The following is a 132,888-nucleotide window of genomic DNA, read 5'->3' on the forward strand; positions in this document are numbered from 1 at the left end:
CCACTCAAGGAAATGTACAGCAGTTTCTCCTATGTGCTCCCTCCCTCTGCTCCTCCTTAAGAGGGGGTGAGCCTGTGAGATTCTGCCACTCCCAGAAAAGGAGACTGATGCCTAGAGTCAGTCCCCCCCTAGAGGGGGATCCCCCTCCCTCTAGGCACTTCTAGGTGCTCCAAGAGATGTTTTTGACCTCCTCCTTTTGTTCCAGAGTATTCAAAACAGGGGGACGAAAGTGCCCTCTCCAGACCTCTTTGCCTTGAGGACTTCCTTCTGGATTTCTACTATTTTCCTTACATAGGACACAGAGATAAGTGAAGTCCTGGGGGATTATCTTTCAGTAATTCTCACAGAACATGTCCAGAAGCTCTTCTTTAAGATTTGAGGACATTATTACTAATTGCCCTCAGCATTGGGGCTTAAATAAACAGTTTTGTGATAAGAACAAAAATGCCATCCAATGTCCTATTATAGGTCTCAAGACTAAAGGTCCACATTAAAGACACTAATTGTGAAAATACTTTTAACTGACAAATTATAGGTGCACAGTGTTTCATAAAAGAATGGCAAGTACACATGTATTTCTAATTAGCAATAAAAAGAACACTTTCAGAAGTACTTTTGTTGAGAGAAAAACAGAATGGTTCTGGCAGATAATATGAATGAGGTGTAATGGGTTGTGCATAAGACAATAGAGAGTAGTGGGGATTGTGGTAAACTACACCACAGAGCTGTTTAAAAAGGTCAGCTGAAACTCAGTTCCAGAGATTTTGTTTCATGAAGAAACATGGCCTTAAAACTAGGTCCTATTGTGTCTTTTTTAAAACAGTTTATTTTTTTTGAGAGAGAGAGAGAGAGAAAGAGAGAGAGAGAGAAGCAGAGAGAGAGGGAGAGAGAGAATCCCAAACAGACTCTGCGCTGTTAATGCAGAGCCTAATGTGAGGCTTGGTCCCACAACTAGGAGCTCCTCATCTGAGGCAAAATCAAGAGTTGGATGCTTACCTGAATGAGCCACCCAGGTGACCTTAGATCCTATTATTTCTTAAGAGGAGTTGGAAATACTTTTTTTTTTTAAATGTGAAGTCCCCCAAATTTTAAATAATGGCAACTAAATCAAAAAACATACTGGGCTCAACAAAAGCCTAACTAACACCTGGCCAAATGTGGTATTTAGAACAACAGTTTACCACCTCTGAGAAAGTGCTATATAAATATTAAACGTTATGATGATGGGAATGATGAATGCTGTTCAACATTTTCTAAACAATGCTCTAAAGTGATAACTGTGTATTTCAGTAATCTAAAATATGTCCGGGGCGACTGGGTGGCTCAGTCGGCTAAGCATCCACCTTCGGCTCAGGTCATGATCTCATGGTTCCTGAGTTCAAGCCCCATACTGGGCTCTCAGCTGTCAGCACAAAGCCTGCTTCAGATCCTCCTTCCCCTTCTCTCTCTGCACCTCCCTTGCTCATGCTCTCTTTCTCTCAAAAATAAATGAAACATTTAAAAAATATGTCAATCTGGGGCACCTGGGTGGCTCAGTCAGTTAAGCATCTGACTCTTGATTTTAACTCAGATCATGATGTCACGGTCATGAGATCAAGCCCCATGTTGGACTCCACGCTCAGCATGGAGCCTGCTGAAGGTTCTCTCTCTCCCTCTCCCTCTTCTCTCTCTCTGCCCCTCCCCTGAGCTCTCTCTCAAAAAATAAATAAATGAATAAAATGAAATATGGCGATCTGATCCTATTGTCCTGAAGCTCAGCATTTCTACCAGGTGGACTTTGCTGGAAGACAGACTCTATAGGTATTAGGTGGTGACATTTAATTCCTAGAGCAGTTGTCCACTGTGCTCCAAGTGACAGGACCAGCATACCCTTCATCATTGGGTGGCAGGAGTTAAAAATATACTGAATCAAAATCTATTCTATTCACTTGCATATCACTATCCTTTGACTCAAAAGGTAGGATGGGTCAGGGAGAAGGATGGGAAGTCAATGACCAGTACCAAACAAACTCTTACTGAAGAAATGAATGAAATGGGTGTAACGCCATGGTTGTGTTCACATCCATGTATTTTTATCAAATGATTTTAAAATTCAGTCTGATTCATTCATTTTCAGTTCAGTGAACCCCATACTATGGAAATGATTTTTGTAAACATCTCTTAGGCCAAGAGGCTTTTGTTTAGGCTTCACGAAGAATTAGCAGTGCAAAGCTCTGAGAAGTTTTGCCCTCCAAATCAATTTATGTGACAATGTTAGAATAATTGCTTGTGTGATATGCAGAGAAAGACACTTGAGGCGGTGGTTCCAGATGAGGGCTCTTTGTAAAATGCAAGAATCCAGCCGGCTGACCAATGGCTGCTAGTGCTACCTTCACAGGCTCTTCCTTGTCATCTTGGAATTTGTCCTGCTGCTGGTGGGGGCGGAGTTCTCCCACACGCATTTGCTTTAATGTCAACTTCTTTAAGTGGCATAGAGGTGGGAGGCTGGTTCCTAGGGTTTTCCCTCCCCATTCTTTCTCCTCACCTACTCTTCTGCCTCCCCTTTATAACTTGTGCTCACACACACTCAAGCATTCACAAATTCCTACACTCTCATTTTACCTCCAAATGAGTACTGGGAGAGCATCCTTTTGTGTAATGAGGCCAATGGCTTGGGGAAGGAAGGAAAAGGAAAAAAGAACGCCCTCCTAAGAAAGATGACAATTCTCATCAGGTTTATAGTCACTCTTTTAGAATTATTCTATTTTAGTTAAAAAATAACTTTTCACAAGGAGGAGTGCCTTTGGCTATGTTTCTAACTCTAAAAGAGTCTAGACTGGCTTTTTATACTGGTTGGCTTATTCACTCATTCAATTAATTTCTTGACCCTCTTCTAAGCATTAGGCACTGTTCGAGTCAGTGGAAAGAGAACAACAACAACAAAAAAGACAAAAACACCTACTTTTCCAGTGGATGTAAATGAATTAGATTAGAGCATCGAGGTTGTATTCAGAGGGCAAATTATCAGCAGGTGGACAGTAAGATCAAACACCTGTTGAAGATGATTTGCATTTTAAGTGCACAAACACTGTTTTCTCAAAGCATAGTTTCTTATTTAGAAAAAAAATCACAGTCGATTCTTAAATACAGAGAGCAAACTGAGGGTTGCTGGAGGGGTCGTGGATGAGAGGGTGGGTTAAATGGGTGAGGGGCATTAAGGAGGCACTTATTGGGATGAGCACCGGGTGTTATATGTAAGTGATGAATCACTGGGTTCTACTCCTGAAGCCAAGACTACACTGTATGTTAACTAACTTGAATGTAAATTTAAAAAGAAAAAAGAAAAAAAGAAAAAAAAATCACAATCTTCAAGAAATGAGGCATTCATTGGGTTTCAATAGAAAATACACTTGGTTTTATTATGGTTAAAAAGTGAAGCACTATCCCTACTCATAGACGCAGAGGCTGAGACTACATCCTCACAACTACCATTTACTAGTGTTAAAAGAAATCTAGGCATATTTAAATTTTTTTAAGTTTATTTATTTATTTTGAGAATGAGTGTGTGTGAGTGCAGGAGGGGCAGAGAGAGAGGAGAGAGAGAATCCCAAGCAGTCTCCATGCTGTCAGTGCAGAGCCCAAAGAGGGGGTTGGTCTCACAAATCGTGAGAGCATGACCTGAGCCAGGATCAGGAGTTGGTTGTTTAACTGACTGAGCCACCCAGCCACCCCACATATTAAAAATTTTGAGTTTATGTGAGCAAAATCAGTTTAAGTAAGGCAGTATCCAATCTAACAGAAAAGAGCTCTGAGGAGCTGTACAAAATAAAAGACTTTTATAGGCAGAAGGGAGCAGGGACAGGAATGTGATAGTAGGCAAGAGGGAATTGATCATTGCAAGGTTATGTTCCTTTGGGGGATGGCAGGGGTCTGTCAGGCATATCACCTAACTAGTACTGATCAGGAGATTTCTGAGAGACTGGTTGAAGCTTCCATTTCTAGGAAAGCCAAAATTGTAACTAAGCCTTGGTTTGGTGATGTGGGGCTTAGCATAAGTGGCTCAATTTTGGGCCTGTTTTCTTATTTTTAACCAGCATTGCCACCTTGGGAGTGTCTCCTTTTTTCCCTCTAAGTACCCTTGTTTGTAAAATGGGGTTAGTCCCTAATACAAGATAGACCTATGATGGCATTTAGATAGTGTGCTCTCAGGAAAAAGCATTTGTCCACTGTGAAGTGCCACAGAGGATATTATGGTTAAGTTTGGGAGTAGGTGAGGTGAGTTGGAAGGGAGAGGAGGCAGAGGGAGACCAGGACCCAAGTGGAGACAAACGTATCTAAAGAGATGGTCCAGGCGGGGGTGGTTGTTGTGGAAATGGCCTGATCTCCTAGTGCCCTGGATGAGATTATGGCAAAGAGACCTTTTCTGGAAGCAATGTCCTCACTACTCTGTTATTATGCAAGTGAATATGACTAGTTTCGGGTCTGGGAAGGTACTTAGGAGAACTGGTCTGTTGTCCAAGTTCATTAACTACCCATGTGATGCTGGGAAGTTACTGCACTATTCTGGGCTCCATGTTCCATGCAGCTCACTGGCAAACAGCCTCAGGAGATTGGGCTTTTGGTAGGCTGGAGGTGGAGGCAGGGGGCACCCACCTACCTAGAGCAGGAGGACACTGGCAGTTTCCCCATATAGGAGTCTGCTTTGCCTTTCTTCGGGAGCTGAAAATTTCAGTGTAGTGCAGTTTAAATGGTTTAAAAAGGACATAAGGAATAGAGGACGTGCTTTGCTGAAGCTATAGATGTCAGATTATAAATCAGAGAGTGATAAGGGACCTTGGACCACCTAAATCCAAATTCCACATTTTGTAGGTTAGGAAGAGGGCTGGTAATGATACATCCCATGTGACCTACCCCCATGAGAATCAGCACCCTCTTTACCTTTCTCCACATGCCTTTGACTGTCTATAAGGCTTATATTAGGGTGGATCTTTTACATATAAAGTTGACTTTATATCGAAATCTTGTAAAAAAAAAAAAAGAAATCTTGTTATAAAGGATTATGAGTTTTCTTATAATACTGAAGGTTTGTTGTACTAATTCCATGAACTATTGATCTCTCTGTGCATATGCTTGTGCGTGTGTGTGTGTGTGTGTGTGCTTGTGTGTGGGTCCATGCACGTGTTTGTACGTGTGCATGAATGCCTATGTTCTGTTGATCCAACTGTGCTGGTTGATCTGGTTCACTGTAATCCCAGGTCAGGGGAAAGGGAGCAGACACTCTTCTAAAATACTAGAAGTGTATTCAAACACTATGGTAACCAGTAAATTTATATTTACATTAGCTTATCACAATCTTATTTTAGTATTTGACTTAGTTTCATTCATTTTTAAATTTCAATTTCAAACTTTTAAAGCTCTTTTCCTCCCCCTGGAGGCCACACCTGTCTATGTTTTCCCAGTGTGTGTGTGTGTGTGTGTGTGTGTGTGTGTGTGTTGAGGGGCAGGGGTGTGGTCTGTTATTAATTAATTAATTTCTTTATTGGCCTATTTAGGTCTGTCCCTATTTCTAAGCCAAGCCCTTCTGGTGCTTTGGGATACAGAGGAGAGGCGCAGGGCAAAGATGTCACTTTCCCACTGAGCAGGCTATAGTTCCTTCATTGTTGTTTCTCTGGCTCATACAGGCTGCCTGGCATCATGCTCCCCCTGCAGTGGCCTAGGTCCAGTGTGCCTCTCCAGGAGGCACCGCTGTGGCAGGTTTCCTCCTGATGGAGCTCCCTGCCCTGGCCTGGGAGAGCCAGCTCTGCTGGACCTCCTCCACCACACCTGTTAAGCCCTCCAAAGACTGTCTGTCCCACAGTCCCATTTGCTGGGTTCCCAACCCCAGCTGGAGGACACTAGGGTGAGGAATTGGCAAGTATGAGTTCAGCTCTGTCTGAGATGGCCACCCCACCTGTGGGGACACCTGACATCCTTGCCATGGCCATTCCAGGAGTGTGGGCTACTGCTCTGCTGTCCGCTCCCCATCCTTGATCTCACTCCTCTTGTCCTCTGCTGGGAGCAGATGGGCAAGTCAGAGACTAAGCAGACATGGGTCAGGGAAAGAACTGCCCTCCTCTCTTTCTTCCAGACACCCCAACTTAATGAGAGGTTCTCTTGGGGTGCTCCACTCTTGACTTTGGAGAGAGTAAGCACTCCCTGTCTCTCCACAAGGAAGGCCTAGCTTCTCTCCATCACTGCACTCCCCTAGATGACAGACTCCTCCTTCTTTGGGTTTAATCTGAGTCGGGCGTGGGATGTTCTTGGAGGGCTGGTTGGTCCCAAAGATTCTCAGTGAGCCTGCAGGCCCCTACTACCCACTCTAGCTGCAGGCAGATGTCAGCTCTCTGAACTAGGAAAGGGCTTTTAGTGCCTTTGTTCTTGGCCTTGGACCTTTGCCACAATTCCGAGACACCAGGAAAAATCCCTCTTGACATTCTGTATCACAGCCAACATACTCTGTTCTCTGTCAAAGAGCTCAAATCAAACCCCTGGTGTTTCAAGGCAAGATGTGCAATCCGGAATCCCACTGATTGCTAGCACATAGTTCAGAGGTATACATTTCAGTTTTAATGGGCAAATATGTCCAATTTTCTCTAAACTCTTGACTAATACATAAAGAGCTAAATTTTTCTTTAATACGTTGCTTTTGTATTTTTAATCCTGAAGAGAAATTTCCAGAAAATGAGATTTTCACATAAGTTTAACTAGTTTGTAAATAGTTGTACATAGTAAACTGATAACTCAACATTTGTTTGGTTATTTTAATTAATTATTAAAAAACTCTGTAGCAGAGAAACAGACCTGCCCAATGTCATCCAGTGGGATTAGTCAGTGGCCAGGGAGGGCCAGATACTAAGGCTCCTGACACTTGCCACCATAATGGGGCTCACGGGTTCTCTATTATATACCCTAAATCTTCCAGAAATCATCTTGACCCCCAACACCTAATTTGATGGTTTAACTGCATGATAACTGTACCTCACACTGTGTTTGAGAGTAACAGACCTCCATGTAAGTGTAAGTCACGAGGTGGAATTTTTTAAAGTTTATGTAATAGTAGTTTAATTATTTCAGTGCAGCGACTATCTGGGCCACCTAAACCAGGTGTCAAAATATTCCTTCTGCAATGATGCAAAATATTTCTTTTGCAGTGAATACAGAAATGAAGTATCCAATGGGTTTCAATAGAAAATATACTTACTTTTAGTATGGTTAAAAAGTGAAGCACTATCCCTACTCATAGACGCCGAGGAGAGCATTTCCAGTCTCCTACACACAGGGGGTTTAACTGTAGCATCAATTTATACGTGTCTATTGTTGGGGAACTTATTGTTGCAAACACCAGCATGCATATTTGATGGCCAGTTTTTAAAAATGTTTTAATAACTGGCTTTATTGTCTTTTAGCAGACATATAAATAAATTCTTTTTGGGTTACAGGGGGAAAATAGTCAAAAAGATTGATTGGAGAAACAATTTTCCTAACTGCATCATAATGGAGTAGAAGCAATAATTTTATTAAAGAACTTTTTTTTTTCCACAAAAAGAAAAAGCTGGAAGGAGTTTATGCATTTATCAGACCTGCCAGAGATGTCTCTTTCACAGTGGCTAGAATTTCCCAAATATGCCAAGTGAAACATACATGGAACCAGGGAGCCTCTCGGTCCTGGGGGTAAGACAGTTGACTTTGAAATAGGAGCAGACCAGCCAGGTCAGCCAGCAAATGGGTGAAGAACAAGAAAGAAGCCAGACAGACACTTTGAAGCCGATCATTTAGGGACAGCATGACTGACCATCTTGGTATTTCTGAGTTGCAAAACTGCTTGAATCCCTGCTTTAATGCCCTGCTTTGTGAGGTCCCTAAATAGTTCTTCCTCAGAGAGAGATCTGGCCTTATGGGTGAACTGTGTAGGCTTGCTTTCAGGATATCTTCTTTTGCTTTGCTTGGTTGATAAAAGCATAGTCACAGATTCATTCTTTTACCTAGTATGTGTGTGTTTGTCGGGGGCTGTCTTCTGCAGCCACCACATTGGGTGTCTTCTATGGGAAGTGGCACAGTGTTACTTACACAGGGCAGGACCTGGTCCTTCAGGGGACCTGTATTAGTCTTCTCAGCTGCCATAACAAAATACCACGGGCTGGGTGGCTTAAACAACAGACATTTATTTTCTCACAGTTCTGGAGGTTAGAAGTCTGCCCCAGACTGAATGTTTGTGCCTCCCCCCCCCCCCCATTCATATGTTGAAAGCCTAATCTCAGTGTAATGGTATTTGATGTGAGGCCTTTGGAGGTAATTAGGTCATTAGGGTGGAGCCCTCAGGTATAGGATTTGTGCCCATATAAGAAGACACCAGAGAGCTAGCTAGCTCTCCACCAGATGAGGATATAATGAGAAATCAGCAGTCTGCAACCAACCCAGAGGAGGGCCCTCACCTGACCTTGTTGGCACCCTCATCTCAGACTTGCAGCTTCCAGAGATACATTTCTGTTGTTTAAAAGCCACCCAGCCCATGGTAGTTTGTTGTAATATACCAAACTGACTAAGGTTCAAGATCAAGGTGCCAGCAAATTTGGTTCCAGGTGAGAGCTCTCTCTCCGGTTTGCAGATAGATGCCTTCTTGCTCTGTGCTACTCACATGGCCCATCTTCCGTGCATACAATCAATGACAGAGAGAGAGGACAGAGAGCACAAAATTAGCTCTGGTGTCTCCTCTTTCTATAAGGACATTAGTTTTATTGGATCAGGGCTCCAACCTGATGGCCCCATTTAACCTTAATTACCTCCCTAAAAGTCCTATCTCCACATATGCTCACACCGGGGGTTAGGACTTCACTATATGGATTTTAGGGATACACACTTCAGTCCATAAGAAGACCCATGTGGCACACCCGTATGAACTGATGTCTGGCCCTTGTGGGCTCCAGCACTGATGTCTTCACATGTCACCTGACTTAATCCATTCTGGGATTCACCTCCTGGACTTTTCCAATAGTCTCTATCCACAAATGAACTTTTGCCCCTTACCTGTCTCCATCCTACACACATTGCTTCAGCTCCCCCTTCCTTCTTCCTGCCCCTGTGTCAGAGTCACCTGCCATGGGCATCTTGCTGCAGAAGAGGGTGCATTAATCCATGTCATTTTTGCTTCTACCATGTACAAGACAGATTATCAGGATCTATGTCAAAGATTCATGTTGGGAGAAAACTCCATATTGAAGTCCCCAGGGCCTGGAAATTAGCTCTTGCCATTCAGTAGATATTACTGTGTGAGGTGCTCTGCTAGGACTGAGGAAGATGTAGTCTCTATTCTCACAGTGGATGGGATCCCTTTCAATCCATGATGAACTGTCAATTTAACAAGAAAACCCTTGAGTGATTTATTAAAAGATAGACTTTGACAGCAAAGTATTTGCAAACATATATCACCCCTCTGGAAACCATAAACCTGCTCCTGTTTGTGGTGATGCATTTATTCATCCAGCAATCACACGTGTTCATTATAGAGGGAGTGTAAGTTGCCAGCAGAGGCCAGAGTAGGTGAGACCGAAAAGTTAGACTGGATTCAGATTATGAAGGCCTTGTGTTTCTAGCTGAAGACTTTGTTCTTCAGGTAATAGGAAAGGTAGAGGCACAGGGGATAGATTCATGTGACTCTGAAGTTGTGGAACCCACAGGATATGGACCATGAGGGCAAGGGCTCACTCCATAATAACCCCTGGCTTCTGGCTGGTGAGCCTGGGGGGCTGTCTTCTAGAAAGGGAATACAGAAGTCAGAGCAGGCTTCTGGCAGGGGTGATGGTTTTGCTTGGGGAGCATGGAAGTGGCAGATGCCAGGGGGGCATCTAGGTGGGGATTCTGAGAGTCTGTGTTTCCCTTGAGCCTGGGTGCTCTGGAAAGAGACCTTTTCTTCTCACTCTCTCCTTCTTTGGTACCCTCTTCTGTCTGAAAGCCTTTCTCCTTCTGCCTGGCTCATTCTCAGGCCATCTTCAAACTCCTTTCCCGGAGTTCCTTGGAGGGATTCTCCCCAGGAGTACCACTTTATCCACCAGGTCCATGGCTGACTTTAGCCCCTAAGTGTGATTATTTTGTCACAACTGCTGTCCTGACTGGACGCAGCCTGAACCCCCCTCCCCCCACCCCTTTCCATCTGCTCAGGCAGGACTTGGCTTGCCTGTCCCCAGCTGTTTGTGCTTCCGGGTTGGATAGCCAGCTGCATCTTGTGGCTCCCTAATTACCCCTTTACTAAAACACTGTAGAGTCCTAAGCTCTTCTAGGTACAGACCGTTCCTGGGTACACTTAGAACTTAAGGAAACAGAGAGACAACATTAGGACATTGCTATCACAGAGCCTTTTTGGAAAGTAGACCCAGTAATATAAATAAATGCATGATGAAAAAAAATCAAAACATAGGAGGTCCAGGGCCCTTTCCTGGAGGGGAGACAGTACAGAAACAAGGCCTGGTCTTTCAGGAAATGCATTTCATCCCCTTTCTCATTTTCTCAAACTCAGGTCAGAGAACCTCTTATTTCAGGTTCTGGTGAAAACACGAGATAGAAGCCCTGTTTCTGAATTATAATAATAAAAATCACAACAGTAGTAATAACTAATGTTTATTGACTGATTACAATGTGCCAGGCACTGAGTATATTGCATGTATTATGCCATTTAATCCTCATAGCAAGGCTATACTTACTGTTATATACTGTTATTATTCTTTTCTTTTATTTTTTTTTACAAGTAAAAGACATGGAGCTTAAACAGGTTATGTCACTTGTCCATGGGTCCCACAGCATGGCAGTGGTGAGACTGGGCTCAAACCTACCTACCCAGGACGCATGTCGCTGTGTGTATACTGGGCCTAATAGTGTCTCCCCCAAATTCAAGTCCACTTGGAGCCTCAGAATGGTGACCTTATTTGGAAATAGCTCTTTGCAGATATGATTAGTTAAGATGAGGCCAGTGCTGGATTAGGGTGGGCCCTAAATCCAGTGACTGGTGTCCTTATGGGAAGGTCACGTGAAGACACAGAGACATAGGGGTGAGAAAGCCAGGTGAAGATGCAGATTGGAGGGATGGGTCCTCAAGCCAAGAGCACCACGGATTGCTGGTGACCACCCATGCCAGAAAAGGATCTTGGGACAGATTCCCCCTCAGAGCCTCAAGAAGGAACCAACCCTGCTGGCATGTTGGTTTTAGACATCTAGCCTCCACAACTGTGCACTGATAAATTTTTGTTGTTTTAAGTCACTCAGTTGTTACAATACCCCAGGAAACTGACACACTGGACTGTGGCTGAATTAATTTTTCAAATCATTTCTGAATAGTCAAAATGATAATCATTTTCCAGGTACTTTCCATCTTCTTCCAGTGTTGATTTGACAAGGCTTATTTTAACCTAGATTCATTTCCTCCTTTATACAAAATTTCCTGGTTTATTTATGTATAGGTGTGCCATCTAGTGGCATGAAGTGAGAAATGCTTGTTATTTTTAGAAATGGCTATGATTTGAGTAGTCTCATTTGCTTGCTCCCTGAAGAATATCAGAAAGAAAATCCTGCAGTAGAATCTTTCCTAAATATCTGTCTGAGTGACACAAGATAATTCAGATGATTTTCTAAAATTCTATCTAGGTTTTAAAAGAGGTAAAATTAAGACATTAATTTTAAGTGGGACTTACAGCAAAATTGTTTTTTTTTTTTTTTGGCATCATTTTTACAATTCAGCGTATATGAGGAAGTTTGTGTTAAAAATACATGAACCTTGTGGGAATATCTTTTAGTTTTATTGTGAATTAAAGTAACTTTAGTAACTTAACCAACTTTATCTCTGCATCTACAGATCTACCTACCTATCTCCATATATGCATATTTTATAAGATTTGATGTTATTATTGGGAGATTATTATACAAACAGCATTAACAGATTTAGCTGCATTTAACCTACATACATAGGGTAATTTTGCCATACAAAAAGAGAATGAAAATGGATTATGCTACTTTCAACCCCACTGCCTTTTTGTAATGGTGAATGACGTTGTTTTCAAAATTACCCATGGGTTAGTCCTCCTGGCAGTGCCCCGATCATCTCACACCTGGAATGGAGGAATTCTCACTGTGCTCTCCTCCACCTTGTAGAGCACTGCTCAGTTAATCCTTGCAAGGCTCTACTTTCTTCCCCTGCTAAGTCAGTGGATTTTTTTCTCTTACCTTTCCAAGCTTCCTGCTCTAGGGCCCCAGACTAAGGAATGATGGTGTCACCACCCCTCAATATTTATCTTACATGATTCAAAGTAAAGCATCCCCTGACCCATAAAAGACACAGGTTACATCTACTTTAGAAGGTAAATAGCCCCTTCTTAGAATTTTGGTTTGCAAAATTCTTGATAAACTTGGCCAAGTTTAATATTTCTCCTTTTCAGGGACCTCTGCTTGCTCATGCCCTCAACAAGTACTCAATTTGCTTCTTAGATCACGCACCTTAGTTGTCAAACTGATTTGCTTCAGTGCCTCATTTATAACCTGTCTCCCTCGTTGCTCTCCTTCCTCAGCCCTCCCTCTCATGCTGACTAATGTTTGTTCCGGTCTCCATGACAGACTTGTGCTCGGCTCTCACCTGAAATGGTGCTGTCTCTCTCCATGAGCCAAGTTCCAACAGTTCTCTAAGGCCCACACCAAATCATGCCTTCTGCAAAGGCAGGAACATTTTTTAACCCCACTTTGGCCCTGCCAGCATCAACATGTGTTCTGTTTTTCTTCATCCATAACTGAAAATTTGGAAAGACCGGGTGGCTTTCCATGGAACACTTCAAGATCTCTTTTTAAATCGTTCATTTTAGACACCTTGTAATCTGAAAGATGTAAACAGTGGAAATACTGCTTGGCAAAACCCAATAAAGAAATCAAGAAAGATTTTATTTTATAACTCTCTCTGGATGATGCATGGCTTGATAGAGCAATATTTTTTAGATTGATAGCACTCGGCAGAGCTTTCTGTGGGGAATATTGTTGACTCATGTACAACGAATAATTTTTATATTGAAATTCACTTCTAGCTTATCTGATGTTTCTATCTGCCTCGAAACATTAGCAAACATAAAAATGAAAAAAATATTGGCATATGACAAGAGAGTATTTTTAATCTAGCATTTTTACTAGAAACACATTATTGCTTTTTTAAATGGAAAAGCCAATTATTTTACACTCACAACAGAATCATTCAAATCATAAAACATCCAAGAAAGTGCTTAAAAAAATAAAAATGATTGACACTTCAGACTCTGATTGCCCTGACACTGCCCAGACACTGATTGCCTGGGAATTTTCTGATCTTGTAAAAAGGCCATCTTTCTTTCATCTCTTCTTCCCACAGACCTAAGAAGTTTTTGGTTGGGGAGAGGGCAGTTACTTATGCTTAGGAAATTTTGATGTAACATTCCTGCCCTTTGGAGTCCTTTTTTTATGACTGGATTTTCAGTTTCTTCCACAGCTTGTTACATGATGCCAGGAATTAATCATTAGTTGTGGCTGCGAAAAGGAAAAAAAAAAAAAAGGAAATAATAACTATAATAAATACATAATATATTTACTTGTTATATTTAATAAATAAATATGTAATACATAAAACATAATAAAATATAATGAACACTCTGTGTTGGTGCTTGTTATAGTGAAAATAGTAGGCACTGAACTATTTGTCACTAGAGGTGCCTGTTAAATTGCCATGTGCTACAAAATCTTTCTCTCTTTATTTTTATTACTTTTTTATATACATATATAGAGAGATTGAAAGCAAGAGTGCAGGAGAGGGGCAGAGGGACAGAGAGAGAGAATCTTGAGCAGGCTCCATGCTCAGTACAGAGCCTGATGCGGGGCTCAATGCCACGACCGGGAGATCATGACCTGAGCTGAAATCAAGAGTCAGACGCTGAACTGACTGAGCCACCCAGGCTACTAGAAAAGAGAAGCCTCATACACAACATGGCTACCATAAGCTTTGTTATTTGTATCTTGATCAAATCAAGGCTATGATAATTAGACATTCAATTAGAGTTAGATGTCAGAGCTGTTATTGTCAAAACGCGGAATCTGTTGCATACATAATGCATGTTAGAAATAGGCTCTCCTTTGTAAGCAATGTGAGATAGTCAACATATAAGGATTGGCTGTTCCTCTTGCATGAATAAGATGTAAAAACTGGAGGAGGCCTACAGTCTACATCCTTAGGGAAGATACCACACGCTCAGTCCCTAATTGTCCCGTGTCCCATTGGTGTAAGATGATTGCTTGCTGATGCCTAAAAGTCTAACAGAATGTTGCCTCTATGTGCTGTTGTATCTGCCTCAAGTGAACTTGTCAGGAAACCTAAAAGGGATCCAGGAAGATGGGACTTCTGTTAGCTTACGTGGAGTTTTGTGCTGCTTGCTAATGAGTGTGTGGTCAACACGTACCTGTATACATGTTACCTTTGCTTTTGTTATAGCCTGAATAGCAAGAGGGGGGGCACAGCTCACCCTTATCTACATCAAACTGTTCTATAGGCTCCTGCTAAGGTCAGCTTCTGCTAGCTGAGGTTAGTTAGTAACAGTATATAAACTTGCCTTTGTAAAATGCCTTAGTTGAGGGAATACATGTCAACATCTTATCAATCAACATTGATAATTGGCTAGACTGTATTGCCCTTTGGCATAACTGAATTACATAGCATGCTAGATGATGAAAGTCTTATTAAAAGAAAAGAAAAATAGAGCAAGGTAAGAAGAAGCAGTTGTGGGGGCAGAGTAGTTGGGTCCTCTGGGGTCTTAGCTATTTTAAGTACTTTGCCTTTTTCTCTGAGACAAATAGGGGGACATTGCAGGGTTTTGAGCAGAGGACTGACATAATTTGATTTAGGATCATTCTGATAGTTGGATTGAGAATAGTCTTGGAGAGCTGGGCTGGAAGCAGGTTCACCAGTGAGGATGCTTTTTTGGGAATCCAGGAGAGAGATGACAGTCTCTCAGGCATCAAGGGTATCCAGGAGTGGTTGCAGCTAGATCTGTTTTATACTTAGAGCTTACTAGATTTGCTGATGGATTTCATCGAAGATATATGAGCAGGAAGAGCCAATAATGACCCCCATTTGGCCTCAGCATCTGGAAAATGGAATTTCCATTAGCTGAAAAATTGAAGCCTGGGATGAAGTAGGGTTGAAGCAAATAAATAAATATGGGGATATCTTGTAATCCATAACTGCTATAAAAATGTCAGCCTGTAGAATTTGACGTGTTTATAAAGTCTATGTAATTTAGCATATTTTAGTAAACTGTTGCTTTTTGCCTAACTTACTCTTATGTAAATTTCCTGGTTTCTGATGATCGCATCACACCCCGTACAAGAAATCTGCTTTCATTTGCTCTGATTGCTTCTTGTCTCCCTCACAACCTCCTGCCCTGCCTCCAGTCCAGCACAGTGCTGAGGTAAAGATTATTGGTGGGAATTGGTGGGAATCAGACCATTTGCACCTGTTAGCTAGTGAGGAAGTTTGCCATCTGCTTAGCTTATGAAATCACTTAGAGAGCAGAACACAGTTTCTGTCACCAGTTTGCCTCCAACAGTCATTAGTAATGTGAGATGTTTATTGAATTTGGGGTTCCTAGGGTCTGGCCTGTCAGGATCTGGTTCAACTTTTAGATTTCTCTTTCTTGGAGACTTCACAGAAAAACCTCATGGTGCCAAAAATATACATGATATGTTAAGCATTAGCCTGGAGTAGTGAGGTGAGATGTGCCATCCAGACCCTAAGAAGGAGGAAAAAAATGAAACATTCAAAACACCATATTCTTGTTTACTTAAAAAATAACTAACATACTTTCTAGCCATGGTAACACGTAACAGAGACTGGATTCAATCTCTAACATAAAAAAGGAAAACCAGACAAAATGTAGGAAACAAAGGTTTCCACACATTGGCTACGAAGCAATGCAGGACTGTGATCCTTGAGGAAAGGACAACCAAATCAATAAGATGAGCTCTGGAACTGACCCAAACTGTTGCCCAAAGGCAGTTTCCAGGCTGCAGAGTCTGGAAGTCTGGCTGAGTTGAAGAGCTTGAAATTGGAATTCTGGGGGCTAGATTCCTGGAGTTTGTGGGACAGAATATCAGGGAAGAGAGCTACAGAGAGTTTCTGAGACACCCAGATGGGTCCTCTCTGGTCTTTGGCCAAGCTCTGATCTGCTCGTGTGTGAGAAGACACTCAGCCAGCACTAGATCAAACATGTCCCAGAGTTCACACTGGGTTGGGAGTATATCATATCCCCACAAGCTAGAGTGGGGAGGCCTTGTAAGATGTGGACATTGAGTAGGATGAGAAGAAGGGGGTTAGCACGAGACTGCCAGTTTCTCCTGACCCATCCTGGTGAACTTTAAAGCAAGTTTCAAAAGGATGAAACTGTTCCTAAGTAACTTGGGCCTAAGTAACTGCATGCTAAAATAGAGTCCAATACTCCTTAAAGTGCTACAACAAAATCCAGTACCCTGCAAAATGTAAAATTTACAATATCCAGCCAGCATCCAATCCAAATGACCAGGTATATTAGTTTCTTGGAGCTGTCATAGCAAAGGCACACAAACTGGGTGGCTTAGGATAACAGAAATGGATTCTCTCACAAGAGAATTAGTTGACATAGATGTTGCAACAACTATGATAAAAATTCTCCATATGGAGGGTGCGTGGGTGGCTCAGTCGGTTAAGCGTCTGACTTTGGCTCACGTCATGATCTCAAGGTTTGCATGTTCGTGCGCTGTGTGGGGCTCTGGGCTGACAGCTCAAAGCCTGGAGTCTGCTTCAGATTCTGTATCTCCCTCTCTCTCTAACCCTTCCCTGCTCACACTCTATTTCTCTCTCTCTCAAAAATAAACAAACATGAAAAAAAATTACAAAAATTCTCCATATGCTCCATTTTGGATAGTTTTTTTTTATTACATGTTCTTTTGGGTTATTTTTTACATAATTTCATCTAATCTCTGTAATAGCATAGAAGACAGAGATTAATATTGTAAGTTATAAGTAACCCCTTAAAAAACTTGGCGAATGCAAGTCATGGAAATTTTCAGTTTCTTCCTTACTTTTAAATGGAAATAATAATACTTACCTCACAGATAAGTTGTGATGATCAAGTGAAAGTTTTATAAATTACCTGGTATATAACTGACTCTTATTAAAGACTAGCAAGTATTTTTGTTAATAAAAGCTGAGGCAATGACAAAAGCAATTATAGGTCCAATTATGATAGACCTATGATGGATGAGGCTGACCACAATAGTTTAATTATGATGGTTTTGATTTATTGCTTTTGGTAAGAACTGTACCAATTCAGACAAGCTGGGATAAGGCGAAAGTCAAATTTGAGTGAGCAGTCTTAATTACAGAATTTGAAGAAATGGTTTTTGATTATTGTCAACTATATGCAGTAATTTGAGCCAGGCAGCAAAGTTTTGCCTAGTATATATCCTTAAGGGACTGGGCTTTAATGATTACATAAAATGATCTTTCATTAGCATAACAGGCTTTCAGTTGCTATAAAACAGTTTCTTTACATAAGCGGTTTGTTTTCTTTAGCGATAGTATAACTCCTATTGGAATGATTTGACCAGCAACAATCATATGACAATTTCTTTATAGAGCCAGGCACCAGCCTCAAGGCACCAGCTGAGGGCTATAGCCCTGGCCATTGGGGCACCTGCACCCTGGGGAGCCCCCCTGTGAATGCCTGGCCTCTGGTGATACCACTTCTTTCCTGTTGTTCCCCCAGCTGTGGTGGTGGTAGCTGCTTCCTGCAGTTAGTAATATCCAGATTATTTTAGCCTGCGAATTTTTGCTCTTTCAGTGCTCCAACAACCATACAACCAAGTCCTGAGTTAAATCCCCTCTGTTTTAAATACCTAGCATAACTATTCTCTTGACCAGATCCCAGCTGATAGCATATACCAAGAGAAACAGTTGGCACCGACCAGACCAGAGAGATGCCAGAGATGGAGCAGAGGGGCAGTAACCAGAGAACGAGCTGGAGCTGTGCGGGGGGCAGGAACTAGAGGGAGGATTTCTAGGGCAACCCACCCAGTTGGTTGATGATGCAGCTTTGGCAGAGTGTGCTGTCATAATGGCGCCCCCACCAGCGTTTCCTGCTCTTTAGCTGAGTGGCCTTGTCAAAGCCTCATCCACTACTTACAGCATGGGTCTTCAGTTTGCAAAATGTGAAGGTTAGTCCAGAGGAATCCCATGCCATGCTTCTTTTTGGCTGTAAGTTTCTCTTGAATGGTTGACAGTTTTGCCCAGGTTCAGGTCGGGAAGACTCTCCTGTTTCTTTCCATATGCTAAGGGAATACAGGATTAAGAAAGCAGAATGATTTGGCCCCCTGGCATGCACTGCCTCCTGAACAGGTAGCAGAAAGGTTTTGTACAGCCTCTGTCAGGTTCAGATACCAGTCAGCCAGAGGAGGCAGCACATGTCAGACTTGGCAGAAAGCGCTGCCACATGGCACTGACCATGTCACAGTGCAGCATGTTGCATGTCAGTATGATTGTGTTTGAATGGTGGTCATTCCAAGTGTGGCAGCAAGATGAAGTCATAACCAGAAAGCTAATTAGGTTCCTGGGATGGTGCAAAAGGAGGCACCGGGCGGGATTCCTGAATATGGTATAATTAAAATGACTATGCATGTTTTTCCATATATAAAATGTACTGCCTTTTCTCAATAAGTTTTACAAGAAGGAATAAAGTCTAATTGCTTGCCACTTAAAAAAATTTTTTTTAATGTTTATTTTTGACAGAGAGAGAGAGAGAGAGAGAGAGAGAGACAGAACATGAGCGGGGGAGGGGCAGAGAGAGACACACACACAGAAACCGAAGCAGGCTCCAGGCTATGAGCTGTCAGCACAGAGCCCGAAACAGGGCTCGAACTCACAGACCGCGAGATCATGACCCGAGCTGAAGTCGGATGCTCAACCGACTGAGCCACCCAGGCATCCCAGTTTGCCACTTTTTAAAGAACTGGACTTTTTATTTTAGGTCTATTGTACGTGGCAGCTAGGTCTCCTTGGTCTTAATATAATTAGTATGGAAAAAGCTTTGAATTTGTTCCTGTGAAATTCCCAGGGACGTGTCTGCATCCTGCCTGTGGGCTTCTGGCAAAACCTGTTTTGTATTCTAAGGTGACCCAATATCAAAGCCTTATACCCTCAGCAGGTGAAGATGATGATATTGGACACTGAAGGGATCTGGGACTCTGAAAAGCATCATTTGCAATTAGTTTGAGGGTAGGTAGCTCAGCTGGCTGGCTTTCAGGTTGTCAGTTACCATGAAAAAGTATCTGCTGGATATTGAATACCTATAACAGTAATAGTATCCTGGGTATCAATCAGTTGGAAAATAAATCCTTTCAGGGTGGGTCAGATGTTGTTGGTCTTTAATTTCCACGGGCCAGATCATTTTCTGGTCCTGATATAAGCATTCAGAGGACTTGAAACCATTCTTTTTTGTCCACATATGAGTGAGGCTAAAACAGCCGCCATCCATTTTCAGCTTGTACCACCTACTGAGCCAACCCATCCCCAAACCATGGTCAGCTGCTCGTAAGGGATCCCCCATATGGCTGTGGCTTTGCGTTGAGAAAACGACAACGTGGTTGACAAGGGGGTCTGAGCTACCGGCTCACACAACTTGCTTGTGCCCTTTGATCTTGCTCATTTGGGATCCCAGACATACTATTTCCATCTTGTGATGAATTGCTGCTGGGCTCACTGGACACTATGACTTGGTGGGTCTGATAATAGGCCCACGCTCATGCTGAGCAGTTCTGGATGCATGATTGCTCTGGTGGTGTCCCATGGCCAACCACTCGACCTCACACATAGCCCAGGAGCAAATGAGAAGGTGTTTTTCTTTAATTTTTTTTTAACTTTTATTTATTTTTGAGAGACAGAGCATGAATGGGGGAGGGGCAGAGAGAGAGGGAAACACAGAATCCAAAGCAGGCGCCAGGCTCTGAGCTGCCCAGACGCAGGGCTCGAACCCATGAACTGTGAGATCGCGACCTGTGCCGAAGGCAGACGCTTAACCGACTGAGCCACCCAGGAGCCCCGAGAAGGTGTTTTTCAAGAGGCCTTGAATTCTTTCCTGCATGGGACATGGCCGTGTGCAAGACGCCCAGGGCCTGTGTGGTCATCCTCCACTGGGGTTTACTACACACTCCACACGGCGTCTCTTCCCACAGCTACTATCTCTCACCCTATAGGGTCTGCCGGTTCACAGGCCCAGGTGACAGGACTCCTTGTGCACCAGAGCCGAGACCTGCTGTAGAGCTCTGCTCTTCTCTGGGTCCCACTTAAGGCTGGTGGACTTTGTGTCACCCACTATGGAGACTGAAGCATATTCCCAGGTGTGGCACATGCCGCCTGTAGAACCTCAATACGCTGAGCTAACGTTTTCAAGGTTGAAGGTGTAAGATATAATAATTTGTCTTTTCCTTTGGAGAGGATTTACTGGCATGCCTCTTGCCACTCGACTCCAGGATTTTTATTGATGAAGTCCCTTGAATCTTTGTAAGGCTTATCTTTTACCTTCTGGAGCACATGAGTCTTTCCAAAGCCTCCGGCACGCTAGACTTCTCAACTCATCCTGGCCAATTAGCATAATGTTATATACGTAATGCATCAGTGTGATTCTTTGTGGGATATCCACATAGTCCACACATCTTTGGAGTATATTGTTACCAGTGGAAGGAGAGTTGACATGGCTCGGGGTTTGTACAGTCCTGCCTATTCCATGTGAATGGAAACTGTTTCTGATCTCCTTTTCTTTAACAAACGTTTATTCAATTTTGAGAGAAAGCATGAGTTGGGGAGGGGGAGGAGGGAGAGGGGGACAGAGAATCCCAAGCTGGTTCTGCACTGACAGCAACAAGCCTGACAAGAGGCTTCAATTCACGAATTATGAGATCATTACCTGAGCCAGACACTCAACTGACTGAGCCACCAAGGTGCCCCTGAACTTCTCTGATAGTGGCTGCAATTGGGCTATTCTTTAGTTGAGTTTTCAATATTCCACTCTAGAGCCTGTTTGTTTCTCCATGGGCCAGACGGGAGAATGAAATGAAGATCTGATGGGTACCACCATCCTGCATCCCTTTAAAAAAAAAAAAAATTAACATTTATTTATTTTTGAGACACACACACACACACACACACGCACACAGAGAGAGAACAGAAGCAGGGTAGGGGTAGAGAGAGACAGGGAGACACAGAATCTGAAGCAGGCTCCAGGCTCCGAGCTGTCAGCACAGAGCCTGATGTGGGGCTCAAACTCACAAACTGTGAGATCATGACCTGAACCGAAGTCGGACACTTAACCAACGAAGCCACCCAGGCATCCCCTTTTTTTAAAAAAAAAAAAAATTTTAACGACCATCCTTCATCCTTTAGGTCCTTAAGGGTAGCATTGATTCCTGCCATCTCCCCACCCCTTGGACCTGATATTTTTAAAAAGTTGGTGGTGGGCATTTTCAGAGGCTTCAGTTTGACTTTCCCCACCATGATACCCCTTATCTCACAAGTTGAGGCCCCAACTTGTGTTATAGCTACCGACAAAAGCATTGATTAAGCATGCCAGTCCCAATTATGAATTCAGGAACAAGGTAAATCTTCTTTGGTGGGCCCACAGACCCAGTGGACTCCATCTATCACATCATAACCCCCTCCTGCAAAGAGGAGGACCAGAATGATGCATTGTCACAAATCGGGAATAGATGGTAAATATCAAAAGAATGGCACTGATGGTGATGGTTACAGGAACTGGAAGAAAAACATTGGAGCTGAAGACCCTTATTCTAAGATCCTTATAAATATAGCATATTCCTGGAGTGGATGCTTGGGAGATTTATATGTAAGATGAAATTTATGTAATGTAAATTTAAATGTATATGTATATCAGCTAATAATCAGCAGGGGTGCATTATTTTTATTTTAGAAATAGTTATCTCCACCCCCTCCCCAAAGAATCTCAGACACTTCCATCACAATAAAATAAATTACTCATTGGAGCTTACTAATTTTGAATTGACAGGCATGGATCCAAGGGAAATATGGATATGAGCAAGTAACAAGAACACGTCAGCTGCAGTTTACTTTCATCCTTAAGTGTGTTGCCCTTGACAGTTTTAATAACTATTTCTGTCTAAGTTACAAAGCTTTGTACTGTCTGTTTGGCTTTTAGTTAAATTGGCTCCCTGAAAAAGGAATATATGCTAACGCTCATGCTCCAGTTGCTTTCAAGTAAAGCAGATTAGCAATATCATGCATCATGTCGGTTTCTGCTCAGTAATCACAAATGTTGACATGTTTCTTCAAAAATGTATTCACTACATCTGCTGCTTTCTGAAAGACTGAAATAGTGGCTCTTTTTTTGGAAATGGCATTAATGGCATATTGATAACCACGTTTGGTTACAATACACATTGTGAGATCCATATGCAGAATAAAAGGCCCATCTCTCTTTCCAAATGGATTGCTATTAAAACTCTCAGAACTCTCAGCTCTGGCTCAGCTGAGCAGGCAAGTGGCCCAGCAGGAGCCAGTTCCTTTGCCTTGACTGTCTTTCACAGTAATGAGGGCCTTTCGTATTTGGAAGGGACATCAAAGGTCATCTAGTGGCAAGAAGATCCCACATCTGACATCGAATTTATCAGATTCTCCTGGGGAGCTTAAAAATACATCCATCACTGTCCTTATGCAGGCCCAGTAAATCAGAATACCTGGAAGAAGAACTTGAAAAACATCAGCCAGATCTGGGGATTGCTGATCTGGTCTAGCTGCCTTCATGATTTCAGTAAGTCTTCATATTTAGAGTCAGAAGTAAGTAGGTCTTGTTAAACTTATCTCCAACATCTGGTTGTTGAACTATTTGTGAATGTCCTTGCACGGACAGACCAGAGCCATCGGGTTTTTATCTGATGGGGCATCATGTCCTGTTCATCTCAATATCCTCCCACAGAGCCTCTGCTGTGCCTTGTTCAGAGCCACAACATAACATAGTTTGAGTCAGATGAATTAATAAACTTAGATTTTAGACTTTCTTTCAGACAAAAAGGGAAAAAATAAATGTCATTCTTATTTTCTTTTTGCACCTAAACATTGGCTGTATCAGAACAAAAACTGTTGTAATTATTTAAAAGCATGAAGTGGATTCCTTACCCATATGGAGGAATTTGAAGTTCTTCATTGCCATCTGCTGGAGTCAGTGCTGCACTAAATCCAAACTGCTGTAGTATACCAAAGCTTCCCCCGTAAAACAGTTTATATGGCTAATAATGCTGGAACTCCTATCCCCCCCAGGCCCCGGGCTAAAAGCCAGGTGCCACCCGGAGACATGTGGATGCAGAGTTGTGGGAATGAGGAGGCGTGGATTCCAGCCGGGTATCTCCAAATTTCGTCTCTCCAGACACGTATTCATGCTCAGCTGCCTTCACTTCTGGGGGCAAAGTGGAAGCTTCTATAGTGAATGGTTCTGATCCTTGAGCTCAGAGAGAACGCTCCTTTCCCAGTTGTTTGGTGGGAGAGCGAAGCTGAAAGGGAAGCAGGCTCAGCGTTCCGGGACTGAAGCTGTGTGTGCGCTGGGCACACGTGACCCCGTGGTGTCCTCTGTGAGGTGGAGACCCGAGCTACTCACAGACTAACACATGCCTCCTACTGTTAGGACAAACTGTCTGGAAGCATCTGTTTACTTATCCTTAACACAGTGTAAATCACTAACTTTATTCATCCTTTCTCATCCTTCTGTGAGGATGTAAGGTGGGTCTGTGTCCCTGAAGGACCCTTCCCCGGGTCTATTCCATCCTGTCCATTACTTATAGCAGGAGATTATTAAGGACATTGAAGAAAAAGTGCATCCTATTCCCTATTATAAGAAGGATGGGTCTTTTCTTGCTTTTTCAACATATATGAAACAGGATGACCCAAACCAAGCGAACCTGAACTCAAAGCCTCAAATTTGCTGGGATAACTCGAGGACAGTGTTGTCTCTGGGCTGGATGGCCCTTGGCTATCACAGGAGTGGAAGAAACTCTTCCTTCCCGTGCTATGGCTGTGGCTGGGCAGATGGAGGGGATGTACTTACCCGGAGCTCTAAGCACTTACGTGTGCTGGCATAGGTGTGCTTTACTTACACGATGCCCTTGCCCCTGGGCCTGCATCAAGCTGCATGTTAAATAGGGGACGTGTAGTAGGTTTTTGTTGCCCTGAGTCCTGAAGCATGAGACCTTTACCGGTCTCCGCGGGACACATTCTGCCTTTCTCTTCTCCTGGGTCCTGACTTTTTTGTTCTTTTCCCCTTTTCCCAGGCCCACCTTCCCCTTGGCATCTGACCAATCCTCAGCCATGACTTAGTTCTAACAGGTGACAGGCAAGAAAAGTAGCCAACACTTGGAAGAGGAGAGACTGGGGCAGAGGAGGGTGGGGCGGGAGCGGGCCCCAGAAAGAGTTTGAGTTGGGTCATCATTTCAGCGCTAGGGCCACGTCCTCCCTGAAGCTATCTGTGATGATGACTCTACTCCCCCCTCATGACCCACCATTATCTGTACCTTTCACGGGGGCCACTTGTCACATTCTGCCTTACTTAGAGGTGCTACATACAGATAAGAACTCCTCTGGCTTATGATCTGTTCTGGGGCAATTTTCAACTTTCAAAACAAAAAAAATCATCTTTCTATCCTGCACATCGCAAAAAACACCATGTGACTTACTTTTAATATTAAATACTTGTTGAACCAATGAAAGCAGGAGATGGGAGCTGGGTTTCAGCCTGAGGCTTGTAGCTCACAAAGAACAAAACCTCCAAGTGTAAAGGGAAGTGAGAGTGTGTCGACTCACTGGTTGGGACATTCCTGGGGAAGAAAGAAGTTATCCTGTAGATGTGCCAAAAAGTCTCCATCAGAAGTAATTCAACCTCATTGTGGTGCCTTGGTGGCTCAGTTGGTTAAGCGTGGGACTCTTGGTTTCAGCTTAGGTCATGATCTCACAGTTCACACGTTCCAGCCCCGCGTCGGGCCTTTCGCTGACAGCACGGAGCCTTTGGGATTCTCTCTCTCCCTCTCTCTCTGCCTCTCTCTCTCTCTCTCTGCCTCTCTCTCTCTGTCTCTCAAATAAAGTTAAGTTTTTTTTTTTCAAGAAGAAATTCAACCTCAGAATGCAATGGTTAATAAATTTAGGAAGTGAGTGAAGTACAAATTATAAATGAGTACATATATTTAGATGTTCATTTATTTGATGCATAGAATGAAAGTTTTCACAATTAACGTAAACCCACAGTATGAGTGCAACAGAAGGCAAATTGAAAGTGTATAGATGACATTTATCCAGTTTCTGAATAAAAACCAACTATGCAAAGCCATGTTTGGCTCAGGAGCACAGCTCCATCATGTGGCATTTAATAATCCCCACCAGCCCTCCTGTATTGGCTACAAATGTGGTTCTTCCTGTCAGTCATGTGGGCATTATCCCTGCAGCAAGTGCAGTAGGTAATAGAGATAGGTTGCACTGAAGTTAGAAATGTCATGGATTATGTAGCTCACCCTGATGTCCTAAATGTTGTGGCACTGTGCTCTGAGTCTGAAAGTCAAATAAGAGCTGGACCCATTAAGAGTAGAAATATTGAACTCACATGGTCTGAAAAAACAAAAACTGAGCTCATTTAGTAAGGCATGCTTGCAATTCTCTGCAATTAAAAACTGTTAGTAACCATGCTGGATAGGGACCCTCCGTTCTCAAGCGTAATTACAAGAATGAACCGAGGGTTTGCGATCTGCTCACTAGAGGGTGTTAGACACTAAAGAGCTGCCTTCTCAAGGAGCGCTGAGCTGGATTGACCAAGACTCAGGAAAATAGATGCCAGACTTCCTGTGACAGGGCCGTCTTTTCATAGATTTTTAAAAAAGGATCCTTTACTAGTATGGTCAATAAATCAGAATAATTTTTAAATTGTTTTTCTAATTTTACTGTAAATGTTCACTGGAGGAAAACAGAAAAGTAATAGAGATACCCTAACATATGAAGAGCATTTTAATTCACTTATAAAGTCCACATTGAGAACCAAACATGATTAATAACAGGTTTAACCACAGACTTGCTAGAAGCTGAACATTCTTAAGCAACACAAGCCACGATTTCATATGGTTTCACTTAGTATTTTGGTGTCTATCTTTATTTTCTTTCCTATGCTTATGAAGTGTTAATAATTTATTTTTTACTTGATATTATACAGAGACTATGTATTAACGTTCATGTATGAATATATTACTTATAAGTTTATGTCTAGGCTTTGCATATTATGTGGATCAATATTAGATTATTCTCTAAGTTTTGAAAGGTAATTTTCAAGGAAATGAATTATCAGTCCAAACTTTGTCTGAAATCACTCGGTTTTCCGTAACTATAATTTTTTTCAGCTGCTTAACAGAGACAAAAAAAGGCGACAGCTAATTAATATCAGTTGTATCAATTGTATCTTGCTTGTATCAAGCAAGATAGAGAATAAAAAGCAATGGTTCTTGATATCAAAGATTGTGTAATCTAGCCAGGGAAATGACACTAATAGCATTGCAGGAATGAATGATAGTGAAGTAAGCAGAATGCCAGTGCCAGTCCAATATTCCTGTAACATTGAGTTGTAGACCCTGCCTGCTGAAGAAGCTCCGAGAAGGAATCAGAGTTAGGTGAACTTTTCCAACAGGCCTCCCAGAAGAAGCAGAATTCAGAATACAGTTTTGAGAAGGCAGGGACTGTGCCTAACTTCTTCATTACTGCATCCCCAGCGTTCAGGGTGAGGCCTGGAAGGCAATTTGTTTCTTAAAAACGTCAGCACCTCTGCTCTTTTTATGTAAGAATGGTGATACTGCCCTCCAGGGGAGGATGTGTCATTGAAGATATTTTCCAGTCCTGTGAGGAGGCCATTCACTCATGTATCAGGTTTTCCTACTATCTTTTATTAGAGAAGTAATGAGGTTCTGGAACACTGTCTAGGGCCATAAGTCAGAGTGCAGGTCATTAGCTCTTATTGCAGGTGAACTTTTAACCTTAGCTTCACGAGCACGGAATGAGCTAATCCGCCACCGGTGATATACAAAATATGCTCAGCAGAAGTATATTGTTTTTTTTTCTTTTTCTCTGTTGTCTTGAAAGACCTGGAATAAAAGGGAAAAGATGGCTAAGAGAAGCTTAAAGGTATGGGAAGATGTGTGATGATGGAGTTTTTTTCCCTCTGTAGTCTCTTGAAACATTCTCACACAAAATCCTGTTCTGAATAAAGTATGAAGGCTAGAATGAAAATTGCAGTGCACGGTTAAGCCAGGCATTCAAAATGCCTTACAGATTTTGAAATTATATTCTGGTTTTAATTTTTTCATGCTATATGATCGGTGCTGGCTGTAGGCCATGCGTCCTCTCAAGTTGGAAACCTCTTGCCAGGCAGAACATTGCTGGAAGCTATTAGAGACGCCAGCTCTGTCAACACAGGACACTCGTGGGCTTAGCTATCCTGCATGGGCCTAGGGCCGAGGTAAAGAACTTATATTAGATGCATTTGAATTTTGTGACTCAGTGACCACATTTCCCAGCTTTGAGGGCCAGGCAAAAGACATAAACAGGTTTACCCGAGATATAAAATCTGGCTACAGTTTCCTGGATTGCACACAAAACACTGAAGTAGCTTAAACATTTAAACATTAGTGTTGCCTACCACTTTAGGAACTACAATCCCCTACTAGATTCAGTGTGAACTGGTTGCAGTGATGGTAGAAAACAAGAATGCATTGAAACTTCTGAATGCTATTAATGAATAGCTTCTTAATGAAGCTATTATTGCAGAAGGAACCCCGCTCTGGGATTTGGGTTTCCTTGTGTCAGTGGCTACTAATTAGCTGTACGTCCTTTGGTTAGTGTCTTCCCATTTCTGGTCTCACTTTCCTATCTGTAAAACAGGTCAAACTAGGCAACCTAAGATCCTTTCTTGCTCTGCCACTGTATGCTTCACAGATAATAGCTTAGTCAATGTATCTTAGGTGTAGAAATGATTCTGAAACTATTTGTGTGTATTAACCTTGAAAAAAAAGGTAGGCTTCTGGTTGAGGAAAAATGCATGACAGATTTCACGTATTATACCCCAAACTGTGCCACTAAAAAAATCAATGCAATTTCTAATATTCTGTACATTTGACTTAAAAATAATTAATGATTTTCTGCTTTTCAGGTTGGTTTTAGTGAATGTAACTGACGGCAACATGTACTTGTTTGTATTATATTTTGTTAATTAGCAAAAAAATTTCAGGGAATTTGGTGGGGTGGCTGGTGCGAGCCATTCTAGTTTTGAGAAGCAGTGAAGACTGAGGAAAAAGAAATAGTTTACATTTTACATTTTACATTTTATTGGGATTAGGTGTTTGGAAACAGAACTTCCTCGGCAGCCGAAACACTGTAATGAGGGAAATAAAATGTTCCTGGCTAAGTCAATGTCCTTGTGCATTCATATTATCTACCTATGAGCACATGTTTTGAATTTGGGCCTGAGTATCTAATGGCATGCAGAGTTCTTCACTTGATGTCTGCTCATCAGGGTGATGTCACACTTGTCTGGCCAGGAGCTATTGCTAGATGAAATTTTCTTGACTCAAGGATCATGCTGTGTATGGTATGTGCATGTGGTGGGGGATAGACTCTAAATACATAAGTATCAGACTTCAGCAGAGGTCAGTGATCTCAGAATGGCATTACATCTATTTCTGCTCTTACCAAACTTATACTCCAGCTTTTTTTTTTTTTTTTGTCCTGGTGATTTTTCCTCTTTGGATTTTACCTGAGTAGACAAGCATGAAATGAAGTTCTCTTTGCATTTTACTAATGTCAGGAATTCTTGCAGCTCAATATCGCTGATTGGTAACGGTCCACCACACCAGGGACAGGTAGTGGCTTTACGCAATGCCCAGGACTCCTTCAGTCCACCAGCTGCCCCAAGGATCACGGCCTGCCAGTTCACAGCTGAGTCCTTCCCCAGGCATTGCTCTTAGCCTTAGGGGGTGACCTTGCCCCAGTTTCCATCTCCTTCCTAGGGTGGCCTTCGTCCAAAATCCGGTCGATGTGGAGGTACAAAGGCCTGGCCTCCTTGTCTCAAGCTTGCATGGCCCTGAGGGCCATCCCAGCTTCATGGCCTCCTATGGGATTCACTGAGGCTGACTGAGATCTTGATCACAGCTGCATCACAGTTTAACCTCGCCTTCTGCCCAGTTCCACATCTCTTTTTTACCTCACCATGTCATTCCTCAGAGCCCCCAGGGAAGCCTCCTGGGTGCTAACCTCGGACTCACAGTCTGTTTCCCTGCAAACAGACTGAATGGGAACTGTTTTCCCATTTAATGGTGTGAGCTTCCTCAGTGTCCATGCTCAATCCTAGTAAGATAAACTCTTCTGGAAAAGTTAATATTGACTGTCTGGAATATTAACACAAAAAATTTAGTATTTGTATTTTTCACTTTAGTGTCTAGTAGAAAATTCTAAAATAAAAAAAATAAATGACTCTTTTACTTATTGCAAATATTCCTAAAACCTCATTCCTTCTTTGGATATATTGGAATGGTCTTTAGAAAATTATAAAATATTGTTCAGTATGGTAATCATGGCCTCTTTTAATAGTGTCTTTATATGATTTATCCACTAGCTTTTTTCATCTTCATTAGAATGAAAAATTAAAATGCTTGATGTTGTTCATAAGAAATAATTAGTGCAGCCGAACACACATAGAACTGGATTTTTTTCCTTATGATTTATTTCTTCACTGTTGTGACTCAAACCACACACATAAATAACAATGAAAATTTCAAAGAAATAGCCTAAACTGGTACTACTTTGTACCAGTTTATATGCACATGCCCTGTACCTTGCATGAAAAATCCATTTTTATAAATCCATTTTTAGGATTTTTTGGGGGGAGTCATAATTGAACTTAGTAACTTTTGTCCACCTTTTAACTAAGCCACAAGAGATATTCAACTGAGATTGTTGACATATGCCTCTTAAAGAAAGTATTGTGCTTTTATCATGATGATCTCTTGCCAGATTTAGAAATTAACAAATGAAACAAAATAGATTTTATATCAAAATGGCACCTAGAAATTTCAATTGATAGATGTATCAAATATATAAATAAATGACATAAATTCTATTTCTCTAGGAAATAGAGGAATTTGAAACTTTGTAATATCTTTTATGAAACAAAATCTGTCTCTTTAGTAATAAAATCAAGGTGTATTTAAAAATTTATTTTAGGCTGAAGCTCCCCAATTTTTCGTGCATGGGATGCAATATTTGACATTTTTCAGTTTGTTTTTTTTTCAAGCTCAAGGTGTTCATAGCTCAATACAGTTTACAGAATGGATGCTTTTCCTTATCAAATGACCACTGTCTGTATGGATTGATATTATGAAAATCATGGGGTTGTTCAGGCAGGGGCAGGGAACTGTATCATTAGCATCCACTATGCAGGCTATAGAAAACATTTCCAGTAAAAGCCTGATGCTGCCATCTTGGAGTTGGCAGAGAGACAACATGGCTATGGTCAGGGTGAAGCAAAGCCTAATGTTCAAATGGCATCTGAGACACATATGCTATTTATAGAGTTGAGAGAGTAATCTGGTAAAGGAATTACACTGGGTTTCCATAACCTGTCTTGGAAGCCTGTTCTATTCCATCCATGTCTCTACTTGGGTGTCAAAGTTAAAGAGACCTCTGGTTAGAAGTTTCAGAAAATAAGTTCTGTTTCTTACTCTTTCTAACTGGGTTGCTCAACCTTTCTCTCTGGGGCTATTTCCAAATTTCCAAATTTGGGGTCTTCCAAATTTCACTTGTGTCTCTCAAAGCTGATGGGGGAAAAAAATAAAAAAAAAAAGTGCACAGATGCTGATATTTAAGGGAATACAATGCCCTTTGAAAGATCTCAATAGGAATTAAACATATAAGTGTATAAATGGAGAATCATGTAACTATTTGTCAAACTTATGAGGTATAACAAATTCATTATTAATAGCTGGGGCAAGGGATATCACCTTATGTTTCCTGTCCTGATGAAATCTGATATCTTTCCAAATGGCGTTGATCATCGTTGTTTTGGCATCTGGTACCTTCTTTGCTTTGGGAAAGGTTTTGGGCCACAAAAAGGTAGTGATTGCTTACAGCCAAATCAATTGGGGAAATCTTTGGTTAAATTGATTTCTTCACTGTAGAACTTCTCAGATCCTGTATTATGAGTCTTCAAGAAAGGGATATCATAGTGTCACTTATCTAGATAATTTGATCACAAAATTGTTTTTGTGTGTGCATGATTCATTAGTGTGCATTTGAAAGAGGGATTTCTGGATCAGTTTTGGAAATGTTGACCTTAGTTCTGTTTTTGATTATAATATTTTAGGTAGTTTTTCCAGCTTTGTAAAATGAATTGGAAGTTTTAGAATTTCTCCCCCCCACCCATGCTTTGAAAGTCACTACAAAAAATTGCAAGGATTTGTAACTCTTAATTCTTCTTGTGTAAGATGGGCCAGATGACAAAAGTCATCCCACATTTGAGGTTCCATGAGAATTATTTTTTGAGCAATAAAATTTTATTTTTATCCTTTTTCTTTAAAAGTTTATTTATTTATTTTGAGGATGGGGGAAGGGGCAGAAAGAGAGAGAATTCCAAGCAGGCTCAGTGCTGTCAGCACAGAGCCCTATAGGGGGATTGATCCCACAAGTCAGATGCTCAGATGAAGGAGCCACCCAGGAGCCCCACCTTTTTTGTTTTTTAAACACAACTTTCTTAGGACCCCTGGGTGGCTCAAGTCGGTTAAGCAATTGACTCTTGATTTCAGCTCGGGTCCTGATCTAATGATTCATGAGATGGAACCCTGTGCTGTCAGCATGGAGCCTGCTTGGAATTTTCTCCCTCTCTCTGTCTCTGTCTGTGTCTCTCAAAATCAAATATAAATAAACATTAAAAAAATAAATACAACTTTCTTATGCAACATAACTTTTTCTATGTTGGACTTCCTAACCAGCAAATAGGCAATTCAAGGGATGCAAGGAGATCAAAGATTAATGATGATGTGAATAAATTGGACTTTCTGGAACCACCCTTGCTTTTCATAAAGGAATGCTGAACTTTAGTGACTTTAGCAGTCCACATGAAGACAAGGGTCTATGAGGTTGGAGAATCCATGCCTGGCAGCTGACTGCCTGATATCACCTCTTACAGGGGGTAGGAGTGGTGGGGGGGCAGGGTATAGGTGGGTGTATATCAAATCTCAGGGACCTGTACTGAAAAAACACATTTCTATTTCACTTAAACCATGTTACTCAGTTTCCAGATTAAGATTTTTTTTGAGTACCACTTTGCACCACTGAGGTACCTGATATTTACAAAGCATCTTATATATAACCTAGTTTTTAATTTTTTGCTGTGCTATTGTATCTACTCAAGGTGTTAACAAAACAGGCCTGGTCATGTTTTACTACAATATGGTTATTGATCTATATTTATGTTTTTCTACTTGCTCTTGAGTAAGTTTTGGAAATTCACACAGTGGAAATAAATTTTAGGTCCAAGATGAAGCCACTCCTGACCAAGGTGCTATGTCAGCAAACCAATTTCTGTGTTTCTATAACATCCCCCTTGACCAGAAACACGTATATCCAGTCACCCAATATCCAAATACTAATTTCCTTATTCCTTGATTTCTCTAAATGAGGTCAGATATACAGCACCAGCCAATCATGCCCCATTTTCTGTTGCCACTTCTTTTTTAAAAATGTTTATGGGGGCGCCTGGGTGGCTCAGTTGGTTGGGCGGCCGACTTCGGCTCGGGTCATGATCTCGCAGTCCATGAGTTCGAGCCCCGCATCGGGCTCTGTGCTGACAGCTCAGAGCCTGGAGCCTGTTTCAGATTCTATGTCTCCCTCTCTCTGACCCTCCCCCGTTCATGCTCTGTCTCTCTCTGTCTCAAAAATAAATAAATGTTAAAAAAAAAATTAAAAAAAATGTTTATGTTTTTATTTTGAGAGTGAGTGGGGAAGGGGCAGAGAGAATCCAAGCAGGCTCTGCACTGACAGCACAGAGCCCAACCGGGGCTCAAACTCACCAGCCATGAGATCATGACCTGAGCCGAAACCAAGAGCCAGATGTTTAACCACTGAACCATCCAGACACCCCTCCCTGTTACTACTTCTTTTTTTTTTTTTTAATGTTTTTTAATTTATTTTTAAGACAGAGAGCATGAGTGGAGATGGGGCAAAGAGAGGGGGAGACACAGAATCTGAAGCAGGCTCCAGGCTCCGAGCTGTCAGCACAGAGCCCGACACAGGGCTCGAACTCACGAACCATGAGATCATGACCTAAGCCGAAGTCGGATGCTCAACCGACCGAGCCCCCCGGGCCCCCCAACCTGTTACTACTTCTAATGCTCTATAAAGTTTGCTCTTGATCCAAATCCTTCAGGAAGAGTGTTCCACTGCTTGTGAGACATTGAACTCCCTCAATCCATGGATTGTTTTGCCTTCAACAAAGGACAATAAACTTGTTACTAACTTTAGTTTTGTCATTTGACTTTGCCTTTGCAAAAATTATGTATTTTACCATCTTTTTAAAATCCTACTTCTCAACAGACGATGAGCAACAGAAGTCATATGTTTTCCATCTCTCTCAAGCCCATATCAACAGCACAGTGTTGCACAAGGTAGACATTTATAAAATGTGGTGAGATCATGTCTGCAGGTCAGCGTTGTCATTCTTCATAGCATCATTCTGCACATGTTCGTGTGATACTGTAATATAATGAGAAATGTATATTTGGTCTTCTCTGGTTCCTGGCAGAGCTCCTAAAATCCTTGGAATTTCCTGAATGAAAGGGATGGGGGGAACATCTTTTGTAATTCATAACAAGCCTCTTTCAACTATACCAGAGTCATGCTAAAGAGGTGACCCTTAGAGGTAGGGGACTGGTTGCCAGAGGAACCAACCCTGTGATTAGAGGTTTGTAACTTTCAGCCCCACCCTCTGATCTCAGGGAGGGGAGAGGGGCTGAAAATTGAGTTAATCACCAATGACCAATGCTTTAATCAATCATTCCTGCATAATGAAATAATAAAGCCTAAAAAATTCTGAAACATAAAAATTCTAAACAGTAGAGTTCAGAGAGCTTCCGGGTTGGAGAATTCATCGATATGCTGACAGAATGGTGCACCCAGAGAGGTGTAGAAGCTCTGTGCTGCCCCCCTTACCCTACCCTGCATAGTTCTTACATTTGGCTGTTCCAGAATTATATGCTTTAGACTAAACCAGTCATAGTAGGTAAACTATTTTCCTGAATTCTGTGAGCCATCCTAGAAAATTATCAAACCTGAGGAGAGGGTCATGGGAACCCTCCATTTACAGCCGGTAGGTCAGAAGTACAGGAAGCCTGGACTTTGAAACTGGTGTGTGAAGTGGTGGCAGTCTTGTGGGACTAAACTCTTGTGGGTGTGTGCTAATTCCAGGTAGTGTCAGAACTGAATTACAATTCAATTGTAAGCGTTGGAGAATTTGTTGTTGATATGGGAAACCAACCACCACCCTTGACATTTAGTGTCAAAGGTGTTCTGGGAATAGAAATAGATCATAGTGTTAGCTAGTGATAGCTATCATCTATTGAGTGGTCGATATTTTGCCAGCGCTCACCATATATTGTTTCTAATTCCAATGATCTTTTAAGATCATATTCTTGGCACCATTTTACTAATGAGAAAACTAAAACAATTGCTTAGTAAAGTTTATATTTCAGATAAACTGAGTTTTCAGTTCTCCCTAACTTGCGATCCCTGCCTACCCTTACCCCACACTAGGCTACTACTACATGTCTCTATAGCCGTAAGAAATCTACCTGGGACAATTTATTCAATGAATATATACTGAGTGCCTCCTGTGGTCCCATTATTCTGCAGGATGCTGTGTGTCAGAACATAACAGAAGGAGAATAATAATAGTAGGAGCAAACATTTAATTCTCAAAAAAATAGATACTTTTATTGTCTTCCTCTTACAGAGGAGAACAGTGAGGCACAGGATTGCTATGTAATTTGTCCAAGGCCACACAGCTGAGTGGCAGAGCCATTACTGAAACACAAGACATCTGACTCCAAAGTTGAAATGCCTCTTATATGCCATCCCTTATATCAATGCGTTTTGAGTCTGATTTGAAAACAAAACAGATATACATAGTACAGCTATAGAACTATGATTCCATAGTATCCATACAAATCTGAAAGAACATGCTATAACCTTCATATTCAAGACAAAAATATCTTCATGGATCTCATATGCAAGTTTCGTGAGCTGCAATGTGATTCAATAGCTTATAATGATCAGTTCAGTTACTTGGTTTAACTACAAATTTTTGTTCAGTGAATTTTTTATGTCATCTTTTGATTGAAATTCCCTAAAAAGAAGCTCCCATCATGACTATTTCTGCCATTCTGAATCTCAAAAAGACAAGGACCAAGAAGATCACATATGAGCCTCTGAATAGAATATAATATCTTTGGTGAAATGCAGTTGGCTCATTTAGACATTGTTCTGCTCAAAATAACCTAGATGGGCTGGATGGAATTTATTGCATTACTAATGTTCTAAAGGCAGATTTCCCAGTAATAACTCACCCATGAAACTCTACTTCAACAAAAGGCTACTTGATGGCATAGAATAAACTGAAATGCTTTTTTTACAGCCAGAGATTTCCAAACCATCAATACCCCCATCCCTGTAAGCAAATGGGTCAGAAATATTTATGAGGCACCTTGCATTTTTATCACCTCTGCAATGGAATATAGCAATTTCATCATGACCACATTCCATCTCTACCTTTATTCTGGTGATGGACTCCTTAGCATATGATAAGCAATCCATTAGTGAAAGGAACTTTGGCATTCAGAAAGGAATGAAGGGGAAAAACATAGAAGTTGTTGAAACTAGTTATTTTTGAGCAATATACTATCAATAGCTAAACTAAGTCTAATAGTTAATTTCAGAACAATGTCAGCATAGGCAGTTGGGAAGATAGCTGCCTGGTAATTTAATTGATCTGCTGAAGGTATTAACCATTTATTTTTCTTTCTTATAGAAAGAAACATTCAGTTGATCTTGGTAAATTCCAAATGGCCAGCATTTGAGACATGATGTAAGACTCATCACAGACAGGTTAGCTTTGTTTTCCCCCTTTTTTTCCTAAGAAAGAAGCATGTGATAATAACTGCTTTAAAAGCATCTCTTTAAAGCTGTCAGAGGTCAAATTAAACATTAAAGCATTTTGCCGTTGATCAGCATTGCTGTTTTGTCTTTCTTCCTTGTTAGAATGCTATATAGAGAAAGCCAATATGTGATTTTACATTAATTTTTTAAGAATAATGATTTTATTATTTATGTAAGTGTTGCATGATTTTTATTTTAAAATTCAAGCAACTCAAAAGTTCACAAAGAAGAAAACTTAAAAAATGAACTAGAAAAGGAATCTATATTATATTAGCTAATATAGATAATAATAAAGTCTAAGTATGAAAAAACATCAAGTAACATATATACTTTTGTTATTTTAAATTATTTTCTTTTAGAAACCCTGGTTAAAAATTTGGTTAGCCAACTGTCAAATTTCATTATACATTCATAAGATATGAGACATACATTGTTTAAACTGAAATTTGTAGATGACCTTATATGAAATGCTAGTTCTAGATTATTCTAGTTTTTATTTTTTATTTTTTAATTTTTAATTAAAATACTTTTTTTAGTTTATTTATTTTACTTTGAGAGAGAGAGAGAGAGAGAGAGAGAGAGAGCAAGCAGGGTAGGAGCAGAGAGAGAGAGGGAGAGAGAGAATTTCAAGTGCTCCACACTGTCAGCACAGAACCCGATGCTGGGCTCGTACTCACAAACTGTGAGATCATGAACTGAGCCAAAATTGAGCCTGATGCTTAACTGACTGAGCCACCCAGGTGTCCCTTTATGTTTATTTTTTATTTTACATTTTTATTTTAATTCCAATTAGTTAACATACAGTGTTGTATTAGTTTCAGGTATACAATATAGCAATTCAACACTTCAGTCCATCACCAGTGCTCATCACAGGTGCACTCCTTAATCCCTATCACCTATTTAACTCATCCCTATACCTACCTCCCCTCTGGTAACCATCAGTTTGTTCTGCATAATGAAAAGTCTGTTTCTTGATTTGTCTCTCTCTTATTATTTTTTTTCCTTTGCTTGCTTGTTTTGCTTCTTAAATTCCACATCTGAGTGAAATCATATGATATTTGTCTTTCTCTGACTTATTTTGCTCAGCATAATATTCTAGCTCCATCCATGCCATTACAAATGGCAAGATTCCATTCTTTTTTATGGCTGAATAGTATTTCATTGCATATATATACCATTCCCTCTTTATCCATTCATCAGCTGATGGACACTTGGTCTGCTTCCATAATTTGGCTATTGTAAATAGTGCTGCTATAAACACAGGGGTGCCTATATCCTTTTGAATTAGTGCTTTTGTGTTCTTTGGGTAAATACCCAGTAGTGTGATTGCTGGATCATAGGGTAGTTCTATTTTTAACTATTTGAGGAACCACCATACCGTTTTCCAGAGTGGCTGCATCAGTTTGCATTCTCACCAACAGTGCAGGAGTGTCCCTTTTTCTCCACATCCTTGCCAACACCTGTTGTTTCTTGTGTTTTTCATTTTAGCCATTCTGACAGGTGTGAAGTGATATCTCATTGTGGTTTTGATTTGCATTTCCCTAATGATCAGTGATGTTGAGTATCTTTTCATGTATCTGTTGACCATCTGTATGTCTTCTTTGGAGAAAGGTCTATTCATGTCTTCTGCCCATATTTTAATTGGATTATTTGTTTTTAGGGTGTTGGGTTTTATAAATTCCTTATATATTTTGGATACTAACCCTTTATTGGATATGTCATTTGCAGTAGATTTTACTTTTCAAAGGAAATATGGCTTTGTATTAATACATATTTCATTGTGTTAATTAATATTAATTTGTTATTAAGCACCCATGCACAAAGCATTTTTTTAGTCATAAAGATAAATATGGTAGCAGAGACTAGGTAGGTACTTGGACACACAGATGATATTTACTAACCTTCCTTCGCATTAAACTTGTGACTGAATTCTGTCTGGTGGAATGTGGATAGATTGATACACAACTTTAGGGAGAAACCAGAAGATCTCCCATGCATTTATGTAAAGGCTTTAATTTCTTTGCTTCCCATAAAGATCTAGTGAAAGATTTTGAAGTTCTAGGTGTTAGTGGGGCCACTGGATGAATGAAGCTCTTGATAATTATTTTTACTAATACTTATTGGTGAAACCTTATAGAAATTATTTTTTCAAGTAATATACTGTAGGCATTGATTTTATATACAAAAATCACTTCTGTAATTATGATACTTTCTTCCATACAGTAACCCAATTCCCTCCACTTTTTGTTCTATAATTAACATGCAGCTAGATTTCTGTCATTATCATATGATTTCTAGAGATGCCTGAAATCATTCTAGCGTTCTGTATGGGAAGAGACTTGGATGGATTATCTTTCTTTTCTTGCCTTAAAAAAAATTTACTCTGTTATCACAGATCCTGGGTGTTCATTTTATTTCCTTTCTATGCTATCAGATAAGTTTTCCTGCTTTTTAAAATTAAGAATAAATGCACTTCACACAAATCACCACAAACCTCTCATATTTTTCTGCTGTCTACATGCTTTTCTCATATCTTCTTTCATCATCATGTGCAACTTTGATTTTCCTCAGCACTTTTAATTTTTAAAAATGTTTATTTATTTTGAGAGACAGAGCGAGTGAGCACACAAACAGGGGAGGGGCAAAGAGAGAGAGAAAGATACAGAATCTGAAGCAGGCTGCAGGCTCTGAGCTGTCAGCACAGAGCCCGACATGGGGATGGAACTCACAGACTGTGAGATCATGACCTGAGCCAAAGGCAGACGCTCAACCGACTGAGCCACCCAGATGGCCTTGATTTTCCTCAGCACCTTAAGTGTGGGAGATGGATGCCAAATGCTTTGAAGCTTATGACCTAGGTTAAAAGGCCACAGGAGGCCTGAACAGACTTGGAGACACCAGAAAACAGCCGTGTTGCAATGACCTTCACCACCTCACCATGCAGTAGCTCATGAATGGTCAACACAATGACCTTATGTGGGCTGCATAAACACTGTCCTTACCTGGCATGAAAATAACCACATTTTTAGAAAATATTTTTGCAAAAATGTAGGATTTAGAGATTAGGATTATTTATCCCGGAGACAATGACTATGGAAGGCCTCCCTCAAGTTTACAAGGAGTTATTATGCAGAGAATAGGGACCAGCTGTTCTCCATCTCTGAAGAATCCCGAAGAGAGAGCTAACCCTCAGCATGCAGTAATTAGGTTGGGTATGAAAAAGGATTCCTGATGGTGAGAGTGAAACAAGGAAATGAACCTCTTCGAGGAATACCTTAAAATCGGAAAGAACTCCAAAAGCAGAATCACTGTCCTGGAGCACTCCCAACATGTGAAATCTCTAAAAGCCTTGTACTTGTAGGAAATGTGCAATTACTTATCTGCATTTCTCAATGGGCATCCATGACATCCTCAGTGACTGCATGTTTATGGTGGTGTGTTGGGCATGTATTTCCTCTAGATGGTAGGTAATTTGTGTTTTGTTTCCTCATATGGTTCTAGTGATGCAGTCTGGGGAGGTAGGATTGTGTTGGCCGTGGCAGGCATCCTGCTCTATTATTTTGATTCCGAGATCTATGTGGTGTTTGACAAATTGCTTAATCTCTCTGAGACTTGATTTCCTATAATAAAAGAGGATAATTAAGGAATAAATACGTCAGTGTATTTGGGTCACAAATACAAAGCTAGCACTTATAGGAAACAACACTCCCTGAACAGATGCATAAATACTTAGTATCGTTTATTAAAATTTTTGTCCTATAAAAAGTGTTATTCCATGATTCATTTATTTTTTATTTAAAAACATTTTTTAAACGTTTATTCATTTTTGAGAGATCAAGAAAGACAGAGTAGGAGTGGGGGAAGGACAGAGAGAGGGAGACACAGAATCTGAAGCAGACTCCGGGCTCTGAGCTGTCAGCACAGAGCTAGACGTGGGACACAGTCCGTGAGATCATGACCTGAGCTGAAGTTGGATGTTCAACCGACTGAGCCACCCAGGCATCCCTATTTATTTTTTTACTTTAGACAGAAACAGAGAGAGAGTGAGCACGTAGGGGAGGGGACAGAGACAAAGAGAGAGGGAGAGAATCTTAAGCAGGCTCCATGCTCAGCGTAGAGCCCAAGGCAGGGCTGGATCCCATGACTCTGGAATCATGACCTGAGCCAAAATCAAGAGTCTGGATGCTCAACCAACTGAGCCACCCAGGGGCCCCTCCATGATTCATTTTAAAAGCAAAATACCACTTAGAAATTTAAAAATTCTCTCAAACAATTCCTTTGTCAAAGAGAAAATCAAAAGTAATATGTCAGAATATCTAGAAAACATTATTAATTAAAATATGACATATCAGAACCCATGATACAGCTAAAACTGTGCTCAAAGGAAAAATACACAACCTTAAATGTTTTTATAGATGAACAAAAATTAATGAAGTAAGCATCACATTTTAAAAATTAGATAAAAGACAAGGAGATAAACCCAAGAAAAGTTGAAGGAAGTAACTCAGAAATTTAAAAGCAAAAATTAATGAATATAAAACAGGAAAATGATAAGCCCGAAAAATAAATTCAAGAGTTGACTCTTTGAAAAACTAGTGAAAAAGAGAAAAGCATAATTATACAAAATAATAAAGGAGATGGGGAAATGACCATGGATACTGAGGAAATGGAAGTAATTGACTCTTGATCAACTCAATATTGGGGTGAAGTGGAATAGTTTTTAGGGAAAGGTAAATTGCTAAAACCATCCCCTCCCCCTAAAGAGGAAGGCCATTTTTCCATATTCAGAGGCCATTTACTGTGAAAGAGATACATAAAAGTTGTTCAAAACACTAATGCCTGTCTAATGACAGCTTGGCTCTAACTGATGCAACTATAAATGTGGGGGGGCAGAGGGGGGGAAGAGATATAGAAATTGGAAAAGAGAAGGTAAATTATTGTTTGTAGATAATGATTTATATATCAAAACCTAAGAAAATCAACTGAAAATTACTGTCGATCATAAGCAAATTTGGAAAGTTGTTTGTATACAAAATTCATATAAAAAAGGAAAAAATGGAAAAAACATATGTAGAAAAACAACCCATAAATAAACTCAAGAAGAAATGTGCAAGAATTTTATGAAAAGAATTCTAACACATAAAAGAAGTCTTCACTAAATAGAAAAGCATTTCGTGTTCTTGGAAGGGTACATGGAATATTATGAAGTTTCACACATCCCCAAGTTAATCCTAAACTTAATGCAAGTTAATTAAAGATAAGGAGTTTTTAATTTTTATTTTTTTTCTTTTTTTGTGGGAACTAAGTGGTTTGAAAATTCAAGAGAAAAATTAAATCTGTCAGAATAGCAAAAATAGTTCTGAAAATAAGAGCAACAAAGGGGGATGAGACATGCAGATTTTAAAATATATTTTAAAGCTAAGATATTTAAAACAGATTGTTACTTGTATGTGAATACACAGGTCACTAATAAAAGCTAGTAGGTCAAGAAATAGATTCAGGTCTCTATCCTAATAAGAGTTTAGATTACAATAAAAGACTCTTAAATACAGAGAACAAACTGATGGTTGCTGGTGGGGTGTTGGGTAAGGGGGATGGGCTAAAAGGGTGATGGGCATTAGGGAGGGCAAGGGAGTTACAGGTAAGTGACGAATCACTAAATTCTATTCCTGAAATCATTATTATACTATATGTAAACTAATTTGGATTTAAATGAAAAAAAAAAAGAGTTTAGGTTACAGAGGTACATGCATTTGTCAAATTCAGTTAATGTACAGTTAAGATTTATACATTTCACTGTATATAGTTTATTTTGAAAAAAATATTAAAATGTATTGGACTCTTGTCCAATGACATGCATACTAAACTGTTCAAAGGGAAGAGTGCTGCTATCTGCAGTTTATTTTGAAAAAAATCAGAAAATCAAAAAATCAGATGTATTGATGAAATTTTGTACACATAGATGGGAAATTTTGTAATTATGTAAAACTATCTCAACATTGCCATGTGCTTGAAAATGTCACGATAAAGTGTTGGAAAATAGGTTTAAATGTATAGAGATTTAGAATACAGTAAAGATGAAAGTGGTTATAACTTTATAGAATGAAAGATTTTGTCTCCTATTATAATAGTTTTAGGAACCAGAATGCTGGTGGGAAGGGCTAGGTCTAGGGAACAGAATTACTCCTGGGGTGACTCTCATAGATTCTGTAGTGTTCCCGGGGGTTCTGACTTGTGAGGCTGTGTGAAGCCTCCATGAGGGCTTTCCCATTGGGAGGCATGTTGGCCAGCAAGGGGAGCACAAGTCCTCTGGGACAGCACATGTTCAAAGAGCCGGGAGAAAAATGTAGTCACTGGACCAGAGCAAATGTGCAGGCCAAGGATGGCTCTGTCCTTCAAGCATGGTGATTATTCACTCCTTTGAGTTTTGTGTTAAGCTGCTCTCTTAGAGCTTAAAGCCTTAGGATTGAGAACAATTTGTCCAGGAGTTCTGAGTAGTTCATAAAGTACAGTTATTTAACTATTTGTCTTCTGTGGTTTTGTGCTGCTCAACCCTATATTTATAGTTCTCAAAGATTGTGTGGAATGGGTGTTGGGAGAGGAGCATTTTTCTGTTGTTTTGTACACAGCCCAGCCCCCAGCAGGAGTAATTTTGCCACCATGCGGAGAGAACTAGGTATACTTCTTCAACCGTAAAAATGCCCTTTGGCTCTGATGGGTAAATTTGGGGTTCCTTTTGTTTAGGGTATGGGGGTGGGATAGGTGTATACCTTTGGGTAGTAAAAGGGAAATATCAGGGGGCACCTGGGTGGCTCAGTCGGTTGAACATCTGACTTTGTCTCAGGTCATGATCTCAGGGTCCATGGGTTCGAGCCCTACATCGGGTTCTGTGCTGGCAGCCTGGAGCCTGCTTTGGACTCTGTGTCACCCTCTTTCTGCCCCTCCATCACTCGCACTCTGTCTCTCTCTTTTGAAAATGAATAAATGTTAAAAAAATTTTATTAATAAAAATAAATGGGAAACATCAGAAACTTGATTCCATAGTTTTGAGAGTTCTTAGGGAGAGTTCTTAGGGAGGGGAAAGTGTTAAACAGTTTATAGAATATGTTTACAACTGAATAGGTTTCCTCAGCATATCCTTCATTGAAAATATCAGCTTTCATGTCCCCTTTTTTGTTCTGAAAAATTACCACTTGAAAATACGGAAATGCTAATGCATGGTCTCTGAGAAAAAACTTGTTTGTCTTTTGGTTTAAATTTATTTGATTGACAATATCGTGGGCCTTTAAAACCCTACACCTGCCTGAGCACTATTGGAAACAAGCACTGGAAAGCTTTCAGTGATGAAGGTCACCCAGCTCCCACACATAGTTCCCACTGGACATTATTTCCATGAGGTATAAAGTGTATAATTAGCAAAGGGTCAGCAAATAAGGTTTTTAAGAATGTGATTATAGAAGCAGAAAATCATTTCAGGCAAGAATGTAAAATGTGGGTGTTAAAGTGTTCAGTGATGAACTGGACCACATCCCCAATTCCAGCTGCTTTGTACTCTCTTCACAAACTCACCTTCAAAGCTCCAGACTGTGCAAAGTGCCTTATATACCTTTGCCACTTAACTTTCATGATAATCCTATAAATTGGTCTTATCTCTGTTTTACAGATCAAGAAAACTGAGGCCAAGAGAGTAAAGTCAGGTTAAAGCATAATTTTCAAAAAGATAAAATCAGAACTCTCAGACACATATAAAAAGGACCTGTATCAAATATTTTATTGAATTCATAATTAAGGAGGGAAAAAGATGTTATGATCAGTTCAAAGAGCATTAAGAGTGTATTTACCATCAACATAACAAAGAAATGCTAGGATGAGATTGATGAACTAGATATAGAACTGGTTAATGTCCAGCAGGCCATTGAGATTTGGGGTTATCTGCTCCATTGGGCATAAATTACTTGAATTTCTACTGGACAGAAATGTACAAGTTATCAAGTAAATTCCCTAAGTATGGGAACTTTAATCAATAGTAAAAATGAGGTGAACACAGTACGGGTCTTGACAATCCTTGAATGACCTTTGTCCCTATGTGATACTGAAAGAATCTGCCTCCATCTGCCTGCCTTATTTCCAAGTATGAAGAATTTTTCTGGCAGTAACCTGTTCCAGGTCTCACAAATAGCATAGTAGTAGAGCAGAGATTCAAACTCCTGACACTGTGACTCTACCGTCCATGTATTCAACCTGTTGTCATGACTCAGTAATGAGTTTTTTTTTAAAGAATATTGGAATCTATCAGATCTGTGCAGATAATTCCCTTTGATAGCCAATGCATCTTTGAAACACAAAGATTCTCTGGGTGATGAAACCATCCAACCCAGCCAATAAACATCAATCTGAAGTAATAGCACCTTTTGTGTCTGTGTTAGTAGAGATTGCTCAGGCTACGGACTCCAAGAACAGGAGTACTACATTAAGAATGACACTGAAAAAAACACTTTATATTTACCTCTGTCTTTACCTATATGAAAACGTTCAAGAAATAGATTCAGACTGAAATCATATTTCATATACTATTTTGCAAGGTGGGGGTACTGGTGGCAACGGCTTGAAGTTTAGGGAAAAATGTCTTAGAATAAGAAATGGATACATAGATGCTCACCTTTGGGTATCTATCAGCCTTCTTCCTTAAATTCCTTTATACTTTACAGTAGGCTAATAAAGGATTCTCATATATAATCACTGAACACATCATGTCATGAATCATGTAAAATCACTGAACATGTCATGTCACCAAAGAGGTCATGGGTACCAGGAACGCAGCAGGAAGGTGAGAGGTTGGAAGTAAGGAGGCTGACTGTGAAATTGGAAAAGTCACTTCACTTTTCCATGCATGCCTGCTGCTGTCATGGGCTCCATTCTGCCCAGGTCCCAGCCTGGCCCCACAACTCCGCTCCCCGCAGGTCTGCACTGTCCGAGGCTCTGGCCTGCCCGCAGTGTCCACTGCCATGTGGATGCTGTTACAGGACTTAGAGCCTGGGCCCGCGCATACTCGAGCTGTGGCTGGATCGATACCTCACGCATACACAGTCTCCTGAATATCCTTCTGCTTGTGCACATGCTCCATTTCTCCATCAACCCTGATGAAACCCAAGAGCAAAGATAAATTATTAAGAATTTCAAGACACTGACATCAGAGCATTAAGCCAAGCATGGGGGCCTTTTTAGCACAGAGTCCTAAATGACGGTACAGGTTGCATACCAAGAAGCTGGCCCTGAAAGGAACTCTCAGGGCCTTGTAAATGCACATGACTTTGTGATTTCACTTACTGGCTCTCTCCAAATCATCTTCTTGTATCCCGAAACCTCTGTTCTGATATATTTACCAAGGAACAAATCTTTAATGTTTGGGTAGATGATGATAAACATACAAGACTAAGAATGAACAGTTAAAAATGGGAAAAGTCAGAAGAATCTGATGCCACAGAAGCTAAGAAAGAATTTCAAGAAGAATAAAGTAACCAAGTGACACCAAGAGGTCATCAGTAAGTAAGATCAGGACTGAAAAATTTCCATGGACTTTGGCCACATGGAATTTACGTGATAATAGATCTTCATGATCTTAGGAACAAGCTGTTTTAATAGCAAAATGCAGGCAGAAGCTAAATCAGAAGTGCATTGGGAAGTGAGTGGGAGTTGAAAAATGGACTCCTACAACCCGCCTTATGTGGCCTGAGGATGAAGAGATAATCTAAGACAACCCTCAGGAATGACTGTGGCTACATGTATCAGGGAACATCTAGTTCTTTGTACATGTTGCTTCTCATTCACCTTTATCTCTGCTTATGATAATTTAATTATAATAAATATCATGTATTGGGAATCTACTACGTGTTAGGCTAGCGCTGAGCACATAATACCCATTTATCTCTAATTCTGCAACAACCTTGTATGCTATTTCTCTCATTTTCCAAATAAAGAAATAGACTCAGAGTACACATGACTTGTTTAAGTTCACACAGCGATTGCCAGAGATGGTGTTGAAACTTGATCCTGAGTCCCTCCTCCTTCACTATCATAGTCCCTGCTGCTTTGAGCCACTCTTTCTTTTCTATGACATGTAAGGAGTCCCCGGGAAGAGGATCAGGTAGTTTGTAATCCTTTGTTGCCTCTTACTCATTAATCTCAATACATTTCATATTTTGGACACCTCAGATTGGATAAATATTGTTCAATACATTCTATTGCAATTTGCTGAACCTTTTGCTTGGACTTTGGACACACAAATTTCTTGACACAGCAACTTGGTCAACAAAAATTCATAATATGGGAAAGTCCCACCCAACCTATCAAAACCATATTAGTCACACCTTTGTAAATGTGCCACACTACTTTCTGTCCTCATTAATAGTCACCTTTCTTGATGAGAACTGACCACCACCCTGGTCCAAGTCTCCACCATTTCTTATCTGTATCATTACAATAGTCGCTAACAAGTCTGCTTCTACCTTTGGTCTCAATCAAACAGCCACAAATGAGACTTCAGAACTATAGGTCTGATCATGTAATCTCTCTCTTCAAAACTTTCTGTTGGCTCCCTGTTTCACTCAGAGGGAAAAAACAAAATTCTAACAATAGCTGATAAAGCCTCCTTACTGCCTGGACTCTTCCCTTACTGCCATCCCCCTTGCTCACCCTGCTGGAGTCACACTAACTCCTTGTTGTCCTTTCTCCCAATGCTGTTTCACCTCTCCCTGATTTTTTGCCTTCGAGGTCTGGGGTTCTTTTCTAAAACTTTTTTGTTTCAAGAACTAATTTGAACTTGTTAAAAAATTGAGGTATAATTCACATACCATAAAATTCACTCTTTTAAAGTATACAATTCAAGGGCACCTGTGTGGTTCCCAACTTTGGCTCAGGTTATGATCTTGCAGTCTATGGGTTTGAGCCCTGCATCAAGCTCTGTGCTGACAGCTCAGAGCCTGGAGCCTGCTTTGGATTCTATGTCTCCCTCTTTCTCTGCCCCTCCCACGCTTGTGCTCGGTCTCTCTCACTCTCAAAAATGAACACTAAGAAAAATAAAGTGTACAATTCAGTGGTTTGAGTATATTCACAAAGTTGTGCAGCCAGTACTGTTATCTGATTCCAGAACATTTTCATCACTCCCCAAGAAAACTCAATAGCCTTTAGCCATCACTCCCCATTCCCATCTCCCCCAGTCCAAAGCAACCATCAATCTACTTCTTGTGTCTATGGTTTCTCCTATTGTGGACATTTCATATAAACAGAATCATGCAATACAATATGACATTTTTACATACCATGATATTTTCAATGTTCAACCATGCTGTAGGATGTACCAAAACATGTTTTAATGGTTGACTATTACCCTGTGTGGCTATACCACATTTAGCTTATCTATTCATCAGTTTATAGATATTTGGTTTGTTTCTACTTTTTGAGCCTTATGAATAATGCTGCCCTGAACTTCTGTATATAGTTTTTGTATACTTGTTTTCAATTCTTTTGGGTATACACCTAAGAATGGAATTGCTAGGTCATAAGGTAGTTCTATATCTAACATTTTGAGGAATTACAAAACTGTTTTTTAGAGTGGCTGAACCATTTTACATTCCTACCAGCATTGTATGAGGGGTCTAATTTCTCTACATCTTTGTCAACCCTTGTTATTGTGCAACTTTTTATTTTAGCCATTTTGGTGGGGGTGAAGTGGTATCTTATTGTGGTTTTGATTTGCATTTCTCTAATGACTAATGATTTGAGTGTATTTTCATATGCTTATTGACTACTTATACATTTCCTTTGGATAAAAATCTATTTGAATGCTTTGCCCTTTTTAAACTGGGTTGTCTCTTTCTTGTTGAGTTGTAAGACTTTTTTTTTAATATATTCTGGATATTAAACCATTGTCAGATATATGATATGCAAATATTTTTTCCCATTCCATAGATTATCTTTTTTCTTTCTCAGTGGTATTCTTGGATATACAAAAGTTTTAAATTTTGATGAGGCCAATTTATCTTTTTTTTTTTTTTTTGATTGCTTGTACTTTATGTGTACTTTATGTATGTTTCTTTATCTAAGAAACTGTTGCCTGTTTACCCCTACGATTTCTTCTGATTTTATAGTTTTAGCTCTTACATTTAGGTCTTTGGTTCATTTTGGCTTAATTTTTGTATATGGTGTGAGGTAGGAGTTCACTTTCATTCTTTTGTATGTAGAAGACTAGTTGTCCCAGCACCATTTGTTAAAAAGACTATTCTTTCCCTAATATACTGTCTTGGCACCTCAGTTGAAAATCAATTAACCACTAGTGAGTGGATTTATTTCTGGATGTTCAATTCTATTCTATTCACCTGTATGTCTCTCCTTATGCCTGTACCACACATTACTGATTACTGTAGCTTTATAGTACATTTTCAAATCAGTAAGTGTGAGTCCCTTGTATTTCCTCTTTAAGATTGTTTTGATTATTCAGGGTCCTTTGCAATTCCATATGAATTCTAAGATTAGATTTTCCATTTCTGTAAAAAAGACCATTGGTATTTTGATAGGAATACAGTCACCCTGTAGATTGTTTTGAGTGGTACTGCCATCTTTAACAATATTGTTTCAATTCGTGAACACAGAATGCCTTTCTATTTATTTCGATTTTCTTTAATTTCCTTCAGCAAGGGTTTGTTAGTCTTTAGTTACAAGGCTTATACATCTTTGATTAAATTTATTCTTTATTCTTAAGTATTTTATTCTTTTTGATGCTACTGTAATGTTATTTTTTAATTTAATTTTCAAACTGTTCATTGCTATTGTGTAGAAATACAATTGAATTTTGCATGTTGATCTTATATTTTACAATCTTGCTGAATTTGATTATTACTTCTAAAAGAGTTTTTTGGGGGGGTGGGTTTTTTGAGCTGGGGTGGCTCAGTTGGTTAAGCATCTGACTTCAGCTCAGGTCGTGATCTCACCGTTCACAACTTCAAGCCCCACATAGGGCTCTGTGCTGACAGCTCAGAGCCTGGAGCCTGCTTCTGGTTCTGTGTGTGTGTCTCTCTCTGCCCCTCCCCTGCTCATGCTCTCTCTCTCTCAAAAATAAATAAATATTTAAAAATTTAAAAAAATGAGAGTTTTTTTGTGTGCAGAAGGGGCTCTTAAGGATTTCTTGGTATATGAGATCATGTTATATGCAAATGAAGATAGCTTAATTCTTCTTTTCTAATTTGGATGACTTTTTATCTCATCTTCTTGCCTAATTCTCCTGGCTACAACCTCCAGTACAGTATTGAATCAAAGTATAAGTGTACACGTTCTTGTTTTATTCATGAGATTGGTGGGGGGGGGCATCCAGTCTTTTGCCATTAAATATGATGCTAGCTGTGAGTTTTTGTAGATTCCCTTTATGAGGTTGGGGAAGTTTGCTTTTATTACCAATTGGTTGGTTGGAGTCTGTCAAATGCTTTTCTGCATTTAGTGAGATGATCATGTGTTGTTTTTTTTTTTTGTTTTGTTTTTTGGGCTTTTAAAAAAATTTTATTAATATGGTGTATTACGTGAATTGGTGTTTGAATGTTGTGCTGACTTTGCATTCCTGGGTTAAATCCCACTTGGTCCTGGGATGTAATTCAGGATGTTGTATGTTGCTGGATTTGGTTTGTCAGTTTATTGTTGAGAACTTTTCACCTATATTCATTAGAGAGATTGGTCTGTAGTTTTTTTCTTATAATATCTTTGGTTTGGGTATTGGAGTAATACTGGCCTTGTAGAATGAGTTGGGAATGAGTTGGGAAGTCTTCCCTCTTCTTCTATAGTTTTTGAGGTATTGGTGTTAACTCTAAATGTTTGGTAGAATTCACCAGTGAAGATATCTGTTCCAGGGCTTTTTTTTTTTTTAATTATTTTTTAAATGTTTATTTTTGAGAGGGAGAGAGAGAGAGACAGAGTGTGAGTGGAGGAGGGGCAGAGAGACAGGGAGACAAAATCTGAAGTAGGTTCCAGGCTGTGAGCTGTCAACACAGAGCCTGACTTGGGGCTGGAACTCACAAGCTGCGAGATCCTGACCTGAGCTGAAGTCTAATGCTTAACCATGCTTAACCGACTGAGCCACCGTGGGGCCCCTCAGGGCTTTTCTTTGTGAAACATTTTTTTTATTATAACTTCAATTGCTTTACTTGTTATAAGTCTATTCAAATTTTCTTTCTTTTTGAATCAGTTTGGGTAAGCTAAGGTCTTAAGAGGAATTTGTCCATTTAATCTATCATGTGAAGACTTATCCACTATAATTCCAGACACTAATGGTTAGAAAAAATTAGAAAAATGAAGAATTACGATTTATCTTGAATAAAGAGCCAAATATTTGACTTTTTTACCTTAAGTGCCCTGGAAGAATCTAATGTCACTTTGATAATAAGGGATTTGAGAACTCTTGAAGAAATTTTTATGCAAAGTAGAAATGTAAAACATTCCTAAATGGTATGCCCTAAGAGGAAGATTAGAAAATTGTCAAAAGAAGCCCTTGCATTTGTGAGTTCAAAGTGAATTCAGTCTATTAGTGAATAAAACATTTTTCCTGAATAAACATTATAATTATTTTTTAAAAGTTACTGATGGGATACCAAAGAAATGAGATTCTAGACTGAACTCTTTTCTTTTTTTTTTAATTTTTTTATTTTTTTATTATTATTTTTTTTCCAATATATGAAATTTATTGTCAAATTGGTTTCTATACATGAACTCTTTTCTGAGATCTGGGCAATTCATGTTCATTGAATTAGTTCCCCCCCCCCTCATTTTCTGTAGAAAACAAAAATAAATGATGAGTTATAAAGTAATTCTTCCTCAAAGTTCAAATTGGTAGCAATGTTAATGATAGTCAATTTTATATCAAAAAAGAAAGCTTAAGGTAATTTTAATGTAGAAATGTTTTCATACATTCTGTTTTTAACCACTTTAGGCAAATTGTTTTATACTAGTATATATGTATATTTGTTTTTTGGACGGTATGTCACTGTTTCTTTTTAATATCTTTTTTTTTTTGGTCTTAAGATAGGGTATTCATTTGAATCTATTTAGTTTAAAAAATCAGTATTTAAGTGAGATTAATCACTTTTTCATTCTATCTCTGTTTATCTTGCCTCAATTAACCTTTTATCAATATATAATTATTTAGTATTAAAAAAAAATGGACTTTACCAGGGATTTTGTTACATAGATATTACAAGTCTCTCTTCTGCCTGGTATACCCAGGCATTTTAAAAAATACATTTAAATTGTATATAGAGAAAGAGAGAGATGACAACTGTGCTTGAATGATATAACATAAACATATTGCATAATCATGTAATAAACTTACCAGATTGTTGGCTGCACAGTCTAATTATAGGCATATGACTTGAGGTAAAAAATCAATTCATCCTGAATTCATATATCACAAAGGATTCACTGTGGCTGAGGTGTCACTGCAAGTGGGAAAGTAGGAAGATGAGGCTTTTCAGGTACTCAATGAGGAGTTCAGATTTTTATTTTCTGGGAGATGGAGAACCATGGGTGGATTCTGGTGAATGATGAGATGTGGTCATTTGAAGGGACACCTCCCTCTCGGAGCTCTGTGGAGGTAGACTTGGTCAGGCAACTCTTGTCTTTTCAAGAAGGACACCCTTAATCTCGTGGTGGACTTTTTGAGAAGTTGGTCACAGGGTCATTTTGCAAAACTTTTCCATCCATACCTGAAAATTAAAGTTATTCCAGTGAGAATCTAGAGCACAGTCTAGGTCGTATTACATAAACCAGGTTGGACTTTGAAAAATGGGATGTCCTATTTTTATACATTGCTAATAAAAACAAGCTTATGACTGCTCTCTGAAAATTCTAGGCAATACCCCAGCCTTTCGTTGTTTTAGTTTCTAGTACATTTATATTAAAATGTTCTGTTTTTAGAATGGTTCACAGTGAGGGGCACCACATAATTTACTTTATCTTTTGCATCCTGTAATGTAATAAATGTCTGTATTTCCACATAGCTTTTTCATCTCCTCTTTATGACCCCTCCACTGTGGAAAGGTATCACTATTCTCATTTTAAAATTCAAGAGGCTGATACTCAGGTTAAGCAACTTGGCCTTCATTACAGAACTAGCAGAGTTGGAATTTGAAGCCAGGTCTTTCCGACTCCAAAGTGTTTTTTCCCCCAGTAGATTACCCTCTCTCCTTGATAGAACTTGTCTAATTGCAATGCCATTTTTCCTCTGTACACCCCCTTTTCTAAACATTTTCTCCATGTTGCCTGAAGGCATTGGGTGAATTAAAAATCTGCCCATCTCTGGGTTAGGATAGCTCAACTTCTTTAATTGTTTAGCTTATGTAGCCCGTTGCTTCCTCCATGATAACAGGATAAAGAAGAGCCAGGGGAGATCTGTTCTCCAACACCTTACATCACTCTGCAGACAATTGGCAGTCAGGAGAGAGGCAGCTGCCACACTCTTCAGATATCTCTCTATTTAAAGTTCAAAGAGACGGTGCGTGACAACAACGAAGAGGTGAGCGTGGCCCTGACCAACCCACCCAGCAACAGGAAGAATGGCTGAAAAAGGTAAGATTTAAGGCATCAGACCCTCTTGGTAAGACAGGCCCAAGCTCCCTGGTTTATTTTATGTTCCCCAGTATTTAGTATTTCTCAGTTATTCTTAAGAATGTGGTATCTCTGCTAAATGGGCATTAATCATATATGTTAGCATGGCTACGAAAAAAGCCATTCAATGTACAATTTATGGATTATGTCTGTACGTTACATGTAGTTTCAAAGGATCAAACAAACAAAAGAGCTTAATTTGTTCATGCTTGTTTTGAAAGAGGTGGGAGTCAGTTATTCTCGAGTGTTATACAAGATTTGAGGTATTGTGGTGTGCTGGACCAGAATTGAGGACATTTGATTCTGTCCTCAATTCGTGGCTGTCCACAGATCAGCCATGTGAGTTTGGGGAAGCTCCGCTACCTCTCTGGGCCTGTTTTCTGCCTCTAAAGTGAAAATGAATAAAATGGACTTAGTCGTTTCTGATATGCTTCAGATCTGAATTTCTTATTTTCTGGTTTTAAAATGTGTGTTATATTTAAGAAAAATGATTGACTCTACTATGACAGAAGGGGCTCAATATATATTGTATCCAAGAAATGCTTTTTTACACTACACTGTTTGCTCTTAATCTGGACAATGATCTCATGAGATAGGCAGTATTGTCTTCCATTTCCATTTTACAGATAAGGAAACTGAGGCATAGCCGAGTATAGTCACTTGCCTGTGATCATAGAAAGTGGTGGCAGCAGATTCTGAATGCAGACAGTCTTGTTTCAGTGCACAGTGCCCTTAAGGATACTTCCAGGTATAACCTCTTGGGCATGCTCAGAATTGGACAGAGAGAAGCATTTTGAAATCACTCTTCATATTTAAAAAGAAGTTTTGTGCTTGGTTGTGCCATAATATAAGTGACCTATGCAAAGTATATTGTGTTCCTATATATTCCTATTTCAAAACAATGCTACAGATTATGGTAAAACTTAAAATATTCATGTTAAAAGAACACAAATGCAGGCATACTCTGAATGTTGAAATGCAGTCAACTGTACTGTTTTACAATGAGTAGTAAATAATGAGATATATACTTTTAGGGCTTTATTATATGTAAATTTTAGAATCGTACAAAAATATGCTTGTATAAGATATTTATAAATGCTCAATTAGAATATTTGTATTAATTTTTAAGTTCTTTGAAACTGGGAAAAAAGAGAAATCGCATATATGAACAGTTCAAAAAAATCACTGCTATGTACTCCCACTGTAATGGCACCTTAATTCATAAAAAGGCTTTCATCCAAATGAGAGTAAAGGGCATATCACAATGTTCGCTTTATACTTAAAGCAATACCACAGGCAGGTAAAGAGAAAGGTTTTTCCATGAGTGGTTAATGCTTTGTTCAAGGTCAAAGCGAGATGGAGAAGCAAGGAAAACCCGTTGAATTTGTTAGAGTTAAAAGACATGCCAACATTCCTGGAAAGATAGATTTAAACTATTAAAATTCACTTTAACTGCACAAAGTTTGCTTTTATTAGAGGAGCTCCTAATTTTAGAAGTGTTTCTTTTCCTGATGATTTTAATAGTACTTAAAAAAAAAAACTTCACATTTTAAAATGATAGAAATGGTAACAGGCACACAGTTGCTAAGAATATGCGTTCTCTTTGTTAGCTGGTGGTACAAAACCCAATTGTGCTTTTCAGTTAAGAATATATCTGAGTCCTTATGTGTGGACATTAATTCTATATGATGTCTTTTTGTGTGGTGTGCATGTACAATGAATATTTTAAAAATGATAATTTTATAAATTGCTTTCTTCAGATTAGAGTTCAAAATAGACACAGGAGTAATCATTGTTCTAAATGTCTTTTATGTGTGTTGGATCAGTGTTGGTTGCTCTATTGAATATGTTAACCAAATAGAATCTCTTTTCTCTAGTTGAGAATGATCATATAAGGTATAATGCTTTTCTTTTCCTATGATACTTAGGATTAAAGTCAGCTATGAAGGCTAACAACAATTTTCAATAACTTTCCCTATATTATGATTATTTAGTTTAGGAGGAATTGCCTCAAAAGTCATTTTCGATTGTTTCTATGTAAACAGCTGTTCTCTGTGTTCTTGAACAAATGCAGGGATGTGTTCTGTGTACCCTAGGCACACACACAGGAAGGTTAGAGTTTGCAAAGCTCTTGCACATGCACAGTATCATTTGATCCTCTCAACAACTCAGGGAGGTAGATATCACAAGTTTCATTATCTCTACAAATAGGGAAGTTCAAGCTCAGAGTTGCCCAAGGTCGCGTAACTGTATAAGGAAAGCCTATCATTTGAACACAGGTCTTTCCTTTTAAATACCCAGCTGAGTCTCACGTACCCTTTGTAGAACAGAAGATAATAATCATGTCTGAGAGTGACTGAAGAGTGTATTTTTTTTTCCTCTTGGTATTATCAGATTCCATTTATTCTCTCAAATAAATTCTCTATCTTCAGAAGATATGATGCCAAAATGACCTACCTACTCTCTTTTCTTTTCTTTATTTTTAAGCAGAATCTACACTATCACACCTTCTGGTCCCTATTCTTCTCTTGATTGGCTGGATTGTGGGCTGCATCATAATGGTTTATGTTGTCTTCTCTTAGAAAGGTAAAGTTTTCAATAATTGAATATGTTTATTCATAAAGACCATACATTACTCCAGGAATAATCTTTTCTGTTTTACTAATGGAACATTTTATCATACAGGCAAGAAGACTTCAGATTGACTTCATTTAGAAGAATTAAGAAAAACATGAACATGACAGATTATTAAACATTTCTCATGTAAATAACTGCAATGTTTGACATCACTTTCTAACCTTGGATTTGTAAACTGTTACTTTGGTGTACATATGAATCTTTTCAGGAACTTTTAAAAATTCCAACTACAAATAAGAACTGTAAGAAATTATGGATGAATTTCTCTATAACCTGGGAATAGAAAAAATGTTCCAAACTTTGACTAAAAATAGGGAAAAGTTTGATGAATTACATTAAAAATTTTGGGGGGGTGCCCACTGAAAAAAAACCCTATAGAAAAAATGAGCTAGAGATGAATAGAGATCGTTGTTCACAGAAAATAAGCTGTAAATATAAACTTCCCCTTCCCCTCTTGCTCATGATAAAAGAAGTGTAATTAAAACCGCACTGGAGAACCATCGCTCACCTCGTAGCTGGGACAAAACAGAGATGTTTGACTTTATATATGTGGGGAATAAAACATGCTCATATACTTCCTTTAGAAATTAAAAATGGTACAGAATTTTTAGAGGTGTTTGACAGTCAATATCTATCAGAATTAAATATGTATTTAACTTCTGACTCAGCCATCCCTTTTCTAAGAATATTGCATTTCCCACAGGTGCACACTGGTAAAACTGCAAAATGGCATCTGCACAGGCCTACTCATTAAGGCATAATTTGTTATAGCAAAAACCTGGAAACAAGCCAAGCGTCCATTAACAGGGGGCTGACTAAATAAACTGAGTTCTAGCTACATAATGTGTTAACTTGGATGTCTGTGAAAACGAATGAAGGGAGTCTCTATATACTGATGTGATGTCATCCCCAGGTCAAAGTGTTGAGTGAAAAAAGCCAGGTACAGAATTATGTATTCTACCTTTCTATAAAATGTAGGGGGCTGTATCAATATGCACATTCTTATTCAAGGGCTCAGTATTCTTTTCTCCAGCACTTTAAAACAGAAGGTAACGTTTTAAAGGAGGAATAGAAATGAATTTTTCTATTTTTCTATGTTTCCACATCCAACCTGATCATTTTCTCAGAGAACAAAGAAAGCCTAGCGCAGTAAAAAAGAACAAAAATTTTGGAAGTCAGATTGCTTTATCCTAACTTGGGAGTCCTTTGAATAGTTAATTAATCTCTCTAACCTCAGTTTTCCCAACTATAAAAGAAGGATAATAATATTCTCATGGGATTGTTTTGAGGACCACAATGTTTTCTAAACCTGCCTGATCTGAATTGACTGAGTCATTTGTTAAAAATACAGATTCTTGAACTCCTTCTCTAAGAGTTTATTTTGGTAGGTCTGGAGAAAGCCTATTAAAAAAATCAATTCTCCAGGTGATTTCTATTACCATAGAAGTTTGGAAAACACACTTACAGTGTATGTGTATATGTAGGCATTCCTCCAGATACATATAGACATTGATCCACGACAGCTTACATTGGTAAGTCCCAGCCACTTTTCTGTTTATTGCTGCAGCAAAAAAATTGCACTATTATATATTAATTATATTACATTACATTATATTTTAATTACATTAAGTATAATGAGACCTAGTACTATTTGTCCACTAATATTTTCACATATGTGAATTTTATTTTCTTTATTAAATTTAAACTCTTTATTGGTGAATCCATTTCTTACCTTTTCAACGTATAGACTATAATTCAAATTAGACAACTACTAAATATGCACCAAAAGGTTAATTATTTTCCCCCTACAATATCCTTGAATACACAATGTTGATGTTCTAAGTTTGAACTTTAAAGATGTTGAAGCAATTTAAGCTGGATTGGAATTCTCAAAGAAGTGACTAGTGATCTGTGAATAATACATCTGAGTAGATGATTGCATACAGATCTTATAAGGCATAGAAGCTTATATGTTTTTAAATTTCCAAAATCTTCAGTGTACGTTCTGTCAAAGTGCAGTTATACCTATTTGAGAAGAGTATGATGGTTAACTGTTTCTTGATATTTTTGACTGAATTAATGCCTAGCCTTACATCATCATAATACCCACCCTATGCCTCTCCCCTACCCCAAGACCTGTATTGATATTAGAGCTGAGAAATACTACTTTTCTAATACCTATTAGGACATAAAATATAAAAAAGTTTAAAGAAAGCTGTTTATCACTCTCTGTGTCTGGGAAAAGTGACAAATTCCACTGAGTCTTGAAATGTTTAAGGAAACTCCTCATGATCTACCAAGCTCAATAGAGCTGAGAAAATTCCCAAGGATAAGTCCTGGAGGAGAGATCCCTGTGCACAAACAGATATAAGGTTTTCAAGTAATAAGCATCTATCGATCTTATAATAAAATAAACCTGAATTTCTCTTTTTTTCTGAGGAAATTTCCTAGTTTTATTTATTATTTGTTTTACTTACTGTCCTTTATTTTTGCTTATTGCAGTTTCTCAGACATCCCCTTTCTCCTCTTCTTTCTTAGACAAGCACAGTAGTTCCACTTAAAACATAAATATACATTAGCCTGAGATTCCTTTAGAGGAAAGAAAGAAGAACATCAAAAGCAGAAGAATATTTTGAGTTGGTAATTTCCCTGAGAATGAGATGGATAAGGTGTTTTATTCTGCTCTCCTTTGAAAGTGATTTCCTGTTTTGCAAAGTGAGATGGGTATGCAATTTCTTATAAATCATCTGAACGAATCCTGAGTGGGCACAAAGTGGGTTTTTTTTTTTTGGAAGGACAGAAATATCCCAGGGCTTCAAATTTAGGCCATTATCGGAGATTTAAGACCATTTTCAGTAATTTCCCTGGGCTGGGCATACACGCCCTTATAAATTCAAAATGCCAAATGACACAAATATAGAGCTGATGAAGTTATTTTTAGAGCTTATGCCTATGACTATTAAAGGAAATAGGATATTGATTAGAATCTTGATGCTGAATGAAATAGGGTCACGGAGAGATTGTTTTGAGTTACAGGTTACCTGCTCTGTAAAATTGGTCCAGAAGTGGAGAGTAAATGGAAACCGGCTTAAAAAGTGGTTTGCATACTGATGTGCTTAAAGCCTCTAACCTGGCATCCTATTTGTTTTCTCTCATCTCTACCATGTGAAGATATACTCAGGATAGGATGTATTTGCATTTAGAAAATGCAATCCCCTAGTTTAATCGACACAGTGATCTCATCAGGATGTTATAGACATTGGGCATATTCCTCATTTATCTCGCTAAAGGTAGAAACTTGCTCTGGAGCCCATTGACATTAGATGGAGAGATTGCTTTGGACCTCTTCAAGCATATAGCTAGATCTGTCCAATTTTGTTTTTCCCTTCATTTTCTGCTCTTATCTTTATTTAATATTCTCTCTCACTCTCCTCCTATTTCCCTGTTGTACGGAATTGACACTTCTTTTCTGGTCTCAGTAGCCCATGGGGAGTAATGAAATCACCTTAATATCAGTAATTCTAACTTCCTTGGCTCTTGCACCCTCCTGCTGAGGAAGCCAGGAGGGTCTCATGGAACTCACATGGGCTTATGAATATGTCCCCTGCTCTAGTCACCACTTCTCTCCAGGACCCAGCCGTGTCTCAGAGACACTGTGGGTGGTTTCCCATTTCCCCCATCTCTCCCATGGCAGCCCTCACTGGGCCTATATGTTGGTCTGTGTGCAAGTAGTTGTTTGTGGAGTTCTAAAGCAGTGCTGCCTAATGTTACATGTTCCTCAGGGCTTAATTAAATAGTTCTTTTAGTTTTCATTTTCAACCTCCCCTCTGGCTCCCTAGGACATACATCCAGGGCAGAGCCAGACAGACTCAAGTGGCACCCGCCACACTGAATTCACTATCACTGGGTCAAGTTCCTCAAGCCTGGCTTCTTCGAGGAGTTCTCCCAGGAGTCTCCTCAAAGTTAAGCAAGCAGGCTTTAGTTTATTTGCCATATCAAGATACCAGACATACTGAGAGCTGTTGGGATCTCACTGCCACTCGAGTAATGCATCTGGATTCTCAGTCTTGTGATACAAATAAGTAGGGTCGGTGATAATTTAAGACAAAATACTGGTCTCAATCTGCCAAACAGATTTAAAATGTCTTTTAATGTTTATTTATTTTTGACAGGGAGAGAGGGAGAGAGAGTCAGAGAGGGAGATGCAGAATCTGAAGCAGGCTCCAGGCTCTGAGCTGTCAGCACAGAGCCCAACAAACTGCAAGACCATGACCTGAGCTGAAGTCATTTGCACAAGTGACTGAGCCACCCAGGCACCCCCCACCAAACAGATTTAAAAGCGAGTCGACTGATTAACCATTGGAAGAACATTATTTTAGAATTCAGTGTTATTAGACATTATCATTTTGGTAAGAGTTTATCTGAGCACGCTTACCTCCAAACACACACACACACACGCACACACACACGCACACACACACACACACACACATTCCCCACTAAATAAATGGCAGATCCTCTTTTTCAAACTGATGTATAGTTGACATATAATATTAGGTTCAGGTACACAACACAGTGATTCAACATTTATATTGATTACAAAATGTTCACCATGATGAGCGTAATAAACTCTTTCAATGTAGGATGTGTGACAATGTAGGATTCAATAGACATGACAGGAAGATGTCTCATGGATATATATCAAGTGAATAAGTGAATGAATGCCTGAACATTACCTTTAACCAAACAGCCTCATGAGATATATTAAGAGCGTGAAGCTCTTAGCACAGTGTCTAACACTTACTACGTGCCCAACTAATGTAAGATTATTTTAATCATTATTAATATCACAATTTTCCTTATTACATCTTACATATATTCTTATTTATTCCAGTGAACAACTCTGTGAAGTAGAAATTATCATTAACTCCATGCTGAAAATAAGCAAGCTGGAGTACAGAAATGTTGAGACTTGTTCATGATTATATAGTTAGTGATTGGTACAAACAATACTTGACCCCATGTCTTCTGATTGCAAATTACAAATTGTTTTCTACTATACTGTATGATCAAATTATAAGGCTCTTTTTTTTCTGAGAGAGAGAGAGAGTGCAAGTGGGATAGAGGAGCAGAGGTAGAGAGAGGGAGAATCTCAAGAAGGTTCCATGCTCCGCCAGGAGCCCGACGCAGGGCTCAATCCCACAGCCCTGGGAGTCATGACCTGAACTGAAATCAAGAGTCAGATGCTCAGCCAACTAAGCCACCCAGGTGCCCCTAAGATTCTTTTTGAACTATACTAGAAGATGCACCAAATTTCAGAGGAGGAAATCTCTACCCTATATTTAAAGAATTAACAACTACATTTGTTCTAGGTGACATTTTATTTTCATGCTTCTTGGTCTCCACATTTGCGTCCCTTGGCACAACCTCCATTCTTTCTCTAACCTCCTTTTGGTTTTCCATTCAGTCCCTTTCTATGTAATATTGTCAAGTTCTTAGGTTTCTGTTGTCAGTCCTTTGACATTAAAGGATCTTTGTACTATAGAACTTAAGGCTCTTAACCAGGTATATCTGGGCTGCCTACTTTCATTTCTAGCTCTAAGCCAACTTTGCATGTTCTGTTCTGGAAAATAACTACTCTTGGCCCTAGCATATTCCACCCCTTTTCCAAACACCTAAATTTATATAACTGCCTCCTTCTAGACTTTAAATTTTGGCTCAAATGTGAGCCTCCTCCAAGAGGCAAAGGGACATGGAACTTTAAAGCTTTCTCTGTATCTACAGATAGAGTGAGTTGAGGGTTTTCATGTTGTAAGTGCTGTAGCGATATTCACACAAGTGCTTGCAAGTAAACATGTAATCCCTAGATAGTAAGGGTTTTTAGATCCTTGCATAGTTCTAATAACAAAGACATATGAAGACTATCATTAAAAGAGACATCTGTAATAAAGGCCCTCTTCTCCTGACAACCTCAAACAATTCAGTAGTAAAAAGTTCAGATTTGCTTCATCTATCTTCAGTGCTGCTCACTTCCTCAGAAGTAACTGCTATTAGCAATTAAGTGGGTATCCATCCAAAATCATTGCAATGTGTTTACAAGATAGTTTACATGATATGGTTGTAAAAGTGCTTTCTTATTCATTATCTCACTTGATTCTCATGAAAGGTAGGTGTATCCAGATGTGTGAAATAAGACTTAGGAAGTCTTTATTTGGGCAAAGTCCCACAGCTGGTCACCAGCTCAGCAGAACTTAACCCAGGGCTGTTGTATATAGTCTTTCTGCTATAACAGATGCCAACTTGCAGCGTGTGTATTTAAGATTGATGCAAATGGAGACAGCATTGAACTTGTACAGTAAATGACTTAGTCTTATTTATGGTGTGGCATGTATCTATATTGCTTACATTTTTATATTCCATTAGCCTATATCTTCATGTAGTTAAAGCACTGAACAGCTGCACTTGCTCTGAGATGCTCAAAAGTCCCTCCCTTACCCCCTTCTTCTTCGCTAAGCCCGAGGCTGATGTATTCATTTTTCTACCAATCTTGATAGAGGTATACAGTGAAGTTGATATGGGATCTCTGAAAGTCCAACTGTCTGGTTGCCTGGTGCATGTCTCTACAATGTGATGAGTTAAAATTTTTCAAGTTTAGACGGGGCACCTGGGTGGCTCAGTTGGTTAAGCGTCTGACTCAATATCAGCTCAAGTCATGATCTGGAGGTTTAGGAGTCCAAGCCCTGTTGTCAGGCTCTGTGCTGACGGTGCAGAGCCTTCTTGGGATTCTCTCTCTCTTCCTGTCTTTCTGCTCCTCACCTCCTTTCAAAATAAATAAATAAATTTAAAAAATACTTTAAAAAAGTAAAAGTTTTCAAGTTAAGAGACGTCGCTTCATAGTCCTGGGACTTAGCTATGATACAGAATACCCAGAAAAGTAATCCTTTATGCACCAAAAAAATAATAAAATTACCTAGCAATAAATTTAACAAAGGAGTGAAAAACTGTGCTCTGAAAACTCTAAGACATTGAAGAAAGAATGGTTATTGCAGCATTAACCATAACCAAGATATGGAAACAGTCCAAGTGTTCATTGATAGAGGAAGGGATGAAGAAGAGGTAGTATATACATACAATGAAATGTTTTTCAGCCATGAGAAAGAATGGGGGTGCCTGGGTGGCTCAGTCTGTTAAGCATCCAACTTCGGCTCAGGTCATGATCTCACGGTCTGTGAGTCTGTGAGTTTGAGCCCCACGTAGGGCTATGTGCTGACAGCTCGGAGCCTAGAGCCTGCTTTGGACTTTGTGTCTCCCTCTCTCTCTGCCCCTCCCCTGTTCATTCTCTGTCTCTCTCTTCTCAAAAATAAACATTAAAAAAAAAAAAAACAAGAAAGAATGAAATCTTGCCACTTGTAACAACATGGATAGAGCTAGATGGTATAATGCTAAGCAAAATACGTCAGAGAAAGACAAATACCGTATGATTTCACTCATACGGCAAATTTAAGAAACAAAACAAATAAGCAAAGGAAAAAAAGAGAGAAAGATAAACCAAGAAACAGACTCTTAACTATAGAGAACAAACTGATAGGGATTAAGAAGTGTACTTGTGATGAGCACTGGGTGATGTATGGAACTGTTGAATCACTTTATTATACACCTGAAACTAATATAACACTGAATGTTAACTATACTGGAATTAAAATAAAACACTTTTAAAAAAGTAATTCTTTGGAAGACTTTTTAAAAAATCCATGTCTACATAAATTCAATTTAGAGAAAAGAGAAAAAATAAATCAGTGGCATTTTAGTGATGACTCCCATCCAGGAATCCAAAGAGGTTTAAAAACAGCAACAGCAGCAGCAACAGCTCACTACTCTTAGTAGCGTATCTACAGATAATGACAAGGAAACCTGTTGAGAAGAAATGTGGCGTGGTGTATGAATACATCAGGTAATAGAAGCACAATAGAGTCCAAGTAGAAAGCAGGGTGTTGTGACCCATTATCTCGAGGAAAGCAGGCCAGGGTCAAGTGTGGGGCAGAACTCAGTGTTATATTTTAAAACTATATTTGACTTTTCTTTGATATCACATTAAGAAATTTAGCTACTGAGAAGCATTTGAAATTCATTGCCTGAAGTAATTTTGCCTAACAGTTATCAACTGGAATTTAGGAGAAGGCCGTATTCCAGGTAGTGAAAGGATGTGCCCTTCTGATTAATCATCTCAGTCTAAAAAAATGGTAAAGAGAAAGTCCAACTCAATACTCAGCCTTGGAAAAATGGTTGGAATCCCACTTCCCTTGAGATAGGTGGCTTATGAGTTGGTGACTATTTACAGAAGGACTTGAAGAACAGTGAAAATTTAAAGGCTCAGTAATCATCAATCATGTTGCAGTAAATTAGACTGATTTCCAGCAAAAGTACTTGATGTGTTGTGTTTTTTTTTTTCCATGTCTGGCCCATCCATTGTTTGATAAAAGATTGTAATAGAGATCTGGTTAATTTTCTAGTAAATTGATAAAGTTTTTTTTAAACAACCAGAACAAAGACCTGTGTGGTATGAATCATCTGTGCACATAAGTGTCCAGAACCACATTGTCCTTCGTTGTCATAGAGGTAGAGACTGGTTTCTCTCAAGTCAATGTACTCTGTATTTTTAAATCCCACCCCCCTTAGTTTTCCAACACGTCTTCCTACATCCTTCCAAATGTTATTTATTCCTTTCCAATAATTCACTACTATATCCCACTAAGTTTTATCTGAAGGAATTTTAACCATGTAGTAAAGAAAATAAAGTCCATGTGGGTATAAGTGTGTGTGTGTGTGTGTGTGTGTGTGTGTGTGTGTGTGTGTGTGTAACATGAAAAATAAATTTGATAAAAAAGTTTCCTTCCTCTTAAAACTATTTCAAGTCTCTGGGTATTTCTTATTCCAATAGTTCTCAGTATTTGGTCCCTGGACAAGTAGCATCAGCATCATCTGGAAACCTGTTAGAGATGCACATACTGGGACTCCAGGGCTTTTCAATCAGAAACTTTGGGGGTGGGGCCCAGCCATGGTCTTTTAACAAGTCTTTTTAAGTGATTGTGATGCACACGTGTTCATGTTGGGAAGCTCTGTCTCCAAGCTGTCTAACTTCTAAAATATCATCTCAGCTTGGGCATGTATTGGTAACAACCTGACACAGTCTTTTTCTTGAAATCCATGAGTTTCTTTAAAAATTTTTTTTAAATGTTTATTTATTTTTGAGAGAGAGAGACAGAGTGACAGCAGGGAATGGACGGAGAGAGAGGGAGACACAGAATCTGAAGCAGGCTCCAGGCTCTGAGCGGTCAGCAGAGAGCCCAACGCGGGACTGGTACTCACGAACTGTGAGATCATGACCTGAGCCAAAGTTGGACGCTTAACCGACTGTCACCCAGGTGCCCATGATGAATATCTTTTAAAGTACAGTTTTTGCTCTCTTTCTGAATCTGGCTCTAATTTACTTTTGATGAACGTTAGTCCATTCTTGATAATTCAGAGGTCACAAATTCACATGCTTGGGGGACAGCAAGGTACTGGAGGTGAGAGACACAAAACCAAAAGTAGAGAACAGTGAAAACTATGTGAACAAATGGAGAGTTCACTCCTTCCTGCTTGCATCCATTGAAATTCATATTTAAAAGAATATTATCTGATAAAACAGACAACATTGTAATCAATGAGACTTAAAAATCTATTTTAAATATATTGTCAAGAAAAGATTTATAAAAAGTGCCTTTAATTCCAGTTGCTGTTGAAATTACATTTATTTAAATATATATGAACCCCAGAGGAAATAAAATAAAAATGTATAGTACAGTAAGATTCTTGGCTTTGTGTTAGACTTTAGGAAACCAAAGCCAGGTCTACAGCTAGGTTTAAAGACTTGTGCAGGATTTGAGATCTTTTTACAATGACTTGATTTTCCTCGTCTGATTTCACTTAGCATTAGGTTAAGAAATATATGCAAGAGCAAATTCGAGACATCTGCCTCTTGAAAAGAAATCAAAGCATGGGGAGGCAGAGAAACTAACATAAAATACACTTTTTTGATCTAAGATCACTGCTGTACAGGACTCTCGGGCTTTTGGATAAAAAGTTCATGTAAGTAAAGCAAGTGTTACTGATTTCCCTTCATCTAATGAAGGTTTAGAAAAGGAAATGACATTTTCCCCCCTTCCAAGAGAAGACATTATCTTTCTAGTTTGCATATGCTTCACCTCAAACCTTGAAAAAGATATTTATTTCCTTTTAGCTTAATGAACATATTTGCTTTGTTGGGCTTCTGGAAACTATACTATAAGAGGAAATAAAATTTAGATATAGGCTCTCTTTTATTGTCTTTCTCTAAACAAGATCATGTCCGTGTTTTAAAACTCATTGTTAGGTTCTAATGATAGTAAAATTCTTTAAATCATGGTATTTCAAACATGAAGTAGATAAGTTTTAAAAGTTTACCTAAGAGGGATGCCTAGGTGGCTCAGTTGGTTGAGCGTCCCACTTCGGCTCAGGTCATGATCTCATGGTTCATGAGTTTGAGCCCCGTGTCAGGATCTGTGCTGACAGCTCAGAGTCTGGATCCTGTTTGAGATTCTGTGTCTCCCTCTTTCTCTCTCCTCCCCCCCACTCATGCTCTGTCTCTTTCTTCTCAAAAATACATAAATGTTAAAAAAATTTTTTTTAAATAATAAAAAAATAAAATGCTATTTTTTAATTAAAAAAATTTTTAGTATTTGGATCAGCACAGTGCTCTATGGTTGTGTCCTCAGAGCAAGCCCTTAATCACCCCTTTTTCTGGTGGCTACAGGGATGATGGGTGCAGGATGGGGTCTTTCTGGTCCATAACACAGGGTTCCCTGAGACATCTTTTTTTTCCTGGGGTTACCTGAGTAGATGCCTACTGGAAGATGGCTCTTGCACAGAAGACCTGGCTGGTGTGGTAGCCCTGGCAGAGCCTGAACCCTTACACCTTGAAATCTTCAGTACACTTTCATATAGGCATTGGTCAAGGTGACCAACTAGTTATCCCAGTTTGGATATCTATGGAATGGGAGAAAATTGGCAAACTGTATATCTGATAAAGTGTTAATATTCAGAATATATGGGGAACTCCCATAACTAGCAAAAAAGCCCCAAATAGCCCAATTAAAAAATGGGCAAAGGAACGGAATAGTCATTTCTCCAAAGAAGATATGCAAATGTCCAAGGGGAAGGTGAAAAGTTACCCAGCATCAATAATCATCAGGGACATGCAAATCAAAACCACAATAAGATATCACCTTACAGGGGCGCCTGGGTGGCTCAGTCGGTTGAGTGGCCGACTTCGGCTCAGGTCATGATCTCGCGGTCCGTGAGTTCGAGCCCTGCGTCGGGCTCTGTGCTCACAGCTCAGAGCCTGGAGCCTGTTTCAGATTCTGTGTCTCCCTCTCTCTGACCCTCCCCCGTTCATGCTCTGTCTGTCTCAAAAATAAATAAACGTTTAAAAAAAAAAAAAAAAGATATCACCTTACATCTGGGGTGGGGAAAAAAAAAGATATCACCTTACATCTGTTAGGATGTCTTTTTAAAAAAAAAAAAAAAGGAAAAAAAAGTGTTGGCAAGGATGTGGAGAAATTGGAACCCTTGTATGCTATTAATGGAAATACAAACTGGCAATTCACTATAGTAAAGAGTACGGTGCTCCCTCAAAAAATTAGAAATAGAACTATCATATCCAGCAATCCCACTTCAGGGTATATATCCAAAGAAAATGACATCATTACCTCCAAGAGGTATTTTCACTCTCAAGGCTATCATCACAATAGCTGAGACATAGAAACAACCTAAGTATCCAAGGACAAATGAATGGATAAAGAAAATGTGGTGGGGCGCCTGGGTAGCTCAGTTGGTTAAGCCTCTGACTTTGGCTCAGGTCATGATCTCACGGTTTGTGAGTTCGAGCCCCGCGTCGGGCTCTGTGCTGACAGCTCGGAGCCTGGAGCCTGCTTTGGATTCTGTGTCTCGCTCTCTCTCTGCCCCTCCCCTGCTCACGCTCTGTCTCTCTCTGTCTCAAAAATAAAACACTAAAAAAATTAAAAAAAAAAAAAAAAAAAAAGAAAATGTGGTATACACATACAATGTCATATTATCCAGTCTTTAAAAGAAGGAAATCCTGCCACTCATGACAGCATGGATGAACTGAAGGACATTATGCTGAGAGAAATAAGTCAGACACAGGACAAACACTACCTAATACTTAGATGAGGAATCTAAAATAAATAAAGTCATAGAAGCAGAGAGTAGGATGGTGGTTGCCAGGGAAGGGGGAAACAGGGAGGTATTAATTAGTGAAAGGGTACAAAGTTTCAGTTATGCAAGATGAGGAAGTCCTAGAGATATATTGTACCACGTAGGTCCTGTAGTTAACAAAACTGTATTGTATACTTAAAAGTTTGTTAAGGAGGTAGATCTTATGTTAAATGTTTTTATCACACATTAAATAATAATAATAAATAAAGAAGAAAAGATAAGTGATGAATATCTTTATGTCATAGATTGTGGTAAAGGTTTTTTGAGTGTATACTTATCACTAAACTCAACAAATTGTAGATTTAAATATATACAGCTTTTTGTATGTCAACCATACCTCAATAAAGTGGTTTAAAAAATCATTGGAACTGAATTATAGTTATTAGTAGCAAGGAACTGATAAAAATCATAGAATTATTAACTTGAATTACATGAAGTTGGAATTTTCACCTATTTTGATCTATAAAAATGGCAATTTAATATGGTAACATATCATGAATTTTGAAAATAATTATTAAGTCTAAATAATAAAGTTCTATTTAATATATATACATTGACTTGAACAGAAAGAATTTATATGACAGCTTCTAGGGATTCTGATATCCTTTGAAGACTGATCCATACTCTAGGGATCTGAATGTGTCAGGTTAAATTCAACTTAACAGCACTTTATTGTGCATGCACTATGTGCCAGATACTGTTCTAGGTGCATCAACAGATATATCAACAGATATATATCAACAGGGTTATATCAACAGGGTTATATCAACAGATAAAATGTCTTCTTTTATTTTAAGGTTCCTACTGTCATGGAAGGCAACTTACATTGTGATAGGGAGAAACAGAGATATAGGGATTTTAAGAATTTTTCTACTAGTATCTTTTTTCTGCTCTAGCATCCAATCCAGGATACCACGTTGAAATCAGCTGTCATATCTCCTTAGTCTTCTCCAATCTGTGACAGTTTTGCCATGTCTTTCAGGACCTTGTCACTTTTGTGGAAGAGTGGTGAGGTATTTTTTAGGCTCTGTCTCAATTTAAAATTGAGTTTGTCTGTGTTCCTGTAATTGGGCTAAGATTTTAGATTTGGGAGATGACCACCACAGAGATGATGGGACTTTCTCTTGGCATCCTACCAGGGGTCTCAACATGACTTATCACCAGTGATTCAGCTGTGATCACTTGGTTGAGGGGAGTATTTTCCAGGTTTCTTCTATTCCTCAGAAGTGAGTCACTAGGTCCAGCCTACACTCAAGAGTTGGGAATTAAGCTTTCCCTCCTAGAGGGAGGATTATCAAACAATTTGTGGACACATGGTAAAACCACTATAGTAATTGATAAATATTTGAGGGGAGGTACTTTGAGGCTATGCAAATATTCTGTTTCTTTTTAAAGTTTTGTGTTAATCAGTGGATCTTGCCTCAGAAATTATTGCTGTGGAGTTCTAATGGTGATATTCTGTTTCCCTCATTTCTTCCACATTTGTTAATTGGAATTTTTTGTGAGGAGGACTTGTCTCTTCTCACCAATGTATTTATATATTTAATTTTTAATTTATATTACTATGGATTCATGGATTTTTCCTCCTTGAATAATAGTCCAATACTACGATTATTTTGTTACTCAGATTGCTCCAACTGTGGCCATTGGAAAGTCTTTCGGTCTTGTTCCTGTGCCTTTTTGAAGTGTCATTTTTTACAGTGCTTCCTTACTTTCTGGTGCTATAAAATGCTCCAAACTTTTCTTGCATTTTCTCATCCCCAGCCCTAGAATCAGCCATTTCTCCAAGGAGCCCTTGTACCTCATATTGGAGAATGATATTTAGAAGCCAGGATCTGGGCACGATACCCCATTATTGCTGGGATGCCACCGCTTCTTGACCCTCCTTGCAGACAGAGCCAGGAAACAGATGTATATCACTAACCCAAGTGTGTATCACTAACCTAAGTTTCCTATGCTGCTGTAACAAATTACTGAGGACTTAGTGACTTGAACAACACCAATTCATCTTACACTTCTGGAGGTCAAAAGTCTAAAATAGATTTCAGTAGGCTAAAATCAAGATGTTGGCAGGTTAGTGTTATTTCTGGAGGCTATAGGAGAGATTTTGTTCCCTCACCTTTTCTGTCTCCTACAGGCTTCCTGCATTCCTTGGCTCATGGCCTTTTCTTCCATCTTCAAACTTGGCATCATAGCATTTCAGATCCATATTGCGTCACTGTGATACTCTGCTTTTGTTGTCTCATCTCCTCCTCTGACTCTTTTTAAGGATGGTTGTGATTACATTGGACCCACCCAGCTAATCCAAGTGAATTCCCTCATCTCAGGGTTCTAAATGTGATCACATCTGCAAAGTCCCTTTTGCCATGGAAGGTAACATATTCACAGGTTCTAAGGATTAGGATGTGGACATCTTTACAAAGGAGTCATTCTGCTACCTACCACTTTGCATACGAACAGGTACTAAATTTATGTATGTATCTACCTGTCTTTACATATATTAAAATAAACATGGGTTCATACTGATCTCTGGATCTATTTTGATAATAGAACCAATTCGATTTATATTTAGATTGCATGTGAGGTATGAAAGGAATAGAGGAGTCCAGGATGACTTAAGCTTTTGACCAGAGCAGTGGGGAGAACAAAGTTGCTATCAACAGAGAAAAGCAAGGCTATGGGCAGAGCAGCTTTTGCAGGAAAGATCAAGAGTTTAGTTTTGGGAATGGTGAGTTATAGATTTTATTTAAAATGCAAGTGGAGTTGTTGACTAGAAGTTTAGGTATAAGAGTTTAGAATTTTGGAGGAAAGTGTGAGCTAGATATACAAATTTTAGAGCTATTGGCATATAGATTGCATTTCATGCATGGATGATATCTTCAAGGAAGTGAGTGTAGATAGAGAAAAGATCCAAGGACTGAGCCCTGCCATTTTCCAGGATTAAGAGATTGTAAAGAAGAATAAAATGAAGGAGAGGGTAAATTTAAACGGGTGGATTTTAGCTACCTTGGTAATAGGATAAACCAGAACAGCTCTGACTTGGAAAGATTGTTTTATGATGGATATGTAATTTTAAAATGGATACTGAATACCAGTAGGAAGAATACTTGGTATTAAAAAATATAAGGATATCATCTTAAAATTATTACATGAAATAAAATATTTTTCTCAATCTCAATAGAAACCAGTATTTCTATACTTGCCTCTTATAGAAGAAAATTGAGGGAAAATATCCCCAACCTTGTATTCATTATTTATCCAAATAGCCAGACTCCTGGTTCTACTGAGATTTATTATAACCCATTAGCACCAAAAGCACGGATTCTTGCAGAAGTACTGGATTTTGGCCTGGTTGTAGTATCACATACCGTCTTGCTGTTTTGTTCGACTTTCTGGGTTGCAAGCAGTCTTAGAAGAACTAAAATACAAAGCAGCCAGTTCCTCAATTTACTAGACCTATGAAGCAACGAAAGTTGATTTCGGCTATTGTATGAGGCAGATAGTTAGGGAGAAAGCACTCTTCAAAGACAATTGCTTCAAGTTCTAAAAATTCTTTGAAACTCAACACATTTTCTACGGAAATGTAGAGATATTAGTCCTTATTAACAATCTTATTATCCTCCAATTCTGATAGCGCCAATTATGTGTGTGGAAACATACACAAAACAGTATTAAGGGCAAGATTACAATGAATAATCCTTTCCACTTCAGTCCAAAAATATCCATTCCAGGGCGGAGATCAGCAAAGTCAAAAGAATTGCTGATTACAAAATGAGTCATAACATCGGTCCATTGATTGGAGATGTAAATGTAATTTCCTCTTAAATTACCCGTGGGTTGCAATTTAGCAGTATTAGATTATGACGATTGCATGAGTTTATCTAGGTACTTTTCTATTTAATTTAGCAGCTATCTCAAGAGGCGTGGACTATGAGGAATCAACATGAATACAGATTGCTAACAGATGAAGCCTGGGCAGAATCTTGCCTTGACTGGCATTTAGGGTTCCTAAAATTACTCATTCAGATACTGGTTGCCGGGTATATTTTAAGCCCAAAGCAATGTCACATGCCTTCCAGACACTGGTGAGTTTGGTGTGTGTGTGTGTGTGTGTGTGTGTGTGTGTGTGTGTGTGTGAAATATGCTCATTCTAAGGGAACTCAGATGATTCCTTAATATTGGCTGGTGAATGCATGATTCTACTAGAAATTATTCTGTCATGGGGGATGAAATGAGTAGGGTCAGTGCACCTAACAGAGCTGCCACATTTGGCAAAAGTGAATGCTGCCTCTGCCACTCCAGGTCTTTTTGTTTGTTTGTTTGTTTGTTTGTTTTTTCTTAAGCCAGAAGATTGTACAAACACTTAAGAATATAAGAATTTTCATACCATCTGACAGCCTAATACTTCCAGTTCACAGCAGTGAGATGACAATGCCACAGGACAGAAAAGTAGGTTTTAAAACAGAATGAAGCTTTTTACAGGTCTCTATCAGGTATTAAGCTGTATTTCCTTTTGTTTAATTTAAAGATAAAGATTCATGGCCCAAACTATGAAACATTAAAGGCCTACAGACAGTGCTTTGTTGTGTGGGATTCTCACTTTTTGTTTTACACCAAAAAAATGTCTATAAGTAAATGCTGAAAACAGTTCTCTTCAAATAAGTCGGTATCTGTGCAATGTGATAGCTATCCACCTTTGAGAAAAGTAGGCAAATGCTGTATTAGTTTGCGAATGTATGAAAATACAGAGGCCCCGGGTGGTTCTGTGCCATGTGGTAGATCTGCATAGAGGTAACCTTGGGATTTCACTATTACTTGAATGAGCTGGGTGAGTGAGTGAAACTCTGTGGGGTTTTATTCAAGCACCTATTTTTATTTATTTATGATTCTAGCTTGAATTAACTAGAATGAAAAAAATGAACGAGTGGACAAAATAGAATAATTATAGAACCAAGGGACGTTCTTATGCAGAATTTCCATGATTTAGTTTCATGGATGTTAGCAATTGTTGAATGGCAAAAAGGGCTTCATGGCCAAATAAGTTTGGGAAAAGCTGAGCTTAATAAAGCTGAACAGATTTCTTTACTGAAAGACTGCTCAGAATTTTTTATATGATAATGTACATTTTGAATCTCTAAGAAAGGGATATATATGTATACATATCTTTACATACATAGATAACAGATACAGATATGTGTGTATATGTTTTTTCAAATGTACATTTTATATGGATAAATATATATACATACAAATATACACAACACAATACAAATACATACACTTTTTATAATGAATAGCACCTGAAGAAAGTTGTGTACCCCACATCTGGCACCTAGTTGAAGCATTAGCTGGCTGTGTGATTTTATTTGACTCACTTAGCCTCTCTGGACCTTGTTTCCTTTCTCTGCTAAATTAAGGGAGTGAACTAAATGAACTTTCAGGTCTTTTGAAGTTCTAAGAACTAAGTCTCCATTTTATGGAAAGATATCATTAACCTTGTAGACAGCAACCACAAAATGTGTACTAAATATCATCAGCTTTTCTTGATGATACATCATGGATCTATAAAACATGTATTTATCTAAACCCTTCTTTTAGCTGTGAATCAGCAGTTTACAAGAACAAATGCTTACTGAGCTTACTTCTTCTATTACTTGGCTCCAAACAACTGGTATACATTAACTGGTGTTTCTTAGTTCTTATTTCCAGTGTTTGGGGTAAGCCTGTGTCAAGAAGTCCATTTTGTTTTCGGCTGCCACCACAAAGCAGCTGTCTTCTAAATTCAAACACCTGAGGTCCCGGGGACCTACCCTTAGTCATCTTGAAATCAGTTCTCTTTGGACCCCTAGGCCATTCACTATCATACCCAGAGGCATTTTCCTAAGTGGACTGATACCCTTGGTAGGTCTCTCCAAATAATTTGCCTTCCTAGGAATATCTGGTTCTAGGGCACAGACCAAACAGTATCATTCCCTTTGGGGTCTGAGGATAGGATGGCATCTGGATTTATCTAGGCTTGGGCAGTGTGGACCACTACCTCAGTGGCTCATATTACAATGTAAAGATCCCTGTTTGGACACCATAACATTACCTTTTGGGGTGATAAATGTTTTATTGTTATTCTACTGGTGCAGCCACAAGATGGCATTCTTTTTGTATATTTTCCCCTTTTGCTTAACCATTTCCTAGGACAGAAGTTATTTTTGAGGCACTCCAGTCTTCGTAGTTTACGGAAATAACTAATCTAGATGAAACAAATGGGTATATTCTTGCCAATATCAACCAAAATGGATGGATGGGCTGTTTTAGTTGAGAGGAAAATTATCCATAAAACATAATGTTTTAGATTACTTACAGAAATTGCCTCAAAAATAAAGCTCAGAAGAATCTCATAACAAAAACCTCAACTTTTTAAAGAATAGGCAAGAGTTGAAAATGATTCTCCGTAATACTGTATGTCTGATGAAACATAACATTTGTAAGAAAAATGGTATGAATAAAACAATGGTATTGATTCACCTCTTTTGGAAAAACATGTATATATTTATGATTTGAAGAGTACCAGTTTGTGGTAGACCAAGGAGCATGGATGTTTAGCAGATGACTGTGATATTGATCCAAACATTCTGCCTCTTTCTAAACGGGAGCCAAGAATATGGTCTAGTTTATAACTTCTGGTTCCATCTTTTTTTTTTTTAAATATTCACTCCCACCCATCCCCTAAGGAAATAACAGTACATATAATCAAAAGGAAATATTTCTTCTTCTGTTCTTTGTTGGGTCAACTCATGATAATTAGAAGAGAATTGCCAGTTGTATTTTAAAAAAGGAAAATTATATTAATAAAATGCTTTCTTCCTGCATTGCCCACACACTGATTAAATTGTCTGGGCCAATTTGTGGGGTAATCATGACTTTCTAACTTCTCAGAATAGCTTACGTATGTTCCCCTTTGTCCCAGAACAATACCCTAATCTGCTGGCATGTGGGCTTGTTGTTTCATCAGCAAGGCATGCTTGGATTCTCATAGGATTGAATACAATGATTCCCTTCCTGGGAGTACCGGACCCCCAAAAGTTTTCTGATCTGAGTGGCATGGCTTCTTGGAACCAATCCATTATTCTTTGTCCCTTTGTAATGTTCAGCCATTTGCAGTTGTTTACTCTTCTCAATATATCTCTCTTGATTTGTATATGAAACAGCTAGCTTGGGCCTTCTTCTTAGCTTATAAATCGAATAGGAAGGAGTAATTGAATAGAAAGGACTAAGGTAGGAATGGGAATAAGCTGCAAGAGAGCCTGGAGGCAGAGCCCATTTGTGGTAAAACTGTTAAGTAGTTGAAAGGAGGAAGAAGAGGGAGAGGAGGGATTTTGAAATTCCTTTCTAGCATTTCCTCCTGCCACTTCCTCCAAATTTTAAGACACACACACACACACAAACACACACACACACACGTGCGCATGCACATTCACACACACACTCCAATCCTTGCTCTCTCTTTTTGCTGCTCCATGGCCTCTCCTGAGTCCTTTTTTTATCCTCTATGGACAATCAATCCTTCTTAAGGTTTTAGGTTTTTCTCTGTAATATCCACTGATAGCAATGAAAGGTATGCTCTATTATTTGCATCTTCTACAGAACTTAAAATCAAAGCCTTTAAGAACTCTGCAGAAGTAGGTAAAAAGGGGTATAATAAAATTACTAGTGTTGGTATCAGTATTTGTGATAAGAGACCCAGATTTGATGACACAATGGATCACTATTAAAAGTAAATCATTGCTAAGGTGCCTGGGTGGCTCAGTCCATTAAGTGTTCGACTCTTGGGATTGAGTCCACGTCGGGATCCTGAGCATGGAGCCTGCTTGGAATTCTCTCTCTCTCCCCTTCCCCTGCTCATACTCCCATGAGCCGCGCACACGCTCTTTCTCTTAAAATAAGTAAACAAACATTAAAAAAATAAATCCTCACATATTGAAGAAACAATCACCTGAATTTGCTGCAATAAATTTTATCTAGAATACTGCTTTCTGTTAATACTGTCAATACTGCTTTCTGATCTGGAAATAGCAGGTAGATAATTTTATTAGGTAAAATAAAATTTCCACTTTCCACCTAAATAAAAATTTCCATTTTCCTGTTCTCCAATATTACATATATGCAAATACTTTTTAACTTGAAAACTCCCTTTGGTAATATCACACTGCCTTCAAAAGAAGCATCTTATTTTAAGGGTATTAAGATGAGTGTTTTGAAGAGTTCCCAATTAGTGATAAACCATTGTGACTATTCACACCCTTAACTGTCTTCCAAGACTGACTTATGGCTTTGATCTTTACCTTGCTGATTAAGTATGTTTGGTAAGATTTTATGTTACATCTGACCAAACTGGCTGTTTCGTTATCCAAATATGTTAATTCAGGTTCCCACAACAACATGGGGAAGCAGCCCTCTGTGGCATCCCTCTGTCATTGCTGTGTGCTGTTTGCAGAGAACAGGTGGTGCCTATGTTCCTCCTATGATCAGTGTTTCTCCCATGGCCACGGTCCAAAGGACACGGTGCCTTTCTCCGAGGAGAGGCTGGAAAGGGTCCAGGAACAGGCAAATTCAAGATCTGGGATTAGGGAGATTTCCTTAGAAGGTGGGCTAAAAATGAGGTCTAGAAAGACCAGGGCTACCAGGTGATAGGAAGGAGCCTGTAACAGTTGCCTGGTAGTGAGATGTTTGTGTATGAAATTCCTGAGTGGAGAACAGGGCAGCTGTGCCTTGAAAACATAAGAGTCACTTTAAGACAGGTTAGAGATAGACTTAGCTTCCATCTTCAGGCTATTTGCTGATGACCCTCTGTGAGTTACGGTACCGTCTGGATAGATGTTATAACTGTTCTCTTTAGGAGTTAGTCACCTTAAATTAAAAGTAGAGACTATGTGAACAATTTAAGACTATGTAGCATAAGATAAGAATTTAGACCCTAGAATTTAAGACTCCACACTCATTCCAGATAGGAATATTATTTTTCTAGTTGAGAAACATGGCCTTTTGGCAGGCAAAGCCAGTGCTTATGAGCTGATAAAAATGGTCCCAGTGCGTGCTTAGTTGCCACCCCAGGTGACATGACATGAACAGCTGTTGCAAAATCTCAGACCTTGATTCCTGCCAGACCACAGGCTACTGAGCCCAGAAAACAAAACCATGACTCATAGTGAACATTCATGGCCCCTGAGGTGGATACAGTCACACACTCACACACACACATATACACACACACACACACAGAGTGCTGCAGGAACTTGGACTGTTACCTGGCTGTCCATGTCTTTGTAAGGACACCACCCTCACCCGTTCCTGACAGAATCCAAAGACCTTTGTGGAACCGCTCCCTACTTCCCAACACTGTGAAAAGGAGTGTGTGTTTCCAAAGGAAAGTGCAGGCTCTAAAAGGATCTGTTTGTGGCAAATGGGTGGCTCAGTTGATTAAGATTAAGCATCTGACTCTTGATTTCAGCTCAGGTCGTGATCTCACTGTTGGGAGTTTGAGCCCTGCATTGGACTCTGCGCTGACAGCGTGGAGCCTGCTTGGAATTCTCTGTCTCCCTCTCTCTCTGCCCCTCCCCTACTTATGCTGTCTCAGTCTCTCTCAAAATAAATAAATAAACTTAAAGGAAAAAAGGACTGTTTAACTTCCTTTTAGTTCCTCTTTGCCGAGTTCTCCTGGGACTCTATGTTTGGGGAAGATACAAGTTTTGAGTCTGAGTCTTTCCTTTAGAGTAAGTCAGGCAATCTTGGGGGTCTTTGTGATCCCTGTGGTCGGGTGGCAGTCTTCAGGATGCTATGGCCATCATCAGAAAAGTGGGTCCATTGCAACTCTATGATTCTCTGATTTGGGACTTGGGCAAATAAAGACCTAACTTCTGGATCTAAGACTAGTATCCTGAAAATTTTAAAAATTTGGAAGTCAGTGACAAATGGTGGAAAATGACACAAACGATTCCACGTCAGCGTGAACTTCCCAGGCCCAGGCAGTTACCACAGGCAAGAGAAGCAGGCCACACACAGCCTGGCTGGTTGGGTGGGTAGGAAGTGGCAAGGACTGTGGCAAGCTACTGGGACCAGGTCTTGTCTAAAGAAAAGGGGGAATTTGAAGATCGGCACTAGCTGACTGTTGCCACGTGAAGAGATGAGCTTATGGGTGCCAGCTCGTCTGGTTTCTTTCAGGAAAAGCCAGAGATCCAATGTAGTAAATGACACCCCTGAGGTTTAAATATTGGGCACTAATTCAAGTTGTAAAAAAGACAAAAAAAAAAATCAAATTGCTTTGTGGTTCAAATAAGACCAGGGCAGATAAGCTATGAGTTACCAAATATTTTTAAGTTTATTTATTTATTTTGAGAGAGAGCAAGCATGAGCGGGGGGAGGGACAGAGAGAGAGGAGAGAGAATCCCAAGCAGGCTCCAAGGCTGTCAGCAAAGACCTGATACAAGGTTTGATCCCACAAACTGCAAGATCATGACCTGAGTGAAAATCAAGAGTTGGACACTTAAATGACTGAGCCACCCACTTTTTGACCCATTTTTTGTACAGGAAGACATTACAATATCAAAATTTTGATTGATAATCGCTTACATGGAATTTTCTAAAACTGCACTTACTTTAATATAAAATTTTGTTTTTAATTGCTCACCTTTCTGCCTAGAACATAACAGATCTTGAATAAATATTTGTAAAACGAATGATTAGAATACAATTGGTACTTCTTGTAGATACTGCCTGTTGGTTCTGTTTCCTGCATTCCAGTGTGAGAAATGTGTCCTAGGATATGGAGTAACATGGTTATTCAGTTGGTAGGTAATGGAGTTGGTGGCACAGCATCTTTAGGCTACACTGTACTACTTGGAGCTATCCACCAAATTCAACTCACAAAAGATTCCAGTAGGAGTCTGGTTGTAGCTCCCATCACTTGGGCTCAGTTCCCAACCTCCCTGTCTCCTTACTCCAGTTTCCCCATATATTTATTTAAATTTTTTTAATGTTTATTTATTTTTAAGAGAGAGAGAGAGAGATTCAGAGCATGAGAGGGGGAGAGGCAGGGAGAGAGGGAAACACAGAATCCAAAGCAGGCTCCAGGCTCCAGGCTCTGAGCTATCAGCACAGAGCCTGATGCAGGGCTTGAACTCAAGAGCCACCAGATCATGACCTGAGCCAAAGTTGGACACTTAACCTACTGAACCGCACAGTCACCCCTCCCCATACATTTATGAAGCACCTACTGTCTTCCAGTCGGGGAGATGAAAAAAGTAAAGAGACACCTTATAATCCAACATGGAAAGTGAATCAGAGGTGCAGGGGTAGAATCTGGGGTCCTAGACATATGAAGCTTATGCCTCTGAGTTACATATTTTATCTTTTTCCCTTTCCAAGGATTCCTCCAGACAATACCCTTGTTTTGATTATCTATTGGTACATAAACTTAGCAGTGTAAAACAATAAACCCTAACTTGTTATCATTACCTCTCTTGGTTTTGTGAACTGACTGGACAGAGTTGCTTAAGATCTCTCCCCTGTTGCAACCAGACAATGAGTGCATCTAGAGTTCTCCCTTTCTCTCTCTGTTTTTTCCTCTCTGTAATGACTCCTTCTAAAGGACTTTTCATTTCTTCTGGCCTTCTGACTGTCTTCCCCAAACAAACATATTGGTGCAGTTCTATGGAAAGTCCTTTCCCACATGCTAAGATTAAGGAGCGCCATGAAAAACCAAACTGATTCACAGCAGAGGCTCTGAGGACAGCAGAGTCTATGGGTGATTGTCTTAGAAGCTGGAGGTCTGGAAGAGTCCTGGGCCTACCTAATCCCACAAGTGGGTAACATGTGTTATGTAAATCATTGACACTGTAGACTATTTGAAGCCAGAATAAAAATGGCAAAACTTCCTGGGGCATCAATTAACTCAAACACTTGAGAAGAAAACATAAATTAATTCACAGGACTTTTAAGATATCAGTTTTATATTAAAGTCAATAACCTGAATTTTAAATAATAAAACCAATACTCAGGGAAAGGTGCACTTGTGTGGGGACCCTTGTGAAATTCTCAGTGTGCACGTTCAGTTTCCTCTTCTACAACATTTGGCATTCTTTCTGGAAGAGTTGAGGCACCACGAGCTCTCCCGTGTTACCGTTGAAAATCAAGATGAGGGGCGCCTGGGTGGCGCAGTCGGTTAAGCGTCCGACTTCAGCCAGGTCACGATCTCACGGTCCGTGAGTTCGAGCCCTGCATCAGGCTCTGGGCTGTTGGCTCGGAGCCTGGAGCCTGTTTCCGATTCTGTATCTCCCTCTCTCTCTGCCCCTCCCCCGTTCATGCTCTGTCGCTGTCCCAAAAATAAATAAAAAACGTTGAAAAAAAAAAATTAAAAAAAAAAAGAAAATCAAGATGAGAGTGTTTGTTCTTAGTGGACGATTTGAGCTTAGGTCTTACTGATTCTAAGAGGTGCTTTATTCTTCAAAATTCTGTGTCTTTCAGGACATTGGAGCAGGAAAACCTTAGCTGCTGCTGCTGTGGAGTCGTGATTATCCAGGCCCAACGGTAGGTCCTACACACCCTGGCCTCTGTTAATTCCTTCCTCCTGCTGGACTCAGCATTTTTACTTATGGGTAGTACAAGATGGTAGTACTAGACTGTGGTATCTACTGTTTATGATGTTGTTTGCTTGTTGGCTATATTTATCATGCCTTCTTTTCTATCTACTTCCTCATACAGCAAAGGAATTTTCCTTTCGGGGGGGGGGGGGGATTTCTGCCTGATTTTATGTGCTCTTGGATGTACCATCAAGCACATGCTCCCACTCTGCCCCTCTCCCTATCAACTCCCATCCCCTTTCTTGACCACAGATCAAAACATGTAAACTAAACAGAGCCAAATCAGGAAACCACATATGTTAATTTCTTTCACTACTGTAACAAATTAGCACAAACCTAGTGGCTTAAAACAACAAAACTTTATTCTTTCACAGTTCTAGAGGCCAGAGTCCAAAACTGGTATTGGCACAGCTGGTTCCATCTGGAGGTGCTAAGAGAGAATCTGCTTCTTGCCTTTTCCACCTTCTAAACCTGTATTCCTTGTCTCGTGGCTCCTTCCATCTTCACAGCACAGCAATCCGATCTCTGCTTCCATAATCACAGTTCTCAATTCCTTCTCTCAGACTGATTCTTTCTGCCCCTTTCTTCTGAAGGTCCTTGTGATAGTATTGGGCTCACCTGGATAATCCAGGATAATCCCCCCATTGCAAGGTTTCTTAATTTAATCACATTTGCAATGTCCCTTTTGCCTCATAAAGTAACATATTCACAGGCTACAGAGATTAGAATGTGAACATCTTTGTGGGGGGGGGGGGGCATTTTTTGTATACCATTCTCCTGGGAAAGTAGTTCATCCAAAGGTGGACATGTGACCTAAACAGGAAAATTAAATCTTTCCCTGGGATTATTATTAGGATGGGAGGAGAAGTTATTTTTCCTAGGAGTGGCTAATCTTGAAGAAAATTATGGTGGTGCTGCCGGCAACTCTGTTTCCAGTTACTGGGCAAAGCTCATCTGTGTCAGGAGGGAATAAAGCCAAATGATTGAGAGCTGTAGCCAAGAACATGGAAGCAAAAGGCAGTGGTGATAGTGATAATACTTGAGCACCTGTATCCAGCTACACTTGAAACCAGACCTTCTTGTGGTTTCCCAGGCTTACAAACCAATAAGATCTCTTTTTGCTTTGAGCTGAATTTATATACTAATGACTCCATATTTTTCTTAAACAATGAGAAGGAAAGGGAGGTGGGAGCCAACTCAATTATTTGTCTGTTCTTTTTCAGGGATATGATAACTGTTTGAATATAAATGAAGTTGAAGCTGTCAAAACAAGTCTTTATAAACATGATTAAGTTTTGTTTTCTTATGTCTATGCTCTACCAAACTACAACAGGGAATTAGAAACTAACTATATTAAAAAATATGAATGTGACTGTAACTGGAATGTTACTGAAATAATACATTCCTTGACTTTTTGCCACTGTTTTCTCATTTCCAAAAGGAAAACAAAAGAACATTTCTCTTTTATGGGAAACCAATTCTTATAGGCTCCCTTGTCTAGAGAAAGGCAGGTGCATTGTGTTAGTAACTTTTTGTCATTCAGGCCTGAAAATGTTTGTTCAGTAAGGTTAGATCCATTAAGAGATTATCATTGGCTTGTCCTGAGAGGATGTAGTTACAGAAATAGTTAAAGATGTAGTTAAAGAACGAGTGGTCCAACTCAAAGGGAGGGTATAGAATGGTGGATTACAGTGGCCACATTCTTTCAGGAGGTGAAGGTTCTTTCCTTCCCCTTGAGTCTGGGTTGGCCTTATGGTTTTTTCTGACAAGCAGAATATGGAGGAAGTGATGCCTTGCTAGTGTCACCTCCAGCTCCTTAGAGGACAGCTTCTCTTACTTTTCCTTGAACCACTGCCTCTTAGGATCCAGACACCATGGAATAAGCATTGACTAGATCACTAAGTGATAAGAGGCCACACAGAGAGACTGTGGAGGAAGAGACATTGGGACTTGCTAGCTCCAGTGGTACAGACAGATGAAAGCAGTTGCACGAATGGTTTTCAGTTGCAAATATTGTTGCGACAAAGATGAGACTTTCCCCATTGAGGTGCACCCAAATTGAAGAACCATGGGAGATATTTGGTTGTATTTTAAGGTCCTAATTTAAGCTCTCGGGGTTATTTGTTATGCTGCAAAAGATCACTGGAACAGGTACGGCTGCCTAAGATTGGAAATAAGAGATTGGCAGTGGGTACCATGGTGGCTGAGACTTGCACGATACACTTTTCTTCAGTGCATCCTGTAAGTGGAGAATGCTGCGTGGTTATTAGGAAAGTGAGCATCAAGTGCCAGCCAGCAGGAGCCATGGAGAAGGCTTCCCTGGCCACATTTGGCACAGAAGGTGGAGGATTGGGACAGGTTGGGCCTTTGGCAAAGTTTTTTAACAGAACATGTTTCTTCACCTTTCCTCCTTCCTGGCTGTCTGGAATGTCATGAGAAGAGCTCTAGCAGTCGTCATAAACCATGAGACAATTTTGCGCATGAAAATTATGCACTAAAAATGGCAGAACAGAATGTTGGAAGGATCCTAAGAATTAGATGACTTTGTGGAGCTGCTGTACCTGGAGTCCTGATTTCCAGATTTCTTTCACTTGATGGAATAACCATTATTTCCTTAAGCCCCATTAGGTCTCATTTACATTGACTGAAGGCATTTTCTCACTGATAAACTACACAAAATGACTAAAGTTATGTTTCCTCCAGACCTTAGTAAATTATGAAATGAACAATATCTAACATGATTTATAAAAGTAAAGAAATATAATGTTTCCCCTACCTTTGCTTCACAAAAAAGATCTTTTAGGAACAGGTCTTTAGAAAATAGTAGCATTAGAGCCCATGGAGACATTATAGCCAAACAGGTTTCCCTCATACACTGAAGACATTGTGAAAAAAGCTTGAGATTTAAGTGGATATAAACTTGGGTGTGAGTCCTAGCTCTTTCTCCTCAGGCAGGTGAGTTACTCTCCCGGAACTTCATATTCCTTATGTGAAAAATGGAGGTAAGACACCTGAGTGTCTGGGATGATATAATGAAGTACCTCAAGAAATACAACTTACACTCCTTGACACATAGGGAGTCCTCAATAAATGACAATGTTACAGATTGTGCCTAGTAGAGAAAAAGGGAAATTATAGAGAAAAGAAAAAAGTAAAAGTAGAGAGACAGTAGATGGCACAGAGGAAAGAAGGCTCAGATGTGATGATAATGATTTTCAAAGCTCTGTTTTCTGCAGACCTTCATTTTCCCAAGGAGCAGAGATATTATCTATAGCAGGGAGATACTATAGTTAGCAGGTTATTAAACCAGCTATTAACCCAAACACCCAGCTCTATGCTCAGAATTTGAAAACAGAACAAAACCTCAAATCTGGGCAGTTGTAAAGAAAAGAAGCCAGTATGAAGGAAGAATTCACTTTCAGTTATTTCTTCAGCAAATATTGATGACTTCCAGTGTTCCAAGTGTTGAGGATATAGTGGAGAACAAGACAGACCAAGCTCCTGTGCTTGGGAGCTTTCATTATAGTGGTACAGGACAGGCAATACATATGTAAATTAAAGTACATACTGTCAGGTACTGAGGGATACGTTGATGAAAGACCAAGCAAGTGAAGAGAGAGAGGGATAATTGTAGGAGAGATGATTTTTAAAATAGGTTTCTGAGGTGCAAAATTGTACCTAAAGAATGTAAATTAAATATGTAAAGATTAAAATTTGCTTGGTTATTGTATCTTCAAACCATCATGGGTTTTGTCTGAGGGTCATAGAAAGAGATGCTGATCAATCATTTTCTTCTTTATAGAAAGATTTCACAAAACAGCTCCTAAATATACTTACTCAGTATCCTTAAACCAGTTATATAATCTCTCCAAGCCTCAGTTTTCTTAACTGTAAACATTAAAGCCATAATATCCACTTCACAACGTTTGTGGGAAACCAAGTAAAAACATTAAGGTTTATGAAATGTCTGGCACACTTTCAAAGCTCAAGGAATATTCATTCCTTTCTCTTTTCTTGGAGTAGGATTTAACAAAAAGAAAGTGATCCAAACTAAAGCAAGACATCATTTGTGGAAAGACAAGAATTCTTGATTGTTGGGGTGATGACTTTGAAATTGAGCTTCTGATGGTGTTTGTGGATTACTGAGATATTTGGGGAGAGGAAGCACATGTGTGTCCTTTAATAAGAATGAAGACAATGGGTTGGGTCCAGTCATTCCTTTGCATTTTTTTCTACTTCTGTGGTTCTGAACTTGGCTTCTGCCCTTTCTTTTTCAGGCTAGAAGTCAAAGTTTCCTAGATGTGAGTTCACTAACTTGTGCGGGAGCGCCTACATTACAATCATCTGAGAACTTGTTATAAATATAGATCCCTTGGTCCCTGCTCAAGATTCTTCCCCCCAGCTCTAGACATTTTGATTCGGCCATTCAGGAGTGGGGACTGAGTGATACTGAGTGATATTTGATACTGAGACAGAATTGTATCAAATTCCATTTTAGGTTGCTCATTTACTTATAATAAAAATGGCTCTTCTCCTTTGAGTCTCATGTGTAATTTTGCTTATCATTTGCCCTTAATTTGTAAAAGGAAAATAAAAATCTATAGCAGTATTTCCCTAACATGACCTAACATTTTCCTTACATAACTTTCTATATCCATTTCAACCTAGTTACTAGTGAATCAAAGAATCTCAACAACAAATTTAAATTTTCACTTCCATCTTCAAGTGGATTTTGCACAAACCAGGGTGTACTTTCGTAACCCCTTTCTTTTGTAAATTTTAGCTTAGAAAATAACGAAACCATTACATTTAGCTAGATATCTAAAATTCTTAATTAATTAATTAATTAATTAATTTTAAGTTTATTTACTTGAGAAAGAGAGAGACAGCATGTGTGTGTGAGAGAGAGCAGGGAAGCAGAGGGAGAGAGAGAATCCCAAGTAGGTTCCACACTGTCGAGACTGACGTGGGACTTGATCTCACAAACTGTAAGATCATGACCTGAGCTGAAATCAAGAGTCCAACACTTAATTAACTAAACCACCCAGGTGCCCCTAAAATTCATATTTAAAGATCCTAAAAAAACAAACTTACCAGTAACTGCTATTGGTACAACTTGGTAAATAACTGAAAAAAAAATTAGATCTCTATCTCACAATGTATAGTGGTGTAAATTCCAAATGGATCAACTATTTAAATGTAAGAAAATAAAACCATACAATTACTAAAAGAATACATGGGAAGGTAGGAGAAGATGGCGGCGTAGGAGGACGCTGGGCTCACCGCGTCCTGCTGATTGCTTAGATTCCACCCACATCTGCCTAATTTACCCTGATAACCACCAGAAGACTAGCAGAACGGACTCACTGGAGCCAAGCGTAGATGAGAGGCCCACGGAAGAGGGTAGGAAGGGCGGAGAGGCGGTGTGCACTACAGGGACTGGTGGGAGGGACCCGGGGCAGCAGAGGGGCAGCCAGCCCACCCAGCAAGGCAGAGCCCCTGAGTCTGGCCATAAAAGTGGAGGGGCCGCATGGAGTGTGTTCTGACAGCCAGTGGGACTTAACATCTGGAATGTTATAAGTCAACAGCTCTGCTTGGAGAGCAGGAGGGAGAGTTGTTGAGCCTCGGAGGACAGAGCTCAGCTTGGCGGGAACAAAGGCATGGAAAGCACTGTCTCCCTCACCCATCCCCCAGCCAAAATCCCAAAGGGAGCCAGTTCCCCTCACGTAACTTGCTTGCACCGTGCAAACACCCAACACTGTGCTTCTGTGGATCCATCCCTCTGACGGGTCTGCCTCCCTCCTGGTGCTGCAGGGCCCCTCCCAAAGTGGACCACTGAAGACAAAGCCAGCTGAGCCTGCCCCTCCCGCCCCTGTGCACCTTCCGGATCCACCCCGGCTAATACGCCAGATCCCATTGAAGCAGTACCACAAGACCGGCAGTGTGCAAGTAGCCCAGACAGAGGCCACACCACTTCACAGTGAGTCCTGCCCCTGGGAGAGGGGAAGATAAGGTACACACCAGTCTGACTGTGGCCCCAGCAGTGGGCTGGGGGCAGATATCAGGTCTGACTGTGGCCCCACCCACCAACACAAGTTACTCCAGACAACAAAGTTCTTCCCAAACAAAAACTGAAGGAATTCATCACCACTAAACCAGCCCTACAAGAGATCCTAAGGGGGATCCTGTGAAACAAAGTACCAGAGACATCAATGCAAGCATGAAACCTACAGACATCACAATGACTCTAAACCCATATCTTTCAATAATAACACAATGTAAATGGACTAAATGCTCCAACCAAGACATAGGGTATCAAAATGGATAAAAAACCAAGACCCATCTATTTGCTGTCTACAAGAGACTCATTTTATTTATTTATTTTTTGAGTTATGTTAGGATTTACTATATACAAGACCATGTCATCTATGAATAGAGAAAATTTTCCTTCTCCCCCATCCCCCCCACAATCTGAATGCCTTGACAAAAACTCTTCTTTTTAAGAGACTCATTTTAGACCTGAGGACACCTTCAGATTGAAAGTGAGGGGTTGGAGAACTACCTATCATGCTACTGCAAGTCAAAAGAAAGCTGGAGTAGCCATACTTATATCAGACAAACTAGACTTTAAATTAAAGCCTGTAACAAGAGATGGAGAAGGGCATTATGTAATAATTACAGGGTCTATCCATCAGGAAGAGCTAACAATTTTAAATGTCTATGCGCCAAATACAGGAGCCCCCAAATATCTAAAACAATTAATCACAAACCTAAGCAACCTTATTGATAATGTGGCAATTGCAGGGGACTTTAATACTCCACTTACAACAATGGATAGATCATCTAGACACAGGATCAATAAAGAAACAAGGGCCTTGAATGATACACTGGATCAGATACTTGATAGATATATTTAGAACTCTGTATCCCAAAGCAACAGAATATACTTTCTTCTCGAGTGCACATGGAACATTCTCCAAGATAGATCACATACTGGGTCACAAAACAGCCCTTCATAAGTATACAAGAATTGAGATCATACCATGCACACTTTCAGACCACAATGTGATGAAGCTTGAAATCAACCACAAGAAAAAGTCTGGAAAACTCTAAAAGCATGGAGGTTAAAGAACACCCTACTAAAGAATGAATGGGTCAAGCAGGCAATTAGAGAAGAAATTTAAAAATATATGGAAGCAAATGAAAATGAAAATACAACTATTCAAACGCTTTGGGATGCAGCAAAGGCAGTCCTGAGAGGAAAATACATTGCAATCCAGGCCTATGGATTGGAATGGAAACAAGAAAAATCCCAAATACAAAATCTAACAGCACACCTAAAGGAAATAGAAGCAGTACAACAAAGACAGCCTAAACGCAGCAGAAGAAGAGAAATAATAAAGATCAGAGCAGAAATAAACAATATAGAATCTAAAAAAACTGTAGAGTGATCAATGAAACCAAGAGTTGGTTTTTTGAAAAAATAAACAAAATTGATAAACCTCTATCCAGGCTTCTCAATAAGAAAAGGGAGATGACCCAAATAGATAAAATCATGAATGAAAACGGAATTATTACAACCAATCCCTCAGAAATACAAGCAATTATCAGGGAGTACTATGAAAAATTATATGCCAACAAACTGGACAACCTGGAAGAAATGGACAAATTCCTAAACACCCACACACTTCCAAAACCCAAACAGGAGGAAATAGAAAGCTTGAACAGACCCATAACTAGCGAAGAAATTGAATCAGTTATCAAAAATCTCGCAACAAATAAGAGTCCAGGACCAGATGGCTTCCCAGGGGAATTCTACCAGACATTTAAAGCAGAGATAATACCTATCCTTCTCAAGCTATTCCAAAAAATAGAAAGGGAAGGAAAACTTCCAGACTCATTCTATGAAGCCAGCATTACTTTGATTCCTAAACCAGACAGAGACCCAGTAAAAAAAGAGAACTACAGACCAATATCCCTGATGAATATGGATGCAAAAATTCTCAATAAGATACCAGCAAATCGAATTCAACAGCATATAAAAAGAATTATTCACCATGATCAAGTGGGATTCATTCCTGGGCTGCAGGGCTGGTTCAACAGTCACAAATCAATCAATGTGATACATCACATTAATAAAAGAAAAGATAAGAACCATATGACCCTGTCAATCGATGCAGAAAAAGCATTTGACAAAATTCAGCATCCTTTCTTAATAAAAACCCTCGAGAAAGTCGGGGTAGAAGGAACATACTTAAACATCATAAAAGCCATTTATGAAAAGCCCACAGCTAATATCATCCTCAATAGGGAAAAACTGAGAGCTTTCCCCGAGGTCAGGAACATGACAGGGATGTCCACTCTCACCGCTGTTATTTAACATAGTGTTGGAAGTGCTAGCATCAGCAATCAGACAACAAAAGGAAATCAAAGGCATCAAAATTGGCAAAGAAAAAGTCAAGCTTTCACTTTTTGCAGATGACACGATATTATACATGGAAAACCCGACAGACTCCACCAAAAGTCTGCTAGAACTGATACGTGAATTCAGCAAAGTCGCAGGATACAAAATCAATGTACAGAAATCAGTTGCATTCTTATACACTAACAATGAAGCAACAGAAATACAAATAAAGAAACTGATCCCATTCACAATTGCACCAAGAATCATAAAATACCTAGGAATATACCTGACCAAAGATGTAAAAGATCTGTATGCTGAAAACTATAGAAAGCTTATGAAGGAAATTGAACAAGATATAAAGAAATGGAAAAACATTCCATGCTCATGGATTGGAAGAATAAATATTGTTAAAATGTCAATACTACCCAAAGCTACCTACACATTCAATGCAATCCCAATCAAAATTGCACCAGCATTCTTCTCAAAGCTAGAACAAGCAATCCTAAAATTTGTATGGAACCACAAAAGGCCCAAATAGCCAAAGTAATTTTGAAGAAGACCAAAGCAGGAGGCATCACAATCCCAGACTTTAGCCTCTACTACAAAGCTGTCATCATCAAGACAGCATGGTATTGGCACAAAAACAGACGCATAGACCAAAGGAATAGAACAGAAACCCCAGAACTAGACCCACAAACATATGGCCAACTAATCTTTGACAAAGCAGGAAAGAATATCCAATGGAAAAAAGACAGTCTCTTTAACAAATGGTGCTGGGAGAACTGGACAGCAACATGCAGAAGGATGAAACTAGACCACTTTCTTACACCATTCACAAAAACAAACTCAAAATGCATAAAGGACCTGAATTTGATACAGGAAACCATCAAAACCCTAGAGGAGAAAGCAGGAAAAAACCTCTCTGACCTCAGCCGCAGCAATTTCTTACTTGACACATCCCCAAAGGCAAGGGAATTAAAAGCAAAAATGAAGTATTGGGACCTCATGAAGATAAAAAGCTTCTGCACAGCAAAGGAAACAACCAACAAAACTAAAAGGCAACCAACGGAATGGGAAAAGATGTTTGCAAATGACATATCAGACAAAGGGCTAGTATCCAAAATCTATAAAGAACTGACCAAACTCCACACCCGAAAAACAAATAATCCAGTGAAGAAATGGGCAGAAAACATGAATAGACACTTCTCCAAAGAAGACATCCAGATAGCCAACAGGCACATGAAAAGATGCTCAACGTCACTCCTCATCAGGGAAATACAAATCAAAACCACACTGAGATATCACCTCACGCCAGTCAGAGTGGCTAAAATGAACGTAACAGGAGACTATAGATGCTGGAAAGGATGTGGAGAAACGGGAACCCTCTTGCACTGTTGGTGGGAATGCAAACTGGTGCAGCCGCTCTGGAAGACAGTGTGGAGGTTCCTCAAAAAATTAAAAATAGACCTACCCAATGACCCAGCAGTAGCACTGCCAGGAATTTACCCAAGGGATACAGGAGTACTGATGCATAGGGGCACTTGTACCCCAATGTTTATAGCAGCACTTTCAACAATAGCTAAATTATGGAAAGAGGCTAAATGTCCATCAACTGATGAATAGATAAAGAAATTGTGGTTTATATACACAATGGAATACTATGTGGCAATGAGAAAGAATGAAATATGGCCGTTTGTAGCAACATGGATGGAACTGGAGAGTGTTATGATAAGTGAAAGAAGTCATACAGAGAAGAACAGATTCCATATGTTTTCACTCCTATGTGGATCCTGAGAAACTTAACAGAAGACCATGGGGCAGGGGAAGAAAAAAAAATGGTTAGAGAGGGAGGGAGCCAAAACATAAGAGACTCCTAAAAACTGAGAACAAACTGAAGGTTTATGGGGGGTGGGAGGGAGGTGTGGGTGGGTGATGGGTATTGAGGAGGGCACCTGTTGGGATGAGCACTGGGTGTTGTATGGAAACCAATTTGACAATAAATTGCATAATAAAAAAAAAAAAAAAAGAAAAATGCCATTCCATTAAAAAAAAAAAAAGAATACATGGATAGATTTCTTTATCTGATCTGAGTAAGGAAGGTCTTTCCAGGGCTCAAATTTCAGATGTCATAAAAGATTAGGTAAAAGCCCAAAATTTTGCATGGCAATAAAAGTGCCACCAGAAATATGTTAAAAGACAAGCAATAAACTGGGAAAAATATCTCCAGATCATATTACAAATGAAAATTAATATCCTTAATATACAGAGTTCCTTCAAATGAAAAGGTATGTATACTTTTAAAAAATTGGCAGATACAGAAAGGATACAGAAAAGATACAGAAAAAAGAAATGTAAATGGTCTCTAAAACTTATGATGTTCAAAATTCCTCATGATAAAAAAGTTAACACTATATTAAGATACCATTTCTCACCTAGTGGATTGGTAGAATCTAACTTTGCCTTCAGGCACATTCATCTGTTGCTAGTGGGAATGTAAATCGGTATAACTCCTGTGGAGAGCAATTTGACAGTAACAATCAAATTTACAACTGCATCTACCCTTTGACTGGGCAAGTCCACTTCTGGGTATTTCTCCTACAGTATCTCTTCCTTTGTGCATGATGATGTGTGTTTGAGGATTTTTTATTTCAGCTTTGTCTGTTGAAATGGTCCAAATGTCCAACAAAGGAGGATTAGCTAAATATTTCATGTACATTCAAACAATGGAATACTTTACCACTGTAAACATGTGGATGCCATTCACAGATATGGAACGCCTCCAAGATATGTGGTTTCACATGGGAAGAAAGGCCTAGGGCAACCTGTTAGGCTAACTTCTGTGTAGCAAGGGCAGAAGGAGAGTGCATATCCATATTAATTTTTATTTGAGTCAAAAATCTTTGTTGTAAGTAAATTAATAAGATAGTTGAAGAAGAGGGAAGCAGGTTGGATTCAAGGACGAGTGGACACTTTTTTGTTTTGCCATCACCATGTGGTTAATAACTTTATCTGAAAGAAAATATCTGATAATAGTTTTTTTTTTTTTAAGTTTGTTTTTCTTTTAGTGATCTCTATACCCAATGTGGGTATAGAGTCACAGGCTCCACCAACTGAGTCAGCCAGGCACCCCTGACGGTAGTTTTTAACATAGGTTTTACCAGTGAAGCAGGAGACTGTATTCCTTTTCCTACAGTTTTGTTTTACACACCAGAAGACTGTATCACCTAAGATGTAAAATTTAAAGGCCTCTGTGGAAAACCAAGAATGAGCAGATCCCATGTGGATAATTAGTGTTTTAAATAAAAATAATATTTTGACCAGAGGAATGTGAAGGAAATTGTAGACCATCCCACGCCAAACACAAGAGGAAAACTCTCTAAGAAGGTGGTGTAAAAAACAGATTGCAGGGGCCTCCAGATCATTTTTCCAGAATGAGAGTGGACTAGCCATGAACCATGTGTGTTTAAAGATTTTTTTTTCCATGAAAGTGAGAAATCCATCTAGTGAAATGTTATTTTAAATACACTAAAAACCATGAAGAAAAGGTGTTATTAGTCCTCAACTGTGTGTTTTGGCTGCAAGTAACAAAAGAACCTTTTCCTAGTGCCATAATCAGAAGGAAGCGGGCCTCTCGTGTGGGTTCAGAGACTTAATAAAGTCACAAAATTGCTTCTAAAGCCCCAGACATAAGCATGCATGTTCAAGGAGGATGAAAAGGAGGAACTTCTTTTATAAGGAAAAAAAAAAAGAATAAACGGTAACTTTGCCTAAACTCCCTAGCATACTTTTCTCCCACCTCTCATTGGCCCAACTGTGTCACATGGCCATTCCTAAATGCAAGGGGCAGGGCTGGGAGAATGAGAATGTAGTTTTGCCAGTTTCTGCGGCAGGAACAGGAAGTGGAAAGTGTTGGGAATTCAGCACACAATGTATGCCGTACTGTGATTGGTGATGGGCACATCTTCAAGTGCCTCTGCTGCATATAGTCCGTGGGGGGGGCAGTTATTAGATCCCCAGCTGGAGGCTTATTTGAGGCTGATTTCTCCCGTATTAAAGGAGGACGCAACAAGAGATTTCTTTAAATTTCCTGGGCCTCTACCCTTTAGGAACTGCCCACCTGTTTTCTGCAGCTGTAAAAGTGTAGTGCCCTTTAATACAACACTATTCAGGGCGCCTGGGTGTCTCAGTCGGTTAAGTGACCGACTTCAGCTCAGGTCTTGATCTCATGGCTGGTGGGTTCGGACTGCGTTGGGCTCTGTGCTGACAGCTTGGAGCCTGGAGCCTGCTTCAGATTCTGTGTCTCCCTCTCTCTCTGACCCTTCCCTGCTCACTCTCTGTCTGTCTGTCTCTCTCTCTCTCTCTCAAAAATAAAATAAAACTTAAAAAATATAACACTATCCTACCCCTATTATATTATTATATGTTTAACTTTAAAAATGGCTATTAGCGAGCACTTCAATAACCTTTGAGAAAATCTGTTCACTGGATATTCTAACAGTCAGAGTGACACTTTCTTTAAGAAATTGCCTGATGGTAAGTCCGTCTGGCTTGAGTTACTTTGATTATTTCAGTACCTTTGGGAGCTTGGAAGGCATTCCTCATCCCTTGAATATTAAAGATTTGTGTATGACCTTTCTGCCCAATCAAATAATGAGTGTAAGCCAAGTCTTGTAAAATGAAAGCAAATACTCTTAACCAGGAAATACAGTTTTAATAAGGTGTTTGTCTGCCATTACCCCAAAGCATGCCTTCTCTCCAACAGGTTTATACTGTGCTAAAGAACAATTTAGATAATTCTCTCATTAAAACCCAATGTTGATAATTTTTAGATGATTACCTTTTTCAAGAAATACATTGTACTTAACATTGCAAAGCCATTCAGCAAATTGGTATTTATAATAATTTGGTGCAGGTGGCATTTCAATGTCACTAATTGCTGTGGATTGTCATGTTTGGCTATTCCTTGCTAAAGTTCCTTCTAGCTCCATCAAATGTCCTGTGATTCCATGGGTGATCTTACTTATTTATTTAATTTCAATTTTTTTTAAAGATTTTTTTTTTAAGTAATCTCTACAATCAGTGTGGGGCTTGCACTCACAACCCTGAGATCAAGAGTCCCAGACTCCACTGAGGAAGCCAACCAGGCGCCTCACAGGCATTCATATTTAAAAAACTAAGCCACAGTTGACTGAAAGTCTGAATTTGCTATTTCTTTTGATCTCAAATCCAGGTATGTAAGTTTGATCTTAGGATGAGAAAGTGGCCCACCCAAAATATTTATTCCACCTAATTCTCAATATCCCCTCAAGAGGAGACAGATGTTTTTTTTAAGTCATCAATAGGGAATCCTTTGAATGTAGATTGCCGTGGAGGGGGTAATACCTAATATTGATGGGAAATAACAGTCTTGCTCCTCCTGGTGTTGGAGTAGAAATTAGATTAGTAAAAGAGATTAACAGAAAGATGGAAAGTAGTCTTGCTGGAGGTGGATATTCTTCACTCACTCAAATATGCATTTCTTATGGGAAGGACAATCATCCATCCTAGAATTCACAAAGTCTGTCTATTCAATTACTCATCTGGCAAATGTTTATTGAGCAACTGCTTTATAAAAGACACTGATACAAAAAGAACCTTCTTTTCGTATCTATTCTCCTCATATTGGGGATGAGAATATGGAGGGCCGAGAGGCAATGTTTCACAATGTTTTTAGAGCCAGAGAAATCCATAATTTAATAACATTTACAAAGATGTCTCAAACCTGAAGCAGATACAGATGGAACTGAGTGTGTGAGGTAGCCTCACACCCAGCAGCCCAGCTGCTCTCCTCTCTCTCTGAAGTCTCTCCAGGTTGCAGCGTGAACATTTTTGCTGAAGGGATGAAATGAGCCCCCTCACTGAATGGCATCCCTTCTGAAGAGCTGCCACTCATATAGCTCAGCTGTTTGACATCAAGACCCCTTACATTCACTTAGTGGCCTGGTCAAGGTTGTTGACATCCAACCTCCAGGATTTTTGCAATAATCGTGATGTCCCAGAGAGGTGAATGGGGCAGAGGTGAGAGACCTCCTGTCTGGCACCAGGGTCGCAAATTGAAATGTTTACAAGAGCATATGCCAGCAAGGTACTTATATGAACTGACACAGTGGGGAAGAGGGGAACTGTGCTGCACATGCTCCATCAAAAGGAGATAGCTCTTCAACTCCGGTTCCCTTCTGCCCAGATGTTCTCATTTTTCAAGAAAAGCCAGAAATCCAGGGCGCCTGGGTAGCTCAGTTGGTTCAGCGTCCAACTCTTGATTTCAGCTCAGGTCATGATCTCATGGTCATAAGATCAAGCCCCTAAGTCAGGCTCTGACCTGACAGCATGGATCCTGCTTGGGATTCTCTCTCTCCCTCTTTCTCTCTCTGCCCCTCCCCCACTCATGCTCTCTAAATAAATAAACAAACATACATTAAAAAAACAGAAGCCAGGGGGAGGAGCCAAGATGGCTCAACAGCATGGAAGTGTTTTGGGTGTCTCGCGTCCATGAAATACAGCCAGACCAACACTAAACCATCCTACACACCTAGAAAACTGACTGGAGGATTAACACAGCAATATGCACAACCTGAACCACAGAATTCAGTAGGTACGCGGCACAGATAAGTAAACTTGGGAGGAGAAGGCGCAGGAAGGGAGGTGCTTTTGTGAGAGGAGAGAGGACAGAGACTCAGGGGAGAATATGGGAAAAGCACCCCTCCCCCAAAGCAGCTGGAGAAAAAGTGGAAAATTGGAAACCGCTGCAGGGACTAAACTAAAAAGGGAGAAAGGAGAAAGGAGAGGGTTTAAATTCCAGTAAGACTATAAACAAGGGGAGTGCAGAGTCTACAACTTCACAGCCCGATACCTGGTGGTGCTCTGGTGGAAAGGGCGAATCCCCAGGAACAGAGTGCGGTCCGGGAGGTTCTCAAGCCACACGGGGAAAAGTGGTTCCACTGCTGGAAGGACATTTGGTAGAGACTGTTGAAGCCATCTGGTACCAGTAGACCCCGGAAGGCAGCCACATTTGCTGGTGTTGGGGCAAGGTCGTTAAGGGTGAAGCCTGGTGCCGGGTGTGTTGTGATTTTCCGTAATCCTGAAACGCTGCTGCTACACTGTCTCATGAACTTTTTCTGGGACGGGCTGGCACCTGGCCAAAGTCTCGGGGCACCGGCAGCAGCAGGGTCCAGCAAGCGTTCCTGGGTGCAGCCAACATTTGGCCATTGCTCATTCGGCCACTGCTTGGTGAGACCCTCCCGCAGAGGGGCAGAACGGTTCAAAGCCGCAGTCCTTCAGAAGTAAGGGGCCGGGGAAGGCAGCCACATCTGAGATAAAATTCGGGAGAGAAGTACTGCCTGGGGCCTCGTCACGGAGAGGGAAAAAGCGGGGAGTAGCCGAGAGCTGAACACAGAGGATGGGTGCGCGATTGCTGATCCTGGAAAACAGACCGGGTAACTGAGTATCGCCATTTTTACAGCTCCCGCGCATGCGCAAACGCACCTACGAGCCCCGCAACAATCCACCTCAGTAGGATAGCAGCGCCATCTAGTGGAAAGCGGAGCCGTTACACTGAGCCCCGCCCAACTGGGCCAACCTCGCTCTTCAAGAACACAAGTCTCACTGCTGGCTTAGTTTATGGACTATAAAGTGCAATTCAATTTTCTTTCTTTTCCTTTTTTTTCTCTTTTACACTTCTTTTTCTTGAATACAGAAAGAGAAAAAATTCATTTTTATTTTCAATTTTTATTAAAATTTTTTCTTTATTTTTTATTACTATATTTTTACTTTTGTGTACATTTTTTCAGATTCTATTTTACTTCCATCATTTTATTTTAGTCTACTACAGTGTATTCACTTTTTCAAATTTTCAAACGATTTCTTTTTTTCTCTTTTATTTTTTCTTTTTTCTTAAATATAGAAAAAGAAAAAATTCATATTTATTTTTAATTTTTATTAACAATATTTTTCTTTAATTTTTTTCTAGTATATTATTTATTTTGTGTATATTTTTTCAAATTCTATTTCACCCCCATCATCTCATTTTAGTCTACTTCAGTGTATTCATTTTTTCAAATTCTCAAATGATTTCCTCCCACCCCCCTTGTTTTTCTCTAATCTGTCAAACCACTTTCAACACCCAGATCCAAACACACCTAGGATATAGCATCATTTATTCAATTTTGTGTGTGTGTGTTTAAGTTTTTAATTATAATATTTTTTAATTTTAATATTTTTTAAATTTTAATATTTTTTAATTTTAATTTTTCTACCTCATTAATTCCTTTTCTCCCTTAAAAATCCCAAAACAAAGGAATTCACCCCAAAAGAAAGGGCATGAAGAAACAACAGCCAGGGATTTAACCAACACAGATACAAGCTAGATGTCTAAACCAGACTTTAGAATCACGATAATAAGAATACTAGCTGGAGTAGAAAATAGATTAGAACCCGTTTCTGCAGAGATAAAGGAAGTAAAAAATAGCCAGAATGAAATTAAAAATGCTATAACTGAGCTGCAATCAGGGATGGATGCAGCGGCAAGGATGGATGAGGCAGAAGAGAGAATCAGTAATATAGAGGACAAACTTATGGAGAATAGTGAAACAGAAAAAAAAGAGGGGATTAAGGCAAAAGAGCACGATTTAAGAATTAGAGAAATCATATATAATATATATACCAAAAGCAACAAAGATTAGAAAGGAACAGAGAATACCACCAGAAACTCCAACACTACAAGCATCATAATGGCAATAAATTCATATCTTTCAGTACTCACTCTAAATGTCAATGGACTCAATGCTCCAATCAAAAGACATAGGGTAACAGAATGGATAAGGAAACAAGATCCATCTATATGCTGTTTACAAGAGACCCACTTTAGACCTAAATACACCTACAAATTGAAAACAAGGGGATGGAGAACCATCTCTCATGCTAATGGTCAACAAAAGAAAGCCAGAGTAGCCATACTTATATCAGACAATCTAGACTTGAAAATAAAGACTGTATCAAGAGATGCAGAAGGGCATTATATCATATTCAAGAGGTCTATCCACCAAGAAGACCTAACAATTATAAACATTGATGTGCCAAATGTGGAAGCACCCAAATATATAAATCAATTAATCACAAACATAAAGAAACTCATAGATAGTAATACCATAATAGTAGGAGACTTCAACACCCCACTCACAGCAATGGACAGATCATCTAATCAAAAAATCAACAAGGAAACAATGGCTTTGAATGTCACACTAGACCAGATGGTCTTAACAGATATATTTAGAACATTTCATCCAAAAGCAGCAGAATATACATTCTTTTCCTGTACACATGGAACGTTCTCCAGAATAGACCATATACTGGGACACAAATCAGCCCCAAATAAGTACAAAAAGATCTAGATCATACCGTGCATATTTTCAGACCACAGCACTATGAAACTTGAGATCAACTTTAAGAAAAAATTTGGAAAGGTAACAAATACTTGGAGACTGAAGAACATCCTATTAAAGAATGAATGGGATAACCAAGAAGTTAAAGAGGAAATTAAAAAGTGTATGGAAGCCAATGAAAATGATAACACCACAACCCAAAACCTCTGGGAGGCAGCAAAGTCGGTCATAAGAGGAGAGTATATAGCAATCCAGGCCTTCCTAAAGAAGGAAGAAATATCTCAGATACACAACCTAACCTTATGCCTTAAGGAGCTGGAAAAAGAACAGCAAATAAAACCCAAAAACAGCAGAAGACAGGAAATAATAAAGATTAGAGCAGAAATTAATGCTATCGAAACCAAAAAAACCAGTAGAACAGATCAATGAACCCAGAAGCTGGTTCTTTGAAAGAATGAACAAAATTGATAAACCACTAGCCAGTCTGATCAAAAAGAAAAAGGAAAGGACCCAAATAAATAAAATCAAGAATGAAAGAGGAGAGATCACAACCAACACAGCAGAAATAAAAACAATAATAAGAGAATATTATGGACAATTATATGCCAATAAAATGGGCAATCTAGAAGAAATGGACAAATTCCTAGAAATATATACACTACCAAAACTGAAACAGGAAGAAATAGAATATTTGATCACACCCGTCACCAGTGAGGAAATCGAATTAGTAATCAAAAATCTGCCAAAAAACAAGAGCCCGAGGCCATATGGCTTTCCAGGCGAATTCTACTCAACATTTAAGGAAAAGTTAACACCAATTCTCTTGAAACTGTTCCAAAAAATAGAAACAGAAGGAAAACTTCCAAACTCTTTCTATGAAGCCAGCATTACCTTGATCCCAAAACCAGAGACCCCACTAAAAAGGAGAACTGTAGACCAATTTCCCTGATGAACATGGATGCCAAAATCCTCAACAAGATATTAGCCAACTGGATCCAACAATACATTAAAAAAATTATTCACCACGACCGAGTCGGATTTATACCTGGGATGCAGGGCTGGTTCAATATCTGCAAAACAATTAATGTGATTCATCACATCAATGAAAGAAAGGACAAGAACCATACGATCCTCTCAATAGATGCAGAGAAAGCATTTGACAAAATACAGCATCCTTTCTTGATAAAAACCCTCAAGGAAGTAGGGCTAGAAGGAGCATACCTTGAGATCATAAAAGCCATATATGAAAGACCCAATGCTAATATCCCCAGTGGGGAAAAACTGAGAGCTTTCCCCCTAAGGTCAGGAACAAGACAGGGATGTCTACTCTTGCCACTGTTATTAAACATAGGACTGGAAGTCTTAGCCTCTGCAATCAGACAACACAAAGAAATAAAAGCCATCCAGATTGGCCAGGAGGAGGTCAAGCTTTCACTCTTCGCAGATGACATGATACTGTATATGGAAAACCCAAAAGATTCCACCAAAAAACTGCTAGAATTGATTCATGAATCAGCAAATTACAGGATATAAAATCAATGTACAGAAATCGGTTGCATTCTTATACACCAACAATGAAGCAACAGAAAGAGAAATCAAGGAATCAATCCCATTTACAGCTGCACAAAAAACCATAAAATACCTAGGAATAAATCTTAGCAAAGAGGTGAAAAAATCTGTATGCTGAAGACTATAGAAAGCTTATGAAAGAAACTGAAGAAGACACAAAAAAATGGAAAAAGATTCCATGCTCCTGGATAGGCAGAACAAATATTGTTAAAATGTCGATTCTACCCAAAGCAATTTACATATTCAATGCAGTCCCTATCAAAATAACACCAGCATTCTTCACAGAGCTAGAACAAATAATGCTGAAATTTGTATGGAACCAGAAAAGACCCCGAATAGCCAAAGCAATCTTGAAAAAGAAAACCAAAGCAGGAGGCATCACAATCCCAGACTTCAAGCTATACTACAAAGCTATAATCGTTAGGACAGTATGATACTGGCACAAGAACAGACACTCAGATCAATGGAACAGAATAAAGAACCCAGAAATGGACCCACAAACGTATGGGCAGCTAACCTTTGACAAAGCAGGAAAGAATATCCAATGGAATAAAGACAGTCTCTTCAGCAAGTGGTGCTGGGAAAACTGGACAGTGACGTGCAGAAGAATGAACCTGGACCACTTTCTTACACCATACACAAAAATAAACTCAAAATGGATGAAAGACCTAAATGTAAGACAGGAAGCCATCAAAATCCTCGAGGAGAAAGCAGGCAAAAACCTCTTTGATCTTGCCCACAGCAACTTCTTACTCAACACGTCTCCAGAGGCAAGGGAAACAAAAAAAAAAAAAAAAAAAAAAAAAAGAACTACTGGGACCTCATCAAAATAAAAAGCTTCTGCACAGTGAAGGAAACAATCAGCAAAACCAAAAGGCAACCGACAGAATGGGAGAATATATTTGCAAACGACATATCAGATAAAGTGTTAGTATCCAAAATCTATAAAGAGCTTATCAAACTCAACACCCAAAAAACAAATAATCCAGTGAAGAAATGAGCAAAAGACATGAATAGATACTTCTCCAAAGAAGACAATCAGATGGCCAATCAACACATGAAAAAATGCTCAACATCACTCATCATCAGGGAAATACAAATCAAAACCACAATGAGATACCACCTCACACCAGTCAGAATGGCTAACATTAACAACTCAGGCAATAACAGATGTTGGCAAGGATGCAGAGAAAGAGGATCTCTTTTCCATTGTTGGTGGCAATGCAAGCTGGTGCAGCCACTCTGGAAAACAGTAAGGAGGTTCCTCAAAAAACTAAAAATAGAACTACCCTATGACCCAACAATGGCACTACTAGGTATTTATTCAAGGGATACAGGTGTGCTGTTTTGAAGGGACACATGCACCCCCCATGTTTATAGCAGCACTATCAAGAATAACCAAAGTATGGAAAGAGCCCAAATGTCCATCGATGGATGAATGGATAAAGAAGATGTGGTGTATATATATATATATATATATATAGAGAGAGAGAGAGAGAGAGAGAGAGAGAATTACTCGGTAAGCAAAAAGAATGAAATCTTGCCATTTGCAACTACGTGGATGGAACTGGAGGGTATTATGCTAAGTGAAGTTAGTCAGAGAAAGATAAAAATCATATGACTTCACTCATATGAGAACTGTAAGAGACAAAACAGATGAATGTAAGGGAAGGGAAACAAAAATAATATAAAAACAGGGAGGGGGACAAAACAGAAGAGACTCATAAATATGGAGAACAAACTGAGGGTTATGGGAGGGGTTGTGGGAGGGGGGATGGGCTAAATGGGTAAGGGGCATTAAGGAATCTACTCCTGAAATCATTGTTGCACTATGTGCTAACTAATTTCAATGTAAATTTTAAAAAATAAAATAAAATAAAATAAAATAAAATAAAATAAAATAAAATAAAATAAAATAAGTAAATCACTGAGTTTATGCAAAAAAAGAGAAGCTAGAAATGTATATTTTTTATGATATTAACTAATTCAAGTCTTTAACACTTTTGGAACCAAACAAAACATGTTTGTGGGCTGGCTGTCAGTTTGAAATTTCTGATTTACAACTCTGATTTTAGGCCTTACCTGAGTATCTTCTTCATTGACCAGGGTTATTGTCTTTTTATTTTTTTATTTTTTTAATTTTTTTTTCAACGTTTTTTATTTATTTTTGGGACAGAGAGAGACAGAGCATGAACGGGGGAGGGGCAGAGAGAGAGGGAGACACAGAATCGGAAACAGGCTCCAGGCTCCGAGCCATCAGCCCAGAGCCTGACGCGGGGCTCGAACTCACGGACCGCGAGATCGTGACCTGGCTGAAGTCGGACGCTTAACCGACTGCGCCACCCAGGCGCCCCGATTGTCTTTTTATATTCATTCCATATAACTGAGATTGCAACAGAAGTCGAGTTGAGCGATAAATAATATGGAGATTCAAATGCAAACACCACAATATAAGATGCACTAGTTGTAATAATAGTAACATTAAATAATGTGCATGATATTACATTCATTAATGATGAGTTCAGTCCCTCACTATATCACCTTTGGTAAGTGATTTAACCTCTATTTCAATTTCCTCATTTGTAAAATAGGGATATATTAGTATTTACCTCAAAAAATTGTGAGGACTAAATGAGATAATGCATATAAAATAACTTGATGAATTAATGACATATGAGGTTATGAGCGGGATCTAAAACAGCACCCCTCTTCACTCTCTGAGATTTAAACCAGTTGAAATATAATAAAGCTATTCCATGGAGAACTAAATATCATCACTATCAATGGTAAAGGCTAGGTTGCAAGTCACATTAATTGGACTAACGAAATGGGCTTGCTAACTATCTATGTCCCATTCCTGGCCTTGAAACAATCTATCTGAGAGAAATTTTGCTTTCAGAGGAACAGACACTTAACCCAGAGTACTAACTGCCCTTGGTCCAGATGCAAAGGAAAAAGAGGCTTGGTGTCTTTGTTCACTCCCACTTTTGGTATTAGCTCTAACTGAGAAACAGTAACCAATGGCTGTCAACTAATGGTAAATGCTCCCCTCCAAGAAGAGTCAAGGGTAAAACAAGAAGCCTGGGATATTGAGGGGAAATCCTCCTCAAGGAAAAAAAGGAAAGGAATAGGGAAGAAGCAATTTCCCTAAGAATTAGTAAGTTCTCAATAAGTGGCATCTATTATAATCACCATTAATTTTCAGTGTGCTAGCCTTTAGATGAATTACAAGATGAGCCTTGCCAAAATGTAATCAATGTATCCCCAAGCAGGAATTCTGCAAACTGTGTTCTTTAGAATCTAAAAGAAAAGCTGGGAAAAATGGATCCAGGATCAAATAATTTTGGAAAAATGTGCATTAAAGAAGAAATGGATTTCTCCATCACAGGACATCTTAGAGTTTTTAATATGCTAATTAGCACTTGACATGATGATAAATACATATAATGAATGCTTCTATCTCATACTTATTTGTATTAGGACACTTTTCTTCTAGCATGTTCATCAACATCCTAGGAACAATGCTCTGTGGATGATGGTTAGGGAAATGCTAATTTGGATTAATTTTAGGGGTGCCTGGGTGACTCAGTCGGTTAAGCGTCCAACTTCAGCCCAAGGTCATGATCTCGTGGTTCGTGAGTTCGAGCCTAGTATCGGGTTCTGTGCTGACAGCTCAGAGCCTGGAGCCTGCTTCAGATTCTGTGTCTCCTCTCTCTACCCACCCCCGACTTGTGCCCTCTCTCTCTCTCTCAAAAATAAATAAATGTTAAAAAAATATATTAATTTAAATCAACCAATTTTCCAAATACTTAGGAAAAACACTATTACATATCATATACATCAACTTACTACAAACTTACACCAACCCCCCCCCAAAAAAAAAACAAAAAAACCCTGAAAACAAAAATAAACACATGGAAATCAAAGTACACTGTATTAAATTCTCCTGCCTTTAAAAATGTGTGTGTGTGTGTTTTGACCCAGAAATTCAAATAAAAGCAGTTAATTCTCTCTTAGACAAAGGCAAAGATTTATTTTTTTGTTCAATTTGGGTACCAGTAGCCTTTGTCATTACCAGCTAGGCTCTCCTTACTGGACAGAGCTGGTTTCTGCATAGGGGGCATGATGTACAATGTTGGGAAGAAGGGAGGATTTCAATTTAGGGTCCCATTAAATTTAGGTTTCTAATTAAAGCAAAAGATTCTTTAAAAACAAACAACAAACAAACAACAAAACTAGTTTGAGCTGCCAATTTATTGCTTTCTTCCTAACGTTTTCTTTATAATAACTAAACAAAATGGAAGCCATATGCTTTCAATTCCTTTATAATTCTTGTTCCAAATGCAGTGTAAAAATTATCCGTTCAAACATTAACTTCTAAATGGTCCTGGTTTTATTTAACCAGTTTATTCCAGCTTTGAACTTGACAGGTATAGAGGTCTAACCAGTTTTTAAAACTATGGACGAACTGTTCTTGCAGTTTCTTTGTATGACACCATGTTTCAGCCTTGGTGTTCTCTTTAATAAGAAATACAGCAACTAATATTTACAGAGTGTGTGCCAAGAACATTATTTCATGTGATGTTCACAAACATCTTCTAAAGTAGATGCGATTATTTTACCCATTTCACAGATGGGGACTGGGGTTTATAGAGAGGCTAAACAGTTCCCGAGGCCACCTAGTTTATACAAAGCAGTGGTTTGATGGGAACTCAGGCTGTGTGCGCTTCGTTCTGTCCCTGAACCACATGTCCAGTCTAAGAGTACTTGGAGATACAGTTCTTAAAACCCATCTAGTTCTTCAAGATCTTTACAGAGTCATAAATTTGTATGAATCCAAACATGCTTTGTTTACTGTTTACATGAATGAGTCTATATTTGGTAACTCCCAGGGCGCTCTCAATAATTTAAAAACCACAATGTTCAAACTGTTCTGGGAGGAAGAGATTAATAGGAACAAAGAGTTAGCTGATGCTGTTTAATTGGGCAAGCATGAGAGGCTGAATAAAAAAGAGAAAGACTGGTTCAATTATGGATGGGATGCTACATGGATGAGAATGTAGTTGTTTTCTTGAAGCTTTAAGCGGAAATGGATGGGTTGCATGGCAAAAATCCATGCCATCTAGGAACATCAAAGGATTGTAAAAGTTGCAAAGGATACTTTACAACTGAGGCCATGGTGAAATAAAAGCAGCAGAGAAGCTAAAGGCTCAGGTATCTGAAAACTGTTTTCAAAATATCTACCACAGATTAAGGTATATTGTACATGGGCACCTTTGCAGATGTGCCAGGATTTATACTTTATCTGATTTGAATTCTGAGAGGGTACATGATCATGGATGAGGATAAATCACCTCATCAAATGCAGAAAGGTTCCTTCTTTCATTTAGATAGGTTGGAGTTTTGTTTTTTCTTCTCTTTGTTGTTGCAGCTTGAGAAATGTTCTGTCATGTGAAACAGATTATGCTCTGTGAAATCATCTGAAAGAATATTAAAGCCACATTGTGGCTTTGCATGGCATGCTACTTCCTTTGGGGTATGGGAGGGAAGTGTAGTTCATGGTCTTACTAATCAAATACTCCAAGGTGAGCACCAAATTTGATCTTTCAGGAAGAAGATCCTTGAACCTTTACCAAAGCTACTATATGAGATACATACATGCCTGAAATGGAGTTCCTTCCTCCACAGACACACAGTCGCATGGAGTATCCCACATACACATCAAGTATCTATCATATGAAAGAGGACTGTGGCAAAAGCTCCAATGGGGAAATGACACTTGGTAGAACCCGGAGTAGGCAGGTTGACCTGAGGATATTAGAGAAGATGTCGCAGAGGAAGAGTCATTTGAGTTTGTGTGAAAGGATAAGCAAGATTTTGACTAGAGACAAGTAGGAGGCAGCAATTTCAAGCTTAAAAGTAGCTTCAATCAACAAGGAGGAGTGGGATTTGCAGGTAGTTAAAGGTTGCATCTTCAGTTAAAGGGTGCAGATCTAATTGAAAGACAAAACAGAAAACAGACACATTTATTTCAGATTCAGTCTGTGGATTGCTAGTTTTCAACCTTTGGGTTAAAAGATCAAAGGGCTCACAGTCAACAAACCCCATCCACCACTCAGAGCTTCAACTCAGCTTTTTTATTGTCTTTTTCTTAAAAGGTGAACAGATAATCAGGTACCTGAGAAAACTTAGCATAAAAGACAAAGGCTAAAAAACACACACAAAATGGACAATTTGAGGAAACCCAAAACTATGCATAAACATGAGAACATCGAAAGGAGAATTACCATTACTCTTCTTAGAGAGGTAAGAAAAGATATTGCATCTCTGAACCATGAGCAAGATGCTATTATAATTAAAAAACCCAACTCTTAGAAATCACAAAATACTATAGCCAGACATAAGAAAAAAAATAAGAGTAAAGTTATAAAGTAGAGAAAAGATCCTATAAAGCAGACTGTATTCATTTCCTAGGGCTGCTATAACAAAATATCAGAGTCTGGGTGGCTTAAACAAAGGAAATTTATTTTCTCACACTTCTGGAGTCTGGAGGTTGAAGATCAAGATGTCACTAGGATTGGTTTCTTCTGAGGCTTCCTTCTTCTCCTTGTAGATAACCATTTTCATGTTCACATGGCATTCTCTCCCTGGGTGTGCCTGTATCCAAATTTCCTTTTCTTAAAAGTACCAGTCACATTGGATTAAAGCCCACTCTAATGACCTCATTTTAACTTAATTATCTCTTTAAAGACTCTGTATCTAAATACAGTCACATTCTGAGGTACTGGCAGATAGAACTTCAACATTTTAATGTTTGGGAAACACGATCCAGCATATAACATAGACCAAAAAGGATTAGAAATGGAAAACTGGGAGAAAAAGTAAAGAATGGTAGAAAACTAGGAGAAAAGATCCAATATCTGAAAAATATGAGCTCCAGAGTAAGAGAACAGATAAACAAAGAGGAGAATAAGTCATTAATGAAGAAATTTAACAAAAATTTCCAGAATTTTAAGACCCAAGTTGCAAGATTAAAAAGCACTTTATAGGGGAGCCTGGATGGCTCAGTTGGTTAAGTGTCTGACTTTGGATCAGGTCATGATCTCATGGTTCATGGGTTCGAGCCCCATGTGGGGTCTGTGCTGGCAGCCCAGAGCCTGAAGCCTGCTCTTGATTCTGTGTCTTCCTCTCTTTCTGCCCTTCCTCCGCTCACACTCTGTCTCTCTCTCTCTCTCAAAAATAAACATTAAAATTTTTTTTAAAGTGCTTTATAGCAAGAAAATGGATGAAAATAGGCCCGCATCAAGACAATTATAAAAAAATTTTCAAATACCGAAGGCAAAGGGAAGTCCCTATAAAAATGTAGTGGGAAAAGCACAGGTCATATATGAAAGACTAGGAATCAGAACACTTTCAGACTTCTCAAAAGCCAACATTGAGAGCTAGAAGATAGTGGATCAGTGCCTTCAACAATTTGGAGAAAAACAATATTTTCCAGTATGAATTCTATATTCGGCAAGTTATAAATTGAATGGATGGCAGAATATAAGTATGTTCAGAAAAGTAGTCTCAAAATTCTTCTTTTAAATACTCTTTCTCAGAGCTTCTGGAGGATGTGTGCCACCAAAATTGGAAAGCAAACAAAGAAAACTACAGATAGAGTAGTTGTTCTCATTCTTGGCTACTCACTGAAATCAACTGGAATGCTTTAAGAAATACTGCTTTTTGGGTCCCACCTCCAAAAGTTCTGGGTAATTGGCCTTGGATGAGGCCCAGGCATCAGGATTTCTTAAAGTTCCCCCAGATTATTTTTATGTATATTCAAGGTAGACATAGAAGAAACGAGACAGGAAGGGAATCCCCATGGTGATACAGAAGGAATTCTGAAACAAAAGGTCTACAATGAGAATAGAGTGCAAGTCATTTATGATGGAGCAAGTAGGAAAGCCTCAAAAGAAGTTTCTTCAAATAGACAAAATTGAAATAGACAGACTGCAAAGTATAGAGAAGAGACTTGGACAACTGATGGAGAGTTTTGTGTTGAGCCAACACTAAGTACATAGGAAACCAAACAAATATAAAAACTAGAAAATTATTAATCCCGCCAACACTCACACAAAAATTCAGGTAAGGAAAACTTATCAGAGCCTACTACATGGCTTGGTCATGGAAAGAACCTACATGAACTCTGAATATTGGGAAGGAAGGGCAGAGGAAGTCTACAGGTGTGCAATGGTGTGTGTGTGTGTGTGTGTGTGTGTGCATGCACAAGAGTTGTGTTTACCTTTTCTATGGTAAGAAATCAAGATTTAATGGTTAAAAATAAAATATCAATGAGCAGCCATACAAGTGTGGTATTTAGAAAGCCAAAATCTTGAAAGTTTTGCTCCCGGAGAGTGCAAAGTAGGTTGGAAGGCTAGGGGATTGCTTTTTCTCATAAAAAGTTTTGTAAAACTGGGGCGCCTGGGTGGCTCAGTCAGTTAAGCGTCCAACTTTGGCTCAGGTCATGATCTCACAGTCTGTGGGTTCAAGCCCCGCGTCGGGCTCTGTGCTGACAGCTCAGAGCCTGGAGCCTGTTTCAGATTCTGTGTCTCCCTCTTTCTCTGACCTTCCCCTGTTCATGCTCTCTCTCTGTCTCAAAAATAAATAAATGTTAAAAAAAAATTTTTTTTAAAGTTTTGTAAAACTATTTCACTCCTTAAACCATTTACATTTTTAATTTTATTAAAGTAAAAATTAAAATATACAAACAGTATATGAACAAAAAAAGATGAGATATACTACTGAGGGATGACAGAGACAAACATGAGAACAGACAGGCTAGATCATGCCTTGACTTAAACATTGGTGTTAGGAATATCAACCAGATCCTTCTACAGAGACCTCTTGGAGTTGAGATACCAATATGGAAGACTTATTTTAGGATGAAAGAGGGGAATCTTTCAGGGAATAGATATGTTCTAGATTTCCTTTTAAGGTCAGAGGATTTTATCAGAGAATAAAGCTATCTAAGGACACTAAAGAACTCAGCATTTAATCACCCAACTATTTATTCAACAAACATTTATGGACCAATGGCACTACCCTGGATATTAGATATAATTGGGAAAGGTGACTAATCCCCCTTTGGACATCAATTTAGCAGAGGAATAAAGTGATAAAAAAAACAGGGTAGTAGATTCTGTGATGGAAGATATGGTGCTATGGACATATTTAAGAAGTTCATATAAAGACAGCTAAAAAGGAAATTATTCAGAGGGGTAGGTCAAGTAGCAGCTTATGAACTCTGATAAGAATTGTGTACTTTTTTTTTAATCCTCAGACCTTATTCATCTTATAGCTGTAAGTGTGTACCTTTTTGATTAATTGATTGATTTTTTTAAATCAATCTCTTCCCTTTTCTCCCCACCCATAGGTCCTGGCAACCACTTTTCTATACTCCATTTCTATGAATTTGACTTTTAATTTATATTCAATATATAAGGGAAACCATGGAGTATTTTCTTTTTCTGCCTGACTTATTTCATGTAGCATAATACCCTCAAGACCTATCCACATTGCCAGAAGCTTCAGGATTTCCTTCGTCCTTGTGACTAAATAATATCCAATTGTATATGTGTACCACATCTTTATTCATTCATCCATTGATGGGCACTTAGGTTGTTTTTGTTTCTTATAGACTTTATCCAAAGAGAAGCAGGGAGACATTAAGAGTTATACACAGAACTGCTATTTATAGAATAGATTAGAAAGGACAAGGATGAATAAAGAAAGGCTCTTGCCGCAACCATGTAACAAAGGCTTAAACTAGGGAAGAGTAAGAGGAATGGTGAGCAGATAAAGGACATATTGGAAGGCAAAATCCATGGAACTTAGGACTTCATGACTGATTGAATGTGGGCAGTAAGGGAAAGGAGGAAAGGTACAATGTGGTACAATGTGGGTACAGCAATATGAACGACAGCACCATTCTCAAAAATATGAAGAGGGGCAGATTCCAAGGGAAAGTCTTTAGTTCCATTTTGAGCATATTGCGTTTCATATATAATAGCCAAGCGAAAATGTATGCTCCAGTTTATGTGATTAGACCTTTAGAGAGAGAACTGTACAGGTGATATAAAGCTGAGAGTCTTAGATGATAATTGGAAGCACGTATGCAGGAAAGGCTGTGAAAGGAAGGTATAGAAAGAAGAAAAGACACTGGTAGAACCATGAGGATCACTACTATTTTGAAAATAGAAGATTAGGTGGCCGGAAAAAAAAAACTGGAAAGAAGTAGCCCAATAGATAAGAAGAAAACTAGAAGACAAAGTATTAAGAAGGAAGGATCCAATTAGGAAGGATGAAGAAAATACAGAAGAATGGGAATAATTAATAGAACAATGTACTTGAGGGAATGAGAAGTGAGCTTCAGATAGAAGAGGAGGCAAGCTAGCTTCTCCAATTCAATGGGAGAGAAGAAGAAAAGGATAGATGCAAATACATGTAAGCTTTCATTTAAGATGGCAGTAAGTAGACTTGAGTCCAAATCTGCTTGATCCTTTCTCATCTTGGAAGTAGGAACCAGGGCATTTGCTGAGAGTGAAAGGGAATAGTAAGTTTGGAAATCTGAGGAAAATAGGGAATGCTTGACGTTCCCTTTGTGGAAAATGAGAAATAAAGCTTATTAAGAAAATGTCAGAGAATTCCAGGTACCTATAATGGCTCCAGTGCTGTTGGGAACTATGTCATATCTGTGTTGCATGATTTTCTCCAGCAGCCTAAATCTAGCATTTAAATCTACCAGACCTCACAACATGCTGCCTTTAATTTCTTTGGTGTTCTCAATCCACACGGTTACTTCCAAAGCATTCATCATTTCTATCCCTTGCCTTGCTGTAAAAATTCCTGTCCCCTTCCACAGCCAGGCTGGGGCAGAGGTGGGCATGTTTACCCAGTATTCACCTGAGGGATTTCTTATTACAGATGGATAGGGAAGCTCTGATAACTCTAAAAATAATGAGTGGCTACATTTCATTCTAGTTGATGAGTATACATAGAAGAAAGTTTTGAAAGTTGGTAATGATAACTGAGACCATCTATGACAATAAGACTATAGACAACCTAAGTCAACATGATTTTGTTGTTTACTCCAGAAAAGCTTTGCCTTGCAAACAAATAAACCAATAATAGAAACCAATATATAACTTTACTATTTGCTTCAGAAAATTCCTACAAATTATTAATTGGAGATAGCCCTATCTGCTCAGTGGGGCAAACTTACTTACAAACAGCTGTTTATATATCAAGGCTTACTTCAAGACCCTTGCCTTGTTGGGTTCACTGATTCTAAACCACTGTGTCACAAAATTTGCTGAATCCCAGTCTGTTCCCTATCTTGAAAGATATGTCTTAAACCATTTGACCTCAGACCCCAAAAGCCCTATATGTATCCCATTTCTTACTTCCCATTGTTAAGATTCTGTTCATATTTTGGGGTGTTCAAATAGGGAAAATTTAGAGATATAGCAGAAAACAAATAATTGAAATTTAGAACTTTTCAGCACTTCTTAGCTATAAAATCTGTCCCCCAAGGACCGGGTCAAACTATTTTCAATTCTCCAAACTTGCATCTACTCCTCTTTGGTGGATGTCTCATTACAGAAGTTCCCCCCATGTAAACAATCTTCCAGCTGAATCCATTGTTGCCCATCTTCACCTCCCACAAAAACTCGATTACCAACACCTGTTAATTCTACCTCATAAATAGCTCCCAAGTTCATGTGCTCTTTACCATCACCACAGCCACACTCTCATCCAGCTCACTTTGGCCTCTGCAACAGTGTCCTGATCCTCTTCTAGTGCTTCCTGCCATTTCTACAGGATGGGACCCACAGTACCCTGATATCAAGGGAGAAGTTTGCTTACGGTTTGAGAAAATTGGGTAGAGATTCTGACTATCTCAGTTTCCTCCTACATGCTCCCAAGACTGAAAAGATTAATATTTTGCTTTGGACAGAACAATTCTGAGCAATGAAACTGAATCATTAATAAAAAAAAACCTCCTGACAAACAAAACTCCAGGATGAGATGGCTTCCCAGGGGAATTCTACCAAACATTTAAAGAACAGTTAATACCTATTCTTCTCAAACTATTCAAAAAAATAGAAGAGGAAGGAAAACTTCCAAATTAATTCTATGAGGCCAGCATTACCCTGATACCAAACCCAGAGACGGACATGACAAAAAAAGCGAACTACAGGTCTATATCTCTGATGAATATAGATGCAAAAATTCTCAACAAAATACTAGCAAGCTGAATCCAACAACACATTAAGAAAATAATTCAACCATTATCAAGTGGGATTTATTTCTAGCATGCAGGGGTGGTTCAATATTTGCAAACCAATCAAAATGTTATATCCTATAAGAGAAAAGATTAAAACTATTTGATCAACAGATGCAGAAAAAGCATTTGGCAAGATACAACATCCATTCATGATAAAAAAAAAGTCAACAAAGCAGAGTCAGAGGGAACATACCTCAACATAATAAAGGCAATATATGAAAAACCCACAGCTAACATCATACTCAATTGTGAAGAACAGAACTTTTTGTTTAAGGTCAGGAACAAGACAAGGATGTCCACTGTCACCACTTTTATTCAATATAGTACTGGAAGTCCTAGTCATGGCAATCAGACAAGAAAAAGGAATAAAAGGCATCCAAATTGGTAGGGAAGAAGTAAAACTCTCACTATTTGCAGATGATATGACATTATATATAGAAAACCCTAAAGACTCCACCAAGAAACTACTAGAAATGATACATGAACTCAGTAAGGTCACAGGATACAAAATCAATATACAGAAATCTGTAGCATTTCTATACACTAATAATGAAGTAGCAGAAAGAAATTAAGATAACAATCCCATTTACAATTGCACTAAAAATAATAAAATAGCTAGGAATACAGTTAACCAAGAAAGAGAAAGACTTGTACTCTGAAAACTATAAAACATCAATGAAAGAAATTGAAGATGACACAAATGGAAAGATATTCTGTACTCATGAATTAGAAAAATTAATATTGTTGAAAATATCCATACTTTAACAAAGCCATCTACAGATTTAATGCAATCCCTATCTACATACCAATAGCATTTTTCCCATAGAACTGGAATTAATAATTCTAAAATTTGTCTGGAACCACAAAAGTCCCCAAATAGTCAAAGCAATCTCAAAAAAGAACAAAACTGGAGGTGTCACAAACCCAGATTTCAAAAATATACTACAGAGCTGTAAGAACCAAAACAGTATGGTACTGGCACATAGATCAATGAAACAAAATATCAAGCCCAGAAATGAACCCATGATTATATGGTCAATTAATCTTTGACAAAGGAGGAAGGAATATTCAATGGGAAAAAAAGATATTCTCTGCAAGTGGTGGGAAAACTGGACAGCTACATACTAAAGAATTAAACTGGACCACTTTCTTACACCATACACAAAAATAAATTCAAAATAGATTTAGGACCTAACTGTGAGAGCTGAAACCATAAAAATCCTAGAAGAGAACACAGGCAGTAATTTCTCTGATATTGGCTGTAGTAACATTTTTCTAGATGTATCTCCTAAGGCAAAGGAAACAAAAGCAAAAATAAACTATTGGGATTAAATCAAAATAAAAACTTCTGCACAGCAAAGTAAACAATCAACAAAACTATAACAATAAACAATATACTGAATGGAAGAAGATATTTACAAACAACATACCCAATAAAGAGTTAGCATCCAAAATACATAAAGAACTTATACAACTCAAGACTGAAGAAACCAAATAATCCAATTAAAAAATGGACCGAAGATATGAACAGACATTTCTTTAAAGAAGACATCCAGATAGCCAACTGACACATGAAAAGATGCTCAACATCAATCATCATTAGGGAAATGCAAATCAAAACTACCATGAGATACCCCTGCACAGCTATCAGAATAACTAAAATCAAAAACACAAAAAACAACAAGTGTTGGTGAGATTGTGGAGAATAAAGGAACGCTGTGGGTAGGAATGCAAACTGATGCAGCCACAGTAGTAGACAGTATGGAAGTTCCTCAAAAAATTGCAAGTAAAACTACCATATGATCCAGTAATTCTACCATTGGGTGTTAACCCAAAGAACACAAAAACACTAATTCAAAAGGATACAAGCACCCCTATGTTTATTGCAGCATTATTTACAATAGCCAAATTATGGAAACAGCTCAAATGTCCATTGATAGATGAATAGATAACGAAGATGTGGCATATATACACAATGGAATATTACTCAGCCATAGAAAAGGATGAAATCTTGCCATTTACAACAACATGGATGGAGCTAGAGAGTATAATGAAAAGTGAAATGAGCCAGTCAGAAAAAGCCAAATACCATATGATTTCACTTACATGTGTAATTTAAGAAACAAAAACAAACAAGCAAAGGAAAAAAGAGACAAACGACAAAGCAGACTCTTAACTGTGTAACAGAACAAACTGATGGTTAGTTACCAGGAGGGGAGATGGATGTGGGGGATGGGCAAAATAGGTGAAGGAGATTAAGACTAAACTCATCATGACGAGCACTGGATAATGTATGGAATTACTGAATCACTATTGTACACCTGAAACTAATATAACACTGTATGTTAACTAACCGGAATTAAAATTTTAAAAAGCTCAATATTTTGATGCACGCACAGATGTGGATGGTGTGTCTGTTCTAACACACTGCATAGGAATCTTGGCACTAAATTCTTCTCAGTATATTAGCATTTGAAGCATTTATTCATCTTGTATCACCAATTTTTAGTCATCTGTCTCTCACATAGTGAATAGCTAACATGTGTTGTCGAATTGGCACAAACTAATTTCTGGAGCTGATATCTTGAAACACAGATTACTGGGGGCGCCTGGGTGGCTCAGTCGGTTAAGCGTCTGACTTCGGCTCAGGTCATGATCTAGCAGTCTGTGGGTTCGAGCCCCGCGTCGGGCTCTGTGCTGACAGCTCAGAGCCTGGAGCCTGTTTCAGATTCTGTGTCGTCCTCTCTCTGACCCTCCCCCGTTCATGCTCTGTCTCTCTCTGTCTCAAAAATAAATAAAATGTTAAAAAAAAAATTAAAAAAAAAAAAGAAACACAGATTACTCATGTCATGAAGAGCAAAACCTTTTGGGGAGCCAAGATAAAGCCTTACTTCCACAAACCGTCTTTCAAGATCCTCTCTTCTCCCTCACAAGGCACCTTTGCAATCTGACCTGGAATTCTACTAGTGAGTTACATGGGATTTCACTTCAGGCTTCTGGACTCTACTCTGTAGAGTATCCTTTCTCGTGTAATACCCTCAACTCAGCATGCCCTTCATCTCATTTTTGGCTTGAGGAAATTTGCTGATTCTTTAAAACCCAACTAAATGTCACCTCCTCATGTAAGTCTTCTCTAAATGACTGTGTCCTTTTTATGTTTTTCGAAAGTACTTCATTAATAGTCTGTAGTGGAGATTAAAAAAAAAATCCAGTTAACAGCTGACAGTATTCTTCTTAGGGAAGAAGATGCCTTTGTGTAGGATAAGGTCTTGACAATGCCCAAACAGGTAAAAGGAGAGCAAAAGATCTGGAAAAAAAAAATAATAAGTAGCCCAACCTCTGTGTGTGAGAAACGGGTAGGAAATGGCTGAGTAACATGGTGGAGTAATCTAAAGGGTCAGGATAGGGACTTTGGTATTCTATTTTAGGTTGTTATATCACTATATGGTATTTCTAAAGATTTCAGTGAAGTATGCCACATGTTTAAAAGCCTCATGAATGTTGGTTTTATTTTATTTTATTTATTTTGGGGAGGCACAATTGGTTTGAAAGTGGTAGAAATAAAGGTACACTCACAAGATAGAGTAAAAAATAAGACAGCAGAGCAGAATGTGGAAATTGAAGGTGTTACGAGTTACAGGACAAAAATGGGGATTTAAGTCAGTCTTCTCTGTATCTCAAGGGACAGCAAAGCCTTGGCTGGGTTTCACCTCAGTTATAGCAGTTATCATAGTGCATTTTAGATTATAGATGATTATAGGTGGTAGGTATTTTCCCTGGGGGGCAGGATCCCATTGAAACATGGATGCCTCGGCTGCAATCATGGATACGAAATGGGGACTGAGACAATTCATAGAAGAAGGGGAGTTCTAGGCAGAAAAGCAATGTGTGTCTGTGACAAGCAATAATTTTCTTCATGTAACTCAGCATAATTGTTAATTTCACCTACTGGACTCTTAATCCTGTGTTGTACATTGTACTGCTGTTTGAGAGATCTTACTAGGTAGAGTAAATTTCTTGTGGTAACTACATTTCTATGCACTCCCTTTGCACCAAATGCAAGTTTAGAATCAAGCTGAAGTGTGCATTTTATGAGGGCAGAGATTGTATCTGTTCTGTTTACCACTGAATCCAAGCACAGTGCCTGGCTCACTCTGTAAGCAGAATAAATATTTGTTAAAATAATGAAAAAATTAATAGTTGCTCTGTAAACTTTTAACCAGTTTCTTGAATGATGCATTCTAATGATCTGGAAGTGGAAGAAATGTGGTGATTGGCAGCTGAAGAGAAATAAGGCATAGAAAAATACAGAATGTGCTGATCTATATAACCTATTTTTAAGGTTGCTTTTTCTTTTCTTGGTGCCAATTAACCTCATATGATACACAATTGAAGCATGGTTATCTAAAATCTGTGTTTGATGATTTTCCAATTAATTCGCAAATGAATTTCCATGTTTGCCAGCAAATTGAATTGGGTCCACTAAAATACAATCTTGCTTTCTGGGTTTTTTGAATTCTATTCCCTTTTCACTTTAAAGCAAACTAGAAATGCATATGAAAGTATGGCCTGAGTTGGGTTGCTGGAGGCTACTCCGAAATGTTCTAGGAAAAGGTAACTATGAAGTGTATCCTTGCCTGTTGCTGTTCATTCCCCAGGTTTTCAAAATCCTAACCTGCCTGCTACTTAGCTGAAATTTGTGACTGAGTTTCAATGGTTAAATATCCTCCAGTTTCTGGGCACTATCAATTTCCTCTGGGAATTGAAAACACGTTTGTCAATTTCACATGCACGAATCTTGCAGAAATACAGTTCTAGGAGGCACTGAAATTACTTACCAGACTAAAAGCTTTTTTTTTTTTTTTTTTTTGTGAGCAATTAACGTAATTAAAATACTTGGTTACATCTGATGGCCTCATTTTCTGAATACTGTAAGGATCAGAGTAGAATAAATACATTTGATACATATCGATCAAATATTGCAGTACTTTTGCCCTCTGAATTTTTATTTGATTTTTTTGAATAATTGTGTGTTATATAATTTGCAGCTGTTCTCTTGTTGCCCTATATACTCTTAGCGATTACTGTCTTAGTTTCCTGGGACATGCATAAAAAGTACCACAGTAGTGTAGCTTAAGCAACAGAAATTTATTCTTTCACAGTTTTGGAGGCTAGAAGTCCAAAATCAAGATTAAGCTTAGTTACTTCTGAGAATGCGCTCCATGCCTCTCTCCTGGCTTCTGGTGGATTACTGACAAATGTTGGTGTTCCTGCCTCATAGAGGCCTCACCAGCATCTCTGCCTTCATCTTCGTGTGGCTTTCTCCTTGTGTGTGTGTTTGCTCTTGGTGTCCAAATTTCCCTTCTAAGGACACCATCCATATTGGATTAGGGCCCACCCTAATAAACCCATCTTAACTTGATCATCAGCAAAGGCCCTATTTCCAAATGAGGTCCCATTCACAGGCACTATGGGTTAGGGCTTCAATATCTTTGGGAGACACAGTTCGGCCCATCATGGTGGCATAACACTGTCAGTGATGGCTGTAAGGGAGGATGAATAAGAAACTGAAATTTCTTTGAAGCATTGAGCTGGGCCCTGAAGGGGCCAAGTGCAAGGCTTGGTGGGGAGAGACAGAACACTTCACAAGCTATGAGAATAGAGATTCACTGTGATTCCTTTGATTACTGTCTAATACCTGAACCAAACACAAATGGAAGGGTTTTTTGGAAAGAGATAAATGGTCAAAAAAAAGGGCTGGATTTCAGTCCTGGCTCTGCCATTTTTCCAGCTCAGTAATCCCGTATAAGCAAACCAACTTCTGCAAGCCTCTCTTTCCTTGTTTGTAGATGGAAGATCTAATAGCTTGAGGGTTAAGTGAGACACTCTATGTAAAGTACCCAGAACTGTACCTAAAATTTAGCAGAGCTCAAAAATAGGTCTTTCCTTCTCCTTACTCCTTTTTCAATGCTCTTTTCCTCTATCCTTGAGGTCCTAAAATTGCTCATACTAGTGGCTTTCAATAAGTGAAAATTTTGGAGCATCATATTGCAACTTTTTAAGAAAAGTGAACGAAGGATGAAGCGGCATATGCATTGCAAAAATTGAAGGATTTTGAACTCTTCTGTCTCCCATTCTGACTCATGGGTTAAGCATTAGGGTTAAGACATATAGTTTCAGCAGTTCTTTTAAAATGCTTTCCTTGGGGTGCCTGGGTGGCTCAGTTGGTTGAGTTTACAGACTCTTGATTTTAGCTCAGGTCATGATCTCACGATCATGTTGGACTCGGAGCAGAGTGTGGAGCCTGCATAAGATTCTCTCTCTCTCTCTCTCTCTCTCTCTCTCTCTCTGTCTCTCCCGCTGCCCCTCTCCCTCACTCAAGTTCTTTCTCTCTCTCTCTCTCTCTCTCTCTCAAATTGAAAAAAAAATAACTTTTCTGTCTACTGGGAGATTGTCATACGAACACATTAGCATCTAATAACTCTTGAGGGGGCTATTTATCAGATGAGCCAGCAGGGGCTTGAGGGAATGGGATAAGATCAGGTGGGTTTGTTATATCTAAAAGGATGAGAGCCATTTACCTGGTATTTACTAAGTTCCTCCCCGGTGCCAGGAATTGTGACTGAGCCAGGTGTCTGCCTTCAGAAAACTTGCCTTTTTCTCCCATGGGAAGCCTGTGTTTCTGGAAGCGTCTGCCATGCATGGTCTGTATGTGAGGGCTGGCTGTAGGGAGGGTACTGAGGAAAGTTATGGGTGAGAAGGGTAAGCCTCCAAGAACTTCACTTATGCCTCAGAACATTCCTGATGGAAGGGAAACAAAGACCCAAGAAACAATGTCTTATCAAGGAAATGAGTAGAGAACTTTGAATCTAGTTACAATGGGCCTCATTCAACAATAAGAAAGAAAGCATGGGCTTCCCTTGGGCTCTGTTTCTTATTGTTCACAGTTAGGTACCATTCCCCTTATTTAGTCACGTGGAGACTTCTCAAGTTTCAATGACATGCAGTGTTAGATTTTAGACATCATCTATCCAACTCCCTCAATTTAGAAGAAAAATTGAAGTGGGGTGCCTGGGTGGCTCAGTTGATTGAGCGTCTGACTCTTGATTTCAGCTCAGGTCATGATCTCATGGTTTGTGAGTTCAAGCCCTGCATTGGGCTTCTCACTGGCAGTGTGGAGACTGCTTGGGATTCTCTCTCTTTCCCTCTCTCCTATTTCTCTCTCTCTCTCTCTCTCAAAATAAATAAACTTTAAAAAAAATAGAGGAGAAATTGAAGCATTTAGAGACTAGGTCGCTTGCCCAAGGTCACAGCCTCCTTCGTGACTGGTTTCCTTACCTCCAGTTCTGCTCCCTTTCCTCTTGGAGTTGTTAACAAGACACAGCAATAATTTTAATTTGTATTCATTTTGAAGTTCTAATTGTCAATTTCTCTTTTGATATGCATAAATGGGACACGGATTTTCTGCTTTGTTTTCCCTCACTTCTATCAAAATTGAGTTGTTGGATGGTGCCCAGATGCTCTGTGGTTTAAGCTTGGATTATTTGAAATAGAATTCATTACCTTGGGAAACTAGAATTTTTTTCATCTCCTTGCAGTGATCCTTCTTTTTTTTCTGTAAAGAGTCATCTTGACATGGTTTATTACCATGTCTTCCAACCATTCCTCTAGCTATTCTTACCATTTGATTTTGATTTTCATTAATGACCAGGTGTTAGGCAGCTGCTCTGCTCATTTTGGGTTCATCCTAATTTTCGAGTTCCTTCTTTATTAGCCTGGACTGTTTTGTATAGGCTATCTTTAATGGCTTGGCCCAGTTTCAAATTACAAAATAGGTTTTAATTAGTTAGATTCCTGCCAAAGCCAGTTGATTTCAGAATGAGGCATGGTTTTAAAATATTTTTCACTATTTTTCACTACTGGCCTTACATGACAACTTTATTTGTAATCTTGGATTTAAAAAGAAGTTATCTCATAATGATCAAGGCTGGGAATGCCAAATAATTCTAAATTTGTTTTTCGTGGTGCATAAGACACAGACATTTAAACAAAAGAATTATTATGTTAGTTTTATATTTCCTAATGAAGCTAGTATCTTACAGGAATTTATTGCAGACAGATCTAGTTTTATTAGTTCCAAGAAAGAAATAGTCTCTGTCTTTCCTCAGTAGAACCAAGTAATAAATAACCTTATTAGCTACCAGGTCAACCTATGGTGATAGACATTTTGGAAATCTATGTTGCCACAAATGTTGTTTTATTTTGACTGTTGCATAACATATTGGCAAGTCTATTAAAAATTTCTTGGGTTGACAAAGTCTTCACTGGCCCAGTTTATCTGCACTGACCCCTACATGACTTATCAAGGAAGACCTGGAATCCTAAGACGTGAGAAGTATAGGTTGGTACTTGCCTGGCTGGGCTGAGTCTGGCTTAATGGGCCAGGTGTTTTCCTCCTCTCTACTCAGGGTCAAAGGAACTTTGGGCATAAAGTCCTTTGGAAGAAGTGCTGTTCTTTTCACAAATACCTCAGTAGTGTCTATGTCTGGATTGCCCTTCTGGGTAATAGAGCAGATACATATACTTTAGCAACAATTCTCTGTAGGGAGCTAATGGAAGACAGTGTGATATACTGATTGAGTGATCTCCCTAACTTTTTGTAGAAAGGGTTCAACCCACTGAATTTCTTTGGATCAGAGACCAATTAGTTTGGCAACCCATGTAATTTTTAAGGTATTGAATTCCCATTTACTTGTACCTCAACTAGTGTAAATAATGTTTCCACATAAAACTAAATCTCTAGACCCATTTAAATATGCCTAACTTGTTCCCACAATCACATTCTGAGAACACTAAAGAACCATCAAGTCTGCTGACCCACGTTGCTTGAATAGCTCTTGGCCTCCTCATCATGTTAGGTTACCCTTATCTACCAATCCTATTCCAGCTTCTTTGGTTTCCCAAGTGAGTGTAGTGACATGTATGGTCACTATGTTTAAACAATAGAGTGTTTTAATATATGTTCCATTCCATAGGATCTTTGTACGATGGAACTCACAGAGCCACACTGAAATTTCTTTTGTGAGAATTTGGAGAATGATTCTTTGGAAGACCAATACTCTATCAATACAACGTTAAGGTCAATAAAATATTTTAGGCTTGAAAAATGTTTTTGGGTCCAAAATATGAAACTCATGTAAACTCACATAAATTATATTTCATGTGAAATCTAAGTATATTTCAATATGTTTGATATGAAGTAGGGTAGAGCTTCTAAAAGTAAGAATATTCAAAGTCTAGGAAGCTTTTAAAATGCCTTGGTTTTGTCCCTGCATGGCTCCCACAGCCCAGTGGAAGCTAATGGGCCAGTGCCCCATCCCTGGCCATTCCCACAGTCTCACCAAAGCCAGTGGGTGTGTGCAGCTTACACAGGAAGATGCCCCTTGTGTGCCTGACTCTGGTGGCTGGTAGAATGGTGTTTCTGGGCCTCATGTGTCTGAAATAATCAGAGATACAGTTCTGGGCAGGCTACCATCTCCAGAGCACTGGGTAGACAGCAAATGGAAACACACCTCAGTTTTCCTGTGAAAAAGGCCTACTTACTTGTCCCGGAGCTTGAGCCTGAGAGGCAGACATCAGGTTTGTCACACATATCGAGCTCTGGAGGTATTCCTAAGGAACATAGGCCAGGAGACATCGTCTTTGCTGTCCCTTGGCCTCACTGCAGTTTGTCAGTACTTCTCAGAAAGGAGAGGAACCCGAATTTTTGCAACTGTGTCCAAGGGGCCACCTTCAGATCACCTGGTCTGGAGGCCAGCAGGATTTATGATCAATTAATGTGATAAACTACATTAACAAAATGAAGATTAAAATCATATGATCATTTCAACAGATGTAGAGAAATTACTTGACAAGATTCAACATTCATTTATGATAAAAACTCACAACAAAGTGGGTGTTGATAGAAAGTACCTCAACATATTACAAAGGCCATATGTGATAAACCCACTACTAACATCATACTCAACAGTGAAAACCTGAAAGCTTTTCCTTTATGATCAGGAATAAGACAAGAATGCTCACTCTTTCCACTTCTGTTTGACACAGTGTGGAAGTCCTAGCCACAGAAATGAAGCAGGAAAAGGAAATAAAAGCCATCAAAATTGGAAAGGAGGAAATAAAAGTCACTATTTGCAGATGATATGATTTTATATTTAGAAAACTCGGGATCTGAATGGACATTTTTTTCAGAAAAGACATACAAATAGCCAATAAGTACATGAAAAGACACTCAACATCACTAATCATCAGGGAAATGCAAATCAAAACCATATTGAGATATTACCTCACACCTGTTAGAATGGCTATTGTAAAAAAAAAACACAAGAAATTACAAGTGTTGATGTGTGGAGAAAAGGGAACCCTCATGCATTGTTGGTGAGAATGTAAATTGCTGCAGCCCAGTGGAAAACAGTATGGGGGTTCCTCAAAACAATTAAAAAGAAAAACAAAACAAAACAAAAAAAAACCAAAACAATTAAAAAGAGAACTAGCATATGATCTAGCAATTCCACCTCCGTGTATTTATAAAAAAAGAAAAGAAAGAAGGGAAGAAAGAAAGAAAGAAAGAAAGAAAGAAATATTAATTCAAAAAAATATATATGCACCCCTATATTTATTGCAGGTCTTATTTACAATAGCCAAGCTATGGAAACAACCTAAATGTCCATCAACGGATGAGTGGATAAAGAAGATGTGGTATATGTGTATAAAACAGAATACTATTCAGCCATAAAAAGAATGAAATCTTGCCATTTGAGACAAAATGGTGGTATTCTGCCGAGGGAAATAATATTCTACAGAGAAAGACGAACACCATGTGATTTCACTTAAATATGGAACAAATAAAAAATAAACAAATAAAATAAATAAAAATAACAAATAAAAATAAATAAATAAAAAATAAACAAAACTCATAGATGTAGAGAACTGGTGGTTTCCAGAGGGGAATGGGGTGGAGGGATGGGCAAAATGGGTGAAAGGGAGCAAGAGAAAATATATTTTAACCTCTTAACATTTTTTTTGGAGAGAGAGAGGACAGAGAGAGAGAAGAGAGAGAGGGAGAGAACAAGCTAGGAAGGGGCAGAGAGAGAGGGAGAGAGAGAATCTTAAGCAGGCTCCATGCCCAGTGTGGAGCCCGATGCTGGGCTCGATCTCACGACAATGAGATCATGACCTGAGCCAAATTAAGAGTTGGATGCTTAACTGAGCCACCCAGGTGCCCCTAACCTCTTACCTTTTATAAAATTAGGGCCAATATTGTAGAATAGGGACCATTCTGAGTCCTTTATACTTCATGGCATATTTCACAGAACTGTGGAAGATTGGGAGTTTCAGGGGACAACAGATCATAACTGATACATTTAGGGCTGTTGCTTTCCAAAGCAGTCAAAATGGCTGCTGCAGAAGTGACTGTGAATGCCATGACTCATGAATGACAATGAGTCTTTTTCAGACTCCTTTCTCAGTCTTGTGACTAGTTCTGGTCAACAAAGTGTGAGTGAAAATTGTGGCTCTCACTTTTACGCCTGGGTGTTCTGTGTGATTTCTCCAAGATCTCTGTGTTCTCCCCAATCCATCTGGTGGGAAGTGAAGAATTCCAATATGGTGCGTAAAAATGCTAGAAGGAGCCAGATGACAGTGATGGGTCAAAGAACACCTAGGGAAACTGTCCAGCTCTATTGGATTATTTTACTATAATTCCCTTTTGTCATATAAATTCTGAATAGGATTGGCTTCCATACTATCATATGGTTTGTAGCATATACAATCTAAAGTTTAAGTCCACAGTTATTCTTCTCGATAGTAATTAATCTCACATTGGCTGTGTGATCCTGAGATTGTATCATATAGTTTCTCTGGTCATTCATATATGATATTTAAGCTTTTGTTTCTTCCTTCCAGAGACCGATGACTTTATAATGACTCCTTGTATTTGTTAGCACACAGATTGAGCTGCTGTAACAGTCTCCCGTCCTCCTCATAAAACAAACTCAGACTCAAACAAGATAGAAGTTTATTTCTTTCTCATTCAGTAGTTCAGAATAGGCCCAGAGTGAGCTTTCCCAGGGACCCAGAGTCTATCTATCTTGTAACTTTACCACCCCACATCGAAACTAGCTCCTCAGCACATTTGTATGCTCCGGGATGTACTATGGAATGCAAGTAATATCCTTAAATAATATGATCCAGAAGTTGTACCCTCTGCTTCTGTTCACATTCTATTTGCTGAAACTTAATTATGTGTCCAACCACCCCTGGTTGGAAAATATAGTTTCTAGCTGAGTAGCCATGTGCTCACAAAACTCAAGAAATTCTGTTATAAAAAGGAAAAAAAAAAGGACAGTGGCCACAGGGGCACAGCTGTTTTTACCTGACTAACCACTTTGGGACATTTGGCTACATTTCAGTATCAGAAGGGATCTATTTGGCATATCCTATACTAGTCGATAGTAAACCTCCTTGCAGAGGAAAAGCATTGCCTCCCCTTGAAATAATAATGAATATATTTATTATCATACAGCAATCTTACATTTTTCTATTAAGGAACTAATCCATGGAAAATGCACTTTCCTGCAATATATTTAAAGTGCCATTTTGTGAGCCTGTATTTACACTAGGATTTAGGAAGTCCAAAATAATTTCTACCAACCAATTAGAATGGGTGCCAGTTGGGAACACAGGGCACACTCATATAGGTGCCTACCAGCTGAGTATCAGCCCTGTCTAGGGGTGGGTTATGCTCAACAAGAATTTGTTTACAGTGAACTGAGGAACCTAATGGAAGATAATTATCCTAAGGGAAGTGAGAATTGAGATTAAAGTTTGGTTTAGCAAAAACTAAACAAAACAAACGAGCAAAGGAAGAAAAAAGAGAGAGAAAGAAAAAAGAAACAGACTCTTCACTATAGAAAACAAATTGGTTATCAGAGGGGAGGGGGGCGGGGATGGGTGAAATAGTTGATGGGGATTGAGGATCACATTTGTGAAAAGTACAAGTGATAATTATGGAAATGTTGAATTACTATATTGTACACCTGAAACTAATATAACACTGTATGTTATAGTATAGTACACTGGAATTTTTTTTTAAAAAGTTTGGGTTAGGAGAAAGGAGATTCTGAGCTCAGTACATTGTCACCGAGAATGTGGCCACTTGTCTTTTTTTTTTTTTTTTTTAAATCTTAACACTTTTTTATTTTTGAGAGAGAGAGAGAGAGAGTGAGTGGGGGAGGTGCAGAGAGAGAGGGAGACACAGAATCTGAAGCAGGTTCCAGGCTCCACACTGTCAACACAGAGCCCAGTGTGGGGCTTGAACTCACGAACTGTGAGATCATGTGAGATCATCACCTGAGCTAAGGTCAGACACTTAACTGACTGAGCCACCCAGGAGCCCCAGCCACTAGTACTAATTTGAACTTAGGTCAAGAGGTATGCAATAACAAGGCACATAAAAGCAATACACACACACACACACACACACACACACACACACACACACACATATGTATTCTATATTATATAGCACCATATATTCTATAATTATAGCATGCGATGTATATATTATATATTACATATTATATTAGAATATTATTTATTAGATAATCATAGCATGTTTTATATATATATATATATATATATATATATCCCCTCTTTAAAAATAAAAATCTTTGTGGGATATGGAACACAAGGTGTCAATAACATGGTAGCTGATGCAATGGAAAGATTCTACACTGGAATCTTTGGCAGTAATAAGAGACAGAGCCCACAGGTCAGATGACAGCGTCCTCAGTGTCTGGCATTGGCACTCTGAGAGCTGTGTCACGGGGCATAGGTGGCTGTGGCTCTCCCTTTCGTGGGGATTAGCAGCGGTAGCGCCCTTTGTGAGCGCTGGAGCACAGCTACCGCATTCGGAATTGGCACTAATAAGGAACATCTTTGCAGAAAACTGGAGCCAAAGAGGAAGGAATTCTTGAGTGGTCAAGAGTACTGAACTTGGTGTGACATGGAACATGTATGTGGTCCCCAAAGGACTCTCAGAAATATCTGGGAGGAAGTTGAGAAGGTCGGGAATTTGTTCCTACATAATGAATGGCAGTTAAGACAAAGTGAAACTGTTTGGTGACGTTTATTGTGACGCTTTCTCTACCATCTCTCCTGCTTTATGAATAGTTAATGTTCTTGATCTATTGTATCTACTGCTTGTGGCCTTATCTAATAGAGCTAGCTCCAGGCCTTCCTGCCTCACTGCCCTTGGACTTTGTCATTGATTTGCCCTGATTTCCATAGGAAGGAGCAGCTCCAACATAGCACACTTTCTTTTTTTTAACTTTTATTGTTAAAATACTTTTTTATTATTAAATTTTAATTCCAAGTTAGTTACCATATAGTGTAATAATGATTTCAGGGGTAGAATTTGGTGATCATCACTTTTCATTTTTACTTTAGAGAGAGAGAGCATGTGAGTAGGGGAGAGGGGTAAGGGGAGAGACAGAATCTAAAGTAGGCTTTACACTTAGCGTGGAGCCTGATGTGGGGCTCCATCCCATGATCTTGGGACCATCACCTGAGCTGAAATCAAGAGCTGGACACTCAACTGACTGAGCCACCCCGGTACCCTGCATATTCTATTCAGGGAACAGGTGATCCTGAGGCTGAAATTACGTAAAATATCCTTTCCCGTCTTCTATTCAACTGTTTCTTTTGTGTTGCCTTGACCTCCTTCTGAGTACCATTTGCAGCTTCTGATTCAAGGCTCGACAACAGAATCAGAACCACACTTCTAAAAAAGTCTCCCTTGTTCTAGCCTTTTGCCACAATTTTCTATTCTAATTATGTCTGCTTATCATTAGTCTTGCCTCTGAACTTTAACCTGTTAGTTTTAATCTAGCAAAATGTCTTACCAGAGGAAAGGATATAAAAGTCACTTTATTAAATGACTCAAAAAAAATGGTTGGAGACTATCTTAGTTGGAATATATTGAAAATATTTTGACAGGTGTGTTTGGTGGTAGAATTAAATACAATGACATAAACTCGGCTCATGGTCTCCAAACAGAAAAAGAATTGGAGTGCTACAAAGTACCAGATGCTGTACCCAGCCCAAAAGGTACAGTAGTGAAGAAAACAGGCATGAATTCTTGTGCTGTTTACTAGCTGTCTGGTTTCATGTTAGTACAATCCCCTATCTCGGCAAAAAATCAGGCTTTAAATTTCAAAGGCACTTAGAGCATTTAAACTTTTTGAATTGGAATTCTAGATTCCCATAATTTTGGCCCCAAACTACTTTGAGAAGTGAACTTGCTTCTGGTTAATTTTAGACAACTCCACTGGCTCTGTGAAGAACTGTCCCAGCTACCAACTTTGACTCAGGTCGTTCTCTTGTCTTGAAATTCCTGTCTTGTTATTTTTCCTTTAAAAATCTTTAAACCTAGTCAGTCCATATTTAAAACCTAGCTTAATAATGCATCTTACTAAAGTCTTTGCAAATGATTGCAACTGGATGTAGTCCTCTCATTTGAACTCCCTTATCATTTCCATAACTAAATCCCATATCATAATTATTCTGACTTAACTCCCTTGAATTGGCATTAACTCACGTGTTGCCATTGTGTGAATTGGAGAAAGGCATCCCTTTCTCAAGACACTTTACATTCATCTATTGGAAAATTGTGAGTTTGTAGAATAAGAAAATTATAGCCATCTGTGGGAAAAGTTACAAATACACAAATCAGTTATATCTAAGACATACAAGAAGCCCCCTAGATTGTGTCACTTTTGATGGCCACCCTGGTTTCACTTATTAGGTTGTGAGTTGCCCTTGGTTATGCCAGTGGTGTGCTGGTAAATGTTGAACAGTTGGCTCTCTGGGAAAAAGCAATCAACCAAGCCATCAGCCAACCAGCCAACCCTGATGCGTAGTGTTGGTTGATCTCAAGCTTCCAAAATGACATCAACTAGCTCACAAAACTCATAAAAATTTAAAAATCAGCTTTCATCAGCTGTCAATCGCTGGCTCCAGCATATCACAGGCTGGGCTTTGTTCACTCATTTTTCCATCTATAGAGCTCAGTAAGAGTTGAAGAAGTCCTGAGCGATGTACGTATGGAGCTTACAGGTGTTATACATTGAAAAATCAGGAATATTCTTGGTGTTGCACCAAGGACAGCATGCACTTGCCAGTGTGACTATCTCCTCTTTATTTCTAATGTTGCAGGGCAATATGTCTTTTTTATGACATACTCTTGAGGCTGAAGTGCAGAAGTTCCTGAGAACACAGCAATTTATTAGCTTGCCCTAAGGTAAAAATAATACCTATAAATAACTTTTCAGTAAAATGCAATATGCCAAGTGCAGTAAAATCTCAAGGCTGCTTTATGATTAGTATTTCCATGGTCCTGGGTTTCTATTTTCTCAAAGCTTTGCTTAAACAATTTATATTTTAGCTACTTTAGTGGATAAAGCCATAAATATTTTCCTGACATATTAGTGCTTAGACAGGGAAGGCCCTGTTGCTGGTTAATTAGTTTGCATGCTGAGATGAAAGGTGGGTGATCAGTAAGGCTTGTTAAGTGTCACATACCTAACCTTGGCTAAGATGAATTATGTTTATTTTATAAAGACCAATGTTTTAGTCTTCGTGTGAGTGAGTCAGTTACAACTTTGTATTAGTTGAGAATAATGAAAATTCATATCTAGTTATCTCAAATTGATGTCATACCATATACTTCACTACCTAATAACAGGTAAGTGAAGAAGAGTAAATATTCTTTGATATTAAAACAGTTGCATATATTTTGCCATCAGAAGATAATATCTGAGCTTAGCATAATTTTCAAAACGTTTAAATAATTCTGAAGTATTGTGCAATGACTATTAATATCATGTATATTCTATAGCTGCCTTAGCAAATTACCACAAACTTAGTGGTTTAAAAGAGCATGAATCTATTATTTTACAATTTGGTAGGTCAGAAATCTGATAGAGGTCGCCTTGGGCCAAAAAAAAAAAAAAAAAAAAAAAAAAAGGTATCAGCAGGGCTGTGTTCCTTCTGGAAGCTCTAGGGGAGAATCTGTCCTCCTTTGGTTTTCCCAGCTTCTAGAAGCCAGCTGCATCCCTTGGTTTGTTACCCTCCTCCTCTGCCCTCAAAGTCAGCCACAGCTGACTCTCACATGGAACTCTCATACGGTTTCACTCTCTGCTGTCCCCGTTTTCATTTTTGAGAACCTTTGTGGTTATGTTGAGCCTGCCTGGATAACCCAGGATAATTTCACCTTCTGAAGGTCAGGTCAGCAGCAACCTTAATTCCTCTTGCAACTTTTAATTCCCCTTTGCCCAAAACCCTAATATATTCACAGGTTCTGGGAATTAGTATGTGGACATACATAAAAATTTATATTTTTATACTTACTTCTGAGCAAACTATATTTCAAAGGAGTTAAATAGCTTCCCCAAGGTGTCTGGGTTGATGCCATTTTCTAAGCAAAGTGAAGATAACTTGCCTAAATTGTTTCCCCACAAATTATGGTCTCATTCAAATCTTCAATTTTGTTTAGAGTGTTCTTGCTTTTGCTCTTTACTTTTGAAGTAATCCTCTGCTACTTAAAGGATCGCAGGTTTTGTGCCTTTTCTGTTTCAAGAATGTATAGTGCAGAAAGTGATTTAAAAAGGGATCAAGTAAACGATTCACCTAGAGCAACATGAAAGACAACACGGTAAAAAGAAAAAACAAAATTCTAGTCTTTTAGCCAAAAGCCCTCATGTTTTTAAAGACCCACAGGCTTAATTAGTGTCAAGGAAAAGTCAGAGGTGAGCATCAAAGTATTTAAATATCAACTCCGTTGAAAATACAATTTGCTGGCGACTGGTACAGTATCCTTCCCTGAGAGGTGCTTGTGATTATGACCATTTTGAAGAGGAGGAAATTGAGGCTTAGAGGAGCCAAATGCTTCCCATGTAGCCATTTGGCTGGTCTTTGCTTTGACCCTGTGTATCCCTGGGTCTATCTGGCTCTCTCTCGATTCGGATTTTTTCCATAACACTGTGCCCTAGTTCCTCTGCACGATGATATCTTTCGTCATCTCCAAGGAGTTTGGTTTGCAAAATATTCCATCTGCCTGCCTTCTGGTTTTGAAAACGCTTTGATCTTAACTCTGATTTTAATTCTCAGACAATGGAAATGCAAAGAAATAGTCATTTGTTAAGAGTAGTGATTTAGCAACAGGACTGGAATAAGAGCAGAATTCAAAATTCCCAGGAGATCTAGGATGAGTAACATCCTCATCATACAACTTCTAGCAAATGCAAGAAATAAACAGGACCTTTTTCTATGTGGAATGATGATGAACAAACTTCGAGGATAGCATCAGATATCTGGACAAATAAGGGAAGGTTTTCTTCCAAAAAAATGTTTACGAAACATGTCAAAAAGCCAACAGTGAATAATGAAGGACTGTGTCAGTTTTAGAGTGCAGACTCCCCTTTGCTGTGTCTTCCATTGCTACATAGAGTAACTGTGGACTTCTTACTCTTTTGTTGACTAATTTTAACCTTCTCCAATATATTTCCTTGCCTCCTTCTGCAATTGTCAAGATCCTAACCATACGATCAAGTGCAACTTCAGTGTTGGTTCTTCCAGAATGCCTGGCATCCTGGGAGGGAAAAGTTTTCTGAGTTCTCAAATTTTGCTTTCTCGTATCTCTTGGCACATCACACATTCAGCTGCATTTATTTGTGTGCATTTTTGATGTCTTTACTATATTAAAAGGCCAGCTGTCTTCATTTATTTTTATCTTCTAGTGGGCCCAGTAAAAGACTGTCTTCTAATAGGCCTTTTTATGTGTGATACAGTGCATCACACATAAAAGGTGCCTGATGTTTCATCAATGAAAAAGCGAATGGATGTAGTGGACAAGTGTAGTGTCAGCCAAAGACTGTTACTTTGTCTCATTTTTCTTTTCTAGCTCCTTTGATTGTTGCTTCTAATACAGTACCTTCAGCATAGCAGATGTTCTATAAGTGTCTACGGACATGACTTCAAAATACTTAATGTTCTCTTAAAAATCACAATGGCTTATATAAAGTCATAAAAGTAATTGGAAAAGATATTATTTTCATTAATTTTCCTTAAAGGAGTATTTTGGGAATTATTAGCTACAAATGAGTTTATCTTGATAGATTAAAATGAATTTTACAGTGATGTAGAGAGTTTTGATAGTAAATTTATGTAGATTTTGGACTTCAGCATACCGTGGCCTTATCATTTACTATATGTGTGAATTTGGGCAAATTAGTTAACCTTTGTGAAACTCAAATTCACCATCTATAAAACAGGAGTAGAACATTACCTCACAGGTTAGTTATATTAAGTGGAAACTCTATACAAACAACCTATATTATATGTCTGGCTCACAATAAATAATAGGTATTGTTTCTCTTCCTCACCCTCTTTTATTATTTTCACTTTTCTTATATATTAAATCTAACTAAAATGCATGCATGTTTTCATTTTGATTACACAAAATTAAAGTCAACATATTCAAAATTTAATATGCATAATATAATCCAAACCTAGATGTTTTATAAAGCATTTAAGAAGCATCTTGTATTACTAGTGTTTTGGACACGTTTATTTTTCTCTCTCTTAGGAATGGTCCTTTTTTTCTTTTGGAAAGCTATCCTTCTCTGAGGGTAGGGTTAGGGGATCAATGATGATAATTTCTACAACCACACCATTTCCCCATGCCCTATCCACTGGGATAGACATGTTTCCAAAATAGGCTTTTTCTCTAGGATTTTCATTGGGTTTTCTCTAAGATGTTAAGTGTGGACTGTAGTTAGATGTTGTCCTTCCCCTGGGAAGGAAGCAGAGGATCTTTGAGCCTGGGCAGAGTTGACCATCACGCTTTCTTCTGGAGAAAGGCAGTCTGCAACAATGAGGTAGACACATGGAAAGAAGGCCTAGTCATTCATGTCCCACATTTGGTACTGTGGATCAATAAAGTCTCTAGTTTTGGCTAAACTAGCATGAGTGTGATCTTCACATTTACAACCAAAGTCATAAGTAAACACGTATGAGCAGGGAGTTACCTGGATTCATTGTATCCTTTTGCCTCCTCCCTGTTCTACCTCTAAATTCTAGTATCTGAGCCCCCAGGTACACCATGGTGCCTACCTGGTGGAGTATTTAGGTCTGATCACTGTATAATTTACAAACTACTGTTTCAGTCAAATGCTGTAACCTTAACCTTGGCCAGGATTTGGCAAATGTTAGGATTTTGTATGAGCAGAGACCAGGTGGGAGAGAGTGGCAAGATCAGTCAACCCTTAGTATTTTTAGGGAGAAAAAAAGAACAAAAAAACCTCTCAAACACATGCGTTGTTCTCACTGAATCACCTTGAACACAGTCAGTGGAAGGTCCTTTAAATTCCCCTGCTCTGTGTGAAGCGGTGTGTGTCAAAACCACCTAGGGAAGCAGATCTGGCCCGTGGTGGGAGAAGGGGGCTCCTGACCAAAATCCATTTCACTGGATTCCTTGGGTCTAAGTGGTATGA

The 132,888-nt window shown here is 39.0% G+C and overlaps 1 protein-coding gene and 3 long non-coding RNA genes across 5 annotated transcripts; 2 read left to right on the forward strand and 2 right to left on the reverse strand.

Annotated features, from left to right (window-relative positions):
* Positions 1 to 13,134: 13,134 nt before the first annotated feature.
* Positions 13,135 to 18,515, reverse strand: LOC109261585 (uncharacterized). 2 transcript variants are annotated; one of them, XR_002077461.2, is made up of 2 exons: positions 18,007 to 18,515; positions 13,135 to 13,542 (listed from the first exon to the last, which is right to left on the reverse strand). It is a non-coding gene; the product is annotated as an uncharacterized LOC109261585 (long non-coding RNA). The 2 variants fall into 2 exon arrangements; XR_002077460.2 differs by having other exon boundaries at positions 17,938 to 18,515.
* On the forward strand, positions 18,211 to 55,770 carry STRIT1 (small transmembrane regulator of ion transport 1). The gene is made up of 4 exons (XM_053903694.1): positions 18,211 to 18,295; positions 52,743 to 52,942; positions 55,472 to 55,567; positions 55,667 to 55,770. The coding sequence occupies exons 2-3, from the start codon at positions 52,930 to 52,932 to the stop codon at positions 55,561 to 55,563; spliced, it is 105 nt and encodes a 34-aa protein (XP_053759669.1). The 5' UTR covers positions 18,211 to 18,295; positions 52,743 to 52,929; the 3' UTR covers positions 55,564 to 55,567; positions 55,667 to 55,770.
* On the reverse strand, positions 25,289 to 95,988 carry LOC109261596 (uncharacterized). The gene is made up of 3 exons (XR_008422551.1): positions 95,853 to 95,988; positions 51,708 to 52,080; positions 25,289 to 27,225 (listed from the first exon to the last, which is right to left on the reverse strand). It is a non-coding gene; the product is annotated as an uncharacterized LOC109261596 (long non-coding RNA).
* LOC109261560 (uncharacterized) lies at positions 80,442 to 85,099 on the forward strand. The gene is made up of 2 exons (XR_002077439.2): positions 80,442 to 80,506; positions 84,837 to 85,099. It is a non-coding gene; the product is annotated as an uncharacterized LOC109261560 (long non-coding RNA).
* Positions 95,989 to 132,888: the final 36,900 nt, after the last annotated feature.

This window comes from Panthera pardus, unplaced genomic scaffold (assembly GCF_024362965.1).
Source record: "Panthera pardus isolate Hobbes unplaced genomic scaffold, ASM2436296v1 HiC_scaffold_16, whole genome shotgun sequence".
NCBI classification, from domain to species: Eukaryota; Metazoa; Chordata; class Mammalia; order Carnivora; family Felidae; genus Panthera; species Panthera pardus.